Genomic DNA, 144,179 nt, shown 5'->3' with positions numbered 1-144,179 from the left:
TGTCTTTGCTGGCTTATTTCCATTCAACAGCTCCTTTTGCACACATATTATTACTCTGCCTCTTTACATTATAGCTTGGCCTGCAGCTTAACTGCCCTTTCTCTCAAACTTCATACATCTATTCTACTTTCTTTGTGTTTTCTGTGTGTAATTTACTAACACTTTAGAAAATAGGCTTTAACTGAATGAAGGAATGACGATTTCAAGCATGCATCCCAATCAAGTGTATGAGTGAGTGTATTCACATGAACGCTTCCACAAAAATCACAAGACTTCTGCACATTTGCACTCAAGGCTGTTCTACAGGCTGTTCAGCTGCTGAAATATCTTAGACAGACAAAACTGAATGAACTAAAAAGGTTTCAGACGTCCCCTTCAACTCTCAGTTCCATGCTGCTGTCTCGATAGACAGCCTTGTCCTTGTTCCACAGTTGTTAAATCTCTTGGGTTTTTAAACCTGCAAACAAGTGACTTCCCTGCCTTTCCACTTGAGTCTTGGTATTAACATTTCACTTCCAACTAGAGAAACACTACCTCGTTTCTTTAACTGCATTTAATGCAAATCAGTTCCCTTAGGCCTGTGTCTTGCAACTGCAGGTGTCCCCCTGAGCCTTTTCCTACAGCAGTGCTTTAGGTTTTTCAGAAAGGTACCCATGACAAAGCAGGCAGAAATTCCTTGACACAATTTCTCTGTTCTTTCAAAAGTCTTCTGTTTTCCTTGTCAACATCTCCTATGCTTCAGATACCTCAGCCCTCCTCTTGTTCGTGTTGTAGGTTGCAGTGTTTGTTCCATGACCTCTTTTCCGTGTTACCCTAGGGATGGTTGCCCAGGTTTTTCCGAGGAGGAATATAATCATGTTCAACTGGTGTTTGTTTTGCTTTGTTTAAGACATCTTCTACCCTAGTTAAAAAGTATCCATGAACAGTAAAACAGCTTGGCCTGACCTAGGCAGCCAACACCAACAGAATACATAGTCTTTAAGATGGCAGAAAGATGGCCCATTACTTCCCTCCAACCCAGGTATACTGCATTTCCCTTTGGAAAGGAGCTGCTACACAATGCCTGATTGCTTAGTGATGGTGGGCAGTAGTCTGGGACATTCTTGCTTTTCTTCATTTTGCTGCATTTCTCCTCTTACTTTCAAATCTATAGGCATTTCCTTTGCATGCCTTGCAGGCCAGGCAAATTATTCATGTGCCATGTTTTGCACAAGAATACAATCTGATTGTCGGTGATTTCTTATGCAAAGATAAGAACATGCAAAACATATTGGCTATTTCATTGGGATGCTACAGTGCATGTAGCAGTTTCTTCATAACCTGCTACACCCGAGAAAAAAACTGCAGCCACACAGTCTCGAAACACAAGTCACAAAACTGACTGGATTTCTCATCTCCAAAAAGCTTCAGTGGCGGTTTTGCAAAATGAAGCCAGTAATGACTTTTCAATGGAGGATAGCCAGGTGAATAGGGGCATTTTTACATACTGAGTGCACTCTTACAAAAAGCCTACAGGAAGAGCCATTTCTACAAGGTTTTCTAGAGGCTGTAAAATAATAGTGAGTTAAAGAATGTCATTAATGTTATCTGGGCCACATCATCCTCTTTGTTCTCTTGGTCAAAGAACAAAATGCCTGAAATTAAAGCTCCATTGTTCCATTTGGTGGACACCTAACTAGTTGAACCATACAATGAGTTAGTCGTGGCTATAATTTTAGACCTCCATTTCAGGTAGTCAGTCCCGCAACTATCTGCTCTGGCAAGACAATGCATGGCTATGGAAGTCAGACTTCCAAAAATAGTAAGCATTCTGCATTTTAGTGGGAGAGCACATTGGAGAGCTCTCATACTGTCATACCCTACATAATACTATCTCTCTTGCTGCTCCAGATACCATCTTTATGACTTTTGTCAGCTCCTCAAATTGAACCAAAAATATGGGAACAACTACTGTGTAACAGCAACTCATAACTGGAAGTAGGCAGTTAATGCAGACTTTAAGTTAAAAATGCACAGAAGAATCCCTTATTAACATAAGAATCTCTTATTAACAACAAAACCTCTCTTTTTTCTCTCTTACCCATTCTCTGTAAATAGAACTCCATCAGACAGATTGCCTCTGGATGACTGCTGTCCTCAGATCTTCATTTTCTGCTTTTGGGTAACTAGAGGGATCATCTTTGGACTAGGGAGTGCAAAAATGTCCTCAATAGTAGCGCCTCCATTATTTGTGAAATCAATGACATTTCTGACTTCATTCAAATATTTTCCTGGAAAAATATAATGCCTTGTTACCAGTTCTAGAAAGGAGTAATGTATGATGTATGTCTTGTCTGGGTGATATTACCACAATATACAGCAATTTTCATGTCTGCAGGTCCATTTTAAAACAAAAATATTTTCAGGTAATTCCTTTTTTTTTTTTTTTCTCTAGTCAGAATTTAGTTCTTTGGCTGGTAAGACAAGGAAGCACGTGCCTAACCAAAACACCTAAGTAGTCCCACTGCTTTTTGTAGGCATCTTTATATGTGTAAAAGCTGGTATCTTGGTAACCTGAACTCAAGGGCCAAATTCTTTGCTAGTGTCATGCAAGACCATTGCCTCCAATTCAGCTCCACTGATTTATAAGCCCTAAACGTACAATGAAATTTATCCAAGTAGAAAGTAGAAAATAAAAGCATTATGATACTGTCAGCTTTACAGTAGAAAGCCTTGTAGCTGGCATTTGTTTGGAAAAATAACAAGCCTTGAAGATGTTGGCTACATTTCCTTAACAAGTCATCTTATTAATGTCATTCCTCTGTATGGAGGACACTGTGTTAATCCTGGGAGCTTAAACAGAACCAGAATTATATTAAAATTTTCATTTGTCAAGTTCTTTTGAATAAAATGAAGCCCACGACGACAAGACCAGCAATAAGATATGTGGTTCCTTCACAACCTACAGTTCTCCTCTGTACTCCTCTGTTCTTACAAAGCCTCAGGATCCAGGTTGCAAAACTGCAAATCTTGACTAAGTATCCAAGATGCAACTACTACTTTGATCAGGTAATAGCTTTAAGGAACATTAGTTAGAAGTTCAGAACAATTGTCTTGAAAGACTTACAGAGCTGAAGTCACTCACTGGCTTGCTCTCTGCTTGTTTCATTCAGCCGGCGGTTTTGTTTGTTTCATTTGGCTCCATTTCTTGCTTGTTTGTTTCCTGTTGTGTAATTTTATTCCAGCAAAGCTTCAGACTGACTGAAGCTCTGCAATGTCCACAGGAAGGTGAAAGGGCAATGTACTGCAATGTTTGGGCTGTGTCGGATGTGCGGTATAGAACAATGTTCCTACTTGTGGTCCCCTGTGGATTAGGTACAAACATATATGGGCTGTTTTGTTCATAAAACCATTCAGCTCTCACACATTTTCCTATATCACAGGTGACTCCAATGTTTAATATAGCTCTAACGTAAAGAGTAGCATAGCTAGTTATGCAGAGATGAGTACCACTCCAAACCAAAATCTGTTTATATTTATATTTAACAACAGGAGGTGTATCCTCTAGCAGATATTCCAGTCTGCCTGGAAAGTGTATATGCTCTATTAAGAGAGGCTTACAAAGGCTTTGACAATTCCTATGGTAACCCAGTAGAAAGGCTGTTACCATGGGGACTAGCCAAGCCTATATAAACCTTCTGTCTTCATTAGAGTATCTCTGAGACTGAATGCTTTAACAGTTACTGTTCTGGAATAGTTAACAACAATCTCTGCTTTCAGGAAAGAATTCATTATTTCTTTCTGGTGCAAGTCCAGTTATTCTTTCAGTTTTCAATAATACTCACCAGTCTGAATACCTGTCATGTACCAAAACAGTGAACAGACTACAAGACAGTATACAGTTTAAAAAGCACTTTGATATTTCTGCCCCCAGTATTATATGATATGTACATTATGCATTTGAAGATGCAGTTAATTTAAGCATAAGGACGGAATAGATCATATTTCTTACTTTAAAATTAAGGAACTTGCATGCACAAAGTATATTCTATCTATGCCTGTGTGGAGCTGGTTATCTGTGAAGTTCTGTTTCCCATTCACATTCCCCTTCTCAGTTACTTGTAACTCTTTAAAATACTCCACAGAGAGAGAGAGAAAACAAACACATTTCTTTTGAATTGAAATGTTTCATGCTTGCTGGTAGTCACATTTGCTTCTCCTCTCCTCTCCTCTCCTCTCCTCTCCTCTCCTCTCCTCTCCTCTCCTCTCAATTCAACAGTTTTTGAGTTACACAAGTGGAAATAAAAGATTTGTTTCTTCCATACGTTCTACACAATGTGTTTATACATTCACAACTCAAAAATGCCTGAAGGAAGAAACTTCAAACTCCATCTCAGCAATTTGAGTCGTCATTAATTTTCCCACCTCTTTCTTATATATTAATGAGACTAATTTCTCTTGTTTATGCTCTTTTCCTTTGATATATTTGTAAAAGCCTTTCTTAGCACTCTCCCTCCCATATCCTTGGGATATTATTCAGCACGTAAAGGCATGCTGCCTAAGCTACAATATACAGACCTCAAAGTAAATAAATGGAAGAAACAAACAAATGGAAACTCTAAATAAGCTTTGAAAACTTTAAAAATGTGTCCCCAATTGCCTTTGTCTGCAGCTGCCTACCCACATGTGGTAATGCAGTATGAGTTCTTGACTTGAGTCTTAACATTGACTGGGAATAGATTAAAATGATTTCTCTACCTTAAAAAAAAGCTGTAGAGGTACCCTTTACAATAATCTTTGAGACCTTTCCTAAAAAATCATATAGTACAGCTGTGGTCCCCTTGAACTTCACCTATATATATATACATATATATATATCAATACAAATTTTCCGTATTTAATAACTGAAAGTTCTATTTAGGGCAAGAATTCACTCTTCTTTTTTTTTTGGCAAAAAACAACAACAGCAACAACAACAAAAACAGGATGTGTTTTTGATATAACTTTCTTCCACATTTGCATGTTTAAAAAGCAAGAACAGTCATTACAGCCCTCCATTTTGGATGGATGGCAATAACGTCAATGATTGATGCACCCAGCTGGGACCTTTGTATCTCTGCTCATTTCATGAGCTCTTGCTAAGAAGCAGAAGGATATAGTCTGAGATATTGAGAAACCTCAATGCTTTTATGCATTTGTGAGCCCAAATCTTGATCAGCCTTCTACCAGCGGTGCAAGCTTAGGTTCTTCAAATAAGACTCTGGACTACTCTGTCATTTTTGCTGCATCTGTGACAAAGCCAGAAAGTACCATCACACTTCACAACTTCGTTTTTTTGTAGAGATGTTTTGTTCTCCATTTGATGTTCGGTATAAGATGAAAACAGAAAGTAAAAATTGTTCTCTTTCATGTTTGTACCTCTTTTTCATGCACTAGAATTCTCAGAACAGTACCACACATGCCTGGAAGACATATCCCGGCATTTCATGCTAGCTGCTTTTTTCCAATGTGAATTTGGACAAAAGGCCAAGGACAATATCAGCTTTGGCGCACATGCTTCCAAGTAGCACCTGATTCAAAGTTACAGGATCTAAATGCACCTTCTAGCATGATATATAATATGATGCAACTCTTGAATCCGCCAGAGCATTTTGTACCACAAAGAGTTTCTTTTCCAGAATGGTGCTGATGTCCAAACTTGTAATTAGCTACACAAAATGAGAGCAAAACTTCACATGCTTACTTCACATCAGTGCAGCTAAGAGGGGGATAAAGAAGGCGTAGCTATTTAACAACTTTCTGATTGTGGTTATGCAAAGTTTTTTTTTTTTTTAAATAAATACTACTACATTAAAAAATAAATAAAAAGAGAGAGAAAGAGAGAAAAGTATGCAGCATAAACGGTAATGCTAGTGTATGCCTCGGTGAGGATCTGAGTTTTCAGGCTAACCTGGTTTTCAGAACTGCAATGTGATTAAGACCCAATTTTATGTGAGCTTGCTGAATCACTTTAGGCATACAGGCAAATGATCCATTGTATTCTCTCCCTTACATTTACATTTTATTACAATTGCTCACACACTCACAGCAACCGCACATGCCAACTGGACATACAAGTGCGTAGACAGTTTGAAAATCTGGGTCTTAACATGTTGTGAAACATGCTGGAACAGTGGTTCACAGCGCACAGCTGGGCAAGCAGCCCCTGTATTGCAATGAAGTGTTGACTATCCATATCTCCCTGTAGTCCACTCACTATAGTCCACAATTTCACAAGCATTCTCAGTAAAAAACAATGATACCCATAAGGCACTGTACCAGAACCCTATGAAACTGAACAGTTAAAGCAATTTTTCCATGGATGACCTCTCTTAAGAACATTTCACAAAGCTCTTAAAATACCAGTATTTATATGTTGGCATAACATTTCCATACCGGACAAAGACTATATAATGAATTCTGCGAGGCGCATGAGGCGACATTACTTCTTGCATTTTCATTTTATTTGCCAAAACTATATGTGCTTAGTTTGAAATGTATTTTTAGCTTGTCTGCTCATCTTTTCTACTTAATTTTCTGCTGGGCACTGAAGTAATGATATCTCAGCTAACCCAGATGGTCACATTTAGACCCTGACACCACTACCAGCACCCCTCTAAGGAGAGCCCTTGAATCAACCACGCACATGCCAGCTGAACAGAATAAGGTCATTTCTCACCCTTACATCTCTATTGCAGTAAGTAATTGCTCAAAGGAGTGAGGCTCATTCGATGATCGAGAAATCATTGCCAATTATTGCAGCTGTGAATGATCCCTGACCAGACTGGAGAAGGATCCTTAAGCCAGCCTCATGGCCACATACCAGGCACGGTATGCAGATAGTATGATACAAATGGCCTAACAGTGTTTTAGAGGGAAAAGATTGGGTGCTGAGTGATGTGTTCATTCCTTCTGCGTGGTAAAACTTACAGTTTGAGATGATTCAGTTAGGGAGTATGTCAGCAGAGAGTTTTTAATCTTGTTAAAGAAAGCAGTCTTCCTTCCTATTGGATACCTACTGGCAGTCTCTAGAGAGATGACTTCTTCCCAGTGCTGCACAGGATCCCACTGCTCGCTGTGCTGGAAGGAATGTGTCAGAACTAATCTTACAATAACAAGTTGCTCTAACTGCTGACATGAATCTTGTCACTGACGTAAGCCTGAGTTGTTTAATTAGTGTTTATGAAAGGTGAAGCGATACCATTCTTTAAAAAAATGATAATACTCTGATAATCTTTTATCATAACCACATACAAAGATTACAACCAAATGAAGATTACTTAGAAAGGGGAACAGTTATCTACAGTTTAATAAGGCAGATAAGGGATTTGGAGAGCACAGTATTATGCAGAAGTAAATACATAAGCTTTGGTTTCATGGTATCTATTTCCTATTTGGCTTCTCATTAAAAACAATTTGGTGTTGAGAGAAAAAATCAGCTCATTATTATGAATATGTTCTGAAAAATAGGTGACCTCCACCATACTTTTAAAATGTAACATTCCAACAGTGATGGACTTGAAGTTAATTGTGACATTAACCGCATGGCAGAATGGGGATCAGTATTTAGTATAACCCTAATTAAAAAAAGAAATACTTCCATGATTCATAGACCACTATCAAAATGCAGAACTTCGTTTTCATCAGCAGCAGAAGCTAGCAAAAATACATCCAACCTGTCTTTGCTAGCTTTCTTTAAATTAAATTGATAATTAATGCTAAATTCTTGTAGGTGAATCATAACATACATATACACAGATGTGGTATATTCTTCCATCTTCAAAGAAAAATCCATTAAAAATGTTATTAAAATACCCCAAGGGATATTTTCAGGTGTTTTTCTACAGCGATAGCATTAGCTCATGATAAATTCTGCTCGTAGCTTCAAGAATGTTTAATTTCCCACAGTCAGATTGCTTTCTCCCATTGAAAATCCCATGGGAACTGGTTTGAATAAAGGGATACTCAGCAACATTCCTCTTATGCTGTATTTTCAAAGCTGATTTGTGCGTATCTCTAGGGAATCACCAGGGACATAGGGCTGCACACCAGGGTGGGAAAATGTTCGAACACGAGTATTCAGCACAGTGATGTTCTGTGCTAGCTTTTTCATGAATCTGCATTGGGAATGAAACAGACAGCTCCGAAACATTGGACTTTCCCTTCCTCCATGCTCCTTTTCCACACACTTGTTTGTGTACAGCAGAAGGCTGCTGGAGGTCTCACAGAAGGATGTCTGATGTTATCAAGATAATCGCTTTCTTCCCATGCTTCCCCTTTTACTTCCATGCAGAAAGGGAAAAGCTCTGTGTTAAATATTTTCCTCATGTCTCAGCTAGCTGGATCAGTCTTAGTTTTTCCATTCAAACTTCTGGACAGTTTGTAAAATCTCTTTCATTATTATCTTCCTTTCCAAGAGTCGCCACTCACCACACATTTGGTATAACTAATCACTTTGAATTTTGTCTCCAAGAAAAGACTAAACTCGCTAAAAGACAGTCATAGAATCATAGAATGGTTTAGGTTGGAAGGGAGTTTAAAGATCATTTAATTCCAACCCCCTGCCGTGGGCAGGGACAAGTAATATACGCTGTAATATGTGTCCACAGTAAACAGTACATACACAGCACTATCTTGAGCTTCTGTTATCTACCTACCTATCACAGTAGTAGGATCACATCTTACTTTCCTCTGAAAGCCTCTCCTCAATACCCCCCCACGTTTTTTTACCCATTGCTCTCTTTCTCAGTGAGTCCTGAAAGTTATTGTCTGCTCTCCATCTTCCCTGGGTGGTCTAGGTACGACAATACCATCAAGATTCATCTATTCTCCATCTTCTAGCCAACATCCTCTACTCTTACATGCTTCCTCTTGCTTACATTCATTCTGTCCACCTCAGACATTTATTCTGTTCATGTTGGTCCCTAGCCAATCAAGTGCAGTCCATTTGCGTTTCTATCAATGACTTCAAAACATTTTATAGTCATACACATACGTCAGTCTTATACATGACAGAAAGGCAGAATTTTCATGCATGGAATCACAATACTACACAGAATTGAATATGGCCTCTTTGCCTCTTCTTTATTTTGTATCTTTTACTGGCACCTGAAGTGACTTTCAGAAATGGCAAACAGTCCTCTGGGTAAGGAGAGAACACCACAGGATCTCCATCACGGTACCTGGGTGACATTCTCCTCTGCCATTCACTGTCAGACTGATACCAAAAGAAGCTGGGCTAGCACCAAACACATCCCATCTAGATTTTTGTCCCTCAGGGGGGATACAATGTTTAGGATGGCTGCATAGGGGAAAAACCTAGTTCTCATTGATCACTGAACAGAAACTATCAAATGCTGCAGTGTTAGTAGGCCTAAAACAGAGTAATCTGTTACATGCATTCTACCCTGCACTGCTTTTTCAGATTTTCTGCCATTTCTGATTCACAGAGGCTAAAAATCCTATCACAACACTGGAATTTAAATCATTTCCTGGCATCTTGGGGCTCTAGCTGCAATATCTTGACCAATCCCAAAGGGTGCAGGAGGGTCTGTAGGGAAGGCAAAGCAGTGGGCCTGTCCCCTCTAGCTGTGGGTCTAGGAACCCAGTTCACCTGTATGACAGGCTTCTACACCATGACTTGGAGCATTCAGAGTCTCTCAAAGTCCTCCTGGGTCGGTATAGCTTTATGCCACCCCCAAACAGGCGGGTGGTTGTCAGGCACAATCTGGCCTGGACTGTTTTTCATTGTATGAAGTTGCTATGGTATCACCAATTAAAAATTCTAAAAAATAATCTGCATCTGTACAGCATGCTAAAATAACCTACCAAATGACACGTCCTTTCGTAGAAAGCAGTTCTACTAATTGCTGAGGGGCAGATTCCTCCACCCTTCCTCTCACTGAACAGTGCCTTCAAGCTGCAAATACTCCCACTGCTTTTAGCATTTGCCAAGACGAAGTTTTCCACAGAAACCATGACTCAGGCTCCAAAAATCAGGAGACAGGCTTAAAAAATCATGAGATTTAACTACAGCAGGTGAAGCGTGTTGACTTGAAGGCTGGACTTGGCAAAGCAGGGATTCAACGTAAGAGACGACCTCACAGCTAAGAAGCAGGTGATCAGCAGCTTCAGCAGAGGGTGATCCCAGGCACATCTGAAAATATGTGGGTTAACAGACCTTTGATGCAGTATTTGCCGAAGATTTGTCGTTGATAGGGCTGACCTTAGCTGCTCTCCCTGGTTCTGACCCTCCTGGGTTGACATTAGGCCTGACCTCTTGTCTTGCTTCTGCCCAGTGGTTACTAGACCATTGACAGAACCTGCCGTGGTCATCAAACTGCCCTGCTTCGGACTGTGCCTCCTCTGTGATGTCACTTCTTGTCCTCGGTGAGGTCATCAATGATGTCACTGCTCCTCCTCAGCGAGGCCACTGGCCCTGTGTGCCAGATCATCTTGCCCCGTGGAGCAGCCCTGCTGTCACCACCCTCTGGCAGCAGCTGTGCAGGAGTTTGCACAGTTTGCCTTTGTGCTGCCCACCTCCAGGCCAGATGTGTGACAGAAAGGCTCACGGCACAACCTGGAGCAGTCTGAAAATAACCCCGGGGTGGCCACATGTCAGGAATCCAAAGGAGGCTTTGTGGTAGTGATGGAGTGCAGAGGTGAGGACCATCACTTCTTCCCTAATGACAGCCACAAACATGGATGTTAGCACTACGTGATGATCTCCTCTATGCAAAGTAGTCAAATCAGAGGACAGACTTAGACTTGGTCAGACCTGATGCAATGAGAACCTGCCTTCTCTTATTTTCTGCTACTGTAGCAAACTTTTTCACCCCCCTATGTATTGGTAGTAATCTTTTATATCTTCTACCAGAACAGCGAGCCAGAAGATTGCAGAGCACATAAAATGAGACCTCTGCACTTTCCCTCTTCAGTTCAAAGCTTTCAAGTTCATCTTCCCCACGCAGAGAAAGCCCCAAAGCTTTGCAGCATCAGCCTGTTAGTGGAGGACAACTTAGTTTTAAAAAAATTACTGGCACTGATTTGTTTCATGAAGTTTGACTCCAAACCCAGAAATAAGTTTTATCACAAGTTTTACAAGACTCTGTTAATTAAAGATAAAAGCATTTGTATCTGCTAATGTTATAAGCTTCCTATCTATAAATAATGGCTAATTAAATTTATATTTTATTTCATATAAGTTTATTAGATATTGGTCACAAACATGGTAATAATTGCATTTACATAAGAGAGTAAATAAATCCAAATAAGCATCCATATTTTGGCAAGAAAAGCAGGGAGCTGTAATGCCATGAGATCAAAAAGATGTTCCTCTGGATTATGGAAAAGAAAGACTTGTAATCTGCAAAAAGAAAATATTAGTGTGTTTGTTGGTTGTTTTTTTGTTTGTTTGTTTGTTTAATGATTGTTGAGAAGAACTAAGTGAATAACTGTCTGGGTGCTGCAAGTGGGAACATGTCTAGATGCTATAAATTTAGAGGTGAATAATCTTTCTTTATAAAAAGCATAAGAAAAGTACAGAGAAGATGCTCCATCTTAAGAAACGTCCATATAAGCAGAATCAGCTTCCCTATGAGGAAATAATTACTGCAAGCTGCAAAAATAGAAATAAAATCTTTGACGAATGGCTAGTGTATGAATTCCTGTTACAGTTTATTTATGCAGACAATATAGTGTCTGGGATGAAACAGCTCTGTTGGCAGAATGAGGATGAGCCACTCTATGTGGGCTCTCAGAGCACTGCATGGGAGTGTTTACTTCAGCTCTCCTGGAACCATGCAGAAGTGACGTTATCATGCTAGAGCCTGAAATAGGCAGTGAAACCGCCAGCACCAAGACAAAACCGAGCATGTTGCTGAGATCTTCGTCATCTCAAAAAAAAAAAAAAAAAAAAAAAAAAAAAGACTAAACAAACTAAGAGGAAAAAGTAAAAAAGTATCTGAAACCTCCTCCCAGGCAGATCTTACTGAATTCAAAGAGAGGCTGCTGGACTCACTCACTCCCACTTTGCCACTGTGATTTGCCTGTAGAGTTTTCTGCAGGACAGGACAAACCACATCTATTTGCCTTTTCATTTCTATATGCCTACATTGCTTTATTCTTCTAAATAAAAGCTTAAAACAAATGTACCTATTCTCTGACTCCCATGCACAGACATCAAATTATGTACATAGAAATAGACAACAGTTCTAAGATACTGGGCTTATTTCAGGATATGATGTGAAGACATTTTTCAGGCATTTAACCATCATTTCTGCTTCTCCAAATATTCCTGCTGAACATTATTGCTATTAAAACTTCTTAGGGAGTTCTTAAAAATTCCAGAGTTTATATATTCATGAAGTATGGGATTTTGAATATATCAGTTTTTGAGCCTTTTAATCATGCATTTATTATCTGAATACATTTAGTCACTATGCATTAGAGAAAAAAATATCTTTTCTAGTGTTATTTTAAATAGATATTAATGATTTAACTTCAGCTGAATCTTCAGTGCTGAGTTTCCTCTATCTTTCATGACATTACAGATGTGTCATCTCAATTTGTTTGTTTACTTATTTCTAACAATTTTTAGTAACAGAAAAAGGTGTATTATAACAAGTACATGAAGTGCTGTATCTACACTAAACTATAGCTTTTCACAACTTGAATACAATGTTCTCTAGGGCATCCCTTGGTAAAATACATTAGTATTAATACCAAAGCCTTTAGACTGGAAGGCCTGGATGGATCTCTTCTTTTTACTCTTATGCTTACCATAAGAACCTGATTTATTTCCAGAGGGCTGACACCCACCTAGTTTTACATTTTTCTGAGGCTGTTGTTATCTCGCATTTCCTAACCACAAAGATGATATTCTGAAGGCTGTAATTGAGACAAGTGACCTACAATAACAAGATAAACATGATTTTTTCAATAGTATTTCAGGCTCTTGCAATGAAAGATAATTGCCACAAAGTCTTCCATATAACTCCTCACTTCTCTCTGTATACTAGATTTAACTAATTTTCTACATTTTGGAGACAATCAGAACTTAGTTGGGTAAGATCCTGAGCAACTTCATCAAAGACTGTTCTGTTTTGGACAAAGTGATCTACAGAGATCTTCCACCCTAAATTCTTCACATATCCTGAATTTACAGTATTGAATGCAATTAAAAGTAATTCACAGTTCACTATAGCATTGATACACTTACTAAAAATAGCTTTTAATTATTTTATTTGATAAAAGCTAGTAGGGTTTTTGCTCATAGTCGTCATTTCTCTAGTGTGTGCGCTCAAAGGTTTTGTTCACCTTCAGCAAAACAGCAAAAAACACTTTTCCCACTCTCAGTGAACAAAATCATCTTTCATCTACTTCATCCTTCTTAAAAAATAGATTTTCTGAAAGTTAACTTCTTCCTCTCCCTATATGTAAGGTGTGGTTATATCACAATAATAATTAAATTAGAAATTATTTCCATCTCCACAAAAGTGTCCCAAGCTGATAACAGAGAAAATACTGTAAAATAATAATAATAATAATAATAATAATAATAATAATATAGGGTCAATTATAAAACCCTGAAATATAATAAATGAGGAAAGAGAGCAAACAAGGAAATATTATATTCTTTACTATGAAATATCCAAGTGTTTGTTGTCAATAAGGAAGCCAGATGCACTTCTAAACTACAATTTGAAAGGAAGGTACACACCTTCAGTTAGAGGAGATAGCAGAGTAGCATGAGTTTTCTCATAATGTTCCCACCACATCACTCTGGACTTCCTTGATCTCAGCTGCACACAGATAGTCTTCATCCCTAATGTGACCTCAAACGAGCACAGTCTTGGTGACAGAGTCTGTATTAGACTACCTCAGATGGCAAGAAGGTAGTCCTTTGTGCATGTTGCTAGCTCTTTTTTCCTTTCTGGGGTACAATTTCAGCTGATAGGTGTATGTAGGCATTTAACAGGACCAGCGAGAGAAATTACTGAGGTGGGTCTCAACTGGCAAGAGGTATAATGTCAAAGATGAGCTTTTGCATAAAACCTCTTTGGAAGTCCATTCAGAAGACTTCAAGTGCTTTAGTTTATTTCAGGATAACATAAGAAGACCATGCAGAATAAGAAGAATGTCAGCATGCCCTTTCTTAGTAAAAGATGACACAGTGGGAATAGCTAACACTGCTCCCATCACCTCTCCCAGACCAAAATAAATAGTGCATGTACTAGGACTATGTTTTCAGTTATCTGAGTGGGAGCTGTCTCAGGCATAAGAGGTTTGAAACCAGCAGTACTGATAAAATCATATGTACTGTCCTACATGTGGTAGACCCTGGGTAAGCACAGAGCCACTAGCAGGGACCAGCAGGGGTTGAATGTTTCATGGTGCAACAAAAGCACTGCACTGATGCATTAAAAAATTTGGAAATGGGAGAAATATAAAAGTCTCTGTGACTAAAGAGGACTGATTAAGGGACAGGCTTTTGCACTTTGGAAATAGCTCCAGATGACTTAAAAACCAGGAAACCCAAAAAGTTGTAGAGAATTTGTAGTATGTGAGATAATTGATGGCTGGCTGGTGCAGCAGTATATGCACTTCTACAGATTCCTTTAGTATTACCCTCACACAACGAAATCATAAGGGGAAGGAAACAGTTTTCATCACCATCTAATCACCATTGATCCTTTCAGTGATTCCAGAACACAGACGTTTTGCTTCTTAGAAATATGGGCTTATTGTGCTTATTCCTAAAAGTTTAATTGTGTTGCTATGAGCTGCCCCATGGGCTGCACAGAACTGAGTCAACAGCTGGAGAGAACAGCAGAGGAATCCTAACCCAGAGGTTATTCAAACTTTTATTTTTATACAACAGGGCAGTAAGAGGATGAGTGGTGAAATGCTGTAGGATGTAGGCAGGACCAGATGACACCAAGCTGGGGGGAAGTGTCAATCTGCCAGAGGGCAGGAAGGCCCTGCAGAGGGACCTGGACAGGTTGGATCGATGGGCAGAGGCCAACGGGATGAGGTTCAACAAGGCTAAGTGCTTGGTCCTGCACTTTGGTCACAACAACCCCATGCACGCTATAGGCTTCAGACAGAGTGGCTGGAAAGCTGTGCAGTGGAAAAGGTTCTGGGGGTGCTGATTGATGCTCGCCTGAACGTGAGCTGGCAGTGTGCCCAGGTGGCCAAGAAGGCCAACGGCATCCTGGCTTGTATCAGGAGTAGTGTAGCCAGCAGGACCAGGGAGGTGATCATCCCCCTGTCCTCAGCCCAGGTGTGGTGAGGTAAGGCCACACCTTGAGTACTGTGTTCAGTTTTGGGCCCCTCACTACAAGAAGGACATTGAGGCCCTGGAGCATGTCCAGAGAAGGGCTATGAGGCTGGTGCAGGGCCTGGAACACAAGTCCTGTGAGGAGCGGCTGAGGGAACTGGGGTTGTTTAGTCTGGAGAAGAGGAGGCTCAGGGGAGACCTTATTGCTCTCTACAACTGCCTGAAAGGAAGGTGTGGGTGCTGGGGGTCAGCCTCTTCTTGCAGATAACCAGTGATAGGACAAGACGGAATGGCCTCAAGTTGCACCAGGGAAGGTTTAGGTTGGAAATTAGGAGACATTTCTTCTCAGAAAGAGCAGTCGGGTATTGGGACGGGTTGCCCAGGGTGGTGGTGGCGTCACCATCCCTGGGGGTGTTTAAGGAAAGGTTGGACCTGGTGCTTAGGGACATGGTTTAGTGGGTGATATTGGTAGTAGGGTGATGGAAGACCATCTTCCATAAATGGAAGAGATGTCCTTGTGTACTCTTTGGAATGCTTTATACTTGCCTGCTGGCTGCATGTCCCACAAGATACCTTGCCATCAAGGCCTTGCTCGTTCCATTCATTTAGACTTTGATAGAGTCCAGTTCAGCTGGCTGAAATCAGAGGTGTCCACATAGAGGGATATAAACTCTACAGGCTTAGATATGAGCACAGATTAGCTATGGGCAACAATTCTGAGAACTAAAAATGGGAGCACTGCATCACCGGATGAGCTCTGAATGGAACAAAAGGATTAGCTTAAATACACGCTCAAAATAGAAAATAATTTTAGCAATGTTGTTCGACTATGAGGCTTTTTTTTTTTCTCAGAACTGATCTGCAAAGGAAAAACTATACCAGAGCAACTTCTCTTCCTTTCAGCTCTCCAGGCTTCATTCTCTTTCAGTACAAATTCTACAAACTAATTTAAGTATCTCAAACAATGAACTGGATGATTTTATACAGTCACGTCACCATGAGCACTGTGAATGTTGCCTCTTTTCTTGGAGAGCTTGCCAATTTACCTGATATTCTTTTGCTGTCTTACAGCCTGGCTGGCCTCTCAAGCAATGACTAAATCTTTGGGCAAAGTTTAGAGATTTGAAAAGTGAAAGTGTTATTTAACTGTGTGTATACTTTTCTTTTGAGAAGGCATGTTGCAATCAAGACTGTAAAGGTCACATCTCATCCCTCCCTTTTTTGTTACCGCTGATACGGGCAGGAAGATGGTCTTGTTTGTGGGGCAAATTACAGTCTGATGTGAGACGTGCAACCATTCAGAGTTCAAGATCAAAAGAGTTGCCCACTGGGAAACGGAACTGACCCTAGCACACTGCTTCATGGCACCTCTGACTCAGAAAAAGTCCCAGGTACATGCAGCTAGGCAAGACGCACTAGAGCTGCTGTATTTATCCAAGGCAGTTTCAGGACACCAGACAGTGACTGCCAAAAATACATACTAAACAACCTCTGCTCATAGGATGTTAGGGAGTAAGATTTAACATGTGAGCAAAGATCTCCATCTCACACTCATTTTACCTTATACCCTGTTCCTCCAGGAGATGGGCACATCTTCACAACGTTATCTCTAGCTTCATTTACACTACTTATGAAGTCATCTTCTCTCCTGGACTTCCAATAGCTGTCCAAATCTGATTAAAAACTCTTTAACCAAGCCCACTAAGTTCCACAAGAGCACACCTAGCAGTAGATGTGCATGTTTGTTACTAGCACTTTATCTGAACTCCTGTGTTACACAACTATCTAGCAGTTAAGCCACTTATTAGAAAGAGGAGATCACTAGTTATTTTCAGCACCTCAGTACATTTTTTGACAGCTGTTAGGAGACGAACAATTTTAATGGTCTAATGGGAGAATCCAATTGTCCTGCAAAAGCCCAGAGTGCCTAGGACCAATGTTAAACGATCAGGGGATATACTTCACATATCCCAAGCACCGATCAGTTCTTCAATAATCTCACATCTGGCATTTCTTTGCAGTTCCTGCAATTGCTTTCTTAATGCAGTTCAGTTCAAGAGGATGTCTGAGAAACAACACTCTAGGTGTTTATATTCTAATATAAACAAATTCTAATATTCTAATATTTTAGTTCAGAGAGCTCTCTGAACTAGAGAAGCAAATTCATCCTTTCTGTTTTTCCAAGTAAAACTCAGTTCACCATCATTCCTAGTCTAGATACAGTTTCCTCATTTGCTTTTATTCTTTGTAACAGCAGGGAAAATTTTAAAGCTGAGCCATTTGTAGCTGTAACCCATTGAATTACTTTCTGGGGAAGGGGCTGAGAAGATCTTCCTTTGGAAGATCCTAGTGACAGTGTGTACGTATTCCAAATCAAAATGCATGCACCAATAAGTTGTTGAGTTTTAAAAAGCCCTTCCTTACTTGTGTGTAGCATAAATGAAGTCAGTGGGGTTTCAAATGAAAGAAAACTTGGCACTTCTTCTCAAAAAGCCATATTTTGTTTTGCTAGATCTGCATAACTCAAAATTGTCTAAGTGAAAGTTTCTTGCACATAGGGGAGATGAATTTAGCTCAAGAAAGAAATTCTGTCTTAATTTAAGTCCCTAAGACAAACAGGTGTTTGTCTGTGCAGAATTTGTCCCTTTGGGTCCTTTTATTCTTCCCTTGTATTTACATTGTCTCAGAAACAACTGGGTAATCTCATGATCCACTCACATATAAAATAACGGCAATGACTCCGAGTCCAAAGCATGGATCTCCCAGAAATGAACAATGCCAGTCCTGCTAAATGAAATAAACAATGAGCAACAAAGGCAATGCCGAAAACTCCATTGAGAGAACTGTATTCTCTTATTTTAATTTTTCAGTTTTGCCCAGGCTATGAAGAAAACCATGGAAGTATAGCAGAATTCTTTTTTTTTTTTTTTTTAATCAGTGTTTAAGTAGGCCTAAAAGAAAGCAATAGGGATGAAACACCCTATGCCTTTTACCATACCGAAATGGTTATTTTTTGGTCTCTACGGTCTCAGGCAAGAATCACTGATGTCTGCAATCACATCATATATTCAGGAAGTTGCAAATAAATGTTCTTGCTTACATTTACCTTAATATAATGAATTAAGAATAATTTCAAACTAAGTAGGTAATGACATGACATTTCTTATCAATGTAGGGAGAATATATTAAATTGTAGTGCACACATACCCCAGATCTCCAGCACACCTGCTAGAGTGTATAAAGTTTAGTATTTTGGACCAATCTGAGTCAAAAGAACAAAGCAGAGATCTTAGTTCCAGACCACACAAATCTGGAGATGTGTAAGTGTTTTCCGGAGGACAGCAGTAAACAAGGAGGCTTTTTGTCTCTCTCTCTGAAAAGATCATGGGGAGTGATGCTCAAACTTAAGGCTCCCTGGGGAGTTTTTCACAGCCACCAATCATTATATTTGAAGAAGTGTGCCAAAATAAATCTATTTCTTTTCTGTCTTCTATTTCAAGATGAAAACAAAATATATGTACGGTCAAAGTGAATGGCTAAAACAAACAACATCAAAAACAAAATTTTCCTCATTTTCATTGCTACATCATTAATGAACCATGTAGAAATGAAGGGAGAGAAAGTATTCCTTGGGGAATGTTTTGTTTTCACCATGAATTCAAGGGAATACACACTACAAGTATATTCTAGAAATGCAAAGGAACAGGGCGGGATCTGGTGGTAGCTGACACGCCAAAAATCAACTGTTACTACCAGTGACCAGCAGGAGACAATATTGTAGTGTTAATAATTCATGCTTAATTCCAACTCCTGAATAACTGTTAGCTCTGTTAACCACCTTCTTTTCTGATGGTCAGGAAAATATTAAAAAAAATAATTATTATTTTTAAGCTGGAGGGGCTGAAACATAAGCAGTAAGAAAGGAAGTAAGCAAGTATGAAGCAGTAAGTTGGATTTTCTGTTGACCTGTGCTAGTTTACCTCTCCTGCAGATCTTTACTGCAGATCTGAGCAAATGGCTTTAGTCAATTGATAGCTTGCAGAAATTTTGTAAGACTTATTTTGCAACCTGTTCTGTGGGTGTTCTCATGTGCCTGATGTCATAAGGTAGCATGAACCTGAAGTCAGAATTATAAAGATATTTTCAGACTAATATTTTGGAAAAGACTAGTTTATAGACTGCTGTATAAAGCAGTTCATCAGTTTGAACACAGAATGAATTCCAATATTCTGTTAATGTACAGAGATGTGACAGATAGCCAGATATTCTATGTACAGAGAGTGAGAGAGGCAAATATGTAGGCATTTTCTTCTAGAAGTGGCCCTGTAGTAGCTGTATAGACTGTGATATCCAGGTTCAGGAGAAGATAGGCCATTGGTGATGGTAGCCATTGATTAGGAAACCAGGAACGTTGAAGACAAAGCACATTCCCTGGTCTTCAAAGAGCTTTCTGGAGAAGGATCTACCTGCCCTCACCTCCTAGCGGAGGGTGTGGGAAGACACTGGGTGACCTATCAGCAGTCTCAGGGAAAAAGCAGAGAGGAACAGAACAGTATGAATAACTGGACTTCAGGAAAAAAAGCAGTTTGGCATTGTATGTTACTCTGTCAGCCTACCTTCCTAATTATTTCCTTTTTTCTTTGATAACTGCTGTTTGTTAAGTCAGTTGAATTTTTAACTCATTTAACTGTCTTTTGTTGCTGTTGTTGTTGCTGGGATGAAGACAGAGGCTTAAGCTGGTATTTCTTTACTATTTCCTCAAATATAAACATAGTCTTTATCGTGGCAAATCATGTCTCTACAGGAGGGTTGTAAGCATATGAAGAAAAGCTGCAAGGAGGAAAAGGTAGCCTATACGTTCTTTTCCTCCTTTTTTTTTCACCAGTGCAAAACAGAATATGGTCGCATTTATACTCATTACTCCATGAAGTTCAGCTCAGAATACAAGATAAACATCATATTTCAAAATTTGGTAGAGAGAGGCCATAAAATCAAAAATATGTTTAGAGAATAAGACCTATGAAGAGTTTTCAGTGTGATTGAGCATGTCTGTAATAACTGCCTGGTTGTAGAAGAGATACACTGGTGTAGCTATTCTTAGAGATCAGCCAACGGGACCAACAGGCTTGTTTGTCATTCCACATGGCTCAGGAGGAGCTTGGATGCAGAGCTTATCAGTTCTGACAGAGACTCTATGATCTGTGTCAATGTGAGGAGCATGCTGCTAGTCTCTGAAGGCAAGGCAGAAGGAAAACACAATGATAGCTAACTGCTGTTCACAGAGGAGCTGAAGTCAGACACTAAGCTTTACCTTGAACTGGGAAGAGGCCAGTTGTGGTAAGAAAAAGCATAGCTGGTGTCTACAGAGCACTGTTGAAATTCCAGGACACACTGCTTTCTTACCTGTGGTACTTTGTGTTTTATGGAAAAGCTGGCAATAAACAACTCAGAGACTGCATGTTAAATACACACTTCTTGTTATTATGGCTATCCCAAGACTAAGCTTGAGAGTGCTCTTGCTTTGTATTAAACATTGATGTAATCACTAGCCGAAGCAGTTGCAGAGCCTTTGGCTAAGTAGCAAGCAATCAGTATTTCTGGATGACTACTTGCTACCTCAAATGTCAGCACAGTGGATATTTATTTGCTGAGCAAATCACCATCATAAAGGGTGACTGAATACAGTTATAAGATAACAGTTCTAGCACAAAATGAAAACATTTTAACTACATGATAGCTAACTAGTTTTCACATTTGTAAGAAAAGCATTAATATCTCATCTTCCTTCATCCTGAATCATTAGTGACAGGCAATGTGGGAAAAGGATTCACACTTAGAGAACAAAAAGTAAGATGGAAAGGGAGGAAATTTTCCTATATGAAGCTGGGCAGTGCTGCACTGAACTGTGGGACATCCCCTGTTACAGGCATATTGGAGAATATTTGCATGGGCAACCTTAAATAAGGTTATGTAGAAACCACTATCATTTGGCCATGTGTTTCTTGTAACAGTTACACACACTGTTAAGCACTACTGAGACTGCTTCAAGTACGTCTTTGATTCTTTAGAATGAAGGTTTTTTGTTTTTAAATGAAGACAATTAAAGTTTTATTCTTGGTTACTGACTTGTTAAGCTCATCTGGTCTTGCTTCTATGAGGAGTGGTATTGTTCTCTACATTGAGTCTCCATCTTGCCTCAGGCTTTATGACTTTTTTTTTTTTTTGCATAAAGATTGGCTTATACTTTATGGTGTCTTTCTCCTTTGCCTTGTAGATTATTGCCCAGGTTGCGCTGCACATAATCTTTTCATGGTAATTTAGCGAATGATACCTCATTCTTTCATGTGGTGTCGAGTTATACTATGCTCTCTGCATCAAATATATCTTCTTTTGACTCTGCCTTGCACAAGACCTCAAGATCAGAATATGTTGTGCTCCTCAGCTGAGGCCTTTTTCTTCGGTGGATTATCTAGACTCAACACAAATGATTTTTCCCTCTGTTCATTCAGACTCAAATGCCTAAGGATATAACCAGCTCATTGGTTAAATAACTTCCTACATCACAGCGGTATCTGGCTCAAACCACTTCAAGGGATGAGAAGAGTATTTATTTGAATAATTGTGCACAGTGATGGAAATATCACAGGGTTCTTTATGAATGATATCAAGTGTTTTCCAGTTGGCAACACAGTCAATAGCACAGTTGTATGGAGTTTTGTAATATTTGGTGATTCTTTTGTAAAGAGTTAAAACAGACTTTGACTAAAAAATAACCAACTTAAAATGGTCAGGATCCTATAACATACTGTGACTGTCAGATACCTGCCAAAGCGTGGAGATCTCACTCTATGTCAACATAACAAGGACGTCTCCAAGGGGTCAGATCTGTTTTACAGCAGCAGGTTTAAGAGATGAAGAGCATTTCTTCCCCAGATGCACAGATAACTCTGAAAGATACAGGAAGACCCTCAAGCAGCTATTACAGCTATTCAGTTCAGTAACTGAATTCTGAACCACATCACTCATCCACTTCTGATCCCAGGCATGGTACTGCCCAGCAGTAAAACTAGCCTGCCATTTTATTTATTATAAATTCTGCAGGCTTAACAGGAAAAAAAATGGATTCTTCTCAGGTAGGTATGTCTGCTCTCTGTTTTATCTTTATTTGCCACTCTCTTTAAAGATACAGTAAACAGACAACATCCACAGCCCTGATGTAATTTATCACAGATAAAAGTCTATCCCTTTTTTCCCAGTACTACTCTCTACAGGTGAAGGCCAATCATAATTTCATTGACTCTGAAGTCCGCAATGTGGCTTCAAGTTTCTGATCATCAGTTATTAACTTCTGCATAACTCTGTCCTGGGGCTTTATATCGCACTAGAGATGAACTGGAGACCAAAGTAGCAGTTTTGTGACGACATTATACCTCGGTGCTGCAGAAAGTGCTGCTAGTGGTTAGAAGACAGTTGTACAAATTGCAAAATCCAGTCTGGTTTTGTGGACTATCTGTCTTTTCGAGTCTTAAGATAGTCTTTTCTTGTGGTTCTTGTGATCTTTGTTAAGGAGACAAGAGAGTTATACCTTCAAGACTTCCTTTAGAGAGGACAACCATTCAGCACCATCAAAGACAGAATGACCTAACTCTCAGGGAAGGATTTTTTTTTTCCTTGAATATAGAACCACAGAAAGGCCAAAGAAAGAATTATGACGTTAGAAACTAAGGAAAGAGCAAGCAACAGAAACATAAGGAGCATATGGAATGATCTGTAGGCTAGACGTGGTCAAAAGAAGAAACCGCCTACAGAAGACAAAGGAGAGGAAGGAGAGAGAGGAGAGGAGTGTGGTGGAGAAGGGAGAGAGGGATTCTGTAGTTCGGGGAGAAGCCCTGAGATGCAAAAAGAGGATTCTGGTTGCCCTGGAGGACTGGTTAAAGTGTTATAAACTGATGAGGCTTCTAAGAAATATATGCAGGATATCATTATTTTCAGTTCTATAATTCTTTTATGCTTGCTACACTGAAAAATTATTGGATTTAGAACCTTTTGCAATTCTCATTGCTTGAGAAGTCTCACTGGAGCACGTTCAGATTAAGGTAGCCAAGATGGTTATGGAACTGGGCTATCTTTCATATGAGGAGAGGCTGAGAGAGCAGGGACTGTTCAGCCTTGAGAAGAGATGTCTCCAGGGGAAATTTACCAAATGCACAAATATCTGACGGGAGGGAATGAAGAGGAAGCCAGACTGTTCTTGGTAGTGCCAAGACAGGACAAGAGGCAATGGGCACAAACTTTAACACCTGAAATTCCATCTGCCAGTAGGAAAATCAAGAAGCAGAAAATAGTTATTTTAAATTAAAAACAACAACAACAACAAAAAAAACAGTAGAAGAAACCTGTCTTCTGCAAAATCAATAACCATACTGCTATTTCAGTTAAGGGAGACAGTAGATGGCAGTGTCCCCCAGTACTTCCTAGGGAGACACAGGTCTTACACTCAACATCTCTGCTGCAGAACACAGACCCAAACTCCAGCCAGTGACAGATGCTAGACAGGACAGACTTCACTCCCCACCGCAATTTAAAAGCAGGCAGTGTCTGGAAGAGTAGTGCTATGCAGCCTCTTATCTCTTTTCTCCTTAGGAAAGCCTCGCAGCTCACTTTTCCTGTCTTGCAAGTTATCCTACTATAAATGACAACTGACAGATGACAGCAGAAGATGATGACCATTTCTGGACTGAAAGAAACACTGGTCAGTCAGCTCATCAGATATGGTCTGTAGTAATGACTTATGACAGCTTTCCATTTTCTAAAATCCTGACATCTGGCCTTCAGACACAATGTATTAAAAAGCTAGGGAAAAGGTCTTAGGGCAGAGGAGAGATCTGGCTTCAAATTGTGTGCTTCTGCTGGCTTCCTGTGTCACTGCGTCTCTCTGCATTCTGGCTCCTGCTGCAACACAGAAACCTCTGATTTGGAATATATACTCAACAGGAAAAAATAAATAAATCTCTTTTCCCAGTCAACAAAAGAATGGTGAATAACTCCAGTGACTGAAGGAAACAGATTTCTGTGGCAGGTATCTAAATATCTACTGAAGTCTTGCACTGGAAATTGTCGGGTCTATTCCATTAACATTCATAAGAGAAACATGATATAAAAGCCCTAAGAGAAACCTAGAACAGAGAGGAAATAAATACAGAAGGAATCAGCATTTGTAAATGTTTTTGGTTTTAATGATATATCAAAAACGGGATCTGCTGTGCAGCAGATACCTCTCAGAGTTCTCTGGAGGAAGAGGAGCATAACAAAGGGACTTAGCTGAAAGGTCAGGAATTGGAACATGCACTCTTTCAGCATTGCTGGATATTCTGTTCCCTTGTAAAAATCAACACAGCTCTGTCAGCCACAATATTGGTACATAAGAGCTGGTTATCTGACCTCTTTGAGCTTTGGTATTATCTTGGACTCTGAAGACCATTATTAGAGTGTTCTGCAGCTGAACAACTGCTGCAGAGCACAGCGACATGAACTTTTGACACCTATAGTGAGACTAAAGCAGGGCATAGACTTTGCAACTGGCCTTGGGTGCAGGAATAAAGAATAATGGCAAACAGCCAATCTGACAGGACATGTCACCAGCATTTAAAATTAGCCTTAATGAGTCATCCAGACGTGCTAGATAAGGGGATCCCAAACCATCCGCACTCTTAGCATCCTCCCTCTAAAGCTCCAAACTGATACAAAACCTTTCATTACAGCATGTAAGTAATCTGATTTTCATATGCAGAAGGAGATATAAAAAGATAATTTTAAGTATCCTCAGAACATAGTGTGATGCATACCATCAGTATATACAAGTATGAACAGGCGCAAGGGGAGGCAGGAGTGGATTAGTAAATCCATTTTGATCACGAGGTAGATGCAAAGCTCTCTTTCTGTTTCCAGCATGATGACAAAAACTTAGCCTTGCAGAGTTGCAACAGCAAGGGTAAAATGAGGAATTTCAAGACTTCCACAGGAGAGGGTTGTGGAAGGTTCTCCTGCAGAAACTGCCAAACTGAAGAATTTGTGGCTAAAGCCATAAGGAAGCCACCTCACAAGCTGCATCTGTCAGTTTCTCTTGCAATGGCCCAGCAAGTGGTGCTAACATCACTGGGGGAGAGGGGAAGGGCCAGGCACCTGCACCTGAATCTCCCTCATATGCTGGTTTTAGAGTTTCTCCAAGGTCTTGATTGATTATTTAGCTCTTTTAAAGTGCTGGGAAGGTAGATTTCCCTTTGTGCTCACAAGAATTGGTTTCTGTGATCTTTGCCAAATGCATTCACTTTGTCATATATGGGCATCTCACTCACGTTTTGCCTGTGGAATGAAAGGTTGTCCAGGTTTATGTCTCTAGAGCTGAAAATTTCCTGGACTAAGCAATCAATCTGTGAGAATCACTGTAAGACATAAAAAGATAAAAATCTTCAACTACTTAGGAAGAAAATGAAGTATAGTTGTAAATTAATCTCTAATTTTAGGAGTCTGCACAGTACACAGGTGCCTCTAGAAAAGGTGTTTCACCACAGAGTGAACAAGGTGTGAATGGCAGAAGAGAGCTGTGTCATCACAGAACCATGAAAATGTGGTTATCTACTAAATGACCTTTTAAAATGCTTTTACATCTTTAAGTGCATCATATTATAGCTATCCTACTTCTCCAGACATTCTTCTTTCTTACAATCCTAGTACAATATATGAAGCTAGGAAGGTCTTAAAGTGCTTCATTTAGTAAAAAGTTATTCAGACCGCTACTGTCGTGCCCATGGCCACATCATAGGGTAAGAATAAGCTTTTCTCAATGACATCATCAGAAGTATCCCAGGAACGTGCTGGCATGTGTTCAGCATCAGTGTGTTCATCTTGTTTAACTCATCAAGCTGAATTGGCAAGTAATGGCTTCTACTACGGTTGAAAGGTCATTTCTGTTGGCATTTTCAGCTGTACCACAAGTGACACAAAAGACAGGAATGTGATCCAGAGTGAGATACGGGGAGGTGTTGGCCAGGATTTTGAATAACAGAATTTGCAAACTTCTCAGAGTCCTTAGTTTTCTTTAAAATAAGAAAGCATTGGGTTCATCCTTATGTTACAGAAGCCAAACAGTGACTGAATCAAGTGTTGCTGTAAATCCTTACCTCCTGTTTGGCACTCTAGATATTTCTGTGTTTTCTGTTTCTCCCTATCAATAGAACACCTCACCACCATCCTTTCTTCCAAGCATTCATCCTTCCAAGTCACCCTTCAGCCAGTGCCAAGCCCCGGCAGAATAAGAGCAGCACATAAAATGTGACCACAAAAGGTTCAGCTGTGCTCTTAAGCTTTGGTGTTCACATGCAGCGTACCTCACCATCAGACACAGCGTCACACTTTGCCCTAAATTGTGTGCATGTATGCTTGTATTTCATCTCACATATAATACAGAATATTTTTAAGAACATTTGTCCTATTCTCTAACAGTTGACATAAACATAAAGGTAATAAAAACTCTTACTGTCTGCTCTACCTACTCACATAAATCTGTATTGAACTGGGACATGCCAATAAGGGCATTTTTTAGATCAGCAATCTAAGAGCAAACAAGAAAAAAAGAAAGAAAAAGTTATATTTGCATTAAAAAGGATATAAAGTTTTTCTTCCTTAATTCCCCTGTCTTCTTTAACAACAAGAAAAAATAGCCAGCATACTTCTTTCCCCAAAATGATAATGTGCTGAAAGAACAGACCTCTATACGTTTTATATTTTTCAACCATCCTCTGAAGAACCACTACGTCTTTTGTTTTTCTGCATAATGTTTCAGAAGTACCTAAAGAATTCAAATCACAATTTCAAAGCAACATTACTCAAAAACCATGATTTTAAAAAAAAAAAAAACACCTTAAGGATTTACCTTAATTGTTCTGTTTCAAGCATTCTGCTCTAATTCACAAACTGATATGTTTTAATAAGGAAACAGTGGTTATTATCTGCAGAATGTAAGGTTCCAAAAGCCCCACCCCCCCCCCCACCCCAAAAAAAAATTAAAAATCACAGTATCACATTCTAGATGTTGTAGTAAAGCTCCTGGAAGAGGCTGCCATCCTACCCAACATGTCCACAACCCTCACATGCAGGAGAGAACAGGACTAGAGAAACAGAAAAGTATGAGAGGGATAGTTGGAAGACTTTTTGCTAGCTCTTATTACAAGTGTATTCAACTAAGAGTGAGCTGCATATGAACATATTTATATTGTATTTTTACTGGACAACCCCCCTGCCTGCAGCAGCAGTGTGCATTACTTTAACAACTGTGGCACTGTGCAAAGCAAAAGGACTTGGGAGACCTCACTGTCATCTCTAACTGACCCCTGGCCACCAGCAGTTTACAAACTGCTCCTTGCAAAAACATATACCCCACTTCACAAGTCAGAGCAGTACAAATCCTGACAGGAGTAGTCTACTGAAAGATTTTCCTAGTCATTTAGAAATTTCGGGAAATGCAGGTGTTCTATTCCAGTGAACCTACTGAAACCATATTAAGGTAAAGTTATGGACAGGATCCTGATGGTATAAAATAACTCTCCCTCATCTTTAAGATGACCAACTTGTCTTCAGTCTTGGCAGTGCTCAGGCTCTGTGTGTTTCAGATCATGAATTTTAACTTCACGGTTGACCTATTATCTATGTTAAATGAAATGAAATTAAAGCTAAAGCTCAGGAAAAAAAAATCTAAGTTTTGTGATTAAACTGATCTTTTTAATTTTCCTTTTTGTTAGATAATCAGTATATTCTGTTGAATAACTAGTGTATTTCCTAATATAGCTGCAAAGAGTTTCACAATAGCATTCATTCATTTAAAAAAGGACAGAGTCAAAGCTCTACTGTCTTACATCATTTTCAATGAATGCTTTAGAGAGAAATGGCAATCATGAGACCTCCAGCCTACACAAAGAGGAAGTGGTTTTACAGGGTTGCCAGATTAAAGAGTGACATCACATTATCTTCGTCAATGCTGATTCCAGTTCTTCGATAATCAGGCAAACATGGAAAGTGCTGTTCTTGTATCACATGGCCAGACATCACTTTCCATTCATTAGTGGGGTTAGCAGTGCTTGCCTCAGCAGAAGCCCTGCCTCCTCTACTGTAGGAAACTTGCAGAAGCCAAGAAAATGTGACACAAAAGTGCAACCATCTCTATTCCCAGGCTGATCTGTTAAAGATGCACATTCAAAAGCCACTTGCTATTTGTTTATGCCACAAATCAGAGAAAACTGAAGAATCTGCTGCTTTTTCTTTATTTGTTTATTTATGTGACTAATCAAAGAACACCAAAGAATCTGGTGTTTTTCCCCCATTTCTGCATTAATGTGCTGTCACTTTCAATCCTAAACTGACCAGCAAGAACTCTGCAATTTTTGTGTATGTGTGAAATTTCTTACGAAACAGGGAGCCATCAATGTGCTTGCGGTACCCCTTTCTGGAAACCCACTAACGCAAACTGAAAATGATGGACATGATCCCAACCACCAAGAATTCAAATAGAGCATCATGAATTCTTTGGTGATTTGTTTTTTTCAGCAGAGTCCCACTAACTGCCAGGCTTGTACTTTCCTATTAAGTTCCCACACTGAAACTTTGCTGAAATGGGAGATGGCTTCATTTTGTAGCAGACGTTTCAGAGAGCTTTCCAAGGTGACAAATTAAGAAATGTATCGTTTCTGTTAACAGCAAATTGTGTTTAACCTCGGGTTTTGGAGTGAAGAGGCAAGGTCTTTTTATATAAACCTAAATATAAGTACAAAACATTATGTAGAATAGTTGATATGTGCTCTTCATCTGGAAGAGGAAATTTTCTGTCACACAGAGTATCAAAATTAAGTTCACTGCTGTCTCTTAGCTGAGACTTAATGCTTCCTCTCCACACAGGGCACTAAGTAGGGATGCATAGTGTTCATTAAACACCTCGCACTGCATTTTCCACATAACTTCAAAAAACATGCCAAACTTTTTATGGAAGAATAGATGTGCTCCACCATGCAGCCCAAGGAACCCCTTTCTCAGAGCTCTTCCACCTCTTATGTGAATAAATGTTCTGTAGTACCAGCACAAAGAGCACCAGCACCACTGATGTTAGCACAAGGCTTTCTACAGAAAATCAAGGTACTGATGCAGAACACAGTGCTAGACGGCAGCCAAGGTGAAGATGAAGCAGTAGGCTTCTCGTTTCAGTTTGCTTCTTTATTCTGAAGCTACTGAAGAAGGAAAGAGGATGGAGAAGGGGTGCAACCACACTATATGACTCCATATTCAGAATTTCCTTAAGAAGCCAAACTAAAATTCTTTGGCACCTCAGTAGCATCTGCTGTCCTGCTTCCTCCTACAGTAGCACACTCACCTGAGTACATCCTCTGCCAGCACAAAGTTGCTGGTGGTCTGATGAGAGCCGACCATGTTCCCTAATTTAAATTGTTCAAAAGGCACCTGCAAGTGCATGCTCATCCACTGGTTCTGGGCCTGAAACTTTATTTCAGAAGTTTCCCTGATTACTAGGTGACTGGCAGAAAAAGCAAACAACAAACAAAACCCAAATTGTTCAGTATTACCTTTAAAAGAGCAGAATTAAAAACTTCATTTGGCTCAGGTAATCTGGAGTCAGTTTATCCTCACTCTTTAATCTCTGGGAACTCTGGGTAAACTTAGATGTGAGAGACACCATATCTTATCACCCTACGAGCAAGTTGTTCCCTGAAGTAAAGTAAGTTCCCTTTTTCATTAGCACAGCTACGTCATAGGTGGTAGAGAAGGAAATCTCCCAAGCCTGTCAGGCCCAAAAGTGGTATCACACGACAACGCCCACAAGGTTAAATAAACACTAGTCTGATAAACCCCAGATTAACAAAGGAAAGAATTACTGCTCCCTTTTTGAATTGGAAGTCCCAATCAAGATTATAATCCCCAGACACCATGCCTCAAAAATAAAAATAAAAAATACTCAAGTATATATTGAAATAATTCAGCCAAGGAAGTCTGTCACCGCTATTATTATTCATACACTCGCATAGTTCATCTGAACTGAAGCACTCTACAAATGAGTACATCTCCCCAGGAGTTTTCATCATAAGAATGAAATTTCTCATCTCTCAAGAGGCAACAAACAGTAAATCATTTAGATCATGAAACCTGGATAGCAAGCAGCAAGTTCAGAAGAGCACATCTTATAGCAGAAATTCACTTCCTCAAAATAGTGGCATTTGCACTGAATTTATAAAAATCCATCTTAGCCACTTCTCTTAAGCTAGAGTCTTGGGTTCACGATGGATGAAAATGTTCTGACCACAGACATTTCCTAACTGAAAAGGAATCAGGAAGTGATGCCAGCCTGTTCTGTCATTCAAAGGTTTTGGCTAGTAAGCGTCACTTTAGACCTATACAAAAAAAAAATAAAAAAATTTTAAAAAAATCACTTGTAATCATGGGATGATTACTTATTGCTTTTGTTGATATTACAAATTTGGAATCTAAAGGTCCAACAGAACCAGTAGGCTATTGTGCTACACGTTATGCATACTGCAGTAATAAGTAAATAAGTAGATCCTTTTACAGAAAAAAAATCAGACAGGTTATTGGGCTGTGGACTTTAAAAGCATAGCCCAGCCCTTAGAGCAACTCACCATATGAGACAGCAGTCCGCAGTCTGTGCCCTGTGACGGCACATTATTGGCAGGGTAGACTCCAACCATATGCTCTTTCTGTATTACTGATCTTATAGATGAAAAGCATGTTGTCTCTGTCTGGTCTCTTCTAAAATCCCAAAGCTTGGCAGGCACATTAGTTACCAAGCAGTTTTATTTAATCATGGAGAGAAAAAACATCGTAAAGTGAAATAAAGAATCATATGAGAAAAATTTATCTTTTTTATGAGTGTGTGAACAGTACTCTGGATAGGCACCTTTTGGAAGGGTTACAGAATGCAATGGCAAATGGTTTCTTGAGGGTGCCTTTTCTTTGTCCCAGCTGATCTCCTCCCTTACTCTGCAGCGTCAGAGCCTTTAGGTAGAAGGTACTTTCTATCCCTCCCTCCCCCAGCTCCCTTGCCTCTCTGATGCCATTCAGTTACAGTTTTCAGGTTGCTTTGATCTTCTCCCATGTGACTTTTCCCTCCAGGGTATTTCCACTGTGCTTTCTCAGAGGAGAAGATGACAGTCTCATGAAGCATAAGCTGCATGTTCCCCAAAGCCAGGAAACTATTCATGGTTTCGCATGAATGGACCAGAGCCTTCTTTCTCCTTTATTGTTCAAACAGAATTAAAGGGTTCCTTTGAAGGTGTAGCCACACAATAGCTGTCTTCCAAGCCTTTGCATGATCCTATTTCCAAATGAACACTCTTTTCACTCATCCACATCTCTGAGCACCAGCTGTTCTTCCATTTAGACCAAAACTGTGCAACTGCACATTAATTATCCTAGCTAGGAAACGTAGGGTCAGGTGGATCTGCCTTTGCACATACCAGATTCATCTGTTTCCTATGAACCCATCTGATTTTTATTCTGGTCCTTCTCAATGTCTTTGCTATGGATGACAGTTGAATGAACCCTAGTGTGTTTTTAGAAATTACTGTGGACCCTTGTTCTGCTGGCCTTCCTATAGGTTCCTTGATATGCTCAAGAGGTATTAACCTGCTCAGTACAAGTGAAGTTAAAGCATCAAGTGCTTTATGGATGCAAGCTTGCACAAGGTGCAGGAGAGGCTTTAACTACACTGAGCCAGAGCATTTTTCTAGGCTGTAAATTCACAGGAATCCTGTTAACTTAGCTGACACTTGATCATTGAAACCACAACACCTTTTGCATTGGTTTAGTTTTGCTATTCTGTACACTACAGGGCAGAGTCAACACACCTATCACTCCCCACATCAGCACCTTCTGTTCAAGTTTAGGATGGCTAGTGTTGAGCAATGAGAGTGTACTTGAAATCTAGTTGTGTTCCTACAAAGATACTCAGATTAAGTCACAAGAAAGTTGCCTGAAAATTTGTTGACTGTTCCTCCCCCTTCCCTCAAAAGTCAACAAATACCCTTGTCAAAAACAAAAGAAGGAATTGTAGAAACTGGTAAGTTTCATGTCCAAGATGGAACATTTGAGGGAGAAAAACTCCACAAATCCCTTCAGGCTACTTACAGTAACATAAGAAAACAGCTTCCGTGTAATCCAAGAAAAGAGAAGGGACACGCACGCACGCACACACACAAGCTAATGATACACTGCTTCCAAGTGGATATCAAATAAAATACCAGCACATATTAGAGATGTGCTGAGACCAAAGTGTCCATACTTCAACCTCTCTTATCATTCTCTTGTGTCATAAGAAAAGCCTCCACATCATCATAACTGAAAAAATACACCTCATTCAATCTGAACACAGTTTGAGCTTAGTGGTAAATCAGATAGAAACTGTTGAACCAACGAATGTGAACCATGATGTGGGCATCAGACATTTTTCCTGTGGTAATCCAAGAGCATGTGGGTACACAAAGTTTCTCTTTAGATGCACAAGTTGCCTTTACCTCATACTTTCCTCACAGTCCCTTCCTTATCTGTTGTGGAAAAGTCGGTTTCAGCATACACCAAATATCTGCTTCAGATTTAGAAACTGAGCTTGAAGAAAGTAATGTACAAGTCATTTGAGGAATATCTTAATCAGCTTGAAAAGGCTCCCAATGTTTCCAAACACCGAGGGTGATTACAAAAAATCTGAGTCACCTAAATTTTCTAATTACCTGATGAAATTATATTACAGAGTTTTACCACAGTCTGTAAGTTGTTCCATAATTTGTCATTCTCTAACACTTTATCTAAAACTGAACTTCAGAAATAACGGGCTATAATTGAAACTCAGTAGTCTCTCTATCTGGCTGCAACATGCTTATAATGATTTTGCCAAACAACAGTATCCTGTTCTTAGGACACAAAAAAATAACCATAGTTTTAAGACCTAAGAAGAACATGAAATGTACTAGGAGATGAATTCTAATAGGAGAGAAAACAGGGCTGTTCTTTGTGGAGTTTCTCTTAACAGACTTATTCATTTGTACCCATGTACATGCCTAGCTTGGGTAACTGATGCTGTACCGCAAACTGCACACAAGAGTGGATGTGAATTGGTGTCATTAAATCTGAATATCTAAGAATCACAACTAAAGGTCACAAAACTCCCGGCATTTTTAGAATGATCTTGAGAATTTTCTAATATATTATTGCCTTTGTCTACTAGTTTTTATGGTGATGCTACACTTGCTAACTGCACGTGCTTTTCTCCAAAGATAGCTATTTGCTTTAAGAAATAAGTAAATAAAGAGGAGGACCCAGAACCTCAACTAATCCGTAGGATCCATAAGCAGGAGCTCCCCAGTCAGACAGTTGATGGACTTTTTAAAATAATTTAATCATAAAGACATCCGGAAGAAAAACACATGGCAGGAAAAGCAGCTAAAGAGAGAATAAATCACCCGCAACTGCTCTGCTTGCTGAATTGAATGTTTTCAGTCCATAGCAAGATTTTCAGTGTGCCCAGATGACTTTTGACTTTTTTAGATTTGTGGGCACTTGACACCTCTGAAAATCAGAACAGAGAGAAAATGAGACTTTCTCAGACAGTAAAGCTAGCTTACCAAACAGAAATGTACTTACCCAGCTTGAGGCTACGGTTGTCTAGGAACGGCAGGCTGCCAGGGACAGCCAAAAACTCAGAAAACTCAGCCAGGAATGATCTGGACAGCTTGGTTTTCTGGTTTTCCAGACATATATTTGGGTTAAACTCAAACCATTAAAAATCTAGTCTATTCTGGTAAAAAAAAAAAAAAAAAAAAAAAAAAAAAAAAAAAAAAAAGGACCTACATGTTTCAAGTACATGGAAGCAATAAGGACGAGGCTCCAGTCGAGATGGATTCACCAAGGCCCAGCCCTAGGGCATCCTAAGAAGAGATGGACACCAGCTGTATGAGACAAGCACGCTACCTGCACAGTCAGTTTTCACCTCTTGCCTTCACAGTCTGTCATGCCTGTGGAGGAGTAATCAGGTTGTTGTGACACAGTGATCAGAGTAGATTATACGGTCTTGATTTTTGATCTGGCTCAACTCATCTTTGATCCTTCTCCCTTTTGCAGCTCAGTACAAAGGTTTACTCATGTTGGCTATATTGGATTGGAAATAAGGCTGGAGTTTGCTTTTGGCTTTCAAAGTAGAAAGCCCTGTCAACATAGACTAATATGAGTCACCATTAAGTACTGAAAATAAATCAGTGTTCTGACCAATAGACAATCCTGTGTCCAAGTAGGAGGGATGACACAGTAAGATGTCATGATTTGCCACTGCCTGCTTATAACCTCCACTGCACTGACTTCTCTTTTAATGTGTTATTTGCACACCCTCCCCCTTCTAGATTACTTAAAAAACTCAGCGGAAGACAGACACTGCTCAGAAACCTCTATATTTCTTCCCAGTAAGGACATGCTGCTGAGAAAACACGGCTCCAAACACTGCTCCAGATTTCAGGAGAATAAAATTTCTCACAAAGATTTCTAGCACGTCACTGCTTCGGTGGATAAAAAATACCCTAGAAAAAGCATTTGTCATGGCAGGGCAATACTTCCAGCCCAAAGCAGAAAGCAGACAGATGACCAGAAATCAAGGAAAAAGGATTACCCTTAAAAAGGTGAACCTCCAGAAAGATCACTTTTCCAGAGTGAAATGAAGGTTCAGACCAGATCTTTCACCTATTATCTGTGGTCAACCAATAGAAAATTCTCATAAAAACTCCCTCATTAAATCCTCGTAGGTCACTGCTTTGCCATGAAGAGACATGTGCCCCTAAATTCTACCTGGCAGAACACATATCACTGCTCTGACAACAGAAGTGATAAACAGGGCTTCCACAATGATCAGCATCCATCAGGACCACATAGCTGCAGGAAAACAAAACACAACTAAGGATAGTAAACAGAGCCTGAGAAGAGCTCGTGTTAATCATAAAAGTACATAGCAACTGGACCATGTTTAATCACCTCCCTTATCATTAGGTGATTGTATAAGGGTAATAATGGCCCCTGCTCTAATTCTGGAGCTGCACATGGATGCAGGTAGAGCACTTAGGCAGGACTCGACTTCTTCCATGCTCCAGAAAAGAGTCTCAGCCCAAGTGCATAGGTCAGTGCAGTGGCTGCAGAACACTCACTCCTGTGACACGCTGACCTCCCCTCACAATGACACCACAGCAGCAGCCCTAGAGCGCAGCTGGTAAATTAGCAGTTTGTAGTGGCTTTCCTTCAGGCACAGGCTTAACTTGGTGGGTTGGGAATATCCCCATAAAAAGCGAAGGGAATCCTTTGAGTTGTAACAGGAGCAGAAACATAGAAAATACTTGTACTTTGAGCACAACTCATTAAGAAATAAAGATCAAAGATTCCAGCTAGAGTTAACTGCTTTCCAAAATAATCTCTGTAGCTGCCATGGAAACTGCAGTAACCAACAGCCAGAGGCTCATCACTTCTGCATGGCACAGAAGTCAATTCAAACAGTGTGGGGACAGAGCACAAGCGAAAAGAAGTCCCTCCAAAACAGTACAATTTGCACAGCAGGCTGCCTGCATCCTTTACAAGTCAGAAAAATCTGTTACGAAGAGGGAGTCGATGGCTAGTGTTGGAGGTAAGGTATATCTGTTTGGTGCAGCCCAGTTCCTGACATGACAGGTGATTCTCATCCAAAAATTTGTACAGGAGCTGCTCTCACTCATAGCAAGAGAAATTCCATTTTTCACTCTACATCTTGTTCAGAAAGTACAGACAATGCTAAACAGTCTATCCATCTATTAATTACAGATGCAATAACTGTTATGGAAGACTGTAGAACTATGTATTTGGTATGAAAAGCTAAGACAGGACTGGAAGACACAAAATCAACATCTGAAATTGGCCACAGGATGTTTGCCAAACCAGTTCCTCTAACCAGGGTGAAGAGCTGAAGACTACATATCTCCTTGAGTTTGGGATTGAAAAAAAAAAAAAAAAGCTCTTCTGGCAGGGAATGCCATAAAACGCAGCATTTAGACAAATGACTAACCTTCATGATGCACAGAGTGGAGTGGAGTTTCCTTCCTATCCAGAACTAGAACTCAGCAGGCAGGACAAGGAAGGGGAGGGAAGCAAAGAATGAGAGGTGTTACCAGCTCCTCTGAAACACCATCCACTTTCTGAGCAGCATTATTTCCACTTGCTCTACAGGCAGGCCTCCTGTGATGTAAGAAGACATGGTTCTTAGCTTAGCAATGTTCCACCTTGCACAGGGAACAATCTGCAGAAAAGAGGAAGCAAAGACTTTTCACCTCTATCTTCTGCTCCACAGTCCACAGAAGAAGTCTTCAATGATTTCTAGTTCCTTAAATGTGCAACTCCAACACTGAAAAGCCTCCACATAGAAAGCAAAATAGGTTTTGTTATAGAGGAAAACATTGACACTTGGGTGTGTATGGAAGAGAGAGTGATAGCGCAATTGGGCAGAGTTCTCTGGACGTATGATGTCCCATTCTTCTCAATGTTTAGTGTCCGTAGACTGTTTATTTAGTTAAGGCTCCTTCCATAGCTCAGGCTTTTTGAGCTCTCACTGGCTGAAGTCACTAGATCTGTTTAATGCCACATTTGCTCACTTGCTGATCACTTCTTTCCCTTGCTCTGTGTATTCTGGGAGGTCATACCAGATACACCAAAATGGGGTCATTCTGCCATATGCTTATTTACTATGTGTGTTAGACCTCTTGTGTGCTATTTTTCACTTGTTATCCATCAATATATGTATTTATCTTCGAGTACCATATGGAGCAGTAGGATGGGGTATATATATGGAGGCAACAGATGGTGAGACTCTGTGTGATTAATATGTTCTCATAACTTTTTATTGTCTCTTTTTCTTACATGTTCTACTTTCAAAGTGCCATTACTTTTGTCGGCCCTGCTCTCATTTCTTTATTTCTGTATGCTGTAACAGAAATACAAAGAAATTTAACGTCTAGTTTTGAGATTTGTCTTTATAGTGTGCCAGGTGTTACCTCTATTGAAGTAATTCATAGGTTTTTCAGGCCATAAGGGCCCATGTGTTCTGACCTTTTTTTCTAACACTGGACACAGAATCTTACCCTGCAGCTTCTTGAGCTAAAGGAGTCTTGCTCCCAATTACTGCATGACCACTGTTGGCATTTTATTGTATTTCTTATGGCAGTCATTCTGCAAAACATTAAAAAATGTTTTAGAAGACGATACAATAATTCATACTATTAATTTGTAACTTCACTCCATAGTACAATGGATTCACTTTCCACCTGTGGCACAGGAGGCCCAAGCATGTTTCTCCACCTAATTCATTGTTTCCAGGAAGCTTTCTACATCATCCTTACCTGACAGCAAGGGAACGTTATCAAAGGTCTCACTTTAGCTGTATTGCCCTTCCTGCTAGGTATATTGTTTCCTTTACATGGAATTTATGTGTCCAACACTACAATTCTGGCACTTGCCAAAGTCACTCAGGGTGACTGCTCCTGTTTATTTTTATTGCCAAGCTGAAATGCTGCTTGAACCCAGGACTGCCTCCTTTCCCTTTAATCTTGATGCATTCTGAAAGGAAGTGCAAAACTGAACTGTTCACTGAAGTCTTCAGGAAGAAGTTTTGCTCTTATAACAATGTGTGCAAACAAAATCTTTCATCTTGATTGATAAGTACACAATGCTTTATTCACCAGAGACCAGGATTAGATGAAATATGAACTGTGACTTTCAGAAACTGCTGCTGAAGATGAGACCGGACTGAAGAGCCTCAGTAAGGATGGTGAGAACAGCATATTTCTTTACTGTAGGGGACATAGCTTATAAATGCTATGCTCATATTCTATGATTTCCCCGAATCCAGATAATGTAAGGGAGGAACATACAGGTTGCTGAGTAGGCTGTTTCACCTATATAGTGCTAACACAGACAGAAATTTCAGATAACTGTCAATGGTTGCCTGTCAATGACTGTCACGAGCTAGACTGTAGAAAGTAACCAGAATTCATGGAAATACAGCTTGGAAGGAAGCAACCACCTAGGGCATAAGAAATTAATAACAGATCATTGAATGATTGTTTTTTGAATGGTCTTGAAACTCTGTGTTACACTACTGTTGATAATTAATTCTTGCTATGTGAAAGGAGGATGTGTGGAACAGTGGAAGACCTCGCTAACTAGATGTACAAATGTAACTCTCTGTGTTGTATTGAGACTGATATTACAAAGTACTGATAAGCTAGAGCTCAAATAATTGGTGAATCAGACTCAATCAGGTTTTGAGTGATAACCAAACACCCACTAGCTGGATGAGAAAAAGTGAAAAAAGAGACCAATGATATGTCATCAGAGTTGGTTCTCCCAGTCTGCACAAGCTTGATGATAAAGAGTTGCTATTTCATCATTTTTCTATGGGGCGAGGCTCTGCTAATAAAAGGTAAATTCCACAGTAAGTTTATAAATTTGGGGGACTGTGAGAGGCAACCATGAAAATTGAGTGTATCATTAACTTATTAGCTGGTTGATCACTGTTCCTTCCTGGTAAGTCCAAAAAAAAAAAAAAAAAGGAAGAAGAAGAAGTGTTTTAATCCCTTGTATGATTCAACTGGTTTAAGAAGGAAAAGTGTTGTGTGTTGTATAGAAATCCAGCAGATAGGTTGCTGTCTTTGCTAGCATCTCAGAAATATTAACATTTTGTCTACAGGGAACATTGTTGTTGAATCAGATAAACTAAAGAGAAGAAACTACTCGTTTTCAAGAGCCCTGGATGCTCTAAATGTTGAGGATTTCCCAACCAGAGGCTTTTGGTTGTTTCCAGCCAAGAAGGATTTGGCAAAAGATCCAGATATGTTGTGAATGCTTTTCAACTTCTGGAGGTTCAGGTTATATAAGCACAACATGTTTATACAGAAGAAGGGGTAGTTATCTCAGAGGAAGAGGTGAGAAGAGAAAGACTGCATATATGGGATAAATGCATGTTAATGGTCTGCTGAAAATATCCTGTGATGATAACAGATGTTACTGCCGTTACTTTTCATGAACATAATGTATGGGCAACAGCAGGAGTGTGAGTTAGTATAGCAGTACACAGGATTAAGCTTCCTCAGAAATAAATTTCCTTAACACTGTTGTTTTTAAAAGTATTCCAGAATGCATACTTTCATTGCTTATGTGCTCACTATAAATATTTTCACTATGAATAATTACGTGGTATCTTTTTGTTAAATAACAGCTGGTTACCTATACAGAAGACTTGAGTTCGGTATTTGAGTGCTATGCCTCAAATTTTAGGCTGTCAAGTTTCCTAACATATGCTTCAATTGACAGATCTCTTTCTTGTGCTGCAGCAAACATCTAATTGGAAGTACAAAGAGAAACACTGACTGCACATACTTTGTGCAGATATCCTACATATATTAAATATGTATAAGAGGAGAAAGTGGTGTACTGACCAATGTGCTTCAGATTTGAAGTTTTTTCTGATGTCTATAAAGGGCACGCTTCGTTTTCTAGGAATGCATGATTAACATGATTGTTTTCTACAAATAAGAGCTTTGGCTACACACTGGCAGGTACTAAGAAAATAACTTGAATTTCTTTTAGTTGCTGGTTGTTCTTTTTTTAAAACATCATTAAAAAAAAAAAAAACACCCTGCAGTCCAAGATCAGAAAGCTGCTCTTCTGTGTTGCCTACTTATCAATTTGATCAGAATATAATGCCAACAGAAAGAGAAGCAGATACCATTTGAATAGGCTAGTAGAAAGACAAAAGAAACCATACTTTTTTCAGTACAGAAATCAACCTTGGTTTTGCACCGCTTATATGTTGATAAGGAGATAAATACACTACACTTCACATATTAATGAGACCTCCCCACTGATCTTCAGTTAAAACTCAGGTGAGCCTCTCTCTCTGTTTTTCCTTGATATCTGGCTTATACGTCTGTTTACTAGCCTTCAAGATTTCAAATAAAGTATTTTTCCCCTCCATACATGCCCAGTTTGATTATTTCAACACAATGGTTAGTCTTCTGGGATTATTGTTGTTAAGGTGTTTAACTCACATTTTCTAAATACTTATTAATCCAAATAGTTATTAATCGATTTCTGTTTTGTGAATGCTTTATTTTTGCAGAGGAGCACAAATCTTTCTTATTACTGGCATCTGACAAGAAAGCATTCCTATTGATCTGTTTTGTGCTCCAGAACAGGTAGGAAATTTCATCTTCCACTTCAGTGTCATATACATACCACAGTACAGACTAATCTGGTCTTTCCTTAAACCAACCAGCGAGAAATGATCACTTTTAAGCAAAACTACACTCTTGCTCCAGTAGATGTAACACAAAAACAAAGTAGCCCTCTTAGAGATCACATGGTCCAGATCAGGTTGCTTATGATCAGCTTATGACCCTGAACGTCATTTTATGTCTTGACTCTAGCCTTCTTCTGGAGCAAGGAATGAGTCTTTTGGTTTCAGCTATAAGAAGGTTTTAGTTTGCAACTTGTCATGTTGAGGAAGATCACCACCCTATCTAGCTAGAGAAGGTACTTGAAGCCTAACCCTGTGGCTTCAAGTACCTTCTCTTCACTTACTGCCTCCCCTCAGTCTCACAAGCATTCCTACAATTTCTCCTTCAGACACACCTTGATCAGATTCTCCTCTCCCCAAGCAGCATTTTACTCCACTGAATGTGTCCCAGTGAATTTGGGAACACATGTCCCACTGAGTTTAGTGGGAGGCAAGCTGAAATAAAACACAGCTCATCATCAGTAAGTGGAGCAGAAGCAGGCACTTACAAAGATGGTAGCATGAGCAGGTAATGAATGATGGCAATGCATGTTTGAAATAAAATCAAAGTGGTTGCACAGTATAAGCAACTACACATGAAAAGGCAAAGACTGAATTGCAACGGATATCTTGATTCCATTTGGAAAGTGAGAAGTGTAGTGCTAAATAAGAAAACTAATACATTTCCTTCTTTTATTTTTGTTGTCTACTGACATGAGAACAGAGCCTTACGTTTTCCACTAAACTATGAAACACATTCATAACAGAACTCAAATATAGCTATTACCATATTTAAATATTTCTTCACTGCTTATTACCTACAAAGCTGGCTATAGTTGCATCCAATTCAAGATGATTACGACATGCATACGAAAGAGCTGAAGGGGAGGAGGGAACAACTTTTGTTCCTAAACAGCTTACCTCTTCAAAAAGAACAATGTTTACTGAGATAAATGAAGAGAGGGTGGTTGTTTTAGATCACTATGACTAATGTTAAGAAACAGCTGGTAAGGAATATTAGGTAATCACATACACAGGCTGCACATTGGGAACATTACGCTAACATACCTACTATAATTTTATTCCCTTCCCCACGCATTTATTCAAAGCTGCAGCTGTGATACTGGCTTTTGAACATTAGAAACTACCAGGAAAAGCAGCATGAATCATCATCTTTTGCTTGTGTTATTTAACTTAGTCACTCAAGTGCAGTTCTTCTAAGAGAACAATAATAGAAGGAAACTCAGTAGTTTTCGTTCAGAGATTTGTGCAGACTCCCTTCCCTTCCCTTTCCTTAGGTTCATTGAGGATGAAAAAGAGCCAGTTCAGCTAAAATACTCACACTTCCATCCAATATTTATAGCTAATCAGTCCATTTTCTGAAGAGCATATAAACTGTTAGAAGACAAACTATTCAGAACAGTTGCTTCACCTGCCGCAAGGCAATTCCTTTTCTCATAGGCTAAAATTGGTGACTGTTGACTAAAATCTCATAGTCAGTGGCAGAAATACTGAATGTAATAGTTAAAAAAATAAAATAAATAAAATAAAAAGAACTATCCATTATTGTTCTTTTATCAGAGATCATCACTAGATTTTCTATGAATTAGGAGTTCCAGTCACCGCACAGTAATGCACTTAGATAAATTTGGAAATTACAGCCAGGATTTCAGACATGTAGGGGGATTCTGTAATGAAGTGCTTGTGGTGGCCACCATTTCCCTACTGTGGGTTTGAATTGAGTTTTCAAGACTGTATTTGCCTTTGAGAGCACAGCACTTTTGTTCTACTGACTCAAAATATACCTGTTCAGGAGGGAGATACACAGGAAGGTTTGTTCTACAGAGATGGGATGCCTGTAGCCCCCAGCAAGTTCCTCTTTGCTCAGCACTCACCAACCTGCTGCTTTCTTATCAACAGGCCATTTCCTTGCAGTTTTATGATCCTGTGAACATGCGTAGTCCATACAGGTCAGCTCACTCAGAGAAGGGTCTCTACTGTTTCTGGGAAGTGCAACTACATTGGAGTCCCAACAAGCCACATTTCATCCTTAGATGAAAGCCACCTAAAAGTTAGGTTTCTGGAAAACTGTGATTCAGACAGCAGACGTAACTGGGCATATCAGCAGTAACAGTCCTTAGGACCCCTGGATGTTGTCAGAGAGGGATGAGGAATCTACAGGATGAGCTCTTGGTGCCTCATGTTCTTCTGGATGCTCTGTGACAGGGAAACCACAACTCAAGCTGCCCTTCCCTTCCCTACATGGCTAACAAGGGATTCCTTCTGTCCCAGGTTTTCCCAGAACTTTACACACATACAGACAAAGACACACTTGCACAGAACAGATCTTGCTGCCTGTGACACTTTGGTTCACAGTTTAACCTCCAACCAAGGGGATATTTGAGTAAAGAAGAAACATATGCTGTAGAGACATTTCTATATTTTTAATACTTTACTTCCAATTTGCACAAAAGCATATGGAATTAAGCAGCGTAAGAAACATGTGCGTGCAATATCTGGCCATGCTTTGACATTTCATCAAGCTTCCCCTAACCATATCTCATCTCTCTAGCTCTGTTTTTTCTTCTGGACCACAGGTCTGTTACTGCAGACTTACTGAGATGTTGATGAGGCAGATATTCTAGGAAGAGCCCCATGCTCTTACCACATAAAATAAGAGAAAAGTGGGAAAGTCATAAGAAACAGACATACAGCATCAGCAATATCAAACAGATATTGTAGCAGATACTGTTATATACTAAAAAAAAAAAAAAATCAAACAAAACAAAACAGTGTAAGTGAGCCTTTAATGACAACAAACTGGTGGAAATTGCATACTTCGCATTTTCGAAGGAAGCCACTGAACAGAGCAAAACTTTATTGCTACAGATCTGTGCATAGCCAAATAGGAAAGTGTCAGAGTGTCTGGTTGGTAACCTCCCCCCAAGCTGAGGCCTCCAACTTTGGGAGTTCATTCACCTGCAGTCTCTTGTTTTCAGGTTCTAGATCATCTGTTTGACATCCAAAAGCTCCAATCCGTTTTTGTCTCCTCAGGATTGACAGCTGGTCTCTCAGGCTGTCTCAGGTTGAAATACTTGAAAATCTCCCAGACCTTTATCTCCCCTGGAAGTGGAAGCCTTCTGGCGTACCATTTTGCTCTCTAAAGGAACATGATAGAGCTAAGTAAACCAAAATGAAAAGTCAGACTTATGAACAAAGTTCATAAAGACTGCGACACAACTTAGTTCATATCACAGTAGACACATGGATCTATACAAAAATAAGGCCTTCCTCCATTTCAGCATCCCTTCAGAGACTTCCTTTGAGCTTAGTTCAGATTTTTTGGACCAGTACTGGGATTTCTGATCAAATCATACCCTTCTTCTGAAACACGGGACACTCCCAACCTACCCTATGTTTTCTAACCCAATCCCTCCATTAAAGCAGTTCATTTGTCTCATTTTGTCTCGTCATCCCCTTGAGCCTCAACAGTTAAATCCACCAGAGCTAGACCCTGAAGGCCAAGCCTGTGACACCAAGCACTCTCTGGCATGGCTCCCATCTCTTGACCAATGAATTCCTCTCGTATGGTAATGCGTAAATTGGTTTGCAGCTCTCCCTGCTTTCCTCGAAATCTACTTTGCTTCAGGACACCATGACTATATGCAGAGTCCAAAGGCTTTCACTGTCTGAGATGGCTTCCCAGGATTCGGCAGATCCTCCATCTCAGATTACAAAGAACTAGTGTGGCTCTTAGCATGAGTGAGTTTTAGTCGGGACTGCTAGAAGACAGCTGATATGAAAGCACTATGACAGCTAAATACGTATGCTTTTATATAAACCTTCAAGGTCTTTGTAATATAAATGAAAACAAGATACAAATCCTAAAGTAAGAGAGGAACATCCCACTCTCTGGATCTTGTGCCTGCACTCCATTGCAATACTCCTGCATAGAATCACTATGGAGCCCAAAGCATCCCCTGGCCTCCAAAAGAGAAAATGTTGAGTCTCAAGAAGCAATCTTACACCAGTCCACAGGGATATTCTTAGAGAGCTCAAAGAGGATAAATGCACTATTCCTGAGTTCACTGCTCCTCAGAGTTGCCTCCCACCATCCTACAAGCCATTACAGTCTGTCACAACAGTGACAGAATAAGATAGGAGGAGGGAGAATTCCTCCCCACAACTGTCAGACTTTTTAAACTCAATGAAATTGTGAGAAGCTCTATAATTGATTTTAAAATGCTGCAGATAAGGAAAACTATGAACGTGATTAAAAAATGAAGACAATTTGAAAAATATTTGTTAAACATTTTTTTAAATTTTTCTTTAAACAATTTTTTTACCAGAAGTGCTGAAATTTTGGATTGCAAATATGTGTAAATTTTCCATGCTTCTGGGCACACCTGCTAGCATATTCATGTGCCTATTTGGTTTTGGGTAACTCGTCTGGAGCCACCTGCCAAGGCTTGAAAACATTTCTGTTGGCTAGCAAGTTTGCAAATACCTGGCTGGAAATATGAACCTCTCAGCCTGTATGGCCCACAAGTGAGCACAGACAGGGCTGCCTGCACATCCAGTATTTTGGTGTGGAAAAATATCATGCCAGTCCATCCACAGAGGAGAAATGCTCATTTTCAAGCGATCCACCTCAAACTCTGGAATCCTGTTATGCTGCCCAGTTGAGTAAGCCATAGCAGAGATGTCACTGGCAGTATTAATGTGGAGATCCCAAAGGCAGTTTCCTCCCACCTTGTCTCAGTTGCTACCACTGCAATCTTCAGCTTTCTTCCCGAAGGGTTAGCTGGATATACTGGGACAGTGGTGCCATATGACAAACAGGAGATCAACCCAGCTGCCCCCTCTCTCTACTGTCTTTTCCAGGCAGGTTGTTTGGCTTATGAGGCAATGTTTTGGGGGGCACAGGGATGGCCTCTCTTGAGCAGCGCCATGAGTGATGCTGGTTTGGCCCCTGGGAGTGCAGATTTAAGAAAGGGGGAAAAACCTGCTGCGCAACAGCACCTGCGAGAGGGGCGTGAGAACAGCCCTGCAGACCCCCAGGTGAGTGCAGCAGGAGGGCAGGAGGTGCTCCAGGCACGCAGCAGAAGTTCCCCTGTGGCCTGTGGAAAGGCCCCTGGTGGAGCAGGCTGTCCCCCTGCAGCCCATGGGTCCCACATGGAGCCGATCTCCACGCTGCAGCCCGTGGAGGAGCCCCCGGTGGAGCAGGTGGATGTGGCCTGGAGGAGGCTGCGGCCCATGGAGAGTCCCCGCAGGAGCAGGCCCCGGGCCGGAGCTGCAGCCTGTGGAGAGGAGCCCACGCAGAAGCAGGGGGTCTGGGGGGAGCTGCCGCCCGTGGGGGACCCATGCTGGAGCAGTTTGCTCCTGGGGGATGGACCCCGCGGTACGGAGCCCCGTGGTACGGAGCCGTGTGGGAGCAGTTCTTGAAGAGTTGCTGCCTGTGGGCAGCCCCCGCAGGCTCAGTTCGGGAAGGATGGCATCCCGTGGGAGGGACCCCACGTGGAGCAGGGGCAGGGAGTGACCTCGAAGGAGCAGTGGAGACGAAGCATTAGGGACTGACCGCAGCCCCCATTCCCTGTTCCCCTGTGATGCTCAGGGGGAGGAGGTGGAAGAGCATGGATTGGGGGGAAGGTGTTTTTCGTTTGCTTTTTGTTTCTCAGTGCTGTAGTCTGTTAGTAATGGGCAATAAATTATATTATTCTCCCTATGCTGAGTCTGTTTTGCCCATGATGGTAATGGGTGAGTGATCTCCCTGTCCTCATCTGAACCCTTGAGCCTTTTTGTATCATAGTTTCACTTCCTTTTCCTTTGAGGAGGGGGAGTGTGAGAGCAGTGTCTTGGAGTTTAGCTAGCCATCAGTGTGAAAACACCACGCAGGTGAAGAATGCCTTGCTTGCAGGTGTATTTTCAAAAGGCAAGTTAAAGTATAGCTGATAGCTATACAGCATACACAGTTTCCAATGAGATTTACAAAAAAAATAATACAATAAAAGAAAGGGCTTGACTATTCAAAAATGCCATCTGGAGAGGTGCACAGGACATTTGGAGATATTAAGTACAGGTTTATACGCTGACTACTACTATACACACTTCCTTGTACAAAAGGCACAGTCACTCACATAACAAAATCAAAACAGGGCATGAGAGGAAATCTCTTACAGTTGTGGGTGATAATTTAGAGTTTCCCAAAGTGAGGAATAGCCTCCTATTACTTGTTCCTTGTCAGAGCAGCTGTTTTCTGACACCACTGGATCTCAAACTGCCTCTGGCAGCTTGTTGGCAGGACAACACTGGGATTCCTAAACTTGCCCAGGTTGCAGATTTCCTAAAGGTTTTATTTGCATCTACTCTGTCCATTCTTACCATGGCTTCCCAAGATCCCTCTTAACACTAGGTTAAAGAAGAAAGTAACAGATTCATTCTATCAATGCAAAGCTGATTCTTCTACCTACATTTTTCTTTTCATTTTAGTAGTCGTGTGAACATCAGCTATAAAATCATATTGTAGTCTCACCCCTATCACAGACTAGAACTATTTCCGTGGCTCTTTTGATGAACCAGTACTTTCCAGAGATGGCACATGCCACATAAATTAACTTTAGGGGAATTACGTTTAGCCAAACTGCAGAACAGATAGTGATCAGACATCTGTCCAACCACTTCAGATAATTTCTGAAGTTTATTCCACCGACTTCAGGAAGAACTAGATTCAAGAGCCTCTAGTGGGCATGTCTGCATACTCAAGCTTTCCACTGACACCTTTAGATGTTGGTAGGAAATCATTAGGAGGATGCCAACACCATCAGGCCTAAGACAGTCATGGTTACGGTGATACCAGGATGCCTGATCTGTCTCAGGTACTCCCTGGCTGGCCAAGGAAAGCAAGCTGCTCCCCTTGGTCCTCCTTTCTAGGGAATCTGGTTTGACGCACACAGTATGGTCAGAACAACAGGTTTGGTTTATTGTCCTGAGTTAGGCTGTGGTGATCAAGGACAGGACTGCCCAGTAGGTACCCCCTGACAGCACTATTAAATGTCTTTAAATGTCTTGCTACCCTTTCTATTCTCTTTTTTTTTTTTTCCTCGCATCCTCATTCTCCATTCTCATTATTTTCTCCCAAATAAACACCAGCCACCCTTATTTGCTATTTTTCCCAAAGGTCCCAGATCTGTTACATATGCAAAAATCAACTGTCATTTGTCATTCTTTTCTCTCTGACCTTCATTATTTTTTCTTTCTTTGGCTATATACTTCAGACTGTCTTTCCTCCCTCACACTTCTCCCCTCAAATTTTGGGGCTTCTTGCCAAGAGAGATAAACCTCATTTCTTTCCCTGGAGGAGCAACAATTTTACAAAAAAAAAAAAAAAAAAGAGAGAGAGGGGGAGAGAATCTTAAACTTGCACAAATCCCATTAATAAAAATAGACTTAAGTAGTATTGTCTGCTATTTTTCTGGTTCTCTGATAGCAAAAACTGGTCCTACAAAATACTCTGAAAAATATGATTGCTTTGTGCAGTTTCTGTCCACTTCCATCTCTGACTGAATGCATCTAAATAGAAGTCACTCAGCTCTGCTTTGCTTTAAAATTGAATAGCTAGAATCCATGATCAACCACTGTGGAAAAACACAGAAGAAAGCAAATGGATGTGTTAGGGGCAAGGAACTTTTTTCTGTAGCAGAATTGTTGTACTTTCTGTAGTGACATCCCAAGCACAAACCGTATTGTTTCAAGGAGTTGCCTGGCTCTTCTAGGTGAAACTTTTCCCCTGAAGAGCATTATCCCTTGTTGGATATGACAAGGAAACTGAAACACAGCAAGATAAAGAGATTAGCCAGGAAACATCAGCAGATCATTGGCAGAGTCCGGAAGCAAGTACTTGTCTCCTATCTCCCAGGCTGATGCACTCACCAGCCAGCAGAGGTCAACTTAAGATGCATAGCCTATGTACTTAGGTCCAGGCTCCCATGGCAGCCCCATTCCCTTGGCCTGTCACCTCCTTGTTTGTAGGACCACTGTCCCAAGCACCCTGGAAAGTCTTCAACAATTTCAGCCTTGTAGCAGAACTTGCAGCTTAAGTTCTTGAGTGGTGGTCAAGCAGAGCACCATATGTGAAGCTGCTACCGTCACCAACAGGGCATTTGATTTAGCTGCTCATCAATTGCACATATTTGTGGTTTTCTGGTGTGTGGGAAGCATACGTACAAAGCTGGTCATGTGCCTTTCTTCCTCTCATATGATTTTGTGTGAAATCCTTAGCTATAACAAGTCCTACAATTCAAAATACATGTATATGCTGGCCTATTGCTTTATTAAGTTGTGAATACTAATGAAAAGAACATTTAAAAAAAAAAAAAAAAGTCTCTCCCAGCCAAACACACACCTGTGAAGTATTTTTGTGTAGTTAGCACAATGGCTGTCAGTACAGATGGTGCAGAATCACACCATTCTTTGGGAAATTCAGAGACTGTTCTTCATACAGGGCAGGAGGCTGGCTGGCTGGCATTCCCCTGATTGCAGCAGCTGGTATAAGGCCAAGTATTCATGTAAGCATCTACTGGCAGAGGTCTGTCCCTGTACTAGACTTTCTCCTTTATTCCAGTGCAAAACACCCAGGCAAAACCCACCTGTGCCATTCCCAGTACCCAAGGCCTCTCATCATTGCTGCTAATATTTGGTGAGAACTTTCTGGATGTTCATACAATACATGTTTGTAAGAACCTGGCATGTTCTGAGGAATGGGATAAAACAGCAAATCATACAATTCCAGCAATACTGTCATACCTCTGGACATACCAGTGGCATCCAAAACTCTTGTGGTAAAGAAGTAAAGCAAGTTTCTCCACACATATGATGGAAGAAAGCAGCCAGACTGATCCATTCTAAACACAGCTTCCAAGTAAATTGCAAACATAAGTGTCTATACAAAATCAGACTCAAGCTTAGTTTCAAAATATACACCTGCAGTCTGTGAATAGCTTTGTGAAATTATGCTGTCCTGCCCTTTTGTTAAGATTAACATTAAGATTAAAGAGTGAGTTGGAGATTTCCAAATTGAAGAAAAGAAGTATGAAAGTGTTAAACTAAGCTGACACCATGGAGGGGATATGTTACTTTTACAAGTTTATTTGTGAGAGTTTTTGGGTGTCAAAAGGACTTAATCACAGGCCTGAGGAGACTGGATCTGTGAGATCGTCTTGTAATACTAACGGCTGATACAGCAATGTTTCTTACCATGCCAGATAGTCAGCAATCCTCTGGAACCACCTCTGAAGACATTCAAGACCAGCCACTGACAGACAGGGACCTAATCTTACAGGTACACCAGTCCAACTTGCAATTCTGAGTGCCCAGAAGCAGGTCCTTTTGGTATTTTAGCTAAGTAAGATGGCTTTTTGTAAAACAAAGGAGCAGGTAATAATAGAGCAAGGTTCAGGCTAACATCCAATTTATTAAAAAGGTGTTAAAATGTAGTTTTTCACAGGAAGGTGAATTTGCCCTTGGCCTGCAATTCATTAGATCCCAGCTCTTGCCTTCACCCTTTTGCCACGAGGGACTAAGAAAACAGCAGACATGATTCCCTAGAGCCACACAACCTGGTACGTAGAGCTTATATGACAGTTTCCCCAGGTAAGGCTGAAAAACGTCTTTTAGGCTAAAACCTTCCTTTTCCTTTCAAGACAATTTTTATATTTAATGCACAGTTTCCCTTTATGGCAAAAAACAGGCTACATGTAATGGATGATGGTCCATTATTTGTACAATCAGCCAACATCAGCTATTTAAAAAAAAAAAAAAAAAAAGAAAAAGAAAAAGGGCCAGTGCTATTTTGGGGTGTATCAATAGGGTTATTACAGGAAAACAACCAACATAATTACTCCAGTCTAGACAGCAGTGACTAGGCCTTAATTGGAATAAAGAAGTTGGATTTGAGTACCACAGCTCTAAAAGCTGATTATGAAAAAAAACACCCCCCAAAAATAAACCAAAGAACAATCAATTAGAAAATACAACCTATGAAGTTTATTAAAGGACCTAGATATATTCAATTGCTTTCCTCTCCCACCCAAATAATGGCTTTATGTATTATTACTTGTCAATATACGAAAGGCAAGACCCGAACAAATAAATGCAATATGTTTAAGAGTAGAACCTTAATAAAGAGCAAAAATGTAATATAACAAGCTTCATAGCTGAAAGCTGTACAAGTTGAAACTACTGTCACTTTATACGGACACCTATTTATTCGTTACAGCTCAAAGAGATCAGTTTTGTTCTGACTAAAGGGCGGACTAGCAGTACAGTTACCAGAAATCCATATGGGATGCCATATTCTTGACAACCCAGCTTTTAATTGCCTCAGAAGTTGGCTCATCAGCTTTCATGGGTGAAAACATAATAGAAAAGGAAATACTATTTCTCATCCAATTTTCTCATTCAGCATTCCTGTTGCCTTCACTGTAACACTATCAAATTCAATTTATTGATATAAAACTGATACTAATTACCTTTTCAAACATTTCAGTTCTTTAGGTGTTTTTTAAAATCAATTTATATGTATTTTTACATGTTCAATTGAAATCAACATTAATTTGTAGCTTGGGTTTAACAGAATCAATATTTAGCAAATTTCCATACCATCTGTTTTCAAAAGAAAAATATTCTTCAGTGTGCACTCAAGATAGCAGTGGACATACTGAAATCAATGAAATCAGAAAGAATATTGAAAGAACAAGATCTTAGGGATAGAGTATTGGACAATTTCCTTACATGAGGCTCACAAAGCAGGTGCACAACGGAAACCTTACCCTCCTGCAATTCCTCTAGCAAAGGTTCCATGTTGAGACTTGGAAGTTCAGCCCGTCACAAAAATCTGTGATTTCCTGAAAGGCCAGCACATTTTCCAGAGAAAGCAACTGGATCGGTTTACATTTAGTTTTGTTTGTTGCAGCTTAAATACAAATTCAGGTATTCAGGAGGTGAATGAACTGCTTGGTATTCTCTGTGCTTTGATGTGAAGTGTTTTTAAGAATTAGACTGGTGATATATGATTCAGTTGTCAACTGTTTTTTGAGCTTACCTTTCACAAAAAGCATTACATCATTAATTCCAACACAGAGAAGAGCAGGCTGTTATGATTTTAAGAGTGTACCGTAAAAACAAACTTTTAAGTAGTTATTTAGTCATTCAAAGCACCACTTCCAACCTCATCATCCTTAAAGAAATTAGAAATTGCAATTAGGCAATCTTCACCTAATGTTGAAAAGTAACTTGGAATAGTGGGGAAACTTTTCAAGATCCCTTCAATTGCACAGTTAAGATAATGCAGTTATCTTAAGATAATAGTTTTCTGGAGATATGCTTCAGTAGTTCCAAATATTTAAGACTGATAAAATGAAATGTCTTCTGGAACTCTTTTGGCAATTGAAGAAAAGTGACTAAAAACATGATTACACATATTTTAGAACCATATAATGATTTATGTACAGCATACTTTGCTGTGTTAGGGACTAAGAGCCAAGAACTTACTAGTGTTTCTGGAAAATCCGTGTTTGCTTTCTCGGTATAAATGATTATATGTTTTCAAAAGCCAAACTATTTGAATGCTCTGCACTTTTCCCATTTACAAATATTCCTAATGCAGTTTCATTGTCGCTTTTAGAACTAATCAAGAGAGAGAGGCTTGTTCCCCTTTCAGAGTTGCAATAATGAACAACTATCAAAAACATTGATATTTTCACAATTTGAGATGGTGGCTAGAGAGAAAAGATATGTCTTTTCAAAACTAATCTTTTAATTGTTTTTGCAACTGAAAGAAGAATCATTACTAGCATGTACTTAAAATTCTAGTTCTACCAAGAAGTATTGCTTCAGTTGTAGATAAGCCTTGGAAAAATGCACTTTTTAATCTTTTGTCACGTATGAATGGCTCTGGATAGTACCAGTATTTCCTCAGGATGATTTCCATACTGAAAACAAGGTTTAATCAGCAGGATATATTTATCTGCAAAAGTTTGATTCATGTAGCAAACTAATGAAATAAGGAATCTCCTTTAAAACACGGAAAGACTGGTCATCTTCCTCAAAGGGGAATTATTTTCAGGAAGTTCAACACCTGGTTAACCAGCCTGCACATCTCATACAAGACAAAAAATAGATTTATTTTTTTAAGCCTCAGAATTAAAAGTTATGGCCTATTCCTGAAAATCTGGTGTGGAGCTACTTTTTCAGGTGAGCCAGGGACAGAACTTCAAGTTGGATGGGAACTGTGAGGCAGATTTGCTTAAAGGTTGTAAAATTAACAGCCCGGCTCCTCAAAAATGGAAGGATACATCTTTTCAAGTGAAAAGACAGATATATTATTATTGTATATATATCTGTATTATTATACAGATATATATTAAAATTCAAACAAGAAGAATTAACTCTTTAAAATAGAGGTAAACCAAGAGATTAGGTAAAACAGAAGTGAAACCTTGAAATGATTTGCAAAGGGAGGTCCTCTAGTAATTTTATTTTACTGAAGCACATCCTTTCCTTTAGGCTTCCTGACAATCTGACAAGTTGTTGTCATGAGGTGGATTGAAAACTGGCTGAAATATTCAGCTTGAAGGTTAATCACTGGTTGATCCATAAGAAGCCCAGCTGGATGCAGCGGTGTACCAATCAGCAGCAGTGTACTCCAAGAGTTGGTACTGGGTCCTGGACTGTTTAGCTTCTTTATAAGTGACCTGGAAGATGAGACAGAGTGCACCCTCAGCATATTTTCAGATCATACAAAGCTGGGAGAATGAGTGATAGGTCCAATGGGTGTGCTGTCATACACAGGGACCTCAGCTGGCTGGAGAACTACACCAACAGAAATGTCCAGAAGAACAACAAAGTGAACTGCAAAGTCCTGCACCTTGAGAGGGAATAACCCCATGCACCAGTACACACCATAGGCCAACTGACTACAAAGCAACCTTGCAAAAAAGGACATGGAGGTGCTGGTTGGCAAGTGGAAAACGAACAGCAAGTCACCCTTGCAGAAAAGGTAGCCAGCAGCACCTTGCTGCATTAGAAAGAGCATTGCCAGCAGGTTGGTAGTGATTATTCTGCACTGTCGAGCTCTGATGTGACTGCATCTAGAGTGCTATGCAAGACAGACATGGAGATACTAGAGCAAATCTAGCAAAGGCCCTTGAAGCTGATTAAGGATTTGGAGTGTCTGATATAAAGAGTCTGGGAGAGCGGTAATTGTTTTTACCTGAAGAAGAAAAGTCTGGGGGGTGAGGGAGCACATCTTATGTATGTGTGTAAATTCAGGAAATTCAGTGTAAACTTGAGAAAAAAAAAATAAGGGTCCTCAAACAGTGGAAGAGGTTGCCCAGGCCAACTGTGGAGTTTCAATCCTAGGAAATCTTTAAGACCCAACTGGACACAGTCCTGAGCAACCTGTTTTAGCTGGCCCTGTTTTGAGCAAGGGGGGTTGAACCAAACAATCTCAATAGGCCCCTTCCAACCACAACTATTCTGTGATTCTGTGAAAGCTGTCTCTTCTGGAATCAGGCTGTCGAACCTGCCAGCCAGACAGTTTCAGAGCTCAAGACAACCAGCAACACACATCCTCAAGTACAGCCCCTGAAATTTTTTCCTGTCAGCTGAGACAGGCAGAGTCTGTACTACTGACCATTTACTGGCACAATACAGAAAGTATGAGAGGAAAGAGCTTTGCCAGAGGCAAAAGAGCTTTTTTCCAAGGCAGGTTTTTATTACCCTGTTCTAGTCTATTTGCCTCATTTGTTACCACTACCCTCTTGTATGCTGCTTGTTTCTGAAGATTTCCAAATGCTTACAGGTGAGTATATTTTAGTTTTCCATGGTTAATATCGTACTGTTCACTCCACACTACTGCAGGCCAATGAGAGGACAAAGCAATACAAATATAATGATTAGCAAGAAGGAAATATGTTACTACATGACAAGAACATGGTATAACATAGCACCTTCTTTAAACATACTACATAATATTTATTACTTCTGTAGTTCCATAAAAAATTCTCATTATCACTGAGGGGAAGGAAGTACCAAAAATGGAAGATAATACTATGAGATATAACTAAACCTTCAAGTTTTGCATTCTCCTGAGCAGAAATGCAATCTTAATTTTGCAGATGAAGCAAGACAGTCATGGGGTTTTTCCACAGATCCTTTCACAGATTTCTTTATAAGGTTGAAAAATATATTGAGAATATAAAGAAATACATTGGTAACAGAAAAAAAAAATGTTGTTTGATCCTTCTGTTCCTTTTTTCCTGGTCTCCAGCTGCAGAAGCATTTGATGTCACCGAAAAGACAGTGATCCTATTCTTCCACAAACACCATCAGCAACTAACAGAAGAGAAGAACAATGGAAAACTTTGATAATCCTCCTCTATCTACAGGATAAATCAATGTTCTCAAAGCTCTCTGGAGCACTGAACCACTTCTTGAATCTTATGGACCATCTATGTGGAACAAATCACATGCCGAGGCGTCAGCTCATGACATAAAAAAAGTCATGTGAGGTTATACAGCAAGGGAGAAGCACAGCAGCAAAAGAAACCAATGGTAGACCACAGCTTCTACCATACCGCACTGTTTAGCTCAGAAACATTGTATTTCCACATGGTTCTTCAGATCTGCTTCAGAAAGTTTACTGTGGCCTTTCAAACCACCAAGATATTAAAGATCAAGTACATAGCATCTTCAAATAATAGTTTATCTAAATAAAAATCTAAATTTATCAAAGAAACTTAATTTGTCCCCTTATTTGCATATAACATAAGATGTAATCGGGATTCTCTAATTTGCCTGCACCTGCACTTCTACAGGGACTAAAAATGTGTATCTTTGTCACCAGACCCATCTCCACCATATTTCAATATCTTCTCAATTAAAATAAATGCAAAGCTTTATGCACCTTGTGGGTACACCAGGTACAGCCAGACTGGCCAGCTGTATATTGCCTGCAAGAAAGCATTATTTTCAGAGGGCAAAAGACTGTGCTATGGTGACTTACCAAAGGCTGTGCAGGACAGCACTTCATCAGCCACTATGTCTTTAGGGAGGTTCCTCTGGCAGAAATGACAAATGAGCATGAGTCCATTTGGCTTTAAGTTTGAAGGAAAATCTTCCTTTCTGCCATGTCCTTTATCATACTGAAGCAAAACATGTTTTTTAAAAATTTTAATGTTCTCTACCTGTATTACAAAATCATGTACATTGTCTGTAGTCCTGAAAGAACTCAAAATCCTATGGAGTAGACATGCAAAAAACCTTATATTTTAGTTATCCCCTGTGCCTTACAGTAAATCAGTATAATCTGCCTTTTATTAGGTTATTGGATGCTGTGGCAAGGAAAAAAATTTGGCTTTTAAGCACTCTGAAGTGAGCACTTTGAAGCCTCAGTAAGTGATAATCAAGAAAAATGGCACAAACATCTTATGATAAATCTTCTCTATATATTTAACTAGGATTACTTGTGAAGCCTCAGAAATTAAAATGATTATATATAGCCTTACTTAAGACTTGAGTTGAGTTTAATAAAGCATGTGATATTGGTTTTCAAAATCTTCTCTTTTTGAACGAAGGTGTCTATAGCAATGCCAGTCAAATGAGCTCTTCTGTGAATGGATGGTTCCCTTCACCCCATAAGCCTACTTGACACCACCATTTGTCATCAAACCACCTCCACATGGCAAGACAGCACATGCACTGTGGATAGTCCAAACAGACTCGGCCCATGACTGCCTAGTAGAATATCTGTTGTTTGCTTTCTGCCTGCCCCTTCCACAGCAGTATGCTAATTTGAGTCTTTTTCTTCCATGCAGCCACTAATTTTTCATGTGACTTGAAAGAATATAAGGTAACCTAGAACTCTTAAAGGTAGTAGATTTGGTTGAATTTGGCCAGCAAATTCAGAAGATATTAGTGTGGAACTGAGAGATGAACAGAGAGACAGTGCCATAGCACATGTCTCTTCCAAAAGTCTTGAAGTCAAGTTAAAAAATAACTTCTCTTAAGGAATCCATTCAACTAGAATTAGTACCTGAGGTTTCAGTGTTATAAAAGTAATTATAATTTTCCTCAAGGGAGGATTGAAAAATTTCTTGATGGCCATTAAAAATAAAAATAAAAATTAGAAAGCTCATGAAATCTCAGTTCTCTTGACGGTTATAAGAGCTTTGCTGTCAACTTCACAGTCTTTTTTCTTGTAAAGTCCTGTTATTTAGCAAGAACGGGATCATTTCTCTATAACATTTCTCCATCTTTGGGTAAAAGAACTATCTTCCTGAGTATCATTACTAGACTATGGAACCCAGGTGCTCTTGTCTAAATATTTCCAAAATGGAGGCTAATAATTGCGAGGTGCTTTAACATTTCTTGAAATGTAAAAACGGGAGGAAATGGACATAGAGACACAATGAGACTGTAATTCTAAATAATATATAATTTAGTCATTCAATGTTTGGGGAACCTTAAGTTTGCTGCAGGCAATGAAGATATTTACTCTAACCTCTTTTCCACCTATATCATCTTTCTTACGTAATCGAGTTGCTCAGGGCCATCCAAAGGTCTACAAAAGTCAATGAGCTGACCTGGGAGTAGACTGGGAACTGCAATGTTCTAGCAGCAGAAGAAATTGTTCTGCAGTCATACATCTCTGCAAGCATCTCCCAGGTTTTGTTATACCACAAGGGAGACATTTTTTCACTTCTGTCTGTCAAGCTTTGTGGTCATAGACAAGTATTATCTGAATAGCAGCAGTTTCATGTCTATGCAAAGTTGTTCTTGAAAATTACATATGCACAAAGTACATATATAAAAGGCAGCTAAATTTGGTGCCTAATGCTTGCAGTTGTAGTGTGCCTACTTGAGTGCCTCATGCTTGTTTTGTTTTGTTTGTTTGTTTGTTTGTTTTTAACATCTGTCATTTAACACTGACATGTTTCTTTTCCATTTTTTTTAGGATTGGCCCCAGAGTCAACAGTTATGATAATTAAAATATCTATCAAAACAACTGATCTAAAAAAGCACACCTATAACCTACCAGACAGTTGATGCTTTCATTGAAATATGTCAGGAGGAAAAGCTTTTTAAGAAATATTTAGAGTAGCTGGTAAAAATAACACTGAAAGTTTACCACAGTGGAACTAGCCCAATGTAGACATTCCCTTGGGGAATATGTATCATTTAGGTATTTATCTTCATTTCACTTACTGTGTCATGATTTTCTTCTTTGTAAACTGTGAAATAAATCAATTTCTGTCTTTAAGATAAATCACAATTCCAACTATTTACATTCAAAATGTGATAATTTAACTACTTTTTGGTACCAAAACCAATTATAAATATCTGTAATATCTACTTTTTTTTTGTCTGGAAACATCTATTTCAGGTATTTCACTAAAAAAAAAAATCTGATAAAGAAAGGAAGTGTTTCAGTTCAACCTTCATCAGAAAACAGTGCTTGCTCACAGTTTTTGATGCAGAATTAGAACAGGGCAGCAACTATTAAATTCCATAACCCAAGATCCCAGCTCTCTTGGGATTCTCAAATACATTCAAAAACTTCCTGGCGCCAGCCACAAAATTCAGTCTGAACAGAAGCTGAACACATCTCAGTACTGGGCACTTTTGGGGACTTGGTGAGTGGCCGACATGGACCTCTTTTCTGAATAACTCTCAGCTCAGAAAGAAAGAGCAGTGAGAGCACATGCAAGTAATTGTAGACAGGAGAATGCTTTTGCAGATAGACTTGTAGCAAGAAAGATAAAGAAAGATAGCCTGGCAGCAAGAAAAGTAGCCACTGCAACATTGCCAGCCTATTGACTTCAGCAGACCGGAGGAGAGCTAAAAGACCTAAAAGAAAATACATTTGCATAATGCAAGGATTCCTCCACCAGGACAGGATGAAAATGGAAGTCTTAATGTGCAAGTATTTTCTGAATATTCATCAACTTGAATTTGAACGGTAGGACAGTGTTAAACAAGGTATTAATAAAAGAATAAATACACTTACCTGAAAAATAAGACTTTTTGAACATATAGATATTGTTTGAAATGTTTGGGTGCCAGAACAGCTGAATATTTTATTCACCCTGAGCTTCACGAAGCATGAAGAAGGAACCAAAACAAACCTAGAAAATTTAAAAAGTAAATGGAGAAACAAGGAAGGATGTCCACCACTCAGTAGACTATACCAAAAGTTTTTGTGCAGCCCAGTCCCATTTAAGAGCTCAAAATGGTCATTAAAAAGTAGGTCCCACATAAGTGACAGCCCCCTTGTTTACACTGCCCTGCAATTTCTTTGACCCATACATCATCTCCTACACAAGTTCCTCTATGGGCAATTCTCACACTTGAAAAGCTACCATCCTCTATAAGACTGGAGAAAGCAAAGATCCCCAAAGACAACTATCATTTTCTGTTCTGCAGAATAATTTACTGGAGATGAAGAAAGGGACAAAAATCAGGAAGGCATGTGAAAAGATCTAAGGAAGGTAGAATGATTTTGCACCTCCTATAATATTTTAACACAATGAATGTGCTTATGTCACATGGAAATTACAATATTCTAAATTCAAGTATTTGAATAAATGTTTAAATAGGAAACTCCTTCTAAAGGTTATTCTCCTTCAGCAAAGCATGTGTCTGTCCAGCATATAACTGTGTGAGATTCAGCATGTTTGATTTAAATAACGTCCAGTGGGCGTTACTGAAAGTATTTTGGCTTTGAAAAAGGCTGAGCAAAACTCAGGAATCTGACAATGCACCAAACAGTAAATTGCAGTTCTGAGAGTCAGTCTCCGGAAACAATTGTATTTTCTCCACCTTTATTGAGCTAAGTTATTAAGCTAAGGAAAAGGCAAAGAAGGAGTGGCTCTAAGTATGAGTCAAAAGTGCTTACTTATGACAAAAAATGGCAGAGATGAACCAACATCCTTAGAATTACATATTTTTTAAGAATTCATTATAATTAATATATTACGTGACTCTGAGATAATTAGTGAAACTTATTTGTCCATCCTTCCTGCACAGAATGAATGCTTGGAGAGAAATTGAAATAGATTTTAACTTGTTCATCATTCCTGTTTAGGACCCATCTCTAAGAAAGCAGAGCGTGCGGTTTTTGAGTGTTACAGAAAAGTAACCTTCTTCATACTGCAGGCCAGAATATCGATGTGCTGGGAGGTGACACAAATAAATATCTGTGTCTGTTAAAAGGGATACTGCAGATTTTCCCCTTTTTCCTAGCTTATGTGGCTGATGGGAGGCTGAGAATGACATCACACAAAAAAAAAACAGTGAGAGCAACATTTCACCTGGATGTGTTAACTGTTTTGATTTAGCAGGAGAAAATGCAATGTTTGCTATGACAAAATGTCATCCATCCTTCTCATCTGGACATCCTTGGGGAGGCTCAGGAGCAAGGAAAAAAGCAGCAATTCTCCATGCTGCTTTCTGACAAGTAAAATGGAGAGGTTAGGGCAACCAGCAATAATTATACAAAATATTGAATAATGTGATAGTATTCTTCCCATGAAGCTAACCAGAAGGGCCCATTCATCCTGATAACTTTTTAATAACAGCTATTTGTAATTGGTTTTGAATACACTTGTCCGGTACTTTAAGGGGCCTTCCAGTACCTAAAGGGGGCCTACAAGAAAGATGGGGAAAGACTCTTTATCGGGGAGTGTAGTGGTAGGACAAGAGGTAACAGTTTTAAATTAAAAAAAAAAAAAGTAGATTTAGATTATATATAGTAAATGAATTCTCTCTGAGAATACTCAGGCTGGTGAGGCACAGGCTGCTCAGAGAAGCTGTGGATGCCCCATCCCTGGAGGTGCTCAAGGCCAGGCTGGATGGGGCTTTGGGCAACCTGGTCTGGTGGGAGGTGTCTCTGCCCATGGCAGGGGGGTTGGAACTGGGTAGTCTTTAAGGTCCATTCCAACCCAAACCATTCTGTGACTCTGTGATTCTATGTTTATTGTATACATTAACTTAACCTAACCAATAATTCATGGACACAGTTTAGTTTTGTGGTTAGAACTCTTCTGTTACAATTGAACTCTTCTTCTTGTCTCTGAAGATAGGCACTATCTCAATCCTTTTAGCATCTGATACACCACCTCAGGCAAATTATTTTTTCAGATTTTCAGACAGGTTCTTTTATGTTAAAGCTCTGTATTTATTTGGGGAAATGCCACTCTGCTTCTGAGTTTTAATGATGTGAAAAGAACACAACCCATGCAATATCTTCTCAGGTTGTTTTAGAATTCAATGGGAGGCAGAAAATAACTTAACCACTCTTATTTATTAGTGGATCAGGGACTCTCCCATGTGAAATGAAGTTTGAATTATATTTATCCATGGAAAAATGGCACTTCATTGTAATGTATGTGCCTATCCACTATTCTTAATCATTAGGAGCTGGAAGAAATTATTAGCACCTAAATTCAGCTTCAACATGTTTGGTTGGAGATCTTTTGAAAATCTGAAATAATAATAACAATAACAATAACAATAACAATAATAATAATAATAATAAATAACAACAATAATAATATCTACCACCATACGAATGACACTAAAACCATCACCTAGTTACTTCTAGTAACTTCTAGTTGACATGGTAAATCTTTTCAGCAAATAACCTATTATGCTACCCATACAATTATAAAAATGGATAATGTTACCTGGTTCTTAAAATTGGTAACGCCATATAAACTTAAATGATATAAAGATTTGAGATTTAAAAGTCAGTCTAAGCAGACTAAAGCCCCTGGACTAATCATCATCTTTCCTTACCAAATACCTTTTCCTGATTCTATTCCAGACTTTGCTAACTCTTACATGCCAGTTACATTACCTCTTACAGACCTTCTACCAAGATCAATAATAATGATCAGAGAAATTATTTTACTTCATAAATTGATTCCTGGACTGTGTCCTCAGTCAGGTAGAATTGAGTATTCACCTCATAAGTAATACATTGTTTGCTTACATACCTATTTGACTCACCTGTACTTCCAGGATGCCTGTATTCTGGAACAATTTCTCTTCATTTATCAAGACGAAGGACAAGACCAATTAAAAAAATTCCTGGTTATGTACAGCTCAAGGTGGCCTTTTTCTCTCTCTTTGCATTCACTGTTTGCATACACAGCATATCAGCGGCCTCAAGTACAGAAACAAATATCAATTAATCAATTTCTTTTATTCCACAGTTGGCTGAATCCATTCAAGGATGCTGTAAAGCATCTCAGTTATGTACATTAATATACTAATATGAAGAAAAATCAAGCTGAAATGCAAAGTTTAAAGCATAAAGTCTTGCCTAGCCACCCTCTCAGCCTCTTCGTTAGGAATTACTACTATTCCCCCCTTATCTGTTACATATTGATTTCTAGTTAAAACCAAATACTATAGAAACGTTATAGTTGCTACGGTCCTGTCAGAGATGACTAGCCTTTTAGCTTGGAATTCCACTCCGATTTTCCTAAACTTGTAACTGGTCCCATATGTAATCAAGTCAGTGTCAAACACCTTCCTGAACCATTCAGTGAAATAAATGCCAAATATTGTTTGACATTATTGCAAGTACATCACTGGTTATTTGGATTAAGTCTTGATGCAGTGAGTGCCAAAAACAAAATGAATACTAAGTATCCCAAGTGCATTCATAATAAAATTAAAATCATTTTGTGGCTACCATCATTTGGTTATGGGATCAAAGCAAAAATAATACTAGATGCCAAAAATCAAGCTCTTTTGTTGTAGCAGAACCATGAGCAATGAAAAATTAAACAAATATATTAGTGGAAGTATTTAGTAAGGCCAAAATCTATTTGCTAAGAACAATTTACAGAAATCAAACTGTTGTTAGTGAAAAGTTCACAAAATAGAGAAAGGATCTGTTTGGTTTGTTTGTTTTTACAAACCTCATTGCATACAAAGTTCCCTCAGTTTTCCTGGCATCTTTCTATGGTTATAATCTGGAAGCAATAATCTTTATCAGAGGCTTCCTTTAATTATCTCATTCTACATAATAACACAAAACACTCATGGCAATCTGCAGGAGTTACGGGTTTTGTTTCTTTGTCAGACTTCTCAGTGACAGACTAGTCCTCAACATCTGATTTCTAAATGCTTTCAAATCACCTCTTAATTTTTGTCACTCTGTCTGGAACCTCGATAATCGATAGAGAAAAGCTTATTGTCTTGAAGCAAAGCTTCAGGTTCTTGTCTCACATTTGATAAAACATGGACTACTATACTATAATGCACGGTGAGATGAAGGAAATCCCTACCACTTCAGAGAAGCATTCTGTAATCAGACCTTAACTGTGCTCTATTTACGAATTTGTAAATTCTGCCATTATGGTGTCTGCTATTTTTGCAAAAGTACTGAAAAAATAACAACAACAAAAAAACCAACAGCTACACAACTTAGGTAAACAAGCACCTTGGTCGCTACATGGGCTGGCAGTCACCTGCTGCCTGTTTTTGCCCTTGCCCATTCCTCCTGCAGCACGGCTCTTTCCAGCAGCTGGGATGCAGTTCCACAGGGAAGGAAGGCAAGAGGGCACGAAGCACTTACGGGCTCTGGTTTGAGGGCAAGAGGGAGCAGCACTGTAAAACTGATGTGTAACCACATGCAAAGTCATGCACAGACTGAGCATATGATTGCCACAGAATGGCTCAATTCAGAATGAGAAACAAAAGGTCCAGCAGGGTGAAAGAGAATAGCAAAATGCATCTCATATCATAGAATTGTCCTTCTTGCAATAAACGTTCCCCTTGAGAAGAAAAGGAAAGCTGGTTTTTTTTGTTGTTGTTTTGTTTTGTTTTAAGTGTCCATGATTTTTGATCAGACTGAGAACATAGCATCACTAAGAAAAGGAGAATGCACAGAAAGCAGTTACAGCCAGCCAGCCAACATGACAGCTAAACACATTCATTGTATCAGAGAGATTTGCACTTTGTGTGTGGCACAATCTGGCCCGACCTCAAGTCACCCTTGCAGGCCCATTACCAAAAGAGACCGGCACTGTTTTTGTAGACAACCTCAGGATGAAACCTAAAATCAACACAGATAAAATTACTATGACTTTATATAATACATATCTCAGAAAATAAAAAATTACACATGAGAACAATGAGAAGAAGACCAACTTCTCTCTTCTACCAAAGTACCAACTATTTTTAAGATCTAGCACTCGAAGCTTGGGAAGTCCAGAATTAAGACTATCCAAACAAGCATAATCCCAGTTATCCACAAGGAAAACCATTTGATTTAAATTATGTGTTCACAGCCCAACTTTTCCTATGCCCCCCCTTGCCTGACACTGCTCACAGAAAGCACGATACCTACTTGCAGACCAGGCCACTGAAAACTCTTGATTCTGTGCCTGCTTCGTATTCTACAAGGCTTTGTACATTACAGAAGCTGTCAGGGGAACTTCAAGGTGAGAGCAGACGTATGGCGTAGGAACCAGAAAGTCAGCCAGGTAAATGCACTTCCATTGCTGCTACAGATGTCACGGGTGACCGAAATCCCCAGGTTTCCCTCCCAGCTCCAAAGAGAGATGTTTTGCACTCCTCACTTTCAGTACGTCTTCCTTCAGGTGTTAGCTTTCAAGGGTGTGATCTGAACAGTCAATTCTGCAGCCAGGTCACAGAGGAGTGTGCACTCCTAGCACTGTTCATGGCCAGCTCTGCGAACGGGGGCAGTGCTGGGAGTCTGCCGACAGACATTGTCCTGTTTGTTATGTCATCTAACAACAACAACAAAAAAAAGTTTGTTATGTCATCAAACAAAACATTCTTATTTGCTTACATTCCTGCAAAATAAGAGTGCTACAGCTATAGGATAAGGACGAGATGCAGACAATTTTTGCCACTCAGTGTTACCCACCCTTGCATTTAGTGAGATAAAATCCTGGGGGGCTGGGGGGAAGAGTACAATCATTAATTAAAGATATATCGTACAAGTGAGGAAGGTGTCAAAGTTAATATTGTCCAGGTAACTGTTGTTTTTCTGTTGAGATCTTTATTTTGCCACGCTAATATTATTGCAGCAGATTAGCTGTGTGCATACTCATAGATGAGCAGCAAGCATTATAAACTGTTGAAGTTATCAGACAGAGAATTTATAACTAAATATATAGAAGTTTAGAGAAAAAAAAATGGAAAGAGTTCTGCTGTGGATTAAAAGAAATCAGATTGCCCCTGCATCCACTGGCAGAACAAATCTGACCTCTTTCCCATACAAAAATAACAGGGGAAATAATTATGGAAATGAAGAGAAATGAACCATGAAAGGGTTACAGAATACAAAATGATCACGCTTCATGCGGCATACAGAAGGTGGCTAGAAATCGAGTGCTTGCTGTTTTTTCAAACACAACAAGTGGAGTTCATTGATGAAAGCCAATAGGAGACACATTTGAAAAAAGAAAAGAAGATGGTTCTTCACATAACAGGTGGAATTTGTTCAAAAGTAAACACTATCAGTATCTAAATAATTACCAGTAAAAAATGTAGACATATTGGATTAAGTTCAGATAAAAGCTACAAAAATAATTAAGGGAAACTAAACTAACAGAAAAGAAGATAAATGAATATATAGTGCTGGATAAATGACAGCTAAGTTATGATTACATCTACAACAAATATTTAAAATGTGTAAATTCTACATTGGTTCATTAGCAGAATCATTTAGAAAGATACAGATACATTTAGAAAGATATTGCACAGATACCAAGGAAAAAAACATTAAGTTCCAAACACTGAAGTTCAATGTTAGGGAAAACTTTCATTGGTCTGTGAAATTGAATTAATTGGCATAATAATAGAATAAACACTAGAATCTATATTAACTTGTAAGTGCAGTAGGCAAAACTAGAGAATATTATAACAGGAGGTTTCCAAAGGATTTTCTAATCAGCAATTTGGGGGGAAAAAAAGTACTTTCTAACCAAGTTGATATTTTTTCAGGAAATCATAATTTTACTTAAAAATGCCATTCTATTGTTGACATTTCAAACTGCATTTTTTAAGTTTTGTTTTTTTTTTTTAATTTTTGGTGAAGTGTACCAAGGGATGTATATATAAGGAATATAGAAAAGTGTATATAGAAAACTAATAACTAAGTCCTCCCAAAAGTTATCTCAAAAAAAAAATAGCATCCAGGGTAATCTCCTGAATCTGAAGAGTATACAAATGCAAAGAACTCAAAAGAACATCACAAGCATTGCTATTCAGTGTCACTACAGGTTTTGGCAATCTAATGAACTAGAAGGGATGCCTAAGCATTATCTGAGAGGAAAAATGACTTAATAGACTGCAATCAAGACAAAGAATGAATGAGAAATCCCCGGCCAAGAAATCCAGCAGTCTCTTTGCCTTACAGCAGATAGGAACAGCAGGATCTGGGCCAGAAGTTCGGATCTGTCACTGCATAGCAGCACAAGCTGGACTTAGCACAGCTAGGGCAGCAGCAAAGAGATATAAACTGGAGCAGAACATGGGTAAAAGTGGAAGCACTCGCTGTAATCCATGAGCTAAATGCAGACAAACTAAGTAGGGAATTATGTGACTTTTGTCCTCAGATTTTTAAATCTGAGGAATTTCCACAGGAAATCATATCTTAGGTGTACCAAGATTATTTCTCCAGGCATATATTGCAAGAATCATTAGTTATGTATTTCTGAAATATGATAAGGAACCTTCGCAGACCATACAATCATTTAATTAATACGTGAAGTACCAGCTTTTTCCAGTTCAAGAACCAAAATTGTGTGATAAGTTCCTAATGGCCATAGTTCATCCACGGGTCTGGGTTTATACCAGTTTCATCTGCATAGACTGTCTAATGTGTTTAGCCTCTATGAAGAATTTGTTAACAGTAAATCAACATTGTCATTATTTAATAATCTGACTGTGTTCTATCCTGCTGAGTGGAAATAGTCAATTCTGACTTTCAAACATCTTAATTTCAGGTCATTTTATTCGATGGGCAGCATTAGATAAAAAGCATCCAAATTAGAGCAAACATAAAAGTCTAACATGATTTCATTTGGCAAGAGAAATACACACTGACATTTCTTTTGTCATGCAAACACACGCCGAAAACGCAGGGTGAGAGCGAGTTGTATAGTACCGTATTTGTCATATACACATTAAAAGCCTCAGAGGCAGAGCCACACTGCGAATAACTGGGCTCCTGTAAGGTGGGTGAGGGCTTCCCTGAGGAGGCACCCCAGTGGTGCAGGGGTGTAAGGGTACCAGGGATCGGTAAGTGCTGCAGGACAGAAGAAAGGCAAGAGCTGGGCTGAGGCATGCCCCTTCTCATACATACAACAACCTCTGTCACTGCTGGCCGGCTGGGCCCAGACCTCAGTGAATGGAACTTCTGAAATACCAAGTGCTTAAACTGCTGTAATTTGTTCTGTTAGCACAACAAAGAAAGTGTTACAACTATTCTTCACTGCCTCACAAGCAGAATGAGAGGCTGAGAAAATGGAGATCTTCTCTAGACATCTATGGTGAGCAGCAGGACCCTCAAAATACTAGAGCTTCAAGGTAGATCTTGCCAGAGATTTTCTTCAGTGAGCTTCCCAAGGAGGACCAAAAGGCTCTTAAGTTAATAAATAAATAAATAAATACATACATACATACATCAGGTTGATTAGACTTGAACTTCTTCAAGCCTGGAGCATGAGCAGGTGCATCAGGACCTCCACCTCCCTCCACAGTCAGCGGAGTTCCTTGACCAGCTTCTGCCAAGGAACATGGAGGCACACAGGGAAAAGGAAATAACCCAGGAAGACTGCTTGTGAGTTTAACAGTGCTATTTCCACGTGCAGCCATGAAGACATCCGCACTGGTGAAACGCTAGCCTGGTTCCTGGAGCACTGCTGTCCTAGGCCAGCTAACATTGCACCAGCCAGTGCCCAACGCAGTTTGTTGGTGTGCAGGATCAGAGGGTGCACCAGCACACTGCTGGCTAAACTGTGCTGTCTTAACCAAACCTCAGTGACAAATCCTAAAACTACTTGTGGGAGAACGAATAGTGCACGCTAATTACAGACTATCCATAAGGCCATCATGAGATTTCAACATAGACTACATTTTCCCTCTGTAAACTCTACTTTAAAAGTCTCTTCACTCAATAACATGACTGCCCATGACAGAGTAAATTAATAAAACAGTACATGTGATCATTTCAGCATAAAGTTTGAATGGACATCCTGTTGGCGTGAAGGAAGATTTTGGAGAGCAAAATTGGGTCTACTGGGCCTCAGTGGGCTGATAATGCTTCAGTACCTGGGGACAGCCCCGGGCACATTGAAGGCTGCAGCCTCGCTGCCCAATGCACAGGGTTAGGAAGGGATTTACAGCGCCATGGGCCAGCAGGCACAAAATAGGAAAGAGTGAAACAGAAGGTTAAATTAACTTCAGCATTTGACTTAATACTGGATTTCTTCCTTCCCTCAGAAAAGCAGAATTCCCTACTCTTTAATCCCTTGCAACATGGTCTTGCAGAATTGCACATTCTTCATTCTTCCTCACGGAGCTTAAGCTAACATGAGTTCATTTCACAGACAGGCAGAAGTCAGCACTGAGTTCCCATCCTGCTGTCAGAAAAAAGGGCAAACAGCTATATTATAACTATGACCACTAACTACCCACTTCTCTCAGAAAACACGCATTACATTATTTACTCTATGTAGTACATATTACATTTCTATAATGCATTGTTTGTTTGCTTATGTTTTAGGATCTGTCTTCTGATCCTTCATAAAAATATTTTGCAATAATCTGATACAGATTTGGGGATCAAACATTTGCATTCCACCAGTTAAGCCCAGCTGTGGCTTCTGGAAAGGCAGAACATATTTTGTGAAAAGGCAAGTAGGAAGGTGACACTTTTTCCACTAAAACAATGAAAAATAAAAAATGACCCTACCTTTGGAATCAATGATTATCCTGGAAATCAAAAAGACTGCAAATGTTAAGCACCAATAAAAATTTAATTATTATTTTTTTATATGTCAAAGCTTACGTGAAGCACGTGCTATTATGTCTACGCCTTAGAGTCCCACCTGCTTGAATTATGAGGTGGTCAGACACAAAGCTTTTTAAAAAGATGTGTAACGGTAAATATAAAAATAAGTACAAATTTGTAGTCCTTTAAGTCCCATAAGACATGAAAATGTGACCAGGTATGAAATGATGAGGTGACATATCCCTAAACAATCAGAGAACTGGAAACAATGGCTCAATAAAAGGCAAAACATCCCATTCCTCAGCTGGGGTATTTACAGACTGCTGTAGGAGAAGAGAGTAGAGAGGACGTGCTTCAGTCTCCTACTGCTTCCCAGTCAGGCACATCTTGGATGCTGGGACGGCCGTGAGGAGGGACTGCCTGTTCTCTCCCATCACCTACTGCCCTTAGGCTTCTGGTTTCTGAAACCTAGGCCTTTTGGGGGGTTATTTCTTTTAACTGCTTCTAGCCACAGGAATGAAAAAAGTGGCCTGTCTCTACCAAAACCTCTCTGGGGGTGGCCCAGATTTAGCTATTGCTTCACTCGCCACTTCTAAGGAAAGGACCGTGTCGTCTCCTCTGGTGGCCAAGAGAAGGTAGAAGGGGCTACTGCTTCAGAGGGGGGCTGTAGTTTCGTGGGAGGTGCATAGGTAGCTTCAGCATCACGGACAAGAGCTCAGCACCCAGTTCTGACCTTAGCCAGTCAGGGGCCACTTCTACATTTCAGCCTCACTGCGCCCCCAGGCTTAGTGCTATTATGCAGCTTTGCTGGGCAGCGCTGAGATGCTCAGCCCTTTGCAGAACGAAATCCACAGTGACTTAAAATTGAAATCAGGGTTACCAATAACTAAATGGAAATAGTGTTGTTTCCCAGAACACAGCAAATCTTTCACAATGTACTGGGGTGCATGTTTTTCGTCTCCACTGAGCTATGAACAATAGGGAACTCTCCGCTTTTATTAAAAACTTTGAGGGATTATTATTTTAGTTAAGCCTTTAAGAATTCATACCTATCTGGAAAGGGCAGCTTGTGTAATGAACTTCCTGTTTTCATCATAGCTGGATACTGCTTTTTGCTGTTGCCTGTTATTACCCAGTTAATATGAACTGCCTGGAGTTTATTTTTAGCTCACTTGAGCCTATTGTAAGGTCTGTTCAAGAACTTAACTTTCAAACCAGAAGATGTAATTACTGCATCTAACACTCACTTTAGGAATACACTCTTAGGTCTTTTCAAACAGCCAAGGTATAAAGTGAAAATAGGTAATGAATAGTGATTGAATACCAGAAACCTGTACAATTCAAAAATTATCTTTTATTTTCAAATTAAAGAAGTCATACTCCATTCCCTTGATCTCCAATTAACACAGCAGAGAGGAATAAATATTTGCCAAAATGAGCAGTGTATATTTTTATTTGAGGAAAAAATGTACATTTATCAAAATGTCTTGAGATCATAAAATCAAGAACTTTGAATTCTTCTGCATCAAACGTTTTTTATGTATATCAAACCACATTTAGCACAAGTGAAAAATCTTTAAGATTGAAATGAGACTGAACGTAAACTCTGCAAATGACACTTTTTTAACAGTCTTTCAACTTCTTACAGAAAAGAAAGTAGCAATAATAAAATCACATAGAATCACAGGGCAATTCAGGTTAGAGGGTATCAGAAGAGGTCACCTAGTCCAATGTCCTGCTCAAAGCACGATGAGCCATGAGGTTACTCAGGGCTTTATCCAGTCTAGTCTCAAAATCCTCCAAGGATGGAGGGTGCACGACCTCCTCTGGACAGCCTGTTCCAACATCTGAGTGACCTCATAGCAGAAAGGTTTCTCCTTGCCCCCACTGCAAAACTCTCTTTTATCGACATCTGCTTGTTGCCTCTTGTTCGACTGAGAAGTGCCATGCTCCATCTTCTTGATGAGCTTGTCCCAGCTCAGGGAACGTCACTGTTATGCCCCCCCCAGGACTGTCTCTTCCCCAGGCTGAACAAGCCCTGCTCCCTCAGCCTCCCTCCCCAGGGCTGCAGCCCCCTGGCGATGGCCCAGCACTGAACTCAGCCTTTCTTGCTTTCGGTCACCCAGAACTGAACACAGTACCCAAACGTGGCCTAACAAGTGCTGAGAAAATGGGAATAATCACTTCCCTTCACCTGTTGACTGTACTCCTGTCACCACAGTCCAGGACACTGCTGGATCCTGTCCAGCTTGCTGTCCACCAGGTCCTCTGGGTCCTTTCCTCAGAGCTGCCCCCCACCACTCTGTCCCCAGCCTGGGCTCTTTGCACAGGGTCTTTCCTTCCCAGGTGCAGGACTTGGCATACGTCCTAGGGATAATTCCGTAGATGGTTCTTAAACATGAGCTTAACATTTTCCTCTTCTCTGTTTTGTTCTGCTATTGCAGACTCATCTTACTACAATTTAGCTTAAAGAGGTGGATTACATAAATCAGGATACATTTAAAATCTGATTAGATGAGAAAGAGAGATAAAGAAGTCTGTCTTGTTTGTCACGATGAATGATTTTTTTCACTGTCCTCCATTCCTTATATACTTTTACACTTAATTCTGTAGCTACTTTGGCTTCAGCAGACTCACGAGAATTTACAGAGACTGTACACCAAAATAAATCAACTATTTGTCTCTTGAGCTAGTCAAATAAACTAAAGGTCACAGCACTTTCTATATGTATACATTTTGAATAATTTCAGTATTAAAACTTAACTCTAATAATCCTTATATTGTTTGCTTAAAGCCAGCTTGATATTAGTAGTAATAAGTACTCTCCAGGAAAAGTGAACATTACTAGGAAACAGGTATATTAAAAAGGATTTACAGATAAAAGAGGAATTTAAGTTTGACAAGCCTATTAATGGTAGGCTCACTATGTTTCAATTCATTACATATATCAGTGAATACAAAGTAATTTTTTGTTTTGTTGCAAACAAAATTTATTTCTGGCCACCTGCTGCCTGGGAAATTTCACAAACAATATAATAGTTTTCAAAAAAAAAGATGTTATAGGTTACAAAAAAGGATACATAGCATAAGATATAAAGATATATAAAGATATAGTTCTCTGTACTTTCAAGGAGGCTTTTGTGCAATTTCAAATGGCCAAGCAGTATTTACTTGAAATGTTTAAAAACGAAATGCAAAAGATTCAGGACTGAAATTTCAAAGCTAACTATTGCAGGCTGTTGAACAAAGGAAATTTATTTTCTTTTTTGAAGCTTTGATTTTTTTTGCTACGTCACTGACATTGTGACTTTTAAACTGTTTATTGCCTCTTACTTAAAATTCACCCTGGAGATAAAAATAAAAAATAAAAAAAAATCAAGAAACATTGTCATTACAATCCTTTCAAGACAATTTTCAGTGAAAGCTACCTGTGTTTGGTTTGCCATTTGAGTATCTATTCAACATTATGTCTGCTTCCCTTCTCTGCTTCTTTTTACATTTCCCTTGAAAATAACCTGACATCAAAGACCTCATCATCAAAATTACACAGCAGGTATTTGGATGAATTAAAATTTTCACAGTTAGCATATATAATAAATGACAGTTGTGGTGGGCTGACCTTGGGCAGCTGCCAGACGCCCACCCAGCCGCTCTCTCACTCCCCCTCCTGAACAGGACAGGGGAAGAAAATAGGTCAAGATAAAGACAGGGAGATCATTTACAAATTACTGTCATGGGCAAAACAGACTCAGCTTCGGGAAAAATAATTTAATTTGTTACTAATTAAAAATAGAGTAGGATGGTGAGAAACAAAGACAAAAAAATAAAAGCACCTCCCCACCACCACCCCCTTACTCCTAGGCTCAACTTCACTCTCATCTCCTCTACCTCCCTGAGCAGCGCAGTGGGACGGGAAATGGGGGCTGTGGTCAGTCCATAACAGATCCTGTGCCACTCCTTCCTCCTCACACTTTCTCCCTGCCTCAGTGTGGGTCCTTCCCATGAGCTGCTGTCCTTCACAAACTGCTCCTGCTTGGGCTCCTCTCCACGGGCTGCAGCTCCGGCCTGGGACCTGCTCCTGCGGGGGCTCTCCATGGGCCGCAGCCTCCTCCAGGCCACATCCACCTGCTCCACCGGGGGCTCCTCCACGGTCTGCAGCGTGGAGATCTGCTCCGTGTGGGACCCACGGGCTGCAGGGGGACAGCCTGCTCCACCAGGGGCCTCTCCACAGGCCGCAGGGGAACTGCTGCTGCGTGCCTGGAGCGCCTCCTGCCCCGCTCCTGCACTGACCTGGGGGTCTGCAGGGCTGGTTCTCTCATGTTTCTTTTCCTCCCTCCTCACTGTGCTGTAGCATTTTTATCCTCTCTTAAATACATGTTTGGCACCGGCACTGGATGGCAACGGCAGTGTCTGGCATGGGGCAGCCCCAGCCTCACCTCACAGAGGAGTCCAGCAGCCCCCTGCTGCGAACACCTGGCACCAAAACAGCTTTGGTCAGGCTGAACCAAACTCTTTGGTCAGCACGTGCCCCGTGTTTTTCTAGTAGACTGATTCATCCCGATTGTTCAGCATCACCAGGACTCTCAGAGGAGACTCTCTTTTCATTTTGGACTAACCCAGTCTACCTCTGGGTGGAAATCTAGAACCACAAAGACACTACTGGTTTTGACATCCCTGTCCTCACCTGTTGCAGCTAGAAATACTACACATCCTGATGTTTTTCCACTGTCTTGGGTTCGAATACTGATGCTCACACACCATCATTAAAGTAGAAAATGAAAGGATAGATGAACTCTGGCATAAACAAGAAATAGGTGAGTGTTCTGATGTCCCCAGGAAAAGTGGGGAAAAATTGTTATTACCTGTGTTTTAAGCTGGACAACACCAGTGCCATGTATTTAGTCTCTGTTGTCCTCAAAATAAATAAAAAATGGCTCTTTTTAAAAGCTTGACCCTGGCAACAAAATGTAGCAGATTGGGGTGGATGGTCTTACTGCCTTTCTGCAATGAAAGGGAGGGAACAGGAGATTTTTCATCCATGCCCATACCGTAGATTCAGCTTTGTCTAGACCCATCACATTAACCAGACACTTACTCACCTGCAGAAGTTCACCTGCACTTACTCACCTGTCTCCTGGGATTATTTTTCTATAAGGAGAAATTAGGCACATGAAAATTACATGGATGACGCTGAAATTGTTTTGGTGTGCTGGTGTTAGCAGATCTTTTTTTAATGCTATCAGATATTTAATGACAACAAGTAATAACTCTAAGTTCCTGTCTCACTGCTTATATTTTAATCATGGATATTAATATTTAGGCCTGGATTGTCCTCAGTTAAATCAGAATAAATTCAGAGAACTTACACTGGCTTTGTAAACTGCTGCTTCAGATTCACAAAAATGTACTAGGAGCAATTGTTTTGTACAGTAACTGTATTATAGATTTCACGTTCTTTAAGTCACAGCATACTACAGGTACATTCAACTTCTTACGAAGTAAAGCATTTAAGAAAATGCTACTGATATATAATATTTGAAAAATACTAGAAACACTTTAAGTGCAAGAAACTGACATCAGAAAAAGTTATTTTTGAGTATTCAGCACCCATCTGTTGCAATTAATGACTTTAAAATGAAAGAGGAAACATTTTAACATAAACTTCGAAACCAGTTCACCTCATTGAGGTCATTTAGAGCCAAGGATAACCTGCCATGACAGGTCAAATCACTGAAGCACTGTATTTACGGGATGACTAGACAAGAAGCTTAGGAGAACTGGAGAACTGTGCAGAGGTCTATATGAATACTCCTGCAGCAGTGCAGAGGGAATCCCAAGTCATTAAAAAATAAATTTCCTTGGATTTTCTGATGTGTAATCTGTTATACCCAAATATGACACCATATTTCATTAGCCAAAGAAAATACATCCCACACTGGAACTGGATACAATTGAACAGCTTTAGATGTTCAGTAAATTCACAACTATGCATCACAATTCTGGTGCGTCAGACCCCAAACTCCATAAAATTGCAGTATTTATCTCCAAAACCATAACTGTCTAAACATTTACATCAAGTTTCTTCCATAAAACACACATTGAAAGTTTAGAAATGTTGACTGAATCATTTCCTGTGACTCAGTGATCTGCTATTGCATCTGTGCAGAACACCAGGAGAGCTGTTTTTAGCGTGACAATTTTACAATTCAATGGAATGTTAATGGCCTCTTAAATTTCATATAAGACAGCTTCTTATCATGTCCTTAATCTCTTATCAGATGTTATCTCGAGTAAAAAAAAACTCAAGGCCAGATTATAACCATGGAGAGAAGAAGTAAGAAAATTCTCCCATGCAACCGATCTCAGATTGAAGATTAGCAGCAACTTGTGTGCCAGCTATTTCCTGTGATTGATCAGATATCTGGAGAATCATTACTCTGTTCCCCTGGTTGTATGCTACCCAGGATACACAGAAGGGGGTGTGTGCTGCTGGAATTAGAAGCTGTAAACCTATTCCTATTATGAGCCAAAAGGAGTTTATCATGCTCTGAAGCCACCCTTAGAGCAGATCATCGATGTACAGGCTGTTGCAGCTATCTCCTCAAAGGGACTGTGCAACACTGAAATCTAACCAATCTTTAGATATGAAATGGAGAGAATACCACATCCATCCCTAAATCCCATTGGATATTTTCTGTGGATCAGAATGGATCCTCTGCTTCTTAAACAGGCAAACAGGTTTCACCTCCCCTCCTACCATACACAATAATCACAGAAACAATGTTGGTGCATGTCTGCATTAACTCATATGAAAAGAGAGAAACTGAATACCCACACTGTGCTGGCACATAGACAGAGTAAACGAGAGAGAGAGAGAGAGAGAGAGAGAGAGAGAGAGAGAAGGACAGAAAGAAGGAAAGAAAGAAGGAAGGAAAGAGAGAAACAGAGAGAGAAGGAAGAAAGAGAGAGAGAGAGAAAGAAAGAAAGAGAAAGAAAGCAAGCAAGAAAGAAAGAAAGAAAAGAAAGAAAGAAAGAGAGAGAAAGAGAAAGAGAAAGAGAGAAAGAAAGAAAGAAAAGAAAGAAAGAGAAAGAGAGAAAAAGAAAGAAAGAAAGAAAGAAAAAGAAAGAAAGAAAGAAAGAAAGAAAGAAAAAGAAAGAAACAAAGAAAGAAAGAAAGAAAGAAAGAAAGAAAGAAAGAGAAAGCGAGAGAACGAAAGAAAGAAAGAAAGAAAGAAAGAAAGAAAGAAAGAAAGAAAGAAAAAGAAAAGAAAAAGAAAGAAAGATCCTTTTCCTCACCCTCCCTTTCTAACCCTTCTACTTACTTGAAGTGTAAATTGAAGGTGGCTAAGAAGTAGGTTAATATCTGAAACATGTTTTCTTTTACTATACACTCTTCCACTAACACCTTGATAAAGATACTCAGCTTTTAGAATGCACTGTTTGTTTGTTTTAGGAGAAGCTCTTACTATGCGATTGCTTAAAGCAGATAGGAGAGAGCAAACTGTGTGGCTTTTGTTGAGCCTGCATTTTAGAGCAAATATCTTTGAAGCACAGCCTACTGAGAAGAACAGCTTTTCACAGGAAACAGAAGAAAATACTGTGTGCTTGAGACAAATGGGATTTTCCTCGGGCAAGAAAGATGTAATAAACATCTCAATACAAAATTAGTTAGGAAATATGAAAGGTTGGGGGTTGATCTTTGCTTTTACAAAGACAAAGGGAGAAAATGTCTATACTAAGGACCAACAAATTCCTCTACAGCAGATTTCAGATATAACTAAAACATGAAAATAAGCGCTCTGATATATGCCTGCAAACAAACCAACATGACAACAGCGTTTATGAAATGGCAGAAACGTGGAACCTTTCCATCCTGTCACAGCACACCAACAGACTAAAGCAATATAACTGCTGTAACACACCACGTTCCACATCACCCCTTGTTCTCATGCTCGTCATTTCCATGTGCACCTAATAATAGCATTTCCCATTCTTTCCCCTCCAGCTACTGTTCTGCATGACTCCACCTTCCTCCCCCTGCTCCCTGGTGCCTGGGTCCCAGACTCTGCCGTCCACACCTTCACTGCCATCACCTCATGGAGCTCCCAGTCCTTTCCCTGCCCATGGGTCTGCCTGCCCCGAGTCCTCCTCACTGCCAGCTCCCACAATGTCTGCTGAACGTTTTCCTGTACCACTATTTGTAAATAATGACGCTTTAAAGACAAAACCCCAGAGTCTATTCCCATCCAAAGAGCTACAGTAGGTATGAGTTGACACGTAGAGGGAAACAAAACCCTGAAATAGCTGCATCGCAGTTGCATGCAAAAGGCTACTGAGAGACAGCAGTGAGGACACGTGTAGCTGAAGGGCTGACCTTGATGCACGGTATTTGGCCCTTAAAGATTCTTTCTTTTTTCCAGTCTTTGTCTTCTTATTCATTACCAGAATAGAAAAAGACACTTCCTGACAGATGTTCTGAAGTCTAAGTGCAGGTTCCCTTTATCGCTAACACCTGTACCACTAAAACAGGTCTAGCTGTTGGTGGATCTGTTTATTATTTGAGGAAGACAATTTTTAAAAGAACAGAGTACAGAGAAAGTTTAATGCTCCAGATTTTTAAACCTGTTTTCCCAACGTTCCTTTACAGAGATGAAGATATTGAGCAGCAAAGAAAAGTCTACAGCCTTGGGTGAAAGGGGTGGGGTTTTGTTCTGGTCAAATGAATGTTGAAGTTATCGGTCACTCAAGTCAATTTGTCCACTGAGAACAAGAAATCAGACTTACAAAATAATATAATTTGGCCTCTCTTAGCCAAAAAAATACAATTCTCTCTGTCCTTAATTAATTTGTTTGGATTTAGAAGAATGCTCCTATGTTTAACTATTTATGTATAATCATCATGGGACTGAGGCTAATGTTGTTAGTTGATATTTGACCTGCCTTTTCCTATTTAGTCATTGCTTCTAAGGACCTTCATATTTATGGCCCATGTCTTCTTGCTCTAATCTGAATGTCCACAGGAACAACTGCAGTTGTTCACTAAAGCAGTGAAGTTTACTCCCAAGTAAGAAATCTGAGTCCCACATGGCTCATACTCAGTATTTTGTTGCTGTTGGGCTCTTAATTATCTATTTTTTGTTAGATTTTGTTAGAGAGGAAATCATTCATGTGAAAGAAAAAAAAAAGAATTAGAGGGCATGAAAGATACCTCATAAAAAGAGAAGACCAAAATCTAAGCCACAAAATTCAGCAAAGTTCAGGGAAATTCAAGCATGTCCAGAGCTAAATATACAGTTTACCTGTCAGTTCCTAAAGCAAGGAAAAAAAAAAAAAAAAAAAAAGCATTTACAAAAAATGGATAAAGAAAAATCTTCAATTTAACAGGAAAAAAGTGCTTTAAGTCACATACAGCGACAAGTGTAAGTTTGGTAAGTAGATAAGCCAAACTAGTGGTTCCCTGCAGTTGAAAGTATGAGATCTGTCTGCCCCTTGTTTCTTCTGCTTCTCTCCTTCTGCGCCCCAGCTCTCTTCCTCTTCCCTGCTCACAGCCACACCATCTACTGTTACATTTCATGGCTGTAGCATCAGCCTCTTCTATAGCCTGATTCAATCCCATGAAATGTCAGAAAACTATCCAAGACATAAATGGCTTAAATGGTATGCGATTTCAATGAATTAAATCAGTTCCTGGAGAGATACAAGTGTTAGAGAAAGCACAAAGTACATGATGAGAAGCGAAAGGGAGGGAAGGGTAGAGGACCTCGTCTTTTTGGTAGTAGTGGGCTGGTATGTCTGCTCACTATGTCTCATTTCACCACCCCCTAAAAAGACACTGCATGAGATGTGGTTTTTTCCTACATATTCCACACCTGGTGTGGACCCATAACTGATATCACATATTTGGTAGCTATCCTGGAATTCCATCAAAATTAGCATATTTACTCAGGAATCAGACTTCCTTCTATGGCGTCAGAGCACTCCATTATGCTTTTCTTAGTACTTTGGTTTTCACATCTCTTTTCCCCATTATTCAGTGGAGGTGTTTTTAATGACAGGGATGCAAAACCTTCTGTCTAGGGTTCAGCAGCTCTTTCTCTGGTTTTAGAGCAGGAAGAACTATCTGCACTCAGATGGTCCCAAAACATCAACCTACAAAGAAGCCTCTGCCCAATATTCATCCTGGCTTGAAGGTAGAGCAGACACACAAAATTCTGCAGCTTCCTCCTGGCTCAGAAAGGGTTCTATGCTCAGCTCCATGTTTGCAAAAGAGATCTGGAAAAAATGTTCTTTGTCTGAATGTTATTGTTCCTTGGGGGTGGCAGAGCATGCCCCTTCTGCAAGAGAGAATAGGCTGCAAGGCCCCCCATGGCACACAGCAGCTCCCAGGGAATCTGTGATAGGCCAATACCCCCCCTATGCCTCTAAACCATCCACAGTCCCCGACAGCCACCATGTCAAATGACAATAGTGCAGAATCCCCAAAAGAGTTTCAGTCTTCTGACAATGAATTGAGAACTTTATTAGAATAAGTAGACCAGAATTCCCCTTAAGAAGGCACTCCCAAAGTATAGTCCACGAGGCCAGCCTAAACGCTCTAAGGCTGGCCTGCAAAACTCTATTAAAAACACTGTTTTCAACAGTGTCTCTTTTAAAGGTTTGACAAGACAGCTCAGTAGCAGTACCAGAGAAAGAATAAAGCTAACATTTCCTCCACCGGTCAGAAACTTTGGAAACTACTACCTCAAACCACATTTTCCCCCATCCTCCTACTCCTGTCAGGGTTTTTCAGCCCCCTTGTGCCAGGTGTCCTCTCACAGATTTGAAGTTGCAGCAGATCCATCACCGCTTCCCCTTTTCCAGCGAGGTCCCGAATCTTCTGAAGGATCTAGAGCCACCCCCTGGTCAGCTTGGTGACCACCCTACCAAACTGGTCATCTTCACCCTGAGGAAACATCTGCCCTTTCAGTTCTTTGGGGCCTTCACAGAGGTGGACTCCCCCCAGGAGGCCTTTTGCTTGGGTTCCAGCATGACTAACCTTAACCTTCACCGCACACCACAGTCCAGCAAAGTTTACATACTTCAGTCGATGGCAGACACATATGGTCTAGCTCCAGTGATAGTGATGTCAGCAGGTATTGCCCAATATTTTCCCTATTTAGATCTATTGCATCTGGATTGCCTGATTTCGTCTTGCGTAAGATTTCCGTGTTTGCGGAAGGAGACCTGAAAACGCTGGGTTTTGACACCTACAAGCCTCCTATCATTTACACGAGGCCACTTGAAATGAAAGTGGACCTCTCACTTCAGCGGTGGTGTTCCCAGCTGCTGACTGGGCAGCGTGCCGGACTAGAAGATTGCCCTGTAGCCAAGAGGAGCTCACAGTGACTAATTTTGCTTTCAGACATCCGTCCCGATCTCTCTCTTACCAGCCTGTTCCCTTGTGGGTGAGTGACCTGAATGTCGTGTGCTTGAAACCACACTGTATTTTACAATGCCTAGAACGCTGCAGCCCAAGAAACTGCACTTTGTCATGGCTATTCCTTCCAAGAAATGAAAGGGAGAAGATGCCTTTCTAAGATCTATTCATCATGGTTTTAGGTGGAAGAAGTATTTCTACAAATTTAGATCAGCCAGTAGCTACAACACGGGTAAGTCACAGAAACTTAGTGCCTTTCAGCAGCTAGTGCTCAAACTGGACTCTACATCTCAGTCTTATTCTAAGCTCTGCTCTCAACCTACCCTTTGCTTATGGATGTCCCCAAAACATATTCCCACACAGGTCATTTATCTTCCTACCACTTCCTACTGTATATTCTACCCGCCTCTTATCCTGTAACCAATATGGGGAATTTTCATGTATTTGGTTCATTCACTAAATGAAAAAAATGTGACTATGGAATTACAAGTGCTGTGTGAGGTAACCAACAGGAAGCGTAGTATCTACAACTCCCGTGGTGTTTATTTTGCCCCCCCTTTTTTTTTTTTTGAGGTGGAGATGATGCAATAGACTGCATTTTTTGTGCAATAGCTATGATCAGATTTGGATGCATGTTTGATGCCTGTCTCACAGTTTTACCAATTCTACAATACATGTGATTAAACTCTTTGGAAAACACTAGCTCTGTAAAACTCTCCTGGATGCACAGTGGGAGAATATACCACCTTCTAAAGTCTCCTCAGTCAATACAGCACTTAAACACTTAAATCTGACCTTAACTAGTCTCCAGGTATCTCTTTTTCAGGAACATAATAAAGTAAAGCTGCTCCTGGAGTTAGTAATAAGAATTAGCTTTGCTGCTTCTCTGACAATTAGCCCAGATTAAAGACTTGCTGCCTATGACACTTCCTCACTCATTAGAAACTTGGCCCTAGTGTTCATATAGTATGGTGAGGAACACACTGGAAACTTACCAATTTGACTAAAGAAAGGTGGGGACAAATAATGGATTTAGAAGCTAAATATTTGACTGTGTTTTGAAGTTTCAAAATGTCTTAACAGAGTTTCAGTTTCCTATCCTTTTTCTGTCCTTGGCACTACTATTTTCACTTTTCGTCCTGTCCTTGCACCTCCCCAGGATGAATGACGTCCCTTTGTGGGCATACAGAAGAAAACTGTTGGCAAGAAGCAAAACCAACGTCAAATACTGGACCTATATTATGTGAACTGTCAATACTTTCAAAAAATGTCTTGTTGAAAATTGCTCCATCAGAGACCCCAGACACCCTCAGAACAGCCTCTTTCTGTAGTCCAGAGCAAAAGTCCCGTAAATACTGCTTTGGGGAATATTAGTCACATTAGTAATGCTCACCAGTGTGGACAACAGCAGATAAGCATAAGCAGTTGTAATTAGTGCTCTAAAGACTGTAGAGAAACATGTACATAATTTGTTTCATCCAGCAGACACTATCACTGTAACCAAAAGTGCAGAAGGATAGGCAGGTGCAAGTCAGCACCCAACTTCTAATATCAGAGAAACTATGCCATGTGTGTGTTTTTCTTCACCTACCAGACCCACAATCACAAATAATAACAATAACAATAATAATAATAATAATAAACACAAACGGCACCTGCTGGTAGCTGCTTATTCCCTCTAAATCCCCTCACCTTGCACAGACTAGGATACTATAAACCCCATCCACACCTAGCCATATTAATCTCATCATCATAGTATTTCTATTTTTTATCTCACCTGACAAACATGTAAAATACAGCTTCTTCTTCATTTTATTGTTACCTTTATAACCTTTGATTCACTGCTGAGGAATTAATTTAAATTAGTGATACAAAGACAGCAAAAGTCTTCATGAGGGAATTTCCTTTGAAATGAGATGTTGTGATTCTGAACTAGTCTCTTTATACTGAAATGCTTCTGAAGCCCCCTTCTAGCCCTAAGAGGTATATTCTTTTCAGCAACAGCTATGCAATATATCTGTGTTGTGCCAGTTTTACAAAGTACTCTGAACAGCAAATATGCATATATGTGTTAATGAATCAAATAGTATACAGAAATGCTGTAAATTACACTCATTCTGAAGGGCAGCATGCTCTTAGTCATGAGCCTTGGGATGCCATTTGCTGATATTAAACAAGTAAACCTACAACAGCATTTAAGCAGGCATGAAACTTTCCTTTTCAGAATACTTAAGTTCTCTGCAGGCTCCTGTACAGATACTGCAACAAGTCTGCTAGAAACTAAAACTAGCTCAAGTTGTAAAATATTTTCACTTCCTTTTCTGAGTCTCTCTTTGCAAGTTGGACGCCAGAAATAAAACCAATGCAACATTGACAAAAGATTGACAGCTTTTAAATATTTGTAGCCAAGGTAAAAACAATAATAACAACAATAATAATGTTCTATTTATTCTACTACATTTATTATCAGCAGTCTACACTATATGAGCAGTCTACACTATAGCAGTGTGGCCAGCAGGTCTAGGGAAGTGATTGTGCCCCTGTACTCGGCTCTGGTGAGGCCGCACCTCGAGTACTGTGTTCAGTTTTGGGCCCCTCGCTACAGGAAGGACATGGACATGCTCGAGCGAGTCCAGAGAAGGGCGACCAAGCTGGTGAGGGGTCTGGAGAACAAGTCTTACGAGGAGCGGCTGAGGGAGCTGGGCTTGTTCAGCCTGGAGAAGAGGAGGCTCAGGGGCGACCTTATCGCTCTCTACAGTTACCTTAAAGGAGGCTGTAGAGAGGTGGGGGTTGGTCTGTTCTCCCACGTGCCTGGTGACAGGACGAGGGGGAATAGGCGAAAGTTGCGACAGGGGATTTTTAGGTTGGATGTTAGGAAGTACTTCTTTACCGAAAGGGTTATTAAGCATTGGAACGGGCTGCCCAGGGAGGTGGTGGAGTCACCATCCCTGGAGGTCTTTAAAAGACGTTTAGATCTAGAGCTTAGCGATATGGTTTAGTGGAGTACTTAGTGTTAGGTCGGAGGTTGGACTCGATGATCTTGAGGTCTCTTCCAACCTAGAAATCTGTGTCTGTGTCTGTGTCTATTCAAAAGATATTCTTATTTAACATTTTAAATTATTTACCTATCAAGAGCAACACTGTTGGGAAATCACATGAATACTTGCCTACATAGCTTTTTAAGTCTTGTTTTTTTCTAGCCACAAAACAAATTCAGTAAAGGGTGAGATGTGTTGAGCAAAACTGTTAGATGAACACAGACCTCCTAGCACAGAGATTAAGATTCCTTATTCTAGTAAAACTTACAGCTGAGACACAAAATTGTACTGGTAATAGTTGTGTTCAGGGAAGAGGAAGTTGTATTCTTTTAGTTATACCAATATAAATTGAAGCAGGATGAGTAAGAACAAACTTTTCTGCATATGCATATCCTCTTTCAGATCTAGGTGTGTAGGATGAAATTGCCACCACTTCTGGTGTCTCCTCATAACCCATCCGTTGCAGGTTATCACTTGCAGAGCCCTGCTAACAAAAGAGCTTGCATGAACACTCACATGAGTCCCACTGGCAAGGTCATCAGCTGTTTTAATCAAACCTTTTAGCTGTGACTGTAGAGGATGAGGTAAGCACACTTACTTCCATTATAAGATTTATCAGGGCGATACTCTTCAGCAGCAAGGCCGACAATGAAGAGATGATATTCTGACATCCCCAACCAGCCCCGCTATTTGCAAAGTCAGCAGCTGTCACCACAGCCCCAAGCAACTGACTCGGAACAAAACAATGCCTGTCAGAAGCCAGCGTTTAGCCCTGCTCAGCCTGCAACTTATCCACTCTAGGGTGAACTATTAAGGTCTGAAGATACTGATTTATAACTTCGTACGTATACATTGCCTCACGGATGGGGACTCCCCTGCCATTAACATACAGATAACTCACTATTTGCATCACTGATGGAAATCTGACTACCTACTCCAACAGACATTAGAGTTGAGCTGGTATTCTGCTTTCTTATAAGCACTAAAATGCACACTCACCATCTGTGGAAATGTTCTGAAAAATCAAAGGGCTTCATTGAAAGCTTGAATATTTTGGACCATTATTCTGCAATGGCATTATAGTACCCCAGAATGAAAGTGACATCATATGCAAACAGTTAAGAAATCATTCAGCTGCTTCAACTAGAAGGCAAAACTACCATCACCTTTGGTTTACAAGATTTCCGTAACATTATTTAGTCAAAAATTTCTTCTCCAGTCACATGTATAGCTCCATTGCTTGGTGTGAAACATGACTAGCTGATATGGTGTCACTTAAATCCTCTGCTGTGTGACTACATAAATACAAAATCTCTAGCTAACATTAAAGTGTTGGCTTCGGAATTAAAGAAGCTCATTACGTGAGTTGCTTAAGTGAGTTGCTCTGATATATTGACTTTACATCTTTGCCTTTGTGTTTTTTAACCCAGTGATCCTCCCCCTATTCACGTACTGTCCCAGCACTTATTACTACTGTTGGCAAATCTTAGGTACAACTTTTTAAAATATTCTGGAGTATAACAAGGCACTACATTGCAAGGCACCATACTTGAGTTGAAAGTAGAGCACTCGTATTGGCATATTCTAGTGAGTATGTCTAGAACAAGGAGGTCTTTTGCATAGTTCTGCTGAGGAGAGGAAGAAGCCTGTTTGGCTTGGTTTGGTTTTAAAATGATAACAATAATGATGAGCACATTGTAAACAAAGCTTTTTCTGGCATATGTACCAAGTCACTGATGCAGGTCAGTTTTCAGATATTTGCTGCAGCCCAACAGCCAATGGTACCCAATTGTAAGTTGCTCAAGTAGCTACTCTAAAGTAACTTCTTAGCTCAAAATCATCAGCTAGAAAGGTGCACTTGGGACTGCAGAGAGGACAGAATCTTGTGACAGAACCTTGAGACAGAGGCCAAAAACCCACATCTTCCACCAAAATTTAGATGTGGTCATAAGAAACTGGAAACAGCCCTCATAGCACAGCTTATGTCTACAGTGCCACGGCAATGCACAGAATACTTAATATAACCACCCTGTACAATAAGCTAAAAAATCTTCAATTAATAAATGAATGGAATTTAAAATGTTACATAAGCTGCTAAGCTTTAACAATATATAGGTTTTAGGGTCAACAATTTTATGATTAGAATATCTATCTATCTATATATATAAATACATTTCGTTTCATGATAAAACAATTCTATACTTATAAAATTAAACTACCATTCCATTGAAATATTCTTCTTTGCACGGCATCATAAATGTAGTTACCACCCCAGTCAGGCAGGTAAGAATGACTTTCTGAGCCTTCTGACAAATTCTTCCCTTCTCTTTCTGGTGCTTCTTCCTCCATGTTCTACATAAGCTGTGATAAAAAGGTGCATATGTGGCACCATTAGTTATTAAAACATGAGACATTAACTGATGGGAGATACTCCCCAGCGCTTTGCTTTTCAGAATTCAGTCAGGGAGCAGCAATCTCAGACATTGCCTACATTCAATATCCAAACTAAAAGAATTTTTAAACCCTTTAAAATTTTCCCAGGGTGGAATTAAAGAACTGAAAGACATTTTCCCATTATACTAATGTATGCATATCCTCAGAGAAAATAAAAGAAGGACTTGACTCAATCTAAAAGTCTTCTATTGCCATTATTAATGCTACAGCATGGTTCTGATTTTCTCCTTTTAATTGGCTATTTGGTGAATCAAAACATTGATTGCTAATGGTTGAATATATTCCATGCATGATCATACAGAAGTCCACACTGTAGTGTTGTATTACAACAGAAACACATATATGTGAAATTTCCTTTGGAGAGATTTGGTTTCAAACAAACGAATTATTGGCAGAGAAAGTTATTTGTTCACTATTTATTTCGTTTTTTCTTTTTTTTTTTTTAATCCTTACTTAATTATACTTCAGTATAGCCCTTTAAAAGTTCACTTTTACTTTGAAAACTAGCTCCATGGAAAAAGAAATTAGCTTCTTAATAGCTCCATTTTATTACATTTCAAACCCCGCACCATAACTTGTTACTCCAGCATATGGGTATCCCAGCAAAAAATAAACAAATTACTGCAGCATAATGAATTACTGTTCAGCAGCTGAGCAACGGTAACTGACCGCTTGCGTGCTTTTGGCAAAATCCAACGCATTATTTTAAACACCAATGAGGATATACATTAGGCTCTCCTCACAACCACAACAAAGCAGCTGTGTTTTTCCAAGACATGAATTTCCCTGTCAGACAGCAATCTAGGCTCTGTATTTCTTCCTGAACTACCAACACAGCCATGTACTAAGCTTTACGTCCCATATTTACTGGAAACTACCGAAGGCCCGGTGGCTTCAGCACCACCGAAGGCCTAACAGGAACATGATGCAGTACATCGAGGCCTAAAATGTCCTGGAGACTCTTTACTGTGGAGACAGCATAAAAATGGATAACAAATCTCACCTGGTCCTTGCATCTCAGGCTGCAGGGAGAAAGCTCATCCTTCTCCCTCACACAGAGAGAAATCACTCGATGCAGCACTCCCTGGAGACCTGGTTAAGTACGGAAACAAAGGACACCAGGCTTCAAGAACGACTTCTGGGGGGGAAGAAAAAGTTTTGCTATGAACAGGTGTTTGTTACAGTTAAATACAAGTTTATCTTACAGCAGCCTGTGGGCTATGTTGGAGTCACCGCAAAAAACTTTTAAAATTGTATTATCCAGGAAGAAATAAGAGCAGCCAGCACCCCTGGGTTTGCACTGAATGAAAACGACATGGAGAGACACGGCCTCAGCAAGGCCATGGTCCGTACATGCTGGCTCGCTGTGCACTCGCCTCCTCCTGAGGCAACGTCTGTGGAGGAGAGAGGTTTTCCTACATTTTTTAGTTTTCTTTGTAAATTGACCATCTACCAAGTGAATTTACAGATTCAGTGATAGTGATGAAGGCTGTACAAAACCAAGAAGAGAATAAACTTAGTGGGGGAGCTCCACCTAGCTGGCAAAATTTCTCTTTTTGGCCCAGTTTATTATACTTGCAGAGAAAGATATTACTTCGCTGGGCACGTTGCTTCCACACAAAAGCTCGCTGTAGAAACCACAAAGCCAAGCGGGCATCCTCCAAATGCACAGGGAGGACATCACACTATTGACTCTGCTGCATCGGAGTCCTGAAGCACGAGGTCCCTCCTCTGAGGAGACAGGGATATTTCGGAGGTCCTGTCGAGGAGAGAACTGGGGAGAAACAGTTCTGCTGAGTACATTCCCCTGGCTCATTCCTGCCTTCTTGTGTCCCACTCAGAACGAGATAGAGACACAAAGGAGCAAGCAGACTGAAGACAGAAGCATTAGAAACATGGATGCCAAGTGCATGTGTCGCATCTTAGAACCTTTGTCCCTGTAGCAAAGGAGTAAGTAAATTCATAGTCCTCTGTGCTTCACAATTTACAAAAAAAGAGCGGTTGAGTTACATGTAAAGGATCAGCAAAGGCAATTTTTACTAAAGAAAATGATTTTACAGTTAAGTTCACAATGCCGTAAGATTAATAATTATTCCTTGACAGGCTGATTACCAGGATGAGAAGGGACTAGGGTCTTTTCTCACAAGCTCTCTAACTTTTGCATTCGTTTGTTGCTTTGGGTGGTGGTTTTTTTACACTATTTTAATGACACTGTAATACACCCATGGTCAGAAGTCATTTTTAGTAAGGATAAAGCAACCTCTAAATTTTTAAGGCCAGTGGAATTTGAATGGCAGGGCAGAAACCTTGAGTTAGCTGAATTCAGTGTTATAACAGGTCAGGACAAAACCCAAAAATGTAAAGGAACTTTTCACCAAATTGAAAAACTAATCATGTCTGTCATTTAACCTTTCACTTTAATCAGTTTTTTTTTTTTCTGGAAATGTGAGATCCTACACATGAAAGCAACTTTTTAAAATGGCATGAAGATGGATCTTAGAAGCCAAAGACTAGTAAGTCTGACCTCCATACTGACCTAGCCAGTAAAAGATATTACTAAGAGAATTGACTAAATTAAAAAAAAAAAAAAAAAAAAAAAAAAAGGATATTTCATCAGTTTTCATAATGACAAAGAATTGATGACTCACGGCGTAATATTTGAACAGAACACCACTTTCTTAACTAGCTCATAACTTCCTTTGCATTGCAGGAAGAAAGAGTTAAAACGGATCCGATCAATCCAGCATAATTAAATTTGATCAAGCAGTTGCTAGCCAGTTTCTAGAAAGAAATCTCTAGCTTACGCTTGATAAATGTGTAGAATGAGCTCCTGACAAACCCAGCAACATACCTGGGATAAATTGTTAGCTTCCATGCAAAGCACATGTTTGGGATTTTTATTTATTTTACTTGTGTCATTTAAGGAGTCTAAGTAAGTTGTTCCAAGTTCTGGAGACCTCCAAAGCATTGGTGGACTCAGAGATCACAAACCTACAAAGACAGCTCTCACAGGCTTAAATTTGCTCTAGAGGCACTCCTGCAAGCAATGCACGTTCTTCTGGGCCTGCAAACTGAAAGGTTGGAAATTCCTGCTCTAACTGTAAAATGAATGCTTCAAGCCCTCAGCAAAGAAGTAGTTACAGGAAACGTGAGTAACACTGCATTTATGGCAAAAATAATTTCAGTCTAGCAACTTGAAGAAAGAAATTACTCAAAATGAAATACATATATCTGATTTTTATATTTTTAGAAGTTAATCACTTAGCATTGTTTATTAATTTTAAAAAGTGATATACTTGCCGGGAACATCTTTGTTCCTTGAATGGATTATTCCCCAAGTTACCCAATCACTGTCCTTTTTTTTATTTTTTTTGCTGGGATATCAAACGCTGATACTCAGAACTTTGTTGTCGGCAGAAGTTTTAACCACAGAATCTCTATCAACACCTTCAATTTGATTCAGGAGATACTTTCCCTGAGGCCAACTTCTTGATATTTTCTAAGAGATGCTGAGCAGACCAACACTAGAAAACATGTATTTCAGCATCATCTCACTCGCTTTTTATTGTGTTGTGTTTGTTTTTTGTTTTTAAATAAGTGGAAAGCAGAGAGTTTGAAGATTTAATAAACAACAACATTCTATGTTTCATTTTCTTTTTTATTATCAGACTCAGGTCCAACAACTGGATCTGCCCTTCTGTAAGTACATGTATTCACAACATTGTCCTATTTGTTATGTTTTTCCCTGAGTCCCTAGGTTCACAAATATGGAAATTTCAGTAAAAATATCTAAAATTTCTCCTTCCTGTCTTGCTTTTAAAAGGCTTCAGGGATGAAAGTAAGTACTCTCCAGCCTAGGATTCACTTTCCTGGTGGTTATGACTAGCTGCTCTTCCACAGACTGGCCAAGAAGCCACACAGGTGTAGTTGTAGGCAACTTCTGTGAAGTGACCAGGGGAACCAGTGAGAGCGCTCAGGCTGCAGGATCACCAGCACACAGGCAGTACCCATCTCCTTCATCTTCTCTGCCTCCACTTTAGATGGCACCACCTCCTATGTCTCTTAGAAACTGGTACCTGGCTGAAGAAAAATGCCACTAAAACAAACACAGGGAAAGAAAAAGAAAAAAAAAAAAAGAAAGAAAAAAAAAAGAGGCTTTGCAGTTAGGTATGTGAAACTGAAAAACCTTCTTTGACATTACTAAGATGCACCAGAGACTACACACCCTCAGACAACCCCACGTATCGTCTCTCACCAGCCTACTGAAAGGTCATAAACATTTTGATATCATAATCACCCAGCAAATCAACGTGTGCAGGGCAACAGAACAGGCCATGGTTTTCTGTATGTGTTTTTTTGGTTTTTTTTTTATGTTGAATTTCAGTTACTTTCATCTTCTTACATTCAGAAACAAACCCTTTCTTTCCTCACAACTGCTACATGCACACTCCACGTGCTCTGAACAAGACGTTTTGTCTGCTACGAACCACAGGGCTGTCCATCACAGGGACTGCTCCTGACACCAGTGCTTGGGACATATGACAAGCTCCACACATCAGGCCATAACTTCACTGATGCTGCTGTCCTGTCCCTGGTCAACACTGACTACTTTGGGAAAGGTACACCATCCCTCTTGGGCTGACCATCCCGTCTGGTCTTCCTGAACCAGACGCAGCATCACTACCTTTGTGTTTAGTAATTAGTGGTGGACCAGTAATCTCTCACATCATTGCTTTAACATATTTACTCAAACTGCCTGCATCAATGAGTGCCACGGTGTAATTATTTGCCTTTTTTTTCCTTTAAAAATATATCCTCTTGCTTGTTTTCAAGCTTGCATCCTGAAGACTTCACTTTTGTGATTTATTACCAAAAAAGAAGCCTTTATTTGCCACGTCCTCCCCACCACCGCTCATGACTCTGCAGAGAGCTATCATATTCAATCCCTCTCCCCTGAATTGTTATTTAAGATGAAAATGTTTTCTGTCCTTATATGAAAAACCTTGCACTGATCCTTGTTCCTGTTCTCAGCTTTTTTCCTAATTCTGCTATATCTTCCTTTTGATGAGGTGGCCCACAACGCATGCAGTTTCCAAGATCTCCATGGATTCAGGTAAGAGCCTGATGGGTTTTTCTTCTTATTTGTGCTCTTTCCACCCCTTCCTAACATTGTTGTACTTGCCTTTTTGACCTCCATTGAGTATCAAGCTGACATTTTCACAGAACTATTCACAATGAGTCCAGAATCCTTCCTGAGTGATAATAGGTAATTTAGAGCGCATCACTGTGTATGTATAATTAGTTGTTTTTCTCCGCGTGCATTATTTTGCATTTATCAATCCCGAATTTCATCTGCCATTTTCTCACTCAGTCACGCAGAATCGCAACATCTTCCGCACTGCTTTTCAGCCAGCTTTAGCTTCGATGTCTCTGGGACCTTTACCATTCCCTCCGTTCTCCTCAGATTGCTTTTAAACTTAAGAGCACAGAGACAGCTGCACTGCGTCAGATCAGTGATCTCCCTAACCAGGTACTCAGTGCAATATTGACCAAAAAAAGATGCTTAGGCAACAGTGCCAGAACACATCCCTGGAAGGCTCTTTCCATTCTCATCCCCTCCCGAGTTTTCACTCTGTTTTTATACTCTTGATGGCTCTCTTTTCTTTATACTCTTTTTCTTCATATTCTTTATTTGTACTCTCGATGGCTCCCTTTTCCACACACTTGTTTACCCTCCCTTTGGACACAGGCAAACTTCTAGTATTTGTGATGTCCTTGAGCAAGGAATTTCACAGCTTAGCTACACCTGGTGCATAGAGCCACCTCCTCTTGTTCCAAACCTGACATCCACCAGCTCCCTCTGGAACAGCAAACGCCTGGTCTCCAGTCACCCTCTAATGACACCCATGATTTGGTGGACTTTCTGTCATCGTTTTTGAAGACTGAGCCAATTGGTAGCCATTTCAGAGCAGACTTACAGGTTCTTTAGGTTCAAGCCAAAAATTAACAGTGGAGCAAAAGGACTGCAATTGCCAGACGGGCCTCAATATTATCCAATGCTTTTCTGGAAAAAAATTATATTATATATATATATACATATATATGGTGGGTATTTTCTCCCTGCTATTTAATCTACTTACTCTCATTCAAATGAGATCTACAATGGATCGGGGAGGTTCTTGTCCCAAGAACATTTGCAACACTTAATAAATTTTACTGTTGCACTTCAACAATCCACAGCACATCTGTAAGAGGAAGTGTATCAAGAATTAAAGGAGGAATGCAGAAAAATTAAGATGAAGTTAAATATTTTTTAAATCGGTCTTCTGTGTTGCTTTCCAGTTAGCTTTCTATTGTCTTCTTTGACTGGGATTTGCCTTCACTCAAAAAGCATTTCTATTACTGGCCAGGAGACTGAGAGTTTTGAGTATGGGAGCCACAAGCAAGACTACTAAGAGCTGCACAGGAATAGCAGAAAAAAATACACTATTTTTTCTATACTTCCATATACATTGTTATACTCGGAGTTCTTTTTAAAAAGAAACTGAGATCATCCCTGTCCATGCCCTAGGTTTTTTTTTTTTTCTGTCAGTGTGGAACGTCTAGATCGAAGCAAGTGAATTTCACGCTTAATTCCGAGGACAGCAAGGTTTACAGGCGTTCTGATGTGTTCCAGGAATGAATCCCTCAGTTGTGGGCTAACTGCAGAAGCAGTTTGTCTCTCCCATTCATTTCCCATTTTGCCAACAATGCCATTGTTCCCGTGGAATGCAGCTGTCATGAGCGGTCGTGACTGCAGAAGGTGCTCCCTAGGGCAGCTTGGGCCATTTCCATCGAGCATTGTGAAGTCTAAGACCAAAACCAAAACCTTGAACTTGTCTTGGTACTCAGCGGGGTTACAGTGCAACGAGCAGAGCTTCGGGGTGATATGCTTTCAGCAGCCTGTGTTACGACGGAGATAAATTGCTTCATTTTGCGTCAGCTTTGCAAATCTTTACCATATGAGTGGCTACTAAAAGTCAGTAGCCAGCTAACGCACCAGGATTCACCGCTGCTAAAGGCACTGTGAAACTGGGGGGGCAGGGAGCGGTCCAGTATTTATACAAGCGAGAGGCACAATCTGAACTCAGGAAACTGTTTAAATATAAATAAATCTGTACAATTATATATCCATGACTCCACTGAATCCCACACATTGTTCACGCAAGAATTTATTTTAGCTTAATACTTAACATAAAAACGTCTTTCTTTGGTTTTAAGAAACAATTAGGACAGTTTTCAAACAGAAAACATTTATGGTTCGTGTGAAAGCATACAGGCAAGCCCACGTCTTCATATCTGCACGGTCACTATACAAACTGATTTCTGCAAAGGGGATCGAGGCATCACTCTGAGAAGCGCAGGTTAACACAACCAGTTCTTGTCTGGATTGCAGAGTTTGCTTTCACAAAATTCAAAATCAAGCAAAGCCTTTATTCTTGAGTTACAGGACTTCAGTGCCACATTTCCCATATTCTGTTTTTTCAAAAAGAGATCTCCCGATGCTCATTCTCCAGCTTTTATGACCTGTAGAGGATCTTCTGTGATATTACCAAGACTTCTTCCACCTTCCGCTCCTCCTGGTTTATCAATCCTACCAAGTTCTATCACGAATCATTTCCAAACCACTGACCTTGTCCAGCCACCCTACCCAACCATCCTCCACCTGCACCAGTAATTGCCCAGTGCCCAAACAACCACAGCCAGGAACGACCCCCGGCTTCCTCAAACACACATTTTCTAGTTTCTCCCCGTTATTGACAGAAGAGGCTCACTTGAAACAAAAACGTACCCCAGATGGCTGCACTGGTTATTTCTACCTTTCTTTACTTCTGTAGCTCTTCTTCCACGACTAAAGCGCAAGCACTGGTAATTAAGCGCAGCACGTGCATTTTAAACATCAAGTGAGTTTGAAAGAGAGCAATAAAACTCCCCAGGTAAGTTGCTGTAAAAAAAAGTTACGGAACACATACAACATCAAATCCCTCCGACACACAGGGTGACGAGGGCTAACACGCTAGTAACCCCTCCCCCTCGCACTAAGACCACGTTGCCTTTTCTCACGTACTTTCAGTTTTGCTTGCAGAACAGTCGTAGAAAGACGAATCCCTCCTCTCACCTTGAAGGAAGAGGAAAAGGAAGGAAGTCCCCAGTCTTTCCTGGCTACTTGCCACTTTGCGTAGAGAGGCCTTAGGAATATTACAGGAAGACACTTTTTTTTTTTTTCCTAAAAGAAGACGTGGAAAGATCACGTCGCAGGCTTCTCTCTCCTCTCCAACACAAAAATCTTGGCTCAAGGAAGATTGAGCCAAACTACCGACCAGATAAAGGGAGTGGGGGGTGAGATCTGCTCCCTGGTGGGAGACCATCACACGGAAAGGCATGGACAAATCTCATCGTACACAAGTAGCTGTCTCTATCACGTGCCAGATCCCTGAACATAGACTGCAAAACTACTTTCTAACTTCTATTCATGACTGAAGTCAGTCCTGAATGATAGAATCAATGGCAAAAGAGTGCATAATTAAAGCCAAATGTCAAAAAAATGTTTAGAAAAAGGCTGAATGGAGTAAAAGAAAAGACTGCATGCTTCAGATGTTAACCAGCAACTGCAGGTTTCATTAGCACTTCTTCCACAGATCACCAGCTTGTCAAGATAAAGATGTTATTAAAACCTACAAAGCTAACACGAAATCACTCCTGACTTCACTTCTCATGCAGAAGCAAACTAAACTAGTTAAGTAGGGAAATGTGATGTGGGAAAGTCCAGAACAGGCCCCTCGTGGAAGGAAGGAGACCTAAAACAGAGACTGGAAACTCTAGAGGTACCAGGCAGAAGAGAGATTAGAGTGAAAAGAAGAACAGAAGGCACAGAAAACAAGAAGAGCACGGTTTTTTAGTGTTACCACAGGCATACGCTGCAACCAAAGGGTGACATTAACAAACCACATTATCTTGTGCTTACGATGTCAGACTCGAACCATGAAGTTGGCGCATTTTTGCCGCTGATGAAAAAAGAAAAACAAGGGAACCAGGAAAACAATGCCAATTAAAACTTCTTCAGAAGAAGGAACCAGCGCGCGCTGTACTGCTACAAGCACACTCAAGAGCTGTACCAAGCAATACTTTTTACTAATTTAAATACTAAAGTGGATTTTGGTGCAATCATGCACGTTGTTATATTCCATCCAAACATGTTTTTCTAACTTACTTTTTTCATCTCAAATGAAACATTTCTGGAAAAGAAGCAACAGTAATTTGCTTAAGGTAAACAAAGTTGCTCTTACAAATACACACCACAGAAGTAATAGAACGCGTCAAGCTTTTCTTCTTTTTAAAGTACATCTGACACACCTAATTCTGTAAAACAGATTGGAATGACTTCACTAACTAAAATATTCCTGTCTACCTGAAGCTACAGAGCAAACCGTTCAAGAAAGATACTCCTAAAGTATGTTTTGCTTTTTTTTTTTGGTACAAGTACTCAAAGAATGTACGACATTGTCACATTAATATCAGATTTTCTTACTATCAAGTGCAGTTGCAAAGATGTATTTATTTATTTTTACTGTTTGCCTTTTGAAATTACAGAAACTGTATCGATTAGCCTGATCACAGGCAGCATCACCATAGAGGACGTTTACTCCCAGCGCCAAGAATTAAGAGTTATCTGAGCCTGGGGAAACAATACAAAGGAAACCAGTGTTTGTTGCCCAGGGAGGTTGTGGAGTCTCCCTCTCTGGAGACATTCAAGGCCCGTCTGGACGCCTACCTGGGCAGCCTGCTCTAGGGAACCTGCTTTGGCAGGGGGGTTGGACCCGATGATCTCTCGAGGTCCCTTCCAACCCCCACAATTCTGTGATTCTGTTTTGCTTCTCTAGCGCACCCTAAAAAGCCATGATGGCTCCGTGTCCTGTTCATCCTTGTCTGCTTTCCCCAAAGCTCTGCCCTTGTTCTGTTTTAACTTGCCTCCTAGTCAAGCTCACTACACTGGTAGAATCACTGCCCACATATTTAAACTGAAGGAAGGAAAAAAGGAAGCGACTAGGTTGAGCACCACCGAGATCGCCTCCAAGTTCCCACCTTTCTCATCCTCTTTAATCCAAGGCTTTGGGAGCCAGCAGTGAGAAGTGACTCTGTCTTAAAGTCAGCTCTCCCCAGACTACAGCCAAGTACCCCGACTACTCTTCCCTTGGGACAGCAGCTCGCCACACACGTATGTGCTCTTGCTATCAAAAACCTCTTAAGAGCCAACTAGCAAAATGCTTGAACCCCACTGGGAACCTTCAGGCATCAACTGACATTAACAGAAAGCATACGATAAGTGTAACAAAAGCTTGCTGACAGCATTTTTGTTCGAATACATCTGAAGAACCCAACTTGCCCACCAGTGGCGTTGCATGAGAGCTCTCCCTGAAGCTCTCTTTGAAACATCACCGGGCAGAAATATTAAGTAAACTTTTCCTGGAAAGACAGTGCTGTGACTTGACTTCACCACAGTCAGAGGGTGAGGTTAGTTTGAGGGCTCGTTCATAACTAGACTCTTTCGTCCTTTTCAGCGGCCTCTAGACAGCTGCCAACGGTGGGGAGTTCATACTTTGGGGAGGATTAGATTGAGACCAAGATACCGGCTGCCCCACTGGCGGCGTCGCAGGTAATCTGTCCTACTGCAAGAGCGGAAAGTGTCAGAAGAAATCAGTCACAGGCAACCTAGCTGCCCCTAGTTTCTGCTCACCTGTGTAGCCACACACGCTCTCTAGCCAAATAGTCCAGCAAACTACAGACCTTGCAGATGAAGCGACTGTAGAACCGCAGAGTTTCTCTCCGAGCACGCGATTTCTGAAGGAGCAAACCATTTTCCTAGAGAACTGAAGGAGGCGGCACCTCCAGCCCTGAACTCCTGGAGGGCTGACAGTCTCCGCATGAAGTCCCAACAAACCGAGTGCATCGGAACAGGACACGTCTCCCAGACAAACTGCGAGATTAAGTAAAGCTTCAACACATCTGAGAACTCTGCTAGCTCCAATACGCCTATAAAGCTGGCATTCCAGGCACAGCGATCAGAGATCAGACAGGACAAGCATCGCTATTCTATCCACTGCTACTTGCAAGCCTTTCACTTTACCTGCAACGACAGAAGTGGATCTGTCTACCAGGGCTGAAAAACACACACAAAACTCCCCAAACGTGCACGGCTCGGTGGAACCCTACAAGCGCTGAAATCGCTGATTCTCTTAACAGAAGTTACTTTTAAATTCCACTGATATAAAAGAACAAGCGTACAACCAAGCACTTTACACCCTATAATTTAAGTTATCCAATCAAATTTTACATGTTGACCTACAAAATTAAGCCCCACGTATGACAAATGTTATATGAAGAAGTATCTGCTTTTTCCATTTACTTTCTTATTCCTCTGCAAATACTCTTTGGAAGACACACCAAGACTGCAAGCAACGAAAGGCATGAGGTTGTCCACAACTGCGATGCTCCCTTGCCCAGAAAGCTTACAGTCAGAAATACGGAACGCTTCAATTGCCACCCCATCCCGCAACGCTTCAAGTACTGGAATTGGATTCCTTTCCCCAGCATTGTTTTTCCGTGGGCTGGTTTGGCCGGTCAGGCAGCCATCCCTCTGAACCTCGCTCCACGTGTGTAGAACGCAGCTGGGATGCCCACACCCGTGGGAGCCAAAGATGCGGTCGGCAGCTCAGCTCTCACCTACAGAGGTTACTGCTGTGATCAGGCTCAGAGATGACAGGCTCGGGCTCCAGGCTGACCTGAGCGCTCTCCTACCCCGCCTTAATCGCGGAGGCACCGCGAACCCTCAGGAAAGCCGTCCCCGTGCCTGAAGCAACACAGAGCCGCGGGGGCGGTAACCCTGGCAGGGGCAAGGCAGCAAACCGCTGCGGTGGGGGAAGAGCCGCCCCTCCAGCCGGCGCAGCTGCCCGCAGAACGCCCCACCTCGCTGCGCCCTCGGCCCTGAGGGGGCCTAACGGCACCGGGACCGCTTTCGGAGACGCTCCTCCGTTTCCGCAGGGGGACAGGAGATGGGGGGGGGCGGCTGACAGGGCCGGGGGGCTCCCCCCTCCCCGGACAGACCCCGGTGCGTGCCCCCGGGGCACGGCAGGAGGAGGAGGAGGAGGAGGAGGAGGAGGAGGAGGAGGAGGAGGAGGAGGAGGAGGAGGAAGGGAGGAGGAAGGCCCAGGCCGCGGTCAGGCTGCCGTCGCCATGGCAACGCGGGCAGGCCGCTCTCCTCCCGGGGGAGCGCCGCGCGGCTGGCGGCCAGGCCGCCGGAAGTTTATTTATAGCTTGGCCGGATACGCGCTGACGTCACGGAGCGCGCCCGCCCCCGTGCGTCAGCGTAAGGGCGGACGTAATGGGAACGTGACACACGCACGGCGCGAGCTATTTATAGCCCGGGAGGGGGGGGGGGAGGGCTCCGGGCCGTTTGTTTGCCCGCCGCACGCGCTGGGGGTGGGGCCGCGCGCGCGCTGCGTAGGCGCGGTCACGTGAGCGGGCGGCCCCCCGCCCTCCGGCCACGCCCCCGCGGGGGAAGCCGCGCGGCGCCGGCGGCGCGTGACGGGCGCGCGCTGCGGGGGGGAGGGGCGGGGATTCCCCCCCCCCCCCTCCTCCGCGCGGGAAACCCCCCCCGAGGGGGAGGGGAGGGGAAGGGAAGGGGGGGGGGCGAGGGGTCGGCACCGGGGAATAAACGAAATGAAACCCGCCGAAAGGGGTCGTGGGTCGGCGGGGGGGGGGTCGCGGCGGAATGGGTAAAGTCGTGGTTATGTCGCGACAGGAGGGGTAAAGTTGTCGTTATGTCGCGACAGGAGGGGTAGGGTTATTGATTTATCGTGGCAGAAGGGATAAAGTCATTGGTTTATCACAGTAAAAGGAATAAAGTTGTTTTATCGCGATAGAGGGAATAAGGTGGTGGTTTTATCGCAATAAAAGGAATAAAGTTATTTTATAACAACAAAAGGAAAAAAGACTTTTATCACAAAAAAAAAAGGGATAGGGTTACTGTTTTATCACAACAAAAGGGATACGGTGGTTGTTTTATCGCCATAAAAGCGTTAACGGGGTTGGAAGGGGGCTACTGGGAGCGACTCCTCAATCAATATGGGCGGCAGGGGGCTTTTGCCTCCCCATCCCCACCGCAGTTCCTGCAAAAACACCAAACCCGTGCTAGCAAAATACAGGAGATTACTCCGGCGTCAGTTCTCACGGCGTTCCCTTCCGCTCAGGCAGAGCAGCGAGGTCCCGGCCAGCCGGAGCTGAGCAGAGCGGTGCTCCCGTAGGCAGCCCTTGCAGCGACGTCCGCTTGTTTGCCCTTCCAGGGGTCCCGCAGGAGGACGGACCCCTCCTCCGGGTGCCCCACGAGCGGCGATGGTGGTTGTTCGGAGCCGCGTTCGGGTGGCTCGGCCTTCAGTAACTCGCGTCCCCTCTCGCCTTCCCCCCAAGGCTTCTGCTGCTCCTTCTCCTCCGCTTCAGCAGGCGAGGAGCTGCCCGCCTCGCCTCCCTTGCTGCTCCGGCAGCCAGCGCACCTGCGCTCGGTGCCCTTTGCTCCCTTTGTTTGTGGGTTTGCTTTGGCACCGCTCCAGCTCCCTCCCACCCGTCTGCAGAGGGCATGTGTAGCGTGGCTCCGGGTACGGCACCTCCAGCCTGCCCTCGGTTAGCACGGCCACCTGCACTCAGGTCTGGACTCCGCAATCGTCTTTCACAACCCCAAAACCCGGCTTCTGAGCTCAGCTCTGGAGCTGGAGCCATAAGCTCGAGCACCTACACCATGGGCAGCGGCAAAAAAAATATAACTTGACGGCCCATTGCCTCGGCAGCTGGAGTCTGCCCCATCCTCACCCAAAACCCCCGATCCCATCCCAGCCGAGGAACCGCTGAGCGATCCCTCTTGGAGACGGGCAGCCCCGATCAGCAGGGCAGTGAGAAGACAGACAGACGGACAGGGACGTGCTAGGAAGGAAAGAAACGGCAGGCCAAGGGGAGGTGGAAGAGGCAACCAACACAACGCCGTGCACAGGTAAATGGAAGTTCAGAGAGCGTCACCGGATCATTGCCATAACAGCAACGCTCTCTGAAGAAGCCTAAATGGCTATCTGGTATAAATTATTTATTTTGTTTGCGGTGATAATGTTGTATTTGTGGTAAGTAATAAAGAGACTCCTCCTTGGGATGGCAGGTTGGCAATTCGGTCAAGAACAAACTATGGAAATGAAGGGCTCAGAAGGAAGCCATGGGAAAGGAACTTACATAATAAATAACGGTAATTTTTATCATTTTCCTAATTTTAAGGTAGACTGTAAAAAAATACTAATTTTTTAGTATTTTTATTTTATTAGGGAGGGAGAGGTTATAAACCAGCCCCGTGGCCTTGATCGTTCATTAAAACCCGTGTCTGTATTAATAAATGTTACTCTTTCAAGATCTTTGCTCAGGATAAGATGGGCTTGAGCTTTTTTTTTCCCCCCTCTCTCTCTTTTTTCTCAAAGCGAAGACAATCAAATAAGATTGTCCTTTTGAAGGAACCAAGGCCAAAGCTAAATGGAGCTCTTGTGTCTCCCCGATAAATCCGGTTTAAAGCTGCTTCGTTATTACATAATTAATGCACTCAAATTAAGATCCCTCTGAATGTTTCTTCATCTCCTTATTTAATAATCTGCTGTGCTTGCATGCCTGAACCTTGTCTGGTCCCGGCTTCTCCCATTCCTCATCAGCTCTTACGTGGGCAGGAGGAATTACATTCCCGACAGCCCCTCCGCTTAGCGCGATCACGGCTCGGTCTGTGGGTTTGTCTGGAAGGGGAGCCGTTCCTTCCCTCTCTACTTTTAATTTTGGATCTCGGCGAGCGAGGAAGAATCGCCTATTGTCTCCGCAAGCCAGGCAGAGCGAGCAGACTGAGTCAGCCCGGGAACATTCGAGCCTCCCCATCTGTGGCACCGCCGAATTCCAGGGCGATTCCACCAGTTGGTGGAGCTTCTGTCTGGGAAAACAGAGCCATTGTGAACAAAGCATACTGCGCATACTTCTAGCGTTCATGAAAGACTTGGTTGGAAGCGTTTGAATCTTTCTCAAAATTTCTTCCTCTGGGGCAGAAATTTCCCATGCGTGGCCTCGATCCAGTGGGTCGTCACTTGGAAAATCTGAGCGCGCACCATCTGACCGTTTCTTTGACTAGTTGGGAAAAGAAAATAAAAACTTTTGACCGTGAATGTACAATGGCAGGCTAGATTAGGCTGGGGCTTAATTTAACCAAGACCAGGGCTTAATTTTGGCAAGGGGCAGCCTGCCAAACACAACACCAGAGGCTGAGCTAGGCCTTCCCTCTTCCCCACCGTGACCTCTGTATGACAAGGGCACCTTTCTTTCCCACTGGGAGAAGCAGAGAAAGCTGGATGAGCTCCTCCCTCTGTTTGGAAACACAGCGGTGATGAGCTGGGGGTCCCGGGTACCTGTTGTAGCATCTCACCCCCCTCACACAAACTCTCTGACCCGATCAGGGAAGGAAGCGGAGTCGGAGCTGTTGTTCCAGGCTGTCCAGATGTGGCTAGGTGTCGTGTTGACCAGGGTCACATCCTGTTTTCAAGACTCTGCTCACCTCAGCCAACGCCAGAACCTCTTGTGTTTATTCTCTGGATGGCAGGGTGCCTCTGAAGGGTAGGGTTCCGGCCCAGGCCTCAATCCAACGCAGGCTTTAAGTGACCAAGTCAAAAACGGACCTGTTTTTTTTCAGTGCTGCGTCCCCTAAAAAGAATTCAGAAACCCAAATTAATCATCAAACTCTTTGCGTGCCCGTAGGGAGAGAAAAGGGTACAAACCTGAATACCTGCCACAATTGGATGGGGCCAAACCCCAAATCCCCCTGCTCTGGAGCAAGGGTACATAGCTCGGTGTACTTCTTGCAGGTGCAGTCGTGGGGTGTCAGAAGCCTTTCTGGAGATGGTTACCTACAGGATCCTCCAAAGGCACTGCTGGAAGAAGATGGGTGCTGCCTTCTGTTGGACCCAATAGAGCACTCCCTAGAAAACAGAAGATCTGGGATTTAATTCCTTTCACTGCTTAAAGACCCGAATCCACATCTCCTTATTCAGGAGAATGACCTGAGCACCAGGTTACTGGCTATCCAGGAGGGTACGGAGGGGAAGGGGAGCCTTTGCTTTAGAAATCACACTCAACAGCAGGGATTAATCAGGTGAGAATGCAAGTTCAGGTAAGGCCACGGCAGCATTTTTGTGCTGCAAGCACTTAATGTAAAACACGCACGCCGTCCTTGGAGCAGGAGCGGGTACGCAGAACTCCTCTGCTCCGGCAGACAGCCCCGAGCGCCAGCCCGAGCGCGGTTTCACCACTTCAAACGGAGGGGTGAGATGCCACCCAGCTCGGCGCAGGGATCACAGCAGGCTCCTGGGAGGTGGGGAATGTGGGTTGACGCTCCCCCTCCCCACCCTTGCCCCCCTGCCAGAGGAAAGCGCTTGGAGCTGGGTGCCCTGTCTCCTGTGCAAGCGCTGAGCCCACCGAGCCGTGTGTAATTAGGGGGCACCGACCGAGTCCTGGTTTGGGGTTTTCCTAGGAGCCAGCATCCAGGCAGAGAACTTTGCAGCCTCAGGACTATCCTGGACTGCTCACGCTCTGGTCTCGCAGAAGACAACTGCAAGCTCCGATGAGGAGTTTGCCATCAAGTTATCTGAGCATATTTAGGAATGGGTCAGTGGGAACTGGAGGTGACCCCCTCGGCCTCTCCACGTTGTTTGGTCCAACAGCCTTCCAGCTCTGACCTCACGTGGCAAATGACCACCTTCCCCAAATCCAAAGCAATAAGGGCGAGCTTTATTTCTCCCCCAGGTTCACGGGGGCTTCCTCCCCTCATCCTTTTCCTTGTCACCCGTGAAGCCCCCACAGCGACATCCCTGTGGTGGGCCTCCCTTCCACACCAGTGGAGCAAGCCCATGTGTACACAAGGGTTGCACAAGTCACTGCCTGGCCTCCCCGTCCCCATCCCTCTCCCTCTGCCCCCGTGTTTATGCTGAGCTCCACTCATGAAGGGCTTCTAGCTCCTTCCTAAGTATGTGGTGGCTGTCCTCTCCGCTAACAACAGGCTGGTTAATGACAGGCCCCGCTCTCCATGGAGGAGACGGGTGGTGGGGGAAACGTGTGGTGGACAAGCTGCCGGCCCCACGCACAGAGCTGGCAGCTTTGGGGCCATTTCCCCCAAACACCCAGCGTTTTGTGCAGCAGTGCTTTACAACTGGAGGACCTGGTGCTTTGGGACACGGTTGGACGTGGTGCTTAGGGACACGGTTTAGTGGGTGACACTGGTGGCAGGGGGGTGGTTGGAGATGATCTTGGAGGTCTTTAACAACTTTAATGACTTCTATGATTTACGTAGCACGCTGAGGGTTATCTTGGAGGCTGGCAAAGCAGTCTTGCCGTTGTTTCGGGGTTGTTTTGGGGTTAGGTTGGGGTTGTTTTGGGGTGGGTGAATTTTACTCTCGCAGGCCCCTCGGAGGACGTCGTTTTCGCTCCGCGGGGGCCGGGAGGAGCCCGGGGAAGCCCCACACGGGGAAGGGGCCGCGGGTCCCCTCCTCTCTCCCCCCCCCCCCCCCGTCCCCACCGCTTTCCGCGCTGCCGGCACGGCGCTGCGGGCCCTTTCCCAGCAGCGTCGCGGAGACGACGACGAACGACTGAGGAGGAGGAGGAGGAGGAGGAGGAGAAATGACAGCATGGAAAGCGGCGTATTTTTACCAGGGCGGAAAGTGCCACCCTCTCCTCTCCCCTCCCCTCCCCTGCCCTCGGCCGCCCACGCCGGGAGCGGCATCAAAGGGAATCTCCCCGCGGCTGCGGCGGGGCAGGGCCGGGAACCGCCACCCCCCCGTCCCGTCCCGTCCCGTCCCCCCCCCAGCCGCCATTTCGCGGCTCCCCGCTGCGCTCCGTTGCGTCAGGCAGGGCTGTCCCCGTGGCGGGGCATCCCCACGCGTGACCCCGCCGGGCACGGACCCCACGCGTGGGTGTGGGGGGGGAACCCCCTCGGGCCTCTGCCGGGGGCGGCGGGGCCGTTACACCGGGGGGGGGGGGGGGGGGAGGCCCCGTGACAGCGGGCCCGGCTATAAATACCCGCCCGCGTCTATATTTGGCGCGGCCGGCCCGCCAACCGGCGACACAAAAATAGCCCCGCTGCGCCCGCCCGCACCGCAACGCCGCTCGGCGGGCCCCGGCCCCGCGGGCTAAATTTAGCCGCGCCGCTTGCGTCAACGACGCGGCCGCCGTGCGTCAGCCCGCTCGGCCCCGCCCACCGGGCGCCCGGCCCGCCGCGTCCCGCGCGGGGATTGGCTGAGGCGGCGGGGGGGCGGGCGCCCCGCCGTGACGCGCGGGCGCTGATTGGCCCCGGCGGGGGCTGGCGGCGGGCGCGGGGGAAGCGGCGCCGCGCGGGGAGCCCGCGGCCGGAGGGATCCCCGCGGGGGGGGGGGAGCGGGGCCGCCGGGGCGCGGGGCGGGCACGGCCGGGGGCTGCCGCCCGGCCCTCCCGGACCGCCCCCGTGGGACCGCGGGGCCCGGCGGCTGCCGGCGTGCTGCGGACGGGCGGGCAGAGCGAGGTGTCCGTCCGTCCGTCCGTCCGGGAGGTGCGGCGCCTCCCCGAGCTGGTCGCGGGTCCTGCGGGTGGGGTGTTCCGGGAGGAGAAGGGGGAAATAAGTGGATAAAAGTGAAGGGAGAAGGGGGAGGGGAGGGAAGAGTTGGGGGAAGGGGAAAAAGGAAATAAAAGGGGAAAAGAGGAAGTAAAGAAAAAGGAAGAAAAGAGAATGAAAGGAAAAAAGGAAGAGGGAAAAAAAAAAGAATAAAAGGAAAAGGAAAATAAAAGGGAAATAAAAGGGAAAAGGAAAATAAAAGGAAAAAGGAAAATAAAAGGAAAAAAGTAAAAGAAGGAAAAATGAAAAAGAAAAAGAAATGAAAAGGGAAAAAAATAAAAAAATGAAAGATGGAAAAAATGAAAAGGGAATAAAGAAAAAAGAAATGTAAAAGGCGGAAAGAGAATAAGAGGAAAAAAGAAAAAGGAAAATAAAAGGAAAAAAGTAAGAGAAGAATGAAAAAGAAAATGAAAAAGGGAAAAAATAATAAAAAAAGATGGGGAAAAAGGGAATAAAGAAAAAAATGAAAAGGGAAAAAGGAAAAGGAAAAAAATGAAAAAGGAAAAAAGGAAAAAGAAAGAAAAAAAGGAAACGGGAAAGAAAAAAAGAAAAAATAAAACTAAAGGAAAAAAAAGTGAGAAAGGGAGCAGTCTCCGGTGATCCCTCCCGAAGGCGCCCCGCGCCGAGCAGCCAAAGCTCCCGTCCCCCGCCAGCCCTCCAGCACGGAGCCGGCGCGCCTGCAGCGCGGCACCCACCCCGCGCTCCCCGCTGCCGAACGGTCCTAACAGCGACCGTGGTAACAACGACAGCAAAATGACGGCGGCGACGGGAGGGTGTTTAAGCGGCGCCGGCGGCCCCCGGCACCCCGTCCCGCGGCGGAGCAGCAGCTCGGAGCGCCGTCCCCGCGGAGCCCCGGTGCCGGCCCGTCCCTCACACCGGGCTCACCCCCGGCCCGCCCGGGCTCGGCGCGGCGGCGCACGGGGCGGGGAGGGGGGGGGGGGGGGGGGGGTCAGCAGCGTCAGGCTCCCATGGCGTCACGATTGACGTTTCGCATTCCAGCCGCTCTATGGAGAGGCCGCTAGGGCTGCTCTCACATAAATGACGTTCGGAGGCACGGAGCGGGAGAGCAGCGCGGAGAGGCGCCTCCGTCCTCTCTCTGCCCCGCCGCACGCGCCCCGCACGGCAGCCCCCGGGTACCCCGCGGCCGCAGCCGCCGCCCGGCAGCCCCTGGCGGCTCCGCTCTGCCTCGCCTCGCCTCGCCTCGCCCGGCGGGGACCGGCTGCCGGGGCTCCCCTTTTTTCCATGACTCGGGATAACGCGTCCTCCTCCTCCGGAGCCTCTTCCACCACCGCCGCAGCCTCCGCCGAGCCCCGCGGTGCTCCCGTCGCCGCCCGGCCGCTGGACAGCGCCCGCTCGCCCCGGTGAGGAAGCGGCCGCCGGGGACCCCGATGTAAAGACGGAACCGACACAGCAAGCGAGTACGTATGGGCACCGCCGGCACCCCGCGGGCACCGCCGGACAACTTTCGGGGACCGGGAAGCGCCGCCGCCGCCGCCGCGACCGCCCCAAACTTTCGCCTACCCCCCCCCCCCCCCAGCTCCGCCGCAACCGGGATGCTCCGGGTGTCCCCGTCCCGGTGTCCCCCCGGTGTCCCCCGGCACCGGCTCGTCCCGGGCCGGGCTGGCGGCCGAGCCGCCGGTACCGAGGGCTTTCTGCTGGTTGTTGTCATGGAAATGATGCTGCCGGCGGCGGCGGCGGCGGCGGCGAGTTCACGGCGGGGATGAATGGCACTCGCTCGGCTCCTTCCTACAGCACAACTTGTCGCTGCTGCTGCTGCTGCTGCTGCTGCTGTCGCCTCGCAGGGTCGCGAGGGTCCCACCGAGCGCTGAGCCCCGGAGCCCCCCCGGCGGCACCGCCACCGGAGCGCCCCGGCACCGGCACCGGCACCCCGGAGGCTACCGGGCCCCGCAACGTGTGCGCCGGGGCACCGAGCGCCTCGGTCGCCGGCCGGGCTGGGAGCGAGCCGGCAAGGCGCTCTGTCGCGATATGGTGCCGCGGAAGGCTGTCGGGACAGCGCTATCGCGATAGCCGGCGCGCCGCGGGCGGAGGTGCGGCTCACCTGGGTGGAGCTGGCGTTTGGGTTTTTGTGTGGTTTGTGTGGTTTTTATTTTTCTTTTATTCTTAATTTTTTGAGACCATGCGAGGAAATTTCCCAGGGTAAGCGCGGAAAAAGCTGATTCCTGCAGGGGGTTCGGCTGCGTGGGGCTCGGTGGTTTTTTCTTTTTTCTTTTTTCTTTTTTTTTCTTTTTTTTTTTTTTTTTCCTTCTCCAGGGAAAAAAAAAAAAAATCCCCCCAAACCCCACAAACTTTGGGAACGCGTCGCTAACTTTTTCCCCGGCCCGCTTCGCTCCGATTACATTCCTCGCCCCGTTTCCCTCTCCTCCGTGGAGACTGTCGTACGGTGGAGCCTGGCCCCGCTAAAACAATGGACCGAGCCCGAGCAGGAGAGGGTTTTCTCCGGAGGTTTCTTTCGGGAACTCGCCCGAGCCCCGTGGATTTTGGGGAGCGAGCGTGTGCGGCTCCGGGGGGGGGGGGGGGGGAAGGCGGGTGTGATGCGCAAAGCCGGGAGCGCACCGGCGCTGGAAGCGGAGCTCGAAACTTTTAATTCAATGGAGCTTCCCCCCCCCCCCCGCCCCCCCGCCCTTGGCGGTCCCTGCCGGGTAAATGAAGGTTTCGAAACTCGCCTGGAGAAGTCCCGGTCACAATGGGAGCGTTTCACGCTTTTCCTCCTCGCGTTACGGGGTGGGGAGGGGTGGCACTCGGGGCTGAATGCGGGGCGCACGGAGGAAGAAAAGAGCTGTGACAAGGAGGGGGGGGGCGTGGGGGGCTTATTTCCTCCTAATTTACAGCCTTCGCGGCTCTGAGCTCCTGGCTCCGGCGGCTGCTCTCCGGAGGGGTGCTGCGTGCTTAAAAGCTCACCGAGTGTCTCTAGGAAACCGGCGGCTCGGGGCGGGGGGGGGGGGGCGCATCCCGAGCCCCGGGGCCGGAGGGGGGGACGCAGAGAAGGAGATGGGAGCCGGGGAGGCACCGAACAGCCCGGCAGGCGGGCAGGGAGTAAAGGCGAGGAAGGGGAAAGCTGGGGAGAAAAAGGGGAGAAAAAAAAAAAAAAAAAAAAGAGCAGGAGTCGCAGCCCCCGCCGCAGAGGGCGGAGGGGCCGGAGCATCCCACGGGGAGCCGCCGGGGCACGGCACCCCCGGCCCGCGGGGTGCTCCCCCTGCCCACCCCGGGGCCAAGCTCCCCCCCCCCGAGCCGGCTTCTGACTCCCTCCTTTCTCCTCGCAGCGCCCGGGTCGGAAGAGCGCCCCCCGCCGAGGCCAGCCTCCCAAGCAGCCTCCGCAGAGAGGTCCCAGCCGGCACGGAGCCCCCCGCCGCCGCCGCCGCCGCCGCCGCCGCCGCCGCCCGGTGCCGCCCGCCCCACCAGCCCCACCATTCAGCGCGCAAGATACCCGCCAGGTAAGCAGCCGCCGAGGAAGAGGAGAGGTGCGAGGTCCCCTACTCCCTCCCCGGGCTCCCCTCTTTAAGGGGGGGTCGCCCCCGAGCGCCGTGGAAGGAGCGGATCGGCAGCCGCCGGGTGGGATGCTGGAGGCTCCGGGAGGAGCGCTGGCTCGGCGCATCCCTCATGCCGAGCTCTCTCTCGCAAGGATGCCGCTAATAGGATGAGAAGAATAACTCCGAATATTCCTGCCCTGATTTTTCACTCCTTCCGCCGGGCTTTGATGACATACCGCCCATCAGCGAACCTCCTGTATCGTTTTTTTTTATCATTATTTTTTATTTTTTTCCTAACATTGTTGGGTCAAGAAGAGAAAATCCCAGGTTATTTACTTTGCGGGGTGATTAATGTCGGTGCCCCGAGTGGAAAAGTAGGGGTTAGGATTAGTCAGAGGAAGGTGCTGGCAGAGGGCGAAGTAGGAGGAGTTGTGCGGAGCGCACCAGACCTTTACGTTGGGGATATTTTTTCTGTCCTCAGGTCAGACTTATTTTAGACGTAGGCTTTCTCAGCCCACTTTGAGCAGAATTCAGGGCCCTAACCCTGCCATGCTCTCCTTAACTCTCCTGCTAAGGAGATAAAAAACCAAAACCCCAAACCTGTAGCGCTCTGTTTCCCTGAATCCCTGCTCATTTTCTGAGCTCGCAAGAAGCCTTTTTTCCTTCATGGGGCTGCATATCAGCGCGTCCACTTGTGACATTATCTGCCCGCTCGTTCAGTTGTGTTCCTCAGTGGAAGCGCGTGGAAGGAATTGCTTTCCCTTTCTATCCGATTAAGCACTGATCAGTGCATTTTAGCAGGCAGTCCTTAAGCTAAACAAATGATAGTAATAGAGCTTGGCATGAAATGTGTGTGCATGGAACGGCACGGATGCAGATATTGATAGGAAAAAGAGACCTTTGTGGGAAGATACATAAATAAGATCGGGAGGCAAGGCTTGTGGAAGTGTTGAAGTGTTGTCCTGCTATCTTTTTTTCTTTAAATACGTGGATTTGCAAGCAGAAAGGTCTTCGCAATTTCAGAAAACAGCACTATTTTTTCTCCCACTTTCTGATGTTTTCTCGAAAAGAAGGAAGATCTGAATACTCTGTGACAACACGATAATTGAAATCTGGTGCTTGGTTTACATTTATCTGCAAAGCAGGCAGGGAAGAATGGAAAGTTGATCTGACACCTATTATTTGGATCCTTGCACGGCAGGTTCCAGTGAATATTTAAAAGTTATAAGTGAAGGGAGTTCTTAAAATACAGAGGAAAACCCCATTATTTTTAATACAGCTTTTTTTTTTTTTTTTTAATATGAATTCTCTATCGAGTACTTTAGGAATATAAATTACCACAATTAAGAAGAGGTGAACTGCACTGACTTTTGATATACACTTTCTCCATATTTACTTTTCTGATCTCTTTATGAGAGTATTTGTGCTAATTGATGCATTTTATTCCTCTGCCGCAGAACCAAAGCACATCATGCACCTTTAGTCTGGGTTGCAAATTCTGGGCTAGAGTCTCACGTTGTTTGGCCAGGTGAACCTCAGGTGGATTGCAGCATTGGCTCCATTATTTCTTGAGAGCAACCAAGGAAATAGTGGATTAGTAGGAAATGTAAAAGGAAAAAAAGTCTTTGCAGGTACTGTGTTGCTGAAACCCTCCTGGCTACCAGTGAACCACATTAACTTTTACGACTAATGGACAAAAACAATTATATCGTCGCTTTCTTTTAAAAACAGAAATGCCCCTTACTTTTTCTCTTACATTTTTGCAAATTTAGGGATATGTTGTACCGCTCGCTTTTTTTAGGAGAATGTTCCACTACAGATAAGCCTCAAAAGTAGCAGCTAGACACCAGCCCTGAGTTATTAGCTGACCAGAAATATGCTTTGAAGGCCCAGAGCCGAGTAAGCAAAATTGATGTTTGCAAGTCTTAAGTAGCAAATACTGTGATTTGAGCTGTTCCTCTGACACCCGCTGTAGATGCTGTTCCTTTTAAACTAACTCTCGGTTTTAGTATTATGCATTTGGTAATCTAGTTTACCCTTCATGAAAATTTTATGGCATGGTCGCACGCATACAGAGATAGATTTAGAGCTATAAACCATTCCCATTCTGCTTATCTAATTCTCATTGACACCTATGTATATTAAGCAGCGGATCTAGGGCAGGCTGGAGATGGATTCTCCTCTCGCTGACACTGGTATAAATTCGAGTGGCACCAGCGAGCGGAAGAGAGCTCCCTAATACCTAATGCTCAGTCGATCCCTGATACACGTTCCTCGTCAAAAACTTGCGCTTAATTTGTGGTTCCCATGTCCAGGCGAGAGTGGGAGTCAGGTGTCTGACCGAGCCCCACGAAATGTGGGAAAGCTTGTCGGAAAGAGGTTAGCGAGGGTCTGGACTGTGGCCTCAGCACGTGGGGCTTGGTGTTAACGTCCCCCTTTGCCCTTGCAGATATGCCCTGTGTGCAAGCGCAGTATAGCCCTTCACCGCCCGGTTCGAATTATGCAGCTCAGACCTACGCGTATGGCTCGGAGTACAGCTCGGAGATCATGAACCCTGACTATGCCAAGCTGACCATGGACCTGAGCAGTACCGAGATCACTGCCACCGCCACCACCTCCCTTCCCAGCTTCAGCACCTTCATGGAGGGTTACTCCGGCAGCTACGAGCTAAAGCCTTCCTGCCTCTACCAAATGCAATCTGCCTCCTCCAGCCAGAGGCCCCTCATCAAGATGGAAGACGCCCGGCTTTCCACCTACCAGCCCTCGCTGCCGCCCTCCACGGACGAGGGGATGCCCAGCACCTCCATGTACTTCAAGCAGTCGCCGCCCTCCACGCCCACCACACCAGGCTTCCCCCCGCACCAGAGCCTGTGGGACGAGCCCCCGCTGCAGCCCACCCAGACCTGCCTGCCTCCCGGCCACCTGATGGAGGCTGCCCCCATGAAGACTGTGCCTCCGCGCTTCCCCCTCTTCCACTTCAAGCACTCACCCCCGCACACACCGGCGGCGGCCGCCCACATGTGCTACGAGCCGGCATCCTTGAGCCTCCCCCTGGGCCCCGACAGGCCGGCGGCCGGGCAGGCCCCCATGGAGAGCCACTCGTACGGCCTTCCCCTGGCCAAAAGACCAGCCACCTTAGCCTTCTCCCCGCTCGGCCTCAACGCGGCCACCTCCAGTCTGATGGGGGAGGCCAGCAGCGGCGGCAGCGGCCTCCCCTCCCCGCCCAGCAGGAGTTCCTCGTCTGGGGAGGGCACATGCGCCGTCTGCGGGGACAACGCCGCCTGCCAGCACTACGGCGTGCGGACGTGCGAGGGCTGCAAGGGCTTTTTCAAGGTGAGAGCTCCGCCAGGACGCGGGTCTCGCTCCCCGCCCTGCGTCTTCCATCTTCCCCTTCCCTCCCACCCAACCCCGCTGGGCGGCTGCAGGCTCCTGGCCTCTGCCCCGTCAGCGCCAGGATGTTGTGTGCCAGGGCTCAGAGCTCCTCCAAACCTCGTTGGAAACGAGATGCATCAGAAAGTCCTATTTCATTTTTCGGCAGGCGGTGGTGGTGCCATTCCTCGCACCCAGGCTGCTCCAGCCAGGAAGGCTGTGAGCGCAGCCCAGGGGGGAGACTTCAGGAGTGGAGCAAAACCAAATATTTATTTGGTTGTTGCCTCATCACTGCTCATCAGTTTAGGTAGAGAGCGAGCTCTCACCCATTGAAAGCACCTAGCCGAGCAGTGACAACACACCACGCCATGTCCCCGTGTAGCTTAGGAGGCTGTAAAGGCAGTCAGCAGCACTGACCCTTCTACATGAGGCAGCTTCTGAGCATGTGCTTATACTTTTAAGACTGGAATTCTTTCTTTCTGCTTTTAGATTAGGGCACTTCATAATTGCAACAAATTCAGCTTGGAGTTCAGGACTTTTTTTTTTTTTTTTCAGAAACGGCCTTAAGTGAAACACTTGGTGTAGACTTTTTTTCTTTTTTTGGGGGGGGGGGGTGGGCAGTCTAGGTAGTAGGTTCAAGATTTGTTAAATTTGGGGCTGGTTTGGTACATTTCTTTCTGCACAGATAGTAGTCGTGCCCCTGTTCTGGTAAAAGATTTCCTAAGTACGATGGGAACAAAAACAGTCCAAAAATAGATGTAGGGGAGGGCTCACAGCGTGTTTTTTTTTTATTGTACATAGAACTGCTAATATTACTTCGTTATAATCCTTTGGCAACATGCTAAAATACACATCTCCTGTACAACTCGCTTGTTATTTAAAAATAATTAGAAAACGGACCACAAACAGCCTGGAAATAGCAGCTCTGCTGGGCCTGATCCTACCCCCATGGAAATTAATAGCATATCCTTCACTGGGAGCTGTGGCTAGAGCTTATTCTGCAAAACGATTTTCTCAAGTGAAACAGTTTTCAGTTCTAAAGTGCAATGAACACTATTTGCTGTGTCCCTTGTACTTACTGCATTGAAGCTGTTGTTTGAAATACAACAAAAATATAAAATAGCATTTTCCCATTAATTTAATTGCAGACAAAGATTTAATACCAAATGTTGAACTGATAAATTTGATCCTCTCCTGATGGCTTTCCTATTAATTTCTTTTTGTGCTAAGTTATTTATTGATGTATTTGATTTTAAATATGGAAATGCATAATATATTTTTGCAACAATTTCTATTATATTCTCTCAAGGCTCACCAGGATTTTACTAATTTTAATTTTTCCTTATAGTTTTTAAAGCACTTTAAGAGCTAATTACATGTCTGTAGCTACAGTATCCCTCTGTCTATTTTCTTTTTCCCAAGCCAGGTTAGCTTTCCCAGAATATTTAACTAAATATGTTTTGTAGGGGGTTCTGGTATTTTTATTTTTCTCCCCGATGATTTTAATGGCTAACCAAACCAGTTATTGTGGTATTTGACTAACAATAGCGATAGCAAGAGAAGTACATCACAGATCATTTTGATTTTATTTTAATAAGGTCAGCAATAATCAAGGGAATGAACCAAGTAGAAAATTGTTCCCAAAGGGATATTAAAAGCGGAGATAATCTAATCCCCAAAGGTAGATGCGATGACCTGGTAATTTCAGATATGATTTTATCATTCAAAGTTGCCTGTCTCCAGAGACTTGCTTCAGAACAATCCTAGATGATTTTCATTGTCAGTAGCTAACACTAATAAAATTGTTTTTCCTGCAGGCTAGTGTGTTAGGAAATTAATTTTATCTAATTATATGAATTGCACTGTCGCTTTTCATGTTGTAATTAAAATACATTTTGTCAGGTTCTAAGTTGTTCACAAAACTATCGGTTTACTATTTCTCTGTTGCCTTTTCTCAGAGAACAGTGCAGAAAAACGCAAAATATGTTTGTCTGGCAAATAAAAACTGTCCAGTGGACAAGAGACGTCGTAACAGATGTCAGTACTGCCGGTTTCAGAAGTGTCTCAGCGTCGGCATGGTTAAAGAAGGTAAGGACTATTGCTATTATTATCCCAAATGGTGGAACATTGCATTTAATGAGTACGTGTGAGTGTGTGTGTGTGGACATGGATGTCTTTACTCTGAATATTGCAGTGGTGGGGTTCCTAACTTGCCCCTGAACGTGCGCATTTGTGTAATAAGGTATTGATTTATTTTTTTTCTTGTCACCAAAGTTAGTGGGTTTATCATATTTAGACTTTCTGGGACCCCAGAGTTCGAGAACAGCAAGGTCACGAGAGGATAATTTGACTCTGGCCAAAATGTCTCCTTTACGAACGTTGAATGTCGTTCAGTAGTGCTGTTGGCTTCCACATATTATCTCACAGGGGGCTGCATGTCATTGTCGGGTGTGCATTTTTGCATACAGTCTTGTCTCATTCCCACAAGCTGATTGTAAATTTGCAATTAATTTAAATGGAAACAGGATCAACTCATTAGTCCCAATTCTGCAAATATTTAAGTACGTGAGTAATGCTGTGTGAGCAGTCCCATTGCAAATACCGACATGGATAATACAGCCTATATGGTGTGAACATATTTTTCGGCTGCTTTGAGAAAGCTAAAATTACTTTGAAAGAAAGACCCTGCCATATAGGAGGTGCACTGGCAGTAGTAACACTCGCGTTTCACGTTCAGTTTTCTTTCAGCAGTAGAGCTGTGTGTGTGCGTGCACATATAGGGGCACACAAGCGTGCTGCAAACAAAGCACGAGCGCTAGGAACACAGCTGGGCTTCAACTAAGCAGTCAGGCTGCTGCTTACGACCAGAGGTCTGACGCCGTTCTGGTACCGTTTGTGTTTCTCTGCGATCAAAGGCATCGGTAGCACGTGCTGAAATTGGAGAATGCTCTTGTTTTTGCTGGGCTGGCCATCGCGAGGGAAGCAGGTGCTCGGTCTGATCTGTCGTCTGCTGGTACCAGTCCTCACAACTGATCCCCCTCTTTTTTACGCAGTCGTCCGCACGGACAGCCTGAAAGGGAGAAGAGGTCGGCTGCCTTCCAAACCAAAGAGCCCCTTGCAGCAAGAACCTTCTCAGCCCTCCCCGCCTTCTCCTCCCATCAGCATGATGAACGCCCTCGTCCGAGCTTTAACCGACTCCACGCCCAGGGAGCTTGACTATTCAAGAGTATGTCTCGCTTTTCTTTGTTTGTTTTCTGCATGGAAATGAGTCATGAACCGCATTCCTACTTACCAGCCAGTTTGCTAAAATGAAAATAAATGTGAAATTGGGGTGAGAGTAAAAGTTTGCCCAGCCAGCCGTGCCTATTCATGGCAGGTGGATAATGATGGGAAAGGAGGTGAGCTGGAAATCAGTGTTAGCGGCTGTTCATTGTCAGGGTCTCAAACACAAGGTTATCTGCTGTATACTCACATGGGGGAGTGAAAGCAACAATGCACAGGCAAACAGAGCGCTCTTCTCGCAAAAGGCTGTGCCAGAACACCAGCCATTACAAAACAATCGATTAATCTACCAAACTCAGTAGTGTCCATATGGCTGGTATCTTAAGTTTCAAGTTACAAATGCTAAAATCTAACAGAACTTTCCCAGTATGCTGTAAGGGTTGCATAAAGTAACATTTGATGGATTTATATTGAAATCAACAGGAATTTTGCCATTATTTAAACGGGGACAGGGTCTGGCTTAGGATACCCCAGCACGAATATTTGTTAAGCAAAATTCACATTTGTGAAACAGACCATTAGATCAAAATTCTAAAAGATTAATTCAGCAAAGCTTTACCACATATATATTTTTGTGACCTTGTTCTTTATTGTATAGTATTTGCCATTTAAATATTGATGGAATATTTTGAAAGCTTTGTAAAACTGTTCTGTAGTTATTAAAATGTAGTATTGAAATAGCTTGTGAAATACACTTTTAGGTGGGTTGATACATGAAAAGAAAAAAATACAGCTAAGGAAAAACAAGATCAAATTCCTCCCTCTTAATGAAATATGATTAAGTCTCAGACTGTGAAAAATACAGCTGTATTCAGACAACATTTACATTGGCCATTTATCACTTGTTGCTAAGTAATATTTGATACTAAAACATATTTTATTGTAATCATATAAAAATATATTATTCTATTTTAGAATATGCTTGCATATATAATTTAGCAATTATAAGCATGTTGTAGCTTCTTTTCTTCAAGCTACTGTATACAATTGCATGTATACAACTCCACAATTTTATAGATTACTATTATGAATCTAGTTGTTTAGTGTCTGACAGCCTTTTCGGGGAGAACACTCTGGCCATACTTACACGTATTTTAACTTACCCGGAAGGTCTCAGGGGGTCATTCTGCAAACACTGTGCACTTTGGCAGGAATCTACCGGGTTCCACAGAGTTACACGAGTATGACAGCCCAGTCCATGAAAGCAGTATCCAGCCTCGTGTACTTGCTTATAGGAGTAAAATTACAGAATTAAATGAAAACTCTGATTTTTTTAATGTGAATTTTTTCTTTGACCTCCATTAGCTATTCCTCTTCTAATGAAAACAGCCCATAGATCTCACTGCTAAACAATCCTGCTGGTCTTTACAGGAAGCATAGCATTGACAGCAGATTAATTTAGTTTTGGTGGCTAAAAGACCATATATGATTGTGTGTTAGGACCTACTAATATCTAAGTTTTTCTTTACATAAAAATGTATTAGTCTGTTATGCTTGGCAGTACTGATAATACAAAAATAAGCTAAAAATCAATAGAGTCGTATGTTTTTCATAAACTTTATACTTTTTTTAAAAGTTAAGGGAGATCAGGAATGACTACCGTGTAAAAACTGAGATTAACTAAACGAAGTATGCAGGAATCCTACTGTAATGCTAAAAAATCACTGTGAAGGATCCTGTGCCAGTAACGACCGGCTTGCGGCACGCTCGGTTAGGCTGTGACCCTGCCGTGCACCACAAACGGGTAGATCTGGAAACCTGGCTTGGCGTCAGTCCTAACACTTCCATAGCCACGACCTTAATGTTTAGCATGGTCTTCATGTTTGCAAGCCGTAACGTCGTCTGGCCTGTTGCAAAAATACTAGTAAGAGTTTCAGAGGGGAACGTGTGGCCCTTCCCTCCAAAAAAGCGCAACAACCTACGCCAAAAGTATAAAATTAAATTATACAACCTACAAATTTTAAAGCAAAACACAGTGGAACCGGTTTTGTTGAGAACATCGCTACTTCTCCTTTCAGCACTGGTTTTAACTTACCAGCCCACAGCAATGGTATATTTAGGTACTTGGTTTCAAAAAGCAATTGCTAGGAAGAGAATTTGGTTTATGAACTCTTTAAAGGCCAAGGGCCGTAGTCAGGTCTCACACCTGTTTTACTGGTACAATTCCATGAGTTTAGACTTCTCAGTAAGCGAGAGGAGAAGCGGACCCTGCACCTTGCCGTCCTTCTTCAGGCAAAACAGCCACTGACTTAAATAGAAATGGTGCCTTTTTGGAGGGGGAGCACAGCATTTAGCCAATAATCCCACCCCGAGCCCTGGCCAAAAATGAAGCAAAAATCCGTGCTTCTGACACAGGAAGGGGAGACGCGTGGAAAAGGAAGCATGGCTTCCGGTTGTCGGATTGTAAATATGCAGAGCCAACGTTGTTAGACTTTTGCAGCTACAGCAGTCCATGAAGGTGTCGAAAAGCAGGCGAAGGGTAGGGCTGCATCGTGCTATCGAGCTCCCCAACACCAGGCTTTTAGATATGCCATGTAAATTAACGTTGCTCGCTACACACACATCTCCCCCTTGTGTAAGTCGGGCATCCCTTAACTCCTGACGGCAGCAGGGCAGAGCTTTCCCCGCTGGCTCTCCCCGGCAGTGCCTCCAGCCTCCTCTGGCTGTGCAGGACTCAGCCCCTCCACTCACGGCCTCTTGACAGAGGCCAGGCTTACCAGCTGTCTTGGTCAGAAGTTAGGTCAAATATCACCTCTCCTCAATGAAATAACCACGGGGCGGGGGGGAGGGGGGGGGGGGGAAGAAAAAGATTTGGGGCACGGAACAGAACCGTATATATGGTTTGTGCTTCCTTACATACTCATAAGACTGTTGAATGTAAATAATATTTTATTTCAGCTACTCTTTGTAGCAAGCAGTGACATAGTCCTGTGGTTCAAAACTATAGGGCTCCCTGTAATTTTTTACCTGTCTTCTAAAAACGCTCTCATGGGCTAAACTGTAACAACAAATACAGGTTCAATTTTTTTTTTGGTGCATTCAATCTAATTAAGTGGCCCAGTGGGGTATACAGTACTGTAACATTCAGTTATGTGACAAGGTAGCATTCAGCTTCATTAGACAATGTTAAAACTTTGTCTTACTTTTGCCAAAGGAATGCTTTATGAATACTGAGAGCAATTTAATACCTGGCATAATTACGTCAACTTGTGATGAGTTATATTTTGGGTGAATGTAGGGTAGTATCTTTCTTCTTTTCCTTCTCTTTTCCCTCCTTTTCACTGATCAGAGGATTGAGAACGTGCCTTGCCTTAACACTGCCTGTAGGCAAGGCAGGAATTTCCATCAGCCTATATTTTCCATTTTCCTGTAGAGAAAGGAGTCACAGCTCAGCTCCTGCACAGCAGAGCAGGTCTCCCAGAATCTTGAGGAGCTGAAGGCCATGGATGGGAAAAGCCCACCTCCTCACACTCACTGTTTTGGCTTCATATAATGGAGGGGGTGCAAGGTGTCTGAAGTAGCACTCAATCTTTTCCTACCTACTAACCACCCTGGTGCATCTTGCTGCAGTCCAGTGCCAGGAGTATTATTTTGCACTGCCTGAGCCTTCCTCATCTGCTTCGTTCAGGTGGAGGACTGAACAAATAAGCCTCTTGCAGCATACAAATTGTCTACTGCTGTTCCCCATCCTGTCCGTATTTGGCCTCCTCTTGCTTCGCTGTCATCCTTCAGAGCAGCTGGGGCAGAGTTTGGCTCCTCGTGAACTTTAGCAGAGGGATCACACATTGCATTTGCTGAGTTCACCGTACAAAAGTCATGTAGGTAGTGAGCAGAAAGGGGTCATTCAGGGCTAGCACTGATACCCCAGACGTGGCCAGAGGTGTCCAGGACTTGTGACATCTTTGCTATGGTTCAACAATCAGACTGTGAAACCGTGTCCTTCATCCCTTACCTGCCAACAGCAACCACCTCCAGCGAGGACAGGCGGTGAATAGGACACCTGCCCACGAGGTTCTGCTTGCTGTTCCCCCTCTCTGTCCTGCACAGAGGTGACTTTTGGGTTGCAGTAAGCAGCCTGGGTGATACCTGCAGCCAAAGTGCCGTGCCTGTGGTAAGGTCCTCCCAGGCTCCCACTGCACTATTACTGACCAAGAAGAGATGTGGGTCTTTCTGCCTCCCCTCTGGCTTGGGATGCTAGGAAAACCTTTAGGCTGATGGACTCAGGCCCTAACTGCATGTGGAAAGTAGTTTCCAGAGGGTGTGCAGCGATGGGGACCACCCCAGCTTTTCCTGGCCGAGTCCCAGAGGCAGCGTTTGTGCAAAGTCTCTCCCAGAAATAACCCACGCGATGTCTGATGGGGAAGCTGCTGTTTCAATAAATTCCGAACTGTTCAGCTCCCGCACTTTCCAAGTGCAGAATCAGACCAAGCCATGAAAACCCGTTATATTTTCTACTAGAGAGAGCAGTGCTGGGGAAGTGACAGCGATCCAGCGGGGAGGAAGCAGGAGACAGCAGGGAAGGAGCTGTCAGGGGGTCGTGGGGAAGTTAGGCAAGCTGAGGCTGTCGAGCAGTTGTCTGGAAGAGTTATGGCCACATCAGCAGGATAATAGGTTCTCCTGAACCTGAAACGCTTCCATTTGCAGGATAAGAGGTGATACGGGGCAGCTGGTTTACTTTCAACCAATTCTGTATTCAAATGAAGCGATGCTGCACATGTCAGATAAAAGATGATTTATCTTGCATGTCTCTATCACTGTCAAATAAAATGCAATTTGAGAGGTTGGGGAAGAAATCTGCATTTTGGACGTACTGAGACAAATTCATCAATGGGAAAATTGTTTAATTGTAGTAAGTTAAATAGTATTCCTCCTCTATTGTGATCAAAATTATCCTACCCACCAGACTGCTGTTTGTGTTTACTAATTGCATATAGGCACTTGTAAAATGTGATAATATTTTACTTAGAAATTTTAAGCGATTTCTCTAAGTCTGGAAACATTTTTGCGGTATGCATCTGAATAGCAGAACGCCTCTAGGTAGCCAGACAGGTAGCTAGACTGAGACCTGCTTAATCTGCCTTTGGTAATAACGCCAGCTTTGCCACAGAAGGAAATGTTGTTGGGCAGGTAACACTGCCTGTTTCTCCGAGTGCCCTATAATGCGTGTAACGTTGCTTTCTGTGGCTTTCATTTTAGTACTGTTCCACTGATCAGGCTGCTGCAGGCACAGATGCAGAACATGTACAACAGTTCTATAATCTTCTGACTGCCTCCATTGACATATCTAGAGGCTGGGCAGAAAAAATTCCAGGATTTACTGACCTCCCAAAAGAAGATCAGACATTACTCATAGAATCAGCTTTTTTGGAGCTGTTTGTACTAAGACTCTCCATCAGGTAACTATTTATTTCGTTTCCTCTTAAGCTGATGTGAAAAATCATCCGTCTAAATGCTTTTAAGGAATAAATGTAAATATGGTGATACCTTTGAACATTGTCAATTTAAAACAAACAAACAAACAAAAAAAAAACATCAGCAATGTCTGCATCCGCAGGATATGGTGTTTAATTTGTTTTACGCTGCAAAAAAGAAAAAAAAAAGACAGTGATTTAAAAAGAGAGCATAGTTCTCACTAATGTGCTTCTTTTTATTTGATATACCACATCCTCTTCTTCCCTAGTAGTCAAAATTGATCCTCGGGTACAATTTGAGAAAGTTTGCTTCATGCTCATCAGCACAAACTATAGAAAAGCACTTTTAGTATAAAACCTTTTCCTCCCCCCCCCCCCTTTTTTTTTTGTGCATGCACATCTTTGTAGTCTGTTTTTGAAAGGGATAAAGAAGCTTTAAAATCTTGTTCAGATTGTTTTTCTTCTTAATACCAAGTCATTCAGCAGAGTGAGGTGCTATTTGTCAGTCTGGCACTAGTTAAGACGTTTTACCAAAGACACTTTCAGGGACTGGGGAAATTCCAAGCTGGTGATTTGAATTATGCCCTTGTTTCTTTAGGTTGAAAATGACCTTTGCATGCAGCTTTTAACAGGGATATTGGCAATGGAGGGTGGGGAGGAGAGGAGAGCTTGGCTGTAATACCGCTCTTACACACAGGTTTTCACATAAAAGGGTCTATTATGTTATGTGTTGTGCATTATTACACGCGCTTTCCATTGTTTTTTCTTTATCAGTTTTAATAATATGAAAAATGCAGATGAGACTAAATAAGTGCTGAGAGTTGCAGAATCTCTTCTTTCTTCAGTTTTTATTAGTTTTGTGTTTCAAAACGCATGCACGTAGTATTCCTGTGGCTCAAACATATAGTATTTAATGTAAAATGTCTTCTCTGTTTATGCCTTTGGGCAGGACCAAAATCTTAACTAATTAGACAGCCTACACCACATGCTACAGCTAACCTCAGGCTTATAACTCTATGAAGTAAGCAATCATAGAAGCTTGTTTGTTGTACTTTTGCCCCAGGGGAGAAGCATATTGTCAAATGTGAATGCCCACATATGTCTCAGGATAATATGCCTTGGATTTTAAATGACAGACACTTCAATACTGGTTATGCATGTTGCTGTAAAGTAGAGGATGCATTTATAATTTTTTCAATTATTTTTATTTGAGGTCTGATACTGCTGAGGATAAGTTTGTATTCTGCAATGGACTTGTGCTTCATAGACTTCAGTGCCTTCGTGGATTTGGGGAGTGGCTCGACTCAATTAAAGACTTTTCCTTAAACTTAAAGAGCCTTAACCTTGATATCCCAGCCTTAGCAAGTTTATCAGCTCTAACTATGATTACAGGTAAGTGCTCCTTTGTTGATAGAAAGCTTCAGACTCCTATCACTTTACTTTGATGTAGATTCAAGCAATTTCAGTTAACTTAGCAATATTACAGGTAAAGTGGGTGTCATTTTTAAGCATTGTAATGACCATACTGAAATCGTGGACTGTAACATTAGACCATTAGATACACCTATTAAAACATAATCTAACTCTCTATTTCTTCATGGTTTCATTGTTTTCTTGGAATAGTCTCTAAAATGCAAACTGCTTCCAAGCAAACTGAGTAGCTCCCACAAAAGCATTTGAAATACTTGCTGAATTCCCAGAAAAGCCCAGTGAAATGACTAGAGCTAAGTCTTCTGCATAGGCATACTAATACTGGGGTGGCTCGAGAGCTAGAAGCCATACAGCTCGTATAACTCACCTCTCAGCAAGGCAGCTAGACCAGAAAGAGTGCTTCATGAGGGCAGGCAGGCTGATTTGGGGAGCCAAGGTACGATAGGTATTCCGTGTACTGCTTGTTTTGAGAGAGGAAATTGGAGAATAGTAAGAGAAAAGTCCCTTCTGCAGTTTTACAAAAGCTTTTGCGTGTGCGTGTGACCATATCACCCCTTCTGCCTGATGGGGTGAACAGCAGGAAACGAATGTAAGAACCTGCCAAATCTGGCTGGGAAGTACAAGCCAGGGGAAGATAATGTTATGAAGGGTAATCTTCTCATTCCTGAAACAACAAAGCCCCTTGAAGCGCATGCTGCGTACTTTGGGCTTTTGGTAGCTTAAGAGGCATGGCTGGCAGAAGTGGGAAGGGTTGGGAGAGAGGGTGCCTGACGAGCCATGGGAACATAGCAGAAGTCAGAGCAGCAGTCATCTCTGCTGAAAGCCTCGTGCTCGCTTCAGGACAGGGGCTATCAGAAAGGTACTGCAACCGTGTTGTCCGTGCGTGCTGGTGCTTCAGCATGCCTTGAGCTCAGTCTGCCCAGGGATCCTAGGAGCTCCGCTGGGATGGATATTGATTTCCTCCTGCATTTCAGGCAGCCACCGGTTTGCAGGCAGTAGCCTCAGCAAAATCAGCTGCAGTCTTCATTTTACCTAGGATGAGTTGATGCTTGGGAAACACTGAGATAAAATGCTCAGCGGCAAATCAAAAAAAAAAATCCAAAAAAAAACCCACAAAAACGCTATAAATTGGCCAATTCCCACTGACATTTGTGGTACCAAGATTTTTGCTTCAGGGTTTAGATGGTACAGTTCCCTCCTGCATTTGAGTGAGGGGTTAGTTTCTACATGGAGTAACATTAACTCTTTGCTTCTTAACAGAAGTATTCTCAGTTTTTAATTGATTTACGTTAATTTTTTCTGCAGTTTAGAAGCAATAAATTAAGGCCCAGATTCTTTTTTCTTTGATAAAACTCTTTAAGTCCAGAATAACTCATTGGGGTTACTTTGTTGTACATGAAACATTTACAAAATGAACAAAATGTTACATTGAGAAAGAACTTTCCCAGCTTATTTTTGACTTCCATGTATAAACATCCACACACAAGCATACAGATATGCTTACACATATGTAATATATATGCATATATATGTATATACATGTGTGTGCATACATACCTATAAACGAAAACAGTATAGATGTACACATACGTATTTCTATATCTATAAATCAAGGACAGTTGCTGTTTCTCTCCATATATATTTACACACAGGCATATATGCTCACATATATATAGCACTTATCACTGATTTAGGTTATTTGCTATATAGTAGGTTTTTTGTTTTTTTTTTATGACAGACACAGATCTATGGAGCTTGTTTCTGGTTATCTTCCTGAAGACTGAAAGGATATAGGTAGATAAATAGGATCCCCTACAAACTCTCCATGTGAATGTAGTAAAAGCTATTCTACAGGAAGAAAAGTTTTTCTCCTTACAAAGCCATGTCTTACTTCGTGTTCAGTCAGACATTCGTTGGTTTCCCTTACAGAAAGAGTCAAGGTTGTCCAGTGGCTGGCTCAGATCACCCTACAGCATTTAACAGAAATACCTCTTAATTGATAAAGTCCCACATTTCATCCTTTCCTTGATAACAGCCCTTTCAGGAGTTTGCTATTTTCTACTCGTCTCCCCAAAGTTTCTAATCAAATGGAAATAATTGTTGCTTTTAAAAGGAAAGCATTTCTGTCCATAAAAGATTTTCTGTGTTTGCCAAGCTTTTCTTGATTTTCTCCCCCTGTATGAGGTGTTGCTTAAAATTAATGTAGTTTTCTATTTATGCTTTTATTTCACCACGGCAGTGTATTTCTGCTGACTTGCTCTTGAGGTCAAAGTATGCCTTCATGCAGTCCAAGGCTCCTGTGTCTATTGATTTATATTCACAGGTTTCAGATCTCCAAGGGCACTTAACTAACCTAGGGACTCAATTGGAAATTTGGCCACCTGAAAATGGATGGCATGGCATAAAGATGAACAATATTTAAAAAAAAATTTAAAAATGAGAGAGGAAATGAGGTAACTATAGCTAAGAGAGCATCACAGCCCAAAAAGCTGGGGCAGTGGTTCTTTTGAGAATTTCTCAATGATAGTATATTGGAAATATTCATAATCAGGAAAATCTTGAGATTTACCTCTGATATTGCATCCCATGAGATATGGCTTCCTGTCCTCTCGACAGTTTGAGTATGACAAGTCACGTGCTGGTTTTCAGATAGTCCCACCAAAAGGAAAAAACAATGAAGATGAACTTTGGAAATCTGATTTCTGTTGAACATTTGCAAGTCACTGTTTTGAGGCATGGCTTAGATTTAGGTGGATGTTTTGTGTGCCATTCGTTGTCCTGCGGAGAAGGTGCTCTTCTCTCCTGTAATGGATTGTTGGAGGCAGTAGGTAGTTAGGAAACCCTGGTTCAAATCCTTTTCGTGAGTCAGAGCAAGAGAGAATGACCTTTTCCAGGAACATAGGATATCCGACTATTGAGTGTCACTGTCTTTTGTGTTAAGGCCGTTTGACATGTTTTTTGGGCCACAGAGTGGCCGTTGTGTATCATGATTTGGGGACAAGCTGGTGCTCAGAGAGACACCCAAGTCTCAGTGTCTGGTCTGATTCCAACAGGAAGGGAATCTGACCACGAATCTCCCATGTCCCAGATGAATATTAATGTCATTGGGCTGCAAGATATGAAGAAGCAGGAAAGCTGTTTTGTGAATTTAGTTGTTGGCTTTTATTAGAAACACGGCAAAACAAAATGTTGGCTTGAGCAAAATTTTCTTCATTATTACACGAATCGTTCCAGTTCTTATTTTACATTAGCCACTTTTTCATTACTTGATTGCTCAACCAAAAAAAAGGGAAAAAATGAACAACCCGGTGATGTGCAACAGTCAGAGCTGGTTTTAATACTGTACGGCATCTGAGGTAGCACCAAATTCACAAATTCTTTCTTCTAGTACAAAAAATGTCCCTGTGAATGATGACTTGTTTGTTCTGCTTGATTTCCTGAGTGCTCTCCATAGCCCAAACAAGGACGTGATCTTAGGAAACAAAACTTCTTCTATGCTAGTCATCGAAAGTATTGGTGAAGGAGGAAACTAAGAGAAGTCCCTGCTCTTTCATAGGTCCTCTGTCTGTTCTGTGAGGGTGACAGGGAGAACTAACATCCCTCTCCCAGTGAAGGAAGAGGGGATAACTGTTAAAGCTTGTGTTGGGGGCTAAACAACATCCCACTGTTCCCAGTGTCCCAAGATACCGAGGGCTGTTCTCTCATTTTTGGGGTGTCAAATCAGCGCCCCACTAACAGTTACGGTAGTTTCAATGCCCTTTAACTAACCCTACTGACTTGCTTGGAGCTGCAAGGCTCCACGTCCTATCCCTACTGCAGCTGCAGATTACAGCACAGGAGCATGGTTGTAGGCATATATGGCCATTCATTCTGCTCAGTAATCTTGAAGAGAACAGCAGGAGACCTACTGAGTATGACAATACTCGCTAATTCACTGCTTGCTTTGAGTAGAGCTAGAGGTACGCACAGCGTAAGATAAACAGGAAAAGATTTTGTAAATCTGCATCCATTAGCAAGTCCATACATTTGTGCTTTTTCTGTTTATTACATGGGTCCTGGGAATTTCCAGTCAGTTCTACAGAAAGAAAAGTGCCATGTTGGAGTGCTGCTGAATTTTCAATTCCTTTCAGATAGGACGCAAGCTTGAAAGAGCACCCAGAATGAAAGAAATGTCGTCTGGTTTATTGTGGGCAGCTTGCAAACAGTTAAAACTCTTCAATGTCAAAGCACATCTTTTTTTCTTTAAGGTACTCCTTTAGGATCTTCCTCTCTCTGTCTCTCTTCTCCTTTTTTACTTCCCTCAGTTGGTTAAGAAGGGCTGGACACAACTTCCTCCAGAGCACATTAGCAGTGCTCTGAGCATCAGCCAGAAGAAAGTAATTAGAAAACGCCGCAAGACACTCACCCCACATCCCCATGAAAGCAAGAATTGAGTTCTGTCCTGTTCTTTTGCTTGTGGGTCACTCGTTCTGTTGGGACGTAGGATCTAATGAGCTAAAGAAGAGTGTCAGCAGGGAAAGAAAACTCTGTTCGCCTTGGGGCAGGTTCTGTCGTTAGTTCCAGTGGTAGATGCCCATGATGGCATCTATCAGTTGGGTGTGTTGCATAGATCACACGTGTCCCTGTGCAACCGCTCCATGCTGGACTTCCTCTAACTCCTACAGAGTGTTGATGGTCAAGCTGTGCAGAATAGACCACATATGAGCTCGGGCTATCTTTTAAAATACTCCTCTAGCCTCACGAATGACCATTCATAATGTCAAAATATAAGGACTGAGGCTACAGCAAAGATCATCTAAAGGGCGCGCTCCAGCTTAGTTTCAGATTTCCGCCTGCTCTAAAACTGCTCGTGTTTTCTTTCTCTCTCTTGTTGCTTCTCTCTTCCTCTCTGCCTCTTCCTTTCTCTCTCCACATCCAAATATTATTGTTTTGCACACTTGACACTCTCAGTGGGATGCTGCTGAGTACAGAGCATTCTAGCCCTAATTCAGCCAAGCTCTTTCAGCATATGTTTTATTTTAAGTATTTTACAGACCAGCCCAGAGCCACTGTATATACTGGGCTTATTCACATTCTTAATGCTTTGTTAGGCTGGCACTAGAACATTGAAGAATATTGTGAGGTTTCAATTAATTATGAGTTTTGTTTGCCTTCCTGCTGTTGGGCTTTCCGTTCCAGTTTACTAACACGGTTTTTAGCACCATCAGTCATACCAAGAAACAGTAATGAGTCCAGGCTGGCTAAAAAGGGTCCGGCTGCTGCAGTTCCCTTCTGAACATGGATTTGTCCAACTTGCCTGTGGAAGGGAGGCTCACCTACTCTTCGGCAGCAGATACCCTCCAGTCCTGTTGCCAGGATCCTCCGGAGTGGGTGCTTCATGTGCTGGGTCTACACACGAGCAGGTGGCAGACTGGAGGAGTGTAGGAGAGCCGGTTATAAAAAAATCCCTCCAGATTGCATTGTCTGCCTTCCCCCCTCCACTTTGACGAGGGAAATACTGTCAGCAGCTGAAGTGAAGTGCTCACTCCTCCTTCTCCCCTCCCACCATTTTGCTGAGGCAAGAACTCTTTCCTCCTGCAGCAACTGGTGGCCTGTCTTAGGGTGCGGTCTTCTTAAAGGAGGGAGCAAACTGTGATGTTCTCTGTGGTCATTCAGCTCACCTGGCTTTAGCTACCTTGCAGAGAGGAATACAGGGCACCTTCCGAAGATGATTCACCCACCTAAAATCTGAACCATCTTCTAAAACACCCATCCTTCCACTGATGGTAGAAGGAGCTCAGGTAGTCCATGCTCCCTGCTTGGGTACCCTTGTGAAGTGCCTGAAAGTTAGGCAGGATGAGCATGGGCCAGGCTGCAAGAGAAGAGGATGCTCCTGGCTCTGTCAAGTTGCAGCCTTGCTGTCCAACCGAGAACGTGCAAGGTGATCAGAAAGCTGTAGGCAACTGAGCCTTGCGTTTCTTTGAGTTATAGAAGGGGAAGAGGATTGTGAAGGGGGAAGAGAAAATCAGATAATTATATTGAAACCGAGACAATCAAGAGGCCTATTTTAAGTCTGCACCATTAATCTGCTGCATATCTGATGGGACTGCTTCTGACACCTCAGAATTAATGAAAGCTAAAACTAACCCACCCTAACACAGGGCACAGAGCCTAAGGGTCTCTCAGATCCTCAAGATCTTAGAAATAATCGCACTCTTCAAGAGCATTTTTCATAAAGGTAGCACTGAATCTGCCTAGCCCTGGTGTAATATACCCCATGACGGAGACTGGGGAAAGAAGGACTAGCACAGCTGGTGACAGCTTTCCCTGCTCTTTTACTCTCTTCCTATCAAGTTTTGGCTGATCAGCATAATTATAGCACAGAGCCACATTGAGATTCCTGGAAATTGTGTGTGGGAAAAGGGGAAAGGTGTAAAAAACTTGCCGTGTTCAGTTTGCCAGAATGAGCTGCTAAGTTTGCAGAGCTTTAGAGGCAAGACTTCCGATGAATCATTTTGACAGGCTTATGGAGAGCATCTTTGCCATAAATCACCGTTTTTCTTGCAAAAATCAATGATATCCTAAAACACAAGGCTGAGAAATCCTATATTCACTTTACCCAGGCCTTTTTAATTGTCCTTATAAGAAAGTCTGAATACAATAATATTTACACACCTCCTCGATCAGTTAGAGAAAATCTATTAGTTTTGACTAACCGTCCTTCTCGGGATAAATCTTGGCCTTATCAGTTATGTGTGGATAAGAACATCCTGTGGAAGACAGGGAATGATTATGAGGCCACTGATTTCAGAAACAGGGCACCTACTTACCACAGGTGCCTCACTCTGCTCCCATACAGTTGAGTGAGAAAGACAGAGGGTCTTTCTTTGCCCAAAAGACACTGGTCATGTGGAAGAGGCAAAAAAAAATGTAGCAATTTGAACCCTAACTATTAGATTTGAATCTTTGATGTGAATTAGACCCAAGAATCCTCAAGTCTACCCAAGAGAGGTAATGGTCAGATAGTGATGGTAATGCCAGGGCAAAATACCCTTTACTAGCAGAGAGGGCTTCCACATCGATGGCTTGGACTTTATGGGTCCTCAAGGGATGCCTTAAGGAATGGAGACTGAAAACCCCTTCTTCCCATGAGGCAGTTCCAGTTGTGAGAAATTACACTTGTAGAGATTTGCAAGTAGCAAAGTCTATTTTGTGGGTGATTCATGCAGGAGAGGACAATATGGTTTATCAGAGACTGCTTTCATGTTGTAGTACCAGAGAGCATGTTGGGGACGTAGTATGTCTTAATCCGGAATTTCCTTGATTTTGTTATTTAAAGTAAGTCTGCTAATATTACAATCATTGCACATACTGTATTTTGCATTGGCTTGCTTCATGGCTAGATGTCAAAGACACAATTTGTTCACGAAACCTTCTGAACTTGTCAATGTAAGACAAAGGCTGTTTAATTCTGGCTTGGAATGTTAACAACATTGCTGTGTGCTCAAGAGCCAGAGATAGTTTTCCGTACTCTGCTATAACGCACAAATCTGCTGAGGCATTGGTTTAAAAATGTAGTCTGCTATTTTGAAGTCAGTTTTGGATCCATTCTAGTATTTCAGCTCTGTAGATCTATAAAGATATCTTCGCTAACATAGCCAGGAGACAACCTCAAAACAGATTAAATATGGAAACTCTTCAAAGGCCGCAAGATTAACTTGATGTCCTGCAGATTCTCTCAGTAGGCTGGTGGTTTAAAAAAAAATACAGCTTTTCAGATTTATATAAAATATTTATCCTCCAAGATTTTTAATGGCAGAATCTGCCTAAGTATTTACTCCCAGTGACCTGTGTCGTTAAGGTTTACGTAATTACACTATACACCATTTACTGGAAAGGCTTTAAATATTCATTGACTCCTCATGTTTTAATGTAAACAAGGCACTTAGAATACACAGGGTTTTTTAATTCCTTCAAGGTGAAAAAGATGTCTGAAGTAGATGTTACTGCTTGGATGAGTGTTGCTTTGAAGCAACAGGGAATGATGATGGTACTTAAATGGTTCAGAGATTTAATGGCCAGAGATTTACATGGTTGCAGCCTGATTCTGATCCCAAAGTAGTATTCTTCAGGAGCTCGCTCTGCATAAGTCAGTAAAGTTGCAAAATTGTAAAACGGGTGAAAATTGCTGGAAAATCAAACCTTTCCACTTCTGACTGCCTTCATTGAATTTCATCTGTTTTATTGGGTTGTCAAGAACACCTAGCCAGAACCGTTGGTAAGGGAAGGCAGCGAGGAGCTTATATACACACACCAGGGCAAGGCACTGCTGCGCCTGCTTCTGGGAGTAAAGAAAACTGTACTCATTTCAGGGTTTATCAGGGGGATGGACAGAGAACGTATCTATTGCCAGCTCCTCCTGGAGTGAAGAGGAAGGACCAGAACTTGTGGCAGTGGGCACGACATGGCCCGTGGCTGCCAGGGTTGAGGGAGAGGGCTAGGGCAGGCAGACAACTTCAGATGCATCAAACATAGGAGATGCCAAAATTGCTCACTGCTTGTCCGCTGCCGCCACTGTTTTTTTCCATGTCTAATTGCTTAAAATTAATTTCACCTGCATTTTCTTAGATTAACTTACCAAGTATAATGCCGTTTCATGTGTAAATGGCCAGGACTTTGCTCTGAAGCCACTTCTTTCTTATCTGTGAATTTCCAAATCAAAGAAAAAATCAAAACATCTCAAAACTGATATTCTTCTTCTGAAATGTTATATTAATTCATCCATTGAATCTCGATAGCAAACAACACAAAATTATCTCTCTCGTGTACCAATAAAGAGCCTGCTTTGAATGAATCACAAATCTGATTCATTGTACCTAAGCTTAAAGAACTGTGGATGTGTTTAGCAGCGTTGTAGCATTTTAAAAGGCTGTTCAAAGGGGAACAAGCCCCAGATCCCCTTCCTTTTAGGAGTGTTGAGGTTTTTGTGATGGATAACATAGCAGCCTTTTCACTTTAGCCATTGCTCACTCAAAGCAAAATAGTTAACTTCCAGGCTTCTTTTATCTCGAGCCTTTTAAAGATGAATAAACTAAAAAGCAGGAGCTGATCAAAATAACAAAGGATGGCGAGGTGCCTTTAGTTTCTTATAAGAGTGTCTGCAAATTCCTGGTGGAATTCTGGGCCTGGCGCTGATGGAGCTGGCTAAGGATATCGATCGCCACTTGAATTCACTGAATAAATAATGGTTGCCATAGTTATTGAGCATTCACAACTGGTGGGGAAGCACGGAAATCTCCAAAACACCTCCTGTGATAGTTTTGCTGCAAAATCACCCAATTAATTCTGTCTCATATCATGGAAATTATGCGAGAGATGCAGGATGCTCGGGCTCCTGGTACTAGAATTTCAATCATAGTTGAGCATCTCTGCTACCCATTGCAGCCAAAAAGAAACGGGGGCTTATCATCTCCTATTTCATGTGACAAAAAGGTTAAGTGACATTGTATAACCCCAGCTGTTCTAAGAAATGATATACTTTTTAAAGCATGTTTTTGCTTTGAGTACCAGAGCACGTACTTGGTTGCGCCGAAGAAAATTAATCCATTCCACTTGAAGGAGGGATGCTGACGTGTTTGTGTTTGTTTTCTTGTGCCCTCGCTTTGCAGAACGACATGGCTTAAAAGAACCAAAGAAAGTGGAAGAGCTATGCAACAAGATCACAAGCAGTTTGAAAGATCACTTAACTTTCAGTTGCCAAAACAAAGGACAGCCGCTCGAGTCCGCAGAGCCTAAGGTACTGGGTGTTCTTGCTGACTTGCGCTCTCTCTGCACACTGGGACTGCAGCGCATCTTTTACCTGAAACTGGAAGATTTGGTGCCAGCCCCTTCCATTATCGACAGGCTGTTTCTGGACACCCTACCCTTCTGAGTCCAGCCACCCTCCTGAAAGGCAAATGCCCACCAGAGCAGGCAAATGGATCGTGACTTACAGCTAACATTTCTGCCCTCACTTAACAGAAAAGCAGCTCCAGCTCTAAAATGAGGTCTTTTCTGGCGCTTTGACCTTACAACCTGAGGCCTAAAACTTACTGGCTTACTGTTTGGGGGTTGTGTTCTTTTTTTTTTTTTTTTTTTTTCCTGTTGTTGTTGTTGGGGTTTTTTTTGTGTGTGATTTGGGTTTTTTAAATGGCTAATATGGCACTTTTGGACAATGCTATCCCAGCAGCAGTAAAAGCTTAACATGACTGTTTCAAACCTGTTGTTTAACACCTCATGGGACATGAGGAATAAAATGGTAGAAGCTGTGTGTTTGAAAACAAGAACAGCAAATAGTTGTTTGCCAGGGTAGTATGTGTTTTGTGACGATACCTTTAGCATACTTCCTGCATCAAGGGCACATACATCAGCACAATCAAAACAAAAAAATTCACTTTTTTAGCAAAGTACATTCAATTGAACATTTCATATAAATCCAATATAGCAAAATGACAATGGCTGTTAGCTCCCATGTTCAAGTGCAATTTTTTAAAGTGCTGTCTTACTAAGTCTTGTTTATTAACTAATTTATTTTAATATGAAAATAAATGGAAGAAACCAAGTGAGAAAATTACGTGCACTAACTTACCATGACAGAGTTTTCCAAACTTGATTCCATGTAGCGTGACTTACTGACAAATGTCTGTGGAAGACACAGGAACGACTGCAGCTCAGTTGTTCCCTAGACAAGGACATCCGAGTAAGTAGTGGCTGGAGCATACAGGGTCAGCATCAGGGATAGTTCACTTTTAGACTTTAACGTTTGTAACCGGTTAGTAAACAGACGCACGATGGTTTTAAAGAACAAGCAAGTCTTGTAAAATAGTATGAATGTAAGTGCTAGGAAGGATATAGTGGGCTGCGTTTAAACATTCCGTGTTCGTACTCCTTTTTGTATGTTTATACTGTTGATGCCATATTAATATGAAATAATTTGTTGCATAGTGTCTTTATTTGTATAAATGTTTGTATGCATGGTATATTGTATTGGCTTTGCCTGTATTTATTGCAATGACTGCCAGCTCATGGGAGCCCTGTTACACAGGATAACAAAATGGGGTGTTCACACTGACTCAGATACACCAGTTGGAAAACTATATACATATATATAATGTGTATATATATATATGTATATACCTATATTTGTGTGTGTGTGCGTGTGTGCGTGAGCGTGCGCGTCTTTTTATTAACCATTTGTATATAAAATATCTGTCAAATCACAAGCAGAGTTATTTTACAGTTTATTTGCAGTGACTTCTAAGGCAGTACTGTTTAGCACTTTGATATTAAAATCTTGCTCATGTTTTGCTAAATTCAAATAATATTTAAAAACTTTAGTTCTAAAAAACTTTATATGCACTGTATTAAGTCAAAATTTTGTTGGTCATTTTGCTAAGGAAATTTTTGAATGTCAACCTGATGTCACTGTATCTTTTGTTAGCTTTAAACATTCTAGCTTTTGTCTTTTTTTAAACTATGCTGTTTATATGGAAATTAAATTATACAATCAAACAGATGCCAAATGAATTGCCTAATTGCTGCAAAGGATAACCCAGATATCGAGTCACTGTATGGTTTTCAAATAGTAATCTGGTATTTTATCACTTACTATGTTTGGATGTGCTTTTATGAAAAAATTATTCTTATATCAAGATTTATAGTAGTGTCAATAGGGAAACAGACTTCTAATCACTATAGTTAATATTTCCGGTTTACCTGCAGATAATATTTGGAAAAGTATTGCTTTTTGTATTGACTTTTAAGCTTATGTGCAAACATAATAGCATAATTAAATATCAGAGAAGCTAATGTTTCTTGTAGGTTGCTGTAACAAGCCTGACCAGCAAGACAAATATATTTTGACTGAACTTGCTTTTGTATATACTATATATATATATATATACATATATATATATACACACTCACACACATGTGCGCATACAAAAACATACAGATGCAGAATCCGAAAGTATGTTTACTTCTGTCTCCTTGTGTAAGACACAAGGTCCTTTGAGAAATCCTTCTACCTAGGGACAAAGCCTGCAAGGTGCTGAGCACCAGCTGAGGGCTCGCAAGCTCTTCCCTCGCGAGCGGGCCTTTCCAATGCATTTTCATGCCGATCAGCATAGTGCAGTGAAATTGCTTTTTCGTTGAGCAAGGTTTATTTATTCAGTGGGATGCGAGTGGAGGTAGCAGGTCCAGAGCCCCACGTGAGATTTCATGTAGCCGGTGTGCTTCAGTCTTCCATAGATAGTCTTAACTGTGATGCTCTCCCAAATCCCATCATCTATGGAGCCGTCCTTCATTTCAACTTCAGTGCACAGATGCATTGTAGAGTACAACCAGTGACAGGTCACGGTGGTAAAAGGAAGAATTAATGCAGAATAAATCTACTACTTTCCTTAGAGCTCTCTCAGAGTGATCATGCCTTTGTCTAGGCAGAATTCAGGAATATATCAGGTGTTAAGGGAGAGTGCCTTGCTTTTGTTTCAGACAACAGTGTTTCAAGAGTTTCTTCACTCCGCTAACTGCAGTACTTTCTCCTTTTTTCCTTTTTTTTTTTTTTTGTGGTGTTAACCTGTGGGTTGAAAGAAATGCTCTTGTACATATACAATGTAAATTAAAATTATTAAATTGAATAACATTTTTTTCAGAGGCCCCATGTGTGTTGAATAAGTATGCTTAATTCTGTTAAAATCTGATGTGAATTTTTTATCGTTTATAAAACATTAAAAAATTGTCGACTTGAGTCTTAAAAGTGGAAAAATTGGTGAAGCATGCTTAAGAACACTGGCAGTTTAATGGCTAGTCCTTAGATTAAAAGAGCTTTTATATGAATACAATAAGACCTGCAGTATCTGGTTACTCGGTCTTGATTAGATCCTGAGAGCTGGACCACGGCTGTCGCAGAGGCTGAACTACCCCAGGAGCAGAGAATAGGGACCCCCTTCTCCTCACTGTACTGCTCCTCCCTGTCAGGAAGAGGTTGTTAATTAACTTGCAAATGATGACAGCCACGAGAGAGGGAGGGGAGAGCTGTAGAGCTGGTCATCCCACAGCATGTGTGTCTGGCTAGAAAGAGGACAGAGCTCTGATCCCATTTTCTGCCCTGGTAAGACGATGGTCTCCTGTGGGCACCTGCAGCACTTTCTTTGTATGTGCGGCCAGCTCCTTTCCTTCCCATGCCCTCGATTCGTAGGAGGGATGACATCCCCTAGCAGACAAAACTATTTAACCATAAATGCGTTTTCTAAGCACTTCTGAGGGCATCTGCCACTATTCTGCTGTCTCCATAAATACTAATGCCTCCAGCACACCTCCGCAAGAGCTGCTCTGCAGGAACTGCTCAGCTGGAGGCTGCACCGAGTGCTGTGCTGTGCAGGACCTGCAGCTCCTTCTTGGGAAGTGCGGCAAGGCAAAAGGATGCACAAACTCTTCCAAAGTATTTATTGCTGCTGCTTCTTTTTTATTTTTTTAATAGCTTTTTTTTTTTTTTAAAAAAAAGTAAACTCCCTAATGAGAATGTCAAGGAGTTTTGCTTAATAGTCCCGTTAGGTAAAACGCAGATCTTGTGACAAACCGACACCAGGGTCTGAATTTTAACCCTACAAGACTAAGCTTACCCCCACTAAATTTGCGTGTATTTCAACTTGTAGTCACTTCAGGGATGGTAAGTTGTGTCCCTAGGCATGAGACCAGAAATGCATCCCGATCTAGATCACCTGCACTTGCATCCTTACGTGTGCCTTACGTGCTTGTGCTCCTAAACCACACCAGTGGCAGTGTCCTTGATGTGATGCTCGATCGTTGAATCCAGCCTCGGAAGCATGGGCTGAGTCAGGAACATGATAGCGGAGTCACCTCACCTAGCAGAGACCATCCTTGAACAGTAGGCCGACACCAAGGCACCCCAAAATGGGCAACTTTAATTAGAGGTGAGTCAAATCTCTTTCTACAGCTTTCCTACCATTACTTGCCACATTCAAGTTCACTTATCCAATACACAAAGCTAAAATTTCCGTTGTGATGCAGCGAGGGGAGAGAAAGAGGTTTAATTGTAGAAAATTAAGCATGTCTGACAAAAGCGGCAACTCCCTCTATGGACCCTATGAAACACGTTGTTTGATTAATTATTTGTATTATAGCAACACCTAGAGGCCGCAGCAGAGATCAGGACCCCACTTGGTAGCTACCCTAATTCACACCTACAGTACTCACCCAGAGAAGCTCTGGTTCAAGCAGGCAAAGCAGAAAGAAGAGCAACCCAGGAAAAAAAGGAGTAGAGTGCCATGCCCAAGGGCAGGTAGCACTTTGCTCCCAGAGCTGGGAATAAAAACTTCTGCTTACCGAGTTAGTGAGTGCCCTTATTTTGATTTCCTTTTCTTTCCTTGGGCAATTTACACTTCCACTGTGTCAAATTTTATACATACACGGTAAAGCATTAAAAAATGCAAAATAACTCATGTTGTACTCAAACTGATCTTGTCTGCCCTATGTATATGAGTGGTGGTGGCCTGTCATCCATGGGACTGCTCAAAACCCTGCTCAATCCAATGTTTGGAAGCTGTGATACAAGCTAGATAGTATGTGGAAAAGAGCTATCTAGCTGATCTTTATTAAATTAATGAAATTGATCATTAGGAATATAACAAGATATGGATTAAACAATAATTATTAATGGATAATAAAGATTAACTTTTTAAAATGCCAAACTATTGATGCAGTAATTGAATAAATGGGGAGTCAATTAATCAGCTTCTTAAAGTTGATGACATATTTGTGAACTGTATCCCTGGCCTATATTTCTGAGATTTAAAAATAGAGTTATTTGTCAAATACAAGAAAAAGAAACTCATTTACCCTGTGGAAATGCTTTTAGCATTTTTTCTTTTGTTTGCTTTTTAAAGACACCTTTATTTTTATATTCACAGTATGAGATATTCTGGCTGCATTGGGTTACAGAAGAAATTTGACTGTGTGAAGTTGTGACATGGCTGTGTAAATTAGATGAGATTCTGACTTGAATTCACAGAAGCAAGGATTTTCCTTAAAGAGAAGGGTGGGATTCCAGCTGTAATTAGATATTATGTATGTACCACGATACGTATGTATGTATAATGGGACTACTCTAATGTCAAGTACAAGATTCTGAAGTCACGCAAGGGACAAGAACATGACAAATGCCATTTTTTTAAAATTGTTAAATATTTTAGATTGTTTATCAATTTTCCTTAAAAGAACACAGAACTCTGGGCTTGTTTATGTGGAACTTTATCTCAAATAAATAAATAAATAAATAAATAAATAAGCTAAGTGAAATTTAAAGCAAAAAATGTGTTTAAGTAGTTGAAATATCTGGAATAGCATGAAGTCTTTAAACTGCTAGTAACGTGCTGTAAAAAAAAAAAAAAAATCTCCTTCCACAATAACTTGCACTGTGGTCTGAGGTTCTTCCCTGGGATGAAGTACTGCAGTAGAAGGAAAGTGAATCACAGAGATAGTTTGATACCAGAGAAACTTTCAAACCTATCCGAAAGAAAACAGAAATTAATTTACCTTTCATGGGGCCTCACTATTTATCTTGCTGTGTTTCCTAATTAATTGACGATATTGATGTTTACACAGGGATTTGCTCCTTTCCAACTTTGCTTGATCCTGTGAAGAAGCCAGAACACTGCATTTGTAGTAGCACATTTATTCCCATGGCAACAGTCAGGGATTTCACAAACACTAATTAGGGCTGGCAACTTGGACTGTTTTCAGTACAGTCCCATATAATTTTCCCTCTTTTCTCCATTCCTCATTATACCTTACTTCAACAACTGACTTCCTCAGTACTTATGCAGTGCTTTCCCCCCATCCTCAAGACTCACATAATGCCTTACCTGATTTAGCGCTGTCTGGATGCTCTTTACATCTACACCTCTGCACACACCCAGTTAAGAAATAACTGCAGTGCCTGCCTGCGTTTGTGCAAAGCTCCAGCTCTTACCCTTCAAATTAATCCAAGTTGCAGCACAACCAGTTGGTTTCTACACCGGTGTGTGCAAAAACAGTAAAGGTATTGATGCATAGCTGCATGTTCCCATGCAAATGTGCTGCCAGGTACTTGTAAAGGTAGATGCCAAACCTTGCTTCAGGTGCTACAAGCCTGCTCACCTAAGCTTAAGTTCTGTGAACATACAAAGTTCATGCAAAATATTTTTTTACATAGCAGATCATGAGCATTTCTAGACATTTAATTGCTATGTAATATTACTAATTGTCTAGAGTGGTTATCCACTTGGCTTAATGCCTTGATTTACTCAGAAGCTTTTTACAAAACCTGTGTTGGTAATGAACTTTTGAGCCTCTCTAAAAGGAAAATGTGTCAATTTATTAACAAAGAAATAAGACAAATTTATAATGGTGTCACCAGCAATAAGGGAGGTTTTACCTCATTAGGCATTCTGAGGCTATGAAAGAGATGTGTCTATCACAGACTCCCAGGATGGCTGAGGCTGGCAGGGCCCTCTGGAGGCCACCTGGTCCCAGCCCTGCTCCAGCAGGGACACCCAGAGCTGGCCACCCAGGGCCACGTCCAGGCACCTTCTGAAGGTCTCCAAGGAGGAGACCCCAGGGCCTCTCTGGGCAGCCTGTGACAGTGCTCTTTCAGTGGAACATTACTGAGCAAAGTAAAGATTCCCATTCTGAGGCTGTCTTAAGAACCAGTCCCAGCCAGTTTTCGAACCATCCTCGCAACAACAAAGAAATCCAAATAAAACCAAGCAGAGAAAAAATGCCACTACTGTCCTAATTTGGAAAGGAAAACAATAAATAAGACCAGTTAGAGTACATTTATAATCTAAGCCACTGTAAATAATTTAAAATTAGGATTAAAATGTTGGAATCCCCTGGAACCTCCTCATTAGGTTAAAGGTGAAGTCATACGATGGAGCGATTGCATCAGTTGACAAGGGAAGACCAACTGATGTCATCTCCCTGGACTTCTGCAAGGCCTTTGACACGATCCCACATGACATCCTGGTCTATAAACTGGAGAGATATGGATTTGATAGGTGAACCATTCAGTGGATGAGGAGTTGGCTTGAAGGTCACACCCAGAGAGTGATGGTCAATGGCTGTATGTCCAGGTGGAGACCAGTGACGAGCGGTGTCCCTCAGGGGTCTGTCCTGGGACCTGTACTGTTTAATGTCTTTATCAACAGCACAGACAGTGGGATCGAGTGCACCCTCAGCAAGTTTGCAGATGACACCAAGCTGAGTGGTGCAGTCGTTACAACAGAAGGAAGGGATGCCATCCAAAGGGACCTGGACAAGTTATATAAGAGGGCCCACATGAACCTCATGAGGTTCAACAAGTTCAAGAGCAAGGTGCTGCACCTGGGCCGGGGCAATCCCAGACAGGAGCAGAGACTGGGAGAAGAACTCATTGAGGGCAGCCCTGCAGAGAAGGACTTGGGGGTTCTGGTGGATGAAAAGCTCGACATGAGCCAGCAGTGCGTGCTTACAGCCCAGAAGGCCAACTGCGTCCTGGGCTGCATCACCAGAGGAGTGACCAGCAGGGCGAGGGAGGGGATTGTCCCCCTCTGCTCCGCCCTTGTGAGGCCCCACATGGAGTACTGCACCCAGGTGTGGGGACCCCAGCACAAGAAGGGTGTGGGGCTGTTAAAGCAGGTCCAGAAGAGGGACATGAATATGATCAGAGGGTTGGAGCACCTCTTCTATGAAGAAAGTTTGACAGCTGGGGACGTTCAACCTGCAGAAGAAAAGGCTCCAGGGAAACCTCACTGCAGCCTTTCATTACTTAATGGGGGCTTATAAAAAAGATGGAGACCAACTTGCTGCTCAGGCAGATAATGATAGGACAACGGGGGATGGTTTTAAACTAAAAGAGGGGAGAATTAGATGAGAGGTTAGGAGGAAATTCTTCACTCAGAGGGCGGTGAGGCACTGGCACAGGCTGCCCAGAGAAGCTGTGGATGTCCCATCCCTGGAGGTGTTCAAGACCAGGCTGGATGGGGCTTTGGGCAACCTGGTCTGGTGGGAGGTGTCCCTGCACATGGCAGGGGATTGGAACTGGGTGGGCTTTAAGGTCCCTTCCAACCCAAACCATTCTGTGGTTCTATGATTCTCTGATTTTTTTTTTCTAATTCAGAAAAGATTTTATACATTATTAGCAGAAGAAGTAGTATTCAAATAATAAATTCTCAGTGTGACCACCACCTTTTTACCCTATATGATGGGGAAGTAAAGAGCCTCTTAAGTTACAGGAAAATGTCTCATAAGGTATGAAGGAATAGAGAACTTGTCTTGACAGTAAATTAGTAAATGTTTTAGGAGATTTTAATTCAAAACAAATTACTGTACTTGACAAAGAGAGCTTATTGAAATAATATATAACTTGTTTAAAAGGAAAAAAAAAAAGATTTTATTTAGACATTCAAGTAAAAAGCGAACTGTTAGAAGAAGCCCCATATTCCAACAAATGGCAGGACAAGCTAACATGAACATGTAAAGAAAACCTTTGCTGGAAAAAAAAAATTGCCTCCCAAACCTACTTCTTGCCTCCCTTTCTTTGAGGAATTGCACAAGTTTTGAAAACACTCCCTGCTGCCATTCATTAAGAGGATGAGTTTTAAAATGCAGTTCTAACACTCTGGAGAAATGTGAACCCAGAGCCCTCCAGCTTTGGGAATTTTATTTTCACGGCTTCGTTTTCTTCCCTGTACCCTTAATTTCAAAAAGCATCATCGAACTCATGGCAGGGTTCTTTGTAACTTTTGTGAACTGGGCTGCAGTCAAGAATTTCCACCCTGAGTAATTTTATTACACGAAGTTTCCCGCCTGCCGTACAGGGCATAGCAGTATTCGGCACAGACATCTGCTTTTCATCTGATTTCTAAAGGAAAGTCCTGTGGATTGCTGGCCCTTTGAAATTAAGGAGTTGGGGAACAAGTTTAAGCAGTGAAAATAAAATTCCGAGGCTGGAGGGCTCTGGGTTCAAATTTTACAGAGCTACCGATGCTGTGTTTTAAAGTGATCTCTTGAGGGAAGCGCAATGGAAAGTATTTCCAGCAGCAAGGCGAACTGACGCAGCGCAGTCTTTTGGAAAAAGAGTCAGGATCCATTGCATAGAGAATTACATCCCTTGTAGATATGTGATAGCTGTCCAGAAGGCTTTAAATGAAAAACTTTTCAAAGAAAGTTATCGAGGATGGCGGAACCTGAGAAATTAAAAAAAGCAGGTATCATGAACTAAAATGAAATCTCCAAATTCTTGCAAAACATGAGATTTTTTGAAAGAAAGCTCATTCTAGTCCATGCCTCCAAAGCAGGGTCTCTTCCTGCTCAGCCTGGAGAAGAGGAGGTGCAGGGGGGATCTCATCGATGTGTATAAATACCTGAAGGGAAGGTGCGATGAAGATGAAGCCAGGCTCCTTCCAGTGGTGTCCAGTTCCAGTTCTTCGGTCAGGAGCAGTCACACCGTGCACGTCTGCTTCCCACTCGGTGCCTTCCTCTCCTCAAGGCCAGCGGCAGTGACTGCCTGGATGGGAGACAAAGCAAAGTGAGAAACTGTTTCAGGTTGAAACTAACCTGTTTTTTCCCATCTTCTCCTGCAATGCTGTTTGTATGCACTTCTTTTCCCATTTGCAGTCAGGATAAATTTTAGATCTGCTGCCTACCCCTAATGCCAAATGGGAGCAAAAAGAGCAGCAGGTACCGCTTTCACGGAGCACACCACTTTCATGGGAGTAGCCTGCAGTTCTCCCTGATGAAAAAAGGGGCCCATTGTGCCAAATCATCTTCACACGTGTAACTGGAGACACCCTCTGCTCCGAAGACATTTAAAATTAATGAAGCAAGACATAGGAAAAAAGTTATAATTGCCGTATGGCTACAGCTTCTATGCACAGGTGTGTTTACTGATCTGCTGTCACATGGGAACTTCGGAAAAGTCAAGAAGTGAATCCAAGTCCCTCCACACCAGCCCCATTCCTTTAAAAAATGCATATCCTTCCTCTCTTATGTCATGAGTCAGCATACTTTTCCAAAATGGTGTGTTCAGACTAACAGTTGTCAAATTGCTTGGGGAGATTCTAACCTGACATATTTAGTACATCCTTCCCACAGCTCTCACAGAAGCATACAGATGTCAACTCTGATCAGACTCAACCAGGACTGCAAAACACATCAGGTTTGTAGGTCTAAGATGGTCTAAAAAGCAATTCCTCCAAAAATTATTGCCCATTCTGCACGTGAAGACAGACACATGAAGCTTCAAAGGGCAGCATTTCTAGCAGGCTGCCCTAAAATAATAGCCTAGATATTAGTCTGATATTGTTTTCAAACTTAGAAATTTCTGAACCATAAGAACTCTTTTGGAAGTGGACTATTGCTTTGAATGTCAGATTTCAGTCTCCTCTGCTGTGGGGGACTAACCAGCAGGGCAGAAGAAGGAAGGAAGGAAGGAAGGAAGGAAGGAAGGAAGGAAGGAAGGAAGGAAGGAAGGAAGGAAGGAAGGAAGGAGGGAAGGAAAGAAGGAAAAGAGAAAGAAAACGTCATACAAGAGATTTGGATTTCAGTACTTACTATTAGAAGAGTGATTCATATGACTGAACCACTTAGAAGACTGTAATTTCATAAGGACAGAATAGGAGGGAAACATATTTTTAAATCAAAATGCATTTTTTTAATCAAAGACTACACATGGTTAGAAAGCTGCAGACAGTTTACAATCACTGAGGATTTTAATTTCGTGGATTATGACTGCCTAAGGACTCCCGTGCTAGTTCCAAATGAGGGTCCACTTAGCCCAGCATCCTGCCTGCCAGTAGCCAGAAGAAACTGGAAATGCAGTGTATAGAGCGTAAGAATACACTTACCAGCCATCTCATCCAACTGTGGTCTCCAAAACTTTTTTGATTGTGTAGCTCTATCAGTAAAAAAATGTTGAGCCTGAACTCCCAGTATACGTATACTTATTTATTTATAAATTATATCCATGTACTATTGCTGTTCTGATATTTTCTTCCTGCACCCCCATGGATCACCTTGTTCACCCCCTGAGGTGCGGGTACCCAGCTTTGGAGACCACTGCTAGAGAGGATGTCACCACATTTTCATATCATTTCTAGAAACAATAAATAAATAAGCTTTTAAACATGGGGAATCTTGCAACCTATGCAGACACATTAGTTACTGGACCTCATTCAGATGGTACAAACCTGCTTTATTTGGCTTCCAGTAATCACGACCCACTTGCATTTACCTCATGCACGCTGAATGTGAGACCAGTTAGTAACAGAAAGGGACAATTTGTCCAAGCTTAAAAAAACCTGTTGCCGTAACAAGCTAGGAACATCAATTTAATGTGGGAAATATTAATAGGAACTGGAAATTGTTCAAGAACATTCTACTGGATATCAAAAAAAAAAAAAAAGTGCCACAAATTTACAAGTAGAAAAGCATTTGTGCTGGGGAAGAAAGAATTTGTGTAACACAGAAGATGCAGAAATGCTAGTCAAACACTAACAATAAAAATGCAAAGAATGAAAAAAAAAAGGATAATAGCAGTAAACTGCAAATGTAAAGAACATATTCTGCTGAAAACAACAATATAAGAAAAGATCAATGGGCATCACAGTTAGAAGGAACATATGAGAAATACATTACAGTAAAACAAATTCTACACCAAATATTGTAAGAAACAGGTATCACATTTTGAACAAAAGCTCAGAAAAGACATACATGTTCATCACTATTTCTCTTCTGATTTCAGAACGAAGCAGGAGGATAAACCTGCCCAATAAAATGTCGTAGGTGGAACAGAAAGCCTGGCATCAAGACTGAAGAAAAATACGATGCCGAGTCGGTTGCAATTACACATATACACATCAAGTAGCCTAGAGAGAAACAAGCACCATGGAAAAGAGGAAAAATTTCTAAGATCTTTGAATTGCCAACATATTCCACATAATTGCCACATATTCCACATATTGCCACATATTCCACATAATAAGGAAGAGTAAAGAGTTGATCCAGTTGATCCAGGAAAACAGACCTGTTGGTCAGATGCTGAATCTGGACACATAACCAGAAATTTCATTTAAGAGCCCACCAGCACAGAATCAAAATACATTATTGATTAATAACAATCGATACGATTTCAGGGAACAGAGGTCTTGTGAAACCAAGCCTTCTGTATTTTGTCTTCTTCAGTTTTCCTTTTGTTCACAGCTGTTGCCCTGGTCACAAAGATAACTGCATTCATACAGTGTATTCATAGGTTTTCAAATCATTTGACCACGGATTTTGAACATCATATTATATGGAACTAGAAGGATATAAAGTTGGGAATTGGTTCCTACCAGTATTTTAGTGCATGATTTTGTCAATACTACGTTTCCACTGATTAAGTTTGCACAGGGTACAAAAACATGCAGTATGGTAAACAAGGAGAACGGGCAATTTATAAAGAGTAATTATCTGATTAAAAGACCACATTAAAAATGTGTATAGAAATGTGAGAACGTACACTGAGGAGTAAGAAATACAGTCCTACAATACTGAAAACTGACTTTAGAGCAGGGGCTCAAAGAAGCTCTTACAGCTTATCATAAATCCAGCCGAAACTAGTGTAGCTAATGACTTCCCAACTGTTGCAGGGCTTGCAAGCCTTGGTGGGACCTAACAACCTTACCTGGTCCTGGCAGACCAGGACTCTGGACCACCTCCCGCATGTCTGAAATTGTGGGGCTCAGTTTAGGGATGAGCTTTCATCCT

The 144,179-nt window shown here is 42.2% G+C and overlaps 1 protein-coding gene and 5 long non-coding RNA genes across 8 annotated transcripts; 2 read left to right on the top strand and 4 right to left on the bottom strand.

Moving 5' to 3' along the window:
- Nucleotides 1–10,115: 10,115 nt before the first annotated feature.
- LOC121066080 lies at nucleotides 10,116–34,892 on the top strand. The gene is made up of 2 exons (XR_005817495.1): nucleotides 10,116–10,679; nucleotides 34,759–34,892. It is a non-coding gene; the product is annotated as an uncharacterized LOC121066080 (long non-coding RNA).
- An 18,269-nt stretch (nucleotides 34,893–53,161) lies between these two features.
- On the bottom strand, nucleotides 53,162–58,914 carry LOC121065623. Its single transcript, XR_005817201.1, has 3 exons — nucleotides 58,762–58,914; nucleotides 55,759–55,813; nucleotides 53,162–53,446 (listed from the first exon to the last, which is right to left on the bottom strand). It is a non-coding gene; the product is annotated as an uncharacterized LOC121065623 (long non-coding RNA).
- Nucleotides 58,915–59,494: 580 nt separating this feature from the next.
- Nucleotides 59,495–63,368, bottom strand: LOC121066334. The gene is made up of 3 exons (XR_005817680.1): nucleotides 63,236–63,368; nucleotides 61,764–61,920; nucleotides 59,495–60,203 (listed from the first exon to the last, which is right to left on the bottom strand). It is a non-coding gene; the product is annotated as an uncharacterized LOC121066334 (long non-coding RNA).
- Nucleotides 63,369–83,259: 19,891 nt separating this feature from the next.
- LOC121066072 lies at nucleotides 83,260–97,782 on the bottom strand. 2 transcript variants are annotated; one of them, XR_005817488.1, is made up of 3 exons: nucleotides 97,423–97,782; nucleotides 86,666–86,800; nucleotides 83,260–85,569 (listed from the first exon to the last, which is right to left on the bottom strand). It is a non-coding gene; the product is annotated as an uncharacterized LOC121066072 (long non-coding RNA). The 2 variants fall into 2 exon arrangements; XR_005817489.1 differs by having other exon boundaries at nucleotides 86,666–86,754.
- A 2,273-nt stretch (nucleotides 97,783–100,055) lies between these two features.
- LOC121065376 lies at nucleotides 100,056–102,981 on the bottom strand. The gene is made up of 3 exons (XR_005817023.1): nucleotides 101,543–102,981; nucleotides 101,315–101,460; nucleotides 100,056–100,890 (listed from the first exon to the last, which is right to left on the bottom strand). It is a non-coding gene; the product is annotated as an uncharacterized LOC121065376 (long non-coding RNA).
- A 2,381-nt stretch (nucleotides 102,982–105,362) lies between these two features.
- NR4A3 (nuclear receptor subfamily 4 group A member 3) lies at nucleotides 105,363–133,249 on the top strand. 2 transcript variants are annotated; one of them, XM_040549423.1, is made up of 8 exons: nucleotides 105,363–105,813; nucleotides 107,677–107,847; nucleotides 110,333–111,216; nucleotides 113,211–113,340; nucleotides 114,306–114,478; nucleotides 119,731–119,930; nucleotides 121,159–121,337; nucleotides 131,024–133,249. In XM_040549423.1, exons 3-8 carry the CDS (start codon nucleotides 110,335–110,337, stop codon nucleotides 131,284–131,286), a joined length of 1,827 nt encoding a protein of 608 aa, XP_040405357.1. In that variant the 5' UTR covers nucleotides 105,363–105,813; nucleotides 107,677–107,847; nucleotides 110,333–110,334; the 3' UTR covers nucleotides 131,287–133,249. The 2 variants fall into 2 exon arrangements, with proteins under 2 accessions (XP_040405357.1, XP_040405358.1); XM_040549424.1 differs by having other exon boundaries at nucleotides 107,677–111,216.
- The last annotated feature ends 10,930 nt before the right edge of the window (nucleotides 133,250–144,179 follow it).

The sequence above is a fragment of the Cygnus olor genome, chromosome 2 (genome assembly GCF_009769625.2).
Source record: "Cygnus olor isolate bCygOlo1 chromosome 2, bCygOlo1.pri.v2, whole genome shotgun sequence".
In the NCBI taxonomy this organism is placed as follows: Eukaryota; Metazoa; Chordata; class Aves; order Anseriformes; family Anatidae; genus Cygnus; species Cygnus olor.
The sequence above is the reverse complement of the archived record's forward strand: the minus strand, read 5'-3'. Positions and strand labels throughout refer to the sequence as shown.

Coding starts and splice junctions, on each gene's coding strand:
- NR4A3 (XM_040549423.1), top strand. CDS start 110,335: ATGCCCTGTGTGCAAGCGCAGTATAGCCCTTCACCGCCCGGTTCGAAT. Junction 114,479..119,730: donor GGGAGCTTGACTATTCAAGA/GTATGTCTCGCT, acceptor CTTTCATTTTAG/TACTGTTCCACTGATCAGGC. Junction 121,338..131,023: donor AGCTCTAACTATGATTACAG/GTAAGTGCTCCT, acceptor CTCGCTTTGCAG/AACGACATGGCTTAAAAGAA.